This window comes from Notolepis coatsorum, assembly GCF_963971535.1.
Source record: "Notolepis coatsorum genome assembly, chromosome: 17".
Classification (NCBI taxonomy): domain Eukaryota; kingdom Metazoa; phylum Chordata; class Actinopteri; order Aulopiformes; family Paralepididae; genus Notolepis; species Notolepis coatsorum.
This window is the reverse complement of record NC_140181.1, coordinates 51,016,800-51,160,978: the sequence shown is the minus strand read 5'-3', so window position 1 is coordinate 51,160,978 and position 144,179 is coordinate 51,016,800. Positions and strand designations below refer to the sequence as shown.

Sequence of the window (144,179 nt, the reverse complement as noted above, 5' to 3'; positions counted from 1 at the left end):
CCGTCACCTATAGGGTCCAGCTGGAGCGTTGCGGCTGTATATATGAATTATGAATGCCATGGTGAAAAAATGAAATATTGATCTCAATAACGCTGTACAGTGAGGTCTGGCGGTCAACGCATGGCGGGCAATACCGCTGTAAAGCGTTTCCGGCGGTGGATGTGATGTACAAAAAAAATAAGTATATTATATAAATTATTAAAAAATAATTATTTTCTTTTTTACAGCTACTGTTTTATATATACTGTTTTTTAGTAATAATTTTTTTAGAAAGTAATAATAGAAAGTAATGATATTTATTCAACAACAGGTGATTGTATAGATTAGTATTAGTATCATTAAATGACAACTATGCTCAACTATGCTTCACCCACGGAAAGGTTGTTGGCACATTGGTTCCACACGGACATTATACGTTGTTGCACTTGCTTCCAGAAGGCTCCGTTTAGGTTAGCTAGTAGCAGAGGCTCTGTTGTGATTTTTAATGCACAATAAATAGTCAACATTCTCTTTTGAGACTCCGCCTCAGACTCTTATCATTTGGCACTAAAAGCTAAACATTGTCACCGGTATGGCTGTCCGCAACATGTCATTAATTGTGTGCAAGAGGTCGATCAGTTAGCCACATTAGCGTGAGCTAGGTTAGCCACTAGTTAACGTGAGCTAGATGGAAATACAAACAATGTAACGTTACTGGTGAAAAAGTGATTTACCTTGGAATACTCCTTTGCCAACTTGCTGTACTTTGCTTGCAGGTCTGCAGCTGGTTTATGAATAGTCCCAATTTTAGCCAAGGTAACGTTACGCTAAAACTAGCTTTTCAAATAGCTCTTCAGCTAATGCTAATAACAGAGCTCCCCGTCACACTGCTCTGTCGGGATGATGGCATTAAGAAAAGTTATAATTATTTTGTCTCGTCTTGTTTTAGTCAACAATATCAACATACATGAAGAGAAATTTCGTCCTGGTTTTTGTAAATTACATTTTTGTGTCCTCAGTTGTGGTCAACGATATTTAATAAACTATTTAGTCTCATTAGTGTCACATGGTCTTCAATAACGTGACGTCACGTCTCGTTGTCGTCATGAAAAAAACCTTTGTTGACGAACATCTTTCGTCATCATTTTAGTTGACTAAATTAACACTGGCGCATACACACATACTGTATACAGTACGTGCAAAATGAATCGTTCCAGCAAAGTACTGTAGGCTTTGTCAATACTGAACGACTGTCAAGAGCCAATCGCACAGGTTGCCACTCATCTGGCTCTGCAAATAGATCTAGAGTCTGAATATCTCCGCATATATAGCCTGATGACTGGCAGTGCACATAGTACAGTGCATGCTCCAAGTCAAACTGGATGACGCATCGCTCTCAAATCCATTCTGTTATGGTTTGTAACCGACCCCAATCGCACAACACAAGACAGGTATGAGAGTAAGCCAAAACAGGGCAAATATTTATTATAGAACAAAAAGCGGCACAGTCCCTTTAAGGGAAAACACAAAAACACTAGAGACAAGGACATCTGGAAAATGCGGCACTGTGCCTTTAAGAGGCGAACAGGCTAAGGGACTAAGGCTAAGGGCCAGGGTTAAGGACCAGGGCTAAGTGTCAGGGCCAGGACCAGGGGCACTGGAGAGGGGGACAGGGACAGAGGCCCGGAGAGGCGGGCTGGAGACAGGGACAGAGAACAGGGTTAAGGCCTTGGACAGGGCGAGGGCCAGAGCTGCTTACAGGGATGAGGACAGGGTTCCGACGGCGGAGGCCTGGCACGGGAACAGGGGCCCGACGGCGGAGGCCTGGCACGGGGACAGGGGCCCGACGGCGGAGGCCTGGCACGGGGACAGGGGCCCGACGGCGGAGGCCTGGCACGGGGACAGGGGCCCGAACAGCAGGGGCCGGGCACGGAGATCCTCCTCCTCCTCGGATGCTGCAGACGGGCAGCGCAGAACAAAGGGGGTCCCAGGGGACCGGGATGGGAACACGCCGTCCTCCCGTGGAATACTAGGGAGCGACGACGAGCCTCACCCCAGGAACGAGGATCACGAAGAGACGCCTTCCTCCCGTGGAATCGGGAGCGATGGCGAGCCGGCTTGACGTCTGGAGTGGGAACACTGGAAAACCTCCCGTAGAGAATTAGAGAGCGAAGACGGTGTCCCACTCCAGGCAAACGGCGACAGGTGGTGATGGCTGGCACGTCGTCTCACGCGGGAGATGCGGCAGGTGATGGTAACGTATAGGATGGTAACGTACAGAACTCCATGAACACAGAGTCCAGAACACAGAGTGAACACAGATACAGAACGACCCGACAAGGACTGGAAGGGAGGTCCAGGTATATAAAGCCCTCAGGGGCGCTAATCACAAACTATGACAGCTGCGTGAAGGTAATTGAACAAGAAAGTCCAAGGGTGGGGGCTGGTGAAGAGTAGAGGAGAGTAAATCATCGCAAGGGTGGGGGCTGGTGAAGGAGAGTAGAAGGCAGGGAAAAGTTCTCACAAGGGTGGGGGCTGGTGAAGAGTAGGAGGCAGGGAAAAGTTCTCACAAGGGTGGGGGCTGGTAAGGTGAGGAGACAGGGAAAAAAGTTCCAGGGAACAGGCGAATCCTCACACATTCTGAGAATGGAACGCAGTGCCCGCGGCGCGGGTCTTGATTGATTGATTGATTGAAAATTGTATTAACAGATTGCAGAATTGGTACAATACAGTACAGCTCAATACACACAATTGTTAACACTTTGCCGCCCGACCACGTATAAATACGGGTTTCGAATCCATGCGTTGTGGACAGAATCACGTATAAATACGTGGCAAGTTGTTATTGCTTTTATTCCATATTAATAACCGGGTCAAGGTCGCGGAGCGGCACTGCATATATTCCCTAGTCTGTGAATTCGAGGATGTGCAATACCGGCCAGATCCTCTTAGGGGCGCCATCGCTCCACTGCAATGTGCCCTGTGGGCGAATGGATGACTTTTTTTTTTTCAGTGGAGATTTTCAGTACCCGGATTCTGAACCAGCATCTTGTACCGTGGATTACGTTTCGAATAGCACATTTCTGTGAGGATTCGCCTGTCCCTGGACCCTTTTCCTGTGTTTTCCCTGTCTACTCTCCTCAACAGCCCCCACCCTTGCGATGATTTACTCTCCTCTACTCTTCACCAGCCCCCACCCTTGGACATCCTTGATCCTCTACCTTCACGCACCTGTTGGGAGTTTGCAATCACCTCGGGAGAGTACATAGGTTGCAGACTCCCCTCCAGTCCTTGTCGGGTCGTTCTGTGTTCTGGACTCTGTATCTGTATCTGTGTTCACTCTGTGTTCATGGAGTTCTGTACGTTACCATCCTGTACGTTACCATCACCTGCCGCGTCTCCGGCGTGAGACGACGTGCCAGCCATCTCCACCTGTCGCCGTTTGCCTGGAGTGGGACACCGTCCTCGCTCTCTAATTCTCTACGGGAGGTTTTCCAGTGTTCCCACTCCAGACGTCAAGGCGGCTCGTCATCGCTCCCGATTCCACGGAAGGAAGGCGTCTCTTCGTGATCCTCGTTCCTGGGGGTGAGGCTCGTCGTCGCTCCCTAGTATTCCACGGGAGGACGGCGTGTGCTCATCCCGTTCCCCTCGGACCCCGACTCGTCATCGCTCCCTATTTCCACGGGAGGATGGCGTGTTCTCGCCCCGGTCCCCCGGGACCCCCTGTGTTCTGCGCTGCCCGTCTGCAGCATCCGAGTAGGGACGAAGAGGATCTCCGTGCCAGGCCCCCACCGTCGGGCCCCTGTCCTCGTGCCAGGCCTCCGCCGTCGGGCCCCTGTCCTCATCCCTGTAAGCAGCTCTGGCCCTCGCCCTGTCCAAGGCCTTAACCCTGTTCTCTGTCCCTGTCTCCAGCCCGCCTCTCCGGGCCTCTGTCCCTGTCCCCCTCTCCAGTGCCCCCGGTCCTGGTCCTTGACTTTTAGCCCTGGCCCTGTCCCTTAGCCTTAGTCCCTTAGCTTGTTCGCCTCTTAAAGGCACAGTGCCGCATTTTCCATATTTCCTTGACTCTAGTGTTTTTGTGTTTTCCCTTAAAGGGACTGTGCCGCTTTTTGTTCTATAATAAATATTTGCCCTGTTTTGGCTTACTCTCATACCTGTCTTGTGTTGTGCGATTGGGGTCGGTTACAAACCATAACAGTACGACCCGACCAGTCGACTACCCCAGCCAGCACGGACAGTGTATGTGAGTTTGCCCCTTTTAGTTCCCCTGTTAGTTCCCCTGTTGACTCCCCTGTTAGCTCCCCTGGTAGCCTCGTTAGCTTCCCTGTTAGCTCCCCTGTTAGCCTCGTTAGCTCCCCTGTTAGCTACCCTGTTCCCCACTGCTAGGACTGCCCCTTCAGTTAGCAAGGTCAGTCTCCCCACTGCTAGGACTGCCCCTTCAGCTAGCAAGGTCAGTCTCCCCACTGCTAGGACTGCCTCTTCAGCTAGCAAGGTCAGTTTCCCCACTGCTAGGACTGCCCCTTCAGCTAGCAAGGTCAGTTTCCCCACTGCTAGGACTGCCCCTTCAGCTAGCAAGGTCAGTCTCCCCACTGCTAGGACTGCCCCTTCAGCTAGCAAGGTCAGTTTCCCCACAGCTAGGACTGTCCTTCCAGCTAGCTTGTTCTCCTTTGCTAGTCCAGCCCTGTCTGCTAGCCTAGCTCCGGCAGCTAGCGCAGCCTCTATGCTAATGTAGCAGTACAGCTAGCTTAGGCCCTGTAGCTTGCAATGCTCTGGAAGCTACCCAGTCCCTCTGCTAGCCCCACTTTTGGTGTAGCTTCCCCTGCTAGCATGGCCCAGTTTTTTTTTGTTTGTTGCTTTGTCATGTCCCCTGCCCCGCTGTCTGATTTTTTGGGTCGCCCGGTGGCTCCCGTGGAGGGGGAGGTACTGTGAGGATTCGCCTGTCCCTGGACCCTTTTCCTGTGTTTTCCCTGTCTACTCTCCTCAACAGCCCCCACCCTTGCGATGATTTACTCTCCTCTACTCTTCACCAGCCCCCACCCTTGGACATCCTTGATCCTCTACCTTCACGCACCTGTTGGAAGTTTGCAATCACCTCGGGAGAGTACATAGGTTGCAGACTCCCCTCCAGTCCTTGTCGGGTCGTTCTGTGTTCTGGACTCTGTATCTGTATCTGTGTTCACTCTGTGTTCATGGAGTTCTGTACGTTACCATCCTGTACGTTACCATCACCTGCCGCGTCTCCGGCATGATACGACGTGCCAGCCATCTCCACCTGTCGCCGTTCGCCTGGAGTGGGACACCGTCTTCGCTCTCTAATTCTCTACGGGAGGTTTTCCAGTGTTCCCACTCCAGACGTCAAGGCGGCTCGTCATCGCTCCCGATTCCACGGGAGGAAGGCGTCTCTTCGTGATCCTCGTTCCTGGGGGTGAGGCTCGTCGTCGCTCCCTAGTATTCCACGGGAGGACGGCGTGTGCTCATCCCGTTCCCCTCGGACCCCGACTCGTCATCGCTCCCTATTTCCACGGGAGGATGGCGTGTTCTCGCCCCGGTCCCCTGGGACCCCCTGTGTTCTGCGCTGCCCGTCTGCAGCATCCGAGTAGGGACGAAGAGGATATCCGTGCCAGGCCCCCGCCGTCGGGCCCCTGTCCCCGTGCCAGGCCTCCGCCGTCGGGCCCCTGTCCCCGTGCCAGGCCTCCGCCGTCGGAACCCTGTCCTCATCCCTGTAAGCAGCTCTGGCCCTCGCCCTGTCCAAGGCCTTAACCCTGTTCTCTGTCCCTGTCTCCAGCCCGCCTCTCCGGGCCTCTGTCCCTGTCCCCCTCTCCAGTGCCCCCGGTCCTGGTCCTTGACTTTTAGCCCTGGCCCTGTCCCTTAGCCTTAGTCCCTTAGCCTGTTCGCCTCTTAAAGGCACAGTGCCGCATTTTCCATATTTCCTTGACTCTAGTGTTTTTGTGTTTTCCCTTAACACTTTGGTTGCCTAAGGTTAAATTAATGATATACCATAGATTGCCAGCGCTATTTGTCTATGGAGAAAGTCCCCTTCTTTGCAGGGCTATAACTTTTTAAATTCTATTGCTACATTGCCATTATTAGGGCCCATTCAAAGTCCTATATGTATTGTTCATTGTGTAGCAACGTTAAACTTTTTCATTCACATATTCATAGTAAAGTATGGTCTAATGTATAAGTATGTTTTCATCTCTTTCTGCAGCTTTCTCCAGAACGTGATATATAGCCCCAAATGCATTATATTGATGATGAAATACAGTTTGATGGCAATCAGCGCGATATAAAAAATTCCAACTAGACGTACTTCTAGAAGTTACTACACGTCATCTGATGTTGACCGGATGGGCGAGGGGGCGTTTATAATTCCGTGGGCAGCGTTATACCAATCATCTAATGTGGGTCAAATGTTGATAATATCAGTTATTATCGAAGACGGTAACGTTACACGCTGAAACTCACCCCAGTCTCCGCGCGCCGTTGGGCGATCATCGTCGAGTAGAAATTTTATCATTATGGGATATATTATTACCCGGTCCATCTCCAGCTTGTATAATGGTATATACGTCCAAATCATGTTGTTTATCGAGTTATTGGCAATCGATCGCTATGTAGTGTGACGAGCTAGAGTGCCGGAAGCTATACCGAGTGCCTGGAAGTAATAGGGCCGACCAGCAAAACCTCTACAGCGCTTCCTGTTAAGCAGTTGCGCCGATCGGCCACCAGATGGCGCTCCTGAACCGCCAGAGAGCTCAGTGGGTCCTGCAGGTGGATCTCAGGCCAGCGGAGGGGGATTATGAATCCGATCGCAGATTTTTGAAATATTGATATAAGGACGCTGTACAGCGTCCCCCGGCAACTTTAGCATGGCCAGCAAAGACGTGAGAAGACGTCTCATGGCAGTCAAAGTGTTAAAGGGACTGTGCCGCTTTTTGTTCTATAATAAATATTTGCCCTGTTTTGGCTTACTCTCATACCTGTCTTGTGTTGTGCGATTGGGGTCGGTTACAAACCATAACAATTTCACCATGGAATAAGGGGATTTATCATCAGCCAATGGACATATCGATCTACCAGATGCCGATCGATACCGGGGAAATGCTCGGGGGTATCTCACCGGTTCATGGTAAGATCTTTTTCACATAAATTACAGCCGGATCAGAGCTTGCTATGATACGCAACCAGCCGAGCAGCGTATGTGGCTAGTTACACGACCACTGTTATTGGTAATCAATAATAATAAACAACGTCCCCCGCCCCCCCCCCCCTTTTTTTGATGCATACATGCTTTGGGACAGTCCCGATGATATGCAGTTTGAGTTATTTCTTTAGCATATATAAAACAGAAATGCCGTTGAATATAACGTTAGCAGCTATTAGCCCTATAACTAGCCTTCCAGAAAATATACGAGACAAAATCCGCTATAATGCTTATATTCACGGCGCTATAAAATGACAACCTATTGATGCATTTTTTTTTAAGCCATTTTGAAGGGACGGTTTATGAACTCAATTGACAATGAGAATGGACAGATAGCAATACTATAAAGTATAGATTTAGCTGTACAAAAAGACACCGGTCTGTTTACAAAAGCTGGTCCTCAACCACTATATTAGACGCATCCCAGCGGTCGCCAATGTGTTAAGGGGATGGAGACCAGAGAAAGACTTTCGTCTTGTTTACATCAGGGTCCCCCATTTTCAATTCATCATAACATATATGACATACATGACATACAGATAGACAGTACTGCTACATCTATACATTTATGACATACCAGATCTACAAATACAGTACTGTTTGTGATAAAAAAAGAGAGTATATACATTTGATGTAGAAACTGTACATTGGAGGAGGTGGGGGGGGGGGGGGGGTAACTGTACATTGGATTATCGACAAAACTTACTTGGTCCAAGAAGAGGGTTTCGTGTATTACTGGGTTTAAGTCAGTTGTTTATTTATTTATGTTTTACTGTTTGCATACGAGGTGGTCCGCAAATGTTCTTGATAACAATCTAGTGGTCCGCATAAAACAGAAGTTTGGGAACCACTGATAGACGATCTCTAAATATGCTTTCTATGCTACGTATACAGTACTGCATATCTGTATGTCATGTCATAAATGTCATGATATATATCTGTATAACTGTATGTTGTGTACGTCATAAATGTCATTATGAATTGAAAATGGGGGACCCTGATGTAAACAAGATGAAAGTCTTTCTCTGGTCTGCCTCCCCTTAACAATTGTATGTATTGAGCTGTACTGTATTGTACCCATTCTGCAATCTGTTAATAAAATCTTCAATCAATCAATGGTCTGGGCGGCCAGAGCATAACTGTTCTAACAGCAATATATAATCCATTTCAGACAGAACGCACGCAATAAGTTATAATAATAATAATAATTATTATTATTGAAAAGTTCTGTATTTTTAAAGTCGTATTTGGGGGCAATTAACCAATGGTAGGCTTTTTTTTTATAAAAATCTTTTGGGGTACGAATTTCTTATTTCTGTAAGAGTGCTCAAGTCAGGGCGATCAGGTGGCATAGCGGAGATTGTGCTCGTCACCAATGCAAGAGGCTGCGGTCTCCACTCCCGGAGAGTCAGCATTGCCTTGGCTTGGGCTGATCGCTATACTAACTCGTTTGGCTGAGTTAGGGGGAGGGAAGCCGTGGGTGGGTCCTGTGCGTTGTGGACAGCGACCCCTACAGTTCGGTCGGGGTGCCTGCACAGCGAGGGTAGGATCTGGAGAAAGGTAGTGTGACCTCCACACATTACACTCTCCCGGTGAGAATCTGCGCTGCCAGGCTGGCTGCCGGCTGGCTGCACATGTGTCGGAGGAAAACATGTGACAGTCTCCGGCCTCCCGGACCAACAGTAGGGGGGGGGTGCGCAACAACCAGGAAGGGGGTTGGGAATTGGCATAACGACTAACAGTGGGATGGGAGCAAAAATCTGAAAAAGAGGGGGAAAAAGATAATAAAAAAAATTTAAAAAGAGTGCTCAAGTCTCGACCACTCTTATAATTTGTTCTTGCCTGAGAAAAAAGCAACAATAAGAAAACGTTGCTGAATCCCAGGTAAGAACAAAGTAAGAGGAAATGCTAGTTAAGAACGAAATCTGTTCTTATATCGCTTCATGCATGAGGCCCAATGTTCTTACCTTGTATCTGATGTAATGCAAAAGAGATAATCCAAATATCTGATCGCAATTCCAAATAATGCTCGTGGAGGTCCGTACCACACTACCGACCGCTTCACAATGATGGGCGTATTTGTTGTATAGAACTGGCTCGCCCAAGTATTTAAACCCTGCCCGCCCGGCTCAGATCGGCTTCTAAAACACACCAGCCCATTTTCAATGAGATGCAATAGCTCCGCCTGGCAGTAGAGGGCGGTATAAGACCGTCTGCCAGCTCAGACACATTCAGTACAGCATGCACAAGGTGCCCCGCTGAATTATGAATGGCAATAGCGTATAAAAGAAATACTGTGAGAAAAACATAGATCTACGTTTCCGGCACTCAACGATCGGGCGACAGAAACGTAGTTCTACTGTACGTTAACGGCACCGGATGTGTTAAGGTCTGTATCTGTCACTCTTGTTGTCCCTACATCTGCATTCAGGTGACCCACTACACCAGGGGTATTTAATTAAGTTTGGCCGAGGGCCAAATTTCTTCCAAGCCATTGTATGGGGGGCCGGTAACAAAAACAATGGCTAATTTAATATATTGATAGTGAAAACATTTTAACTCTGTGACAGACCACCTTATAACTAAGACATACATTTGTGGCAGAGGCAGATAATGGACAAATTAAACGAGCTGCATAGGTGGCCTAATAAACTGTAAACGACATACACATTTGCACTGAACATTATACCTTTGTCTGTTTGCCATTTTATTATAAAACCAGAGACAAGCGCCTCTCTCTTATCGGTAGGGATGGGTACCGAATTCGGTACTTTTGAGGTACCGAACCGAAACACGTCGGTACTACCGAGTATCGAATCAAGTGAGATACCGAAAAAAAGAAAACTTTAATTTTTTTTTTTTTTTTTTTTTTTTTTTTTTACTTTTTTTTTTTAATTTTTTTACTTTTTTCTTTTCATGTCAACGTTCACACGCACAATAAATATGCTTACCTAGGATTTGACTTGATTCAACAACAAAGCAGTCAGAGCAATGGCAAGCCGAAAACTGTCGAAATTGTAGTTATTTGAAGTTTGGATTTTTTTTTTCATGACTGAAAAATTTAATTTCTTGAGACTAAAGTACAGAAAAAAGGTACCGTTGGGTACCGGTATCGATTCACAGGTACCGGTACCGTGAAATGTGAAAGGTACCCATCCCTACTTATCGGCCTATCTTACATTACGCACAACCAATGTGTCTATCTGACGGCCCTTTCTGTGGAGCGCACTGGACTATTGAGAAACAATAGGAATTTTCCATTGGTTCTCCCAGTCCATGTGACCATAGCATTTCCATTGGCTATAGTGACAGACATAGATATATGATAAATGGATAGATACAGCGGATTAGATGCAGTCCAGAGAAAACAACCAATCTAGATATTTCAAGATTCTATGCTTTACATCCGCGCATTCTCTGAGAGATGCACTACATTTTTAGATGACAATCGATTCCGATACAATAAAGCAAGTCTTTATCACAAACAAATCCAAAGATATTTAATGTTTTACAAAACATGTCTACTGTTGCGCCCGGCTTTAGAGGGTTAAAAGCCTAATAGTATTTTTTATTTAGTTAATAAATGTCTTGTTGTAATTCCTTATATACCTAATGTAGCGCATCTTCTTGAAGCAGATTCAGCTTTTTTTGCTCTGATTTGACTTCAGTTTAATTGCATTGTTACTGTTAATGTTAATGTTAATGTGTGGTGCCGTCACAGTCATATATAAGTATGTTATCTCAGCACCAGGCGCTGTCCACCGACTTTTTTCCTGTTGAGCAAGCACTACATTGCACCTCGCTGCCTACCTGTTATTCACTCTCAACATGGATAAAACAACGTATAATAAGCATTCTTTAGGTGGTGGTAGTTTCTCTATTTGGACATTATAGCTAACATATAGCCTAGCCTAGTTGGTCTGATATTAAAAAAAATAATAATAAAAAGAAAAGAAATAATTTTTTTTATTAATTTTTTAATTTTTTATTCTGAAGGGCCAGATATTATTGCTGGCGGGCCAATTTCGGCCCGCGGGCTGCCTATTGCCGACCTCTGCACTACACTTTGCTAATCCTGGGGAGAAGCAGGCTTAGCAGATAAATCCTCCTCATTTTGCTGTAAAGAGTACATTTTGCAACAGCAGAATGATTCCCCGTATCTCATGTGTTTTCCTTCTGGATTGTGCATTGTTCTGCTGTGACTGTATGAGGAGTTGCAGGGGCAACTCGGGGGGTGGGGGGGGGGGGGGGTCAACATGGCCTCCTCTTACAATGTACCGCCTCATGGTCATAAACATTGTAGAGGTTCGGACCCGGAGTAGAACCAAGTGTCTCCCCTACTCTGTGTCTCTCAGCTTTCTTACTGTCTCAATGTAAATAAAAATGCCTTGTTTCTTTTTTTAATCAACAGACTCATGTGAACATCCAGACTTATTCCCTTTAGTGTGTTGCCCATTGCAGCTGGAAAGACACAGTTTCTAAGGGTATATTGCAGCATAAACATCTCATTTCATACTCCATCCATATTCAAAATATGTGAACTGTTTCAAAGATAAATACCACATTATTCAAATGTGAAGCAAATGTGTTGCCACGGGTATTTTAGAAATAGCCAGGGAGGCAAGTGACCCTGTGACTCAAACTCATAGTTGGAAGTTGGGTAGCATAGTTTGCTTGGCAGTGCCGGGAATGGTATGACAGAAACCCTGTAATGTCAGCCTCCATTTCATGATACAACTCCTCAGCGAAACTGATTCGCTGCTACATGGCGGCAAATTTAATTAGCTGCTGGTAGTGTTAGCATGCTACCTGCCACCGTCAGGATTAGTAACATCAACCGCAGCAGGGGGTACTGATGTTCACTGATGTTCTCTTTGCTCAGGTTCAAATTGATGTCACTGCGAAAAGCTAATGAAGCTTGTTAGCGCATGCGGTGCGTTGCAAAGACGTAGAGGACGCTGTAAAGTTTAGGTGGGCTGCTGCTCTCGTGTTGCGTTCCTCACACTCACAGCACGTTAGCCCATAAACAGGTGGTTTAGCAAAAGCTGGAAAGACACCGTTTCTAAGGGTATATTGCAGCATAAATATCTCATTTCATACTCCATCCATATTCAAAAGATGTGAACTGTTTCAAAGATAAATACCACATTATTCAAATGTGAAGCAAATGTGTTGCCACAGGCATTTTAGAAATAGCCGGGGAGGGCAAGTGACCTGTGATTCAGCTCGGCTCAGCCTCTTCTCCATAATCGGGAGGTGAACGCATTTAGCATGCCCCAAATATGCTGCTTTTACTGTATGGATATGCCAGCGTTGAGTTTTACTAACCCCGCTGCAGGAGAGAGAGAGAGAGAGAGAGAGAGAGAGAGAGAGAGAGAGAGAGAGAGAGAGAGAGAGAGAGAGAGAGAGGAACTGAGAGAGAGAGAGAGAGAGAGAGAGAGAGAGAGAGAGAGAGAGAGAGAGAGAGAGAGAGAGAGAGAGATAGGAACTGAGAGAAAAAAACAGAGAGAGAGATGGGAGAGAGTGATAGAAGGAGAGAGGACTCAAACTCATAGTTTGAAGTTTGGTAGCATAGTTTGCTTGGCAGTGCCGGGAATGGTACGACAGAAACCCTGTAATGTCAGCCTCCATTTCATGATACAACTCCTCAGCGAAACTGATTCGCTGCTACATGGCGGCAAATTTAATTAGCCGCTGGTAGTGTTAGCATGCTACCTGCCACTGTCAGGATTAGTAACATCAACCGCAGCAGGGGGTACTGATGTTCACTGATGTTCTCTTTGCTCAGGTTCAAATTGATGTCACTGCGAAAAGCTAATTAAGCTTGTTAGCGTATGCGGTGCGTTGCAAAGACGTAGAGGACGCTGTAAAGTTTAGGTGGGCTGCTGCCCTCGTGTTGCGTTCCTCACACTCACAGCACGTTGGCCCATAAACAGGCGGTTTAGCAAAACAAGGCCTCAGGAGATATGGTTAATGAAGGGAAATGTGAAGAAAAAAAACTGTGGCTTCGGGGAAGTTGACTTTGAACTGTTTTTAAAAAGGGTAAAGGGTGAGGAAACTGGGAAGTGCTTATTGAATCCCCCCAAGAGACCAATCAGATGTTCAACACCATTAATGTTTTTATTAAAACATTTTTAAACAATGTTATTCCTATTACCGCGGCCCAGCGTGTGTCTTTGTCAGAGAGGAATTAACTGGGAGGAAGTCTGTCTATATACTGTAGGCTGCATGGAAGCGTGTTTACTTTCTGTTGTGTTTTTTTTAAACAAAAAAAATTAATAAATGGGCAGTGACCCTGTTTCTGTGAGCCCTTGATTTAAAGCCTAAAGCTGTGACATTTCTGTTAGCTCATGACGTCACTCTTTTAAAACAAGGCCTTTCCTAATTTGACCTAGAAATTCTTTGTCAACAAACGGTCATAATGTTGTGCTCACATTGTTGTCCTGTGAATTCATTTCATCTTATAAAACAGCCTCTTGGGACCTAGTGTTAATCATCTATCCGTGAATACGGTTACGATAGGAGTAGGCTATGTGGAAGTACTTCCAGTGACCTAATGACTCATGCAAGATGAGAATCATTTTAAACAATCTATCAATTAAAAAAACATCTTGGTAGACTATGACCCTAACAACCGATTACTTGATAAAAGGGCAGTCCTACTATACATAATAATAATAATAATAATAATAATAATAATAATAATAATAATAATAATAATAATAATAATAATAATAATAATAATAATAATAATAATAATAATAAACAAATACCAATATCCAAATGGAATATGGTAATACATCAGGATTGTCATCCAAAGTATATATTTCCCTATGTGTATTCCTATCGTCCTGACCTGCCATATATGTAAAGGTCATCCTTGGCATAGGATGAGCTTTTTGAAGGAGCAGCTTTGAGGTCAGCCTTGGCACAGGATGAGCTTTTTAACTATGGCGTCCGTCCACGTATATATACGTGTTACGAAAAAGAGCGTTGTGGACCAGAGCCACGTATATACTCGTGGCAAGTTGTTATTTTTTTATTCCATATTTATAGCGCTTATTAGGTACCCGATCCACTAGCAGGATCTTTCCACATATTTGATTTTCGAAACATGCAGTACCGGCCATACCCGCTTAGGGGCGCCATCGCTCCACTGCAGTATCAATGTGAATTTAATTTTTTTTTTTAAGTACAGTTCTGTGGGCGGATCATAGTTCCTTGATCCCAGCCGAACATCCTCCATCTTGGATCAGCTTGGCGAGCGGTTTTTTCAGAGTGGAATAATGGGATTTATGATTAGCCAATGTGCATATCGATCTACCAGAATGACTGGTGAGGAAATGCTGCCGGCGATCACATGGCCTGAAGGTAGGATAATATTACCCCAAATTACAGCTGGATTGGACATTGTTTTATAACGTAACGTGATCGGTCAATGAAAATGCTATATTGAACGCACACTGTATTGCGGATCAATAATAGTAATCGGCGTTCCCCGCCACCCCCATTTCATCCATAGATGCTCTGTAATAGTCTGGATGCTATGCAGTTTGTTTTATTTCATTCGTATATATACAGCAGAAATGGCGTTTGATATAACGGCACCAACGTTTAGCCTATTATCTAGCTTCAGAAAAGCCTAGACGAAAAGTGCGTTATACCTTATATTCACAACGCTATAAAATGACAACCAACCGATGGATTTTTATTTTCTTTAAGCCATTATGAAGGCACGGTTTATGCACTCAAGTGACAATGAGAATGGACAGATAGCAATACTATAAATGATATATAAAGCTCTTAGAAAGTACATCGGTTTGTTTACTTTCTGCTGTCCTCTGAGGCCTAAATCGCCGGGCCGCGCCGGTCGTCATAGTGTTAAGCAGTGATGCCACAGATTACTTGTAAAAGTAATCTGATTACTGATTACTGATTACTCCTTTAAAAAGTAATCTAAGTTACTTTACTGATTACTTGATTATCAGAGTAACTTAGTTACTTTGAAAGTAACTAGGTTACGAAGTCGTCGTCGTTCCCCCAACAGTTTTTTTTAAACGCTTTATTGAAAGTGCATAAATTGTTTTTAACTTGTTTCTCTGCACATAACGTAAATTGTTAAACTAGTGCTTCAGCTTCTGTACCATCAAGTATGGTAAAGCAACAGTCTATGATGCTCACAGCATTAGAGCAGCCAGCCAGTGGTTTTACAAAACCAGTGTATCACATCTAACAAATGCAGGCTGAACTATTCAATTATATCAACTGTAACTATTAAATTGTTTTTATAAATGTCTCTCTATAAACATACAATCAGTCTCTCTTTAACATGTAAATTAACTGTAAATCTGGCAAATAAGAGCTTTTGCTCTGCCACCATCAACCCTCCTGTACCTAGTCGAAGCGTCGGCTAGTGTTGTGATTCCAGATGCTTTCAATGCAATTGGATGTGCTGTTTTTAGCGGTAGACAGTATTTTGTTTCCTATCCCTATTGGGGTGGAATTCTGAACAGAAACCGCAAAAGTCATCTTGCGGTTTCACTTTAAATTTTGCCAAGCGTTTTGGGGTGGAATTCTCCGACGACGGAGCCCTGCTGTCACACGATTGGCGCATATGTCACATGATGTGCTGTGAAGACCCGCCCTACTCTGCCTCTGATTCGCAGACTGTGGATGGGGAATGTGATTGGACCAAAGCAGAGTCACTCACAGAGTGTCCAGTCACGCCGCGGGACACATTCTTGTATTTAACCCTTTCACTGCCACACCACGTCACTCCCAAATAAGAAAAACAGCTCAAAATGTATTTTTGACTGTCGAAAACGAAATAAAATACTGCATTCCGCCTGCATTATGAATTTATGATGAGATAGTAACGAAATAGTAATGCACAGCCACTTGGACAAGTAACTGCAATCAGATTACTGGCTTTTAAAGATTAACGCGTTAGATTACTATTTTCGGGGAAAAGTAATCAGATTACAATAACGCGTTACTTAGTAACGCGTTACTGGCATCACTGGTGTTAAGGGAATAGAAACGGCCAATTAGTGATGTTTATCCAGGAGTCACACATTCAGCCCATTCCTTTGATTAATGAGTTCAATCAGCCAATGTCCCCCCTCTTTTCCTAGCATGGCAGTGATTAAAAGCCTAAAAATACAACTGTCAACGGATTAAAATAGGAAAGGACACAGACACGCATGGCAATCCTGTTTTATTTATTTATTTTATTTTGTTATTATTTACTTTTCTGAGAGATTATATCTATCTATTCTATCTATCTTCTATATAGGCCATATTTATGTGGCATGATCACAAAAAAATCTATAAATAAATACATATATAAATACAAATATATACATATATTTGCAAGGGAATTGTCTCTGTCCAGTGTTTGTTCATATTTTGTTAGTTTTTAGTGTTATTAGCTTTTAAGATATTTTGACTCCTCCCATGTTTATTTTTTTTGTACATAGGCTGTGCATGTGTTTATTTGTTTATGTGTATGATTCTTAACACTTTCGCGGCCACTTGGATCCGTCTAAAATCACTCTAGACGTACAGCATTTCATAATAGACTTGCATAGTCCGTGGGGCTGTTTGTAGAGCAAAATCTATACTTTATAGTATTGCTATCTGTCCATTCTCATTGTCAATTGACACCATAAACCGTCCCTTCAAAATGGCTTAAAGAAATAATTTATTCATCAATACGTTCTCATTTTATAGCATCTTGAATATAAGCTTTATAAGGGATTTGGGCTAGTATATTTCCTGGAAGGCGAGATACAGGCCGCTAAACTACTAACGTTAAATCCAATGGCATTTCGGATATACAGACGCTACAGTTAAAACTCAAACTGCATATGATCGGTATGATGGTCCACCATGAATGCATGAAAAGGGGGGGGGAGACGTCATTTCTGATTATTGATTACCAATAACCGCGTTATCCTCAGTAGCCACATTCGCTGACCGGGTGGATGGCTATCATAACAAGCCCTGATCAGCGTGTAATTTACGTGAAAAAGATCTTACCGTGGGCCGGTTGGATCCCCCAAATGATTTCCCAGTTATCGATCGCCATCTGGTAGATCGATATGTCCATTGGCTGATGATATATTCCTTTACTGCATACTGAAATCCGTGTCCCAAAACGTATTCCAAGCTACAGGCTATAGGAATCGCTTCATGTTAGCAGAAAACTACATTGGAGTTCCAGAAAAAACAAGACAACTTCTGCCACAGGGAACACTGCATTATCGAGATAGCGCCCCTAAGAGGATCTGGCCGGTAATGCACTTTTCCGAATTCAAAGAGTAGCGTACTTCTGCAGTGCTGCTCGGTGACATCGAGTAGGTTATTAAAATGGGATAAAAGCCAAAACAACCTGGTTGGTCCTCAACCGTTGGATTCGAAAACACGGATTTATCCGTGGTCGGGCGGGAATGTGTTAACTGTGTTTTTATTTTATTATTAATATATAATCTTTTTTTAATTTTTTATTCCTGTTGGCTCTTGGACCAGATCGACATTGTAAATAAGAAACCTGTTCTTAATGTTTTATCTGGCTAAATAAAGGTAATAATAATATTTATACTAACTTATATCAGCCATATCACTCATATCACTCATATCAGTGTGGGGTGTAGATAATTGCAGTAAGGAGGCAGTAAGTCTTCCCAGCTTTGTTTCAAACAGTGCTTGGTTCTTGAATTTTATCCAAAAGAGGATATGGAGAGGGCTACAGCATTCTTGGTTTTGTGTTTCAGTAGGTGCCCTTTGGATTAAATCCGGGGTAGGATCCATTATAGTTATAAAAAAAAGTTGAAGTCCAAGGCAGCTCTACAAATTTTAAAAAGCCTTTATTTAATGGCTCACATTATTTAGATCATTTAAAAGAAACCAACATGTTTCGGCCTACATAGAGCCTTCATCAGGGTATAGATAACTAAGACCAAACAAAACTCTGACTAATATAGAGAATCCAGAACTCTGGGAGAGTCTAATTACAATGAGAGACAGCTGGTGCTAAACGAATGGAGGCACAGCCTGGGCCGCCTGGGAGAAATGCGAGGCCCTGTGCGAGATTTAAACGCGAGCCCCCCCCCCCCCCCCCCCCCCCAAAAGGTAAAAAGAAAAAAGAAAAAAAGTTATATATATATATATATATATATATATATATATTTCTTTTTCATACAGTCAACATATTCGTAAATAATAGCGCTGCCCGAGGCTGGGCATGATACAGTCAACATATAGCAAGAGAGAGAGCGAGAGAGAGCTCCCGTTCTACAGTCAATATACAGTGTACAGAGAGAGACACATTGGAAAGAAATTGAAATGCTATTTGGCCCTAAACAGAGAGTACACAGTGGCAGAATACCTGAGCACTGTGACTGAAGATCCTTGACTAGGTACAGACTCAGCGAGCACAGCCTAGCCATCGAGAAAGGCCGCCATAGGCAGACTGTGTGTGTTAGAAAGAGAGAGAGAGAGAGAGCATGTGTGTTAGAGAGAGAGCATGTATGAGAGAGATAAGCAAAGATGACCCCCTAAAGGATATTCAACTTTTAATGAAAGAACAAAACAGAAGGAAAAGATAACTTCACAAAGGCAACATGAATATACATAGATCCAAAAGGACAAAGATCAACACTTAAATCCAAAGAGAAGAGGGTCTATACCAAGAGAAAACAAAGCAGCAAGGAGCCAATGGCCGACAGCTAAAGGCTAGCCAGGTAGGCTACTGACACCAGGCCACACACAGCTTTGGCCAACGGCCCAACGCTACCCAAGCTACACAAACGAACAAATGAATTCACACACAGCACATGTCGTATCTCCAAATGTTGTGAAGTAACATATGTTTTGCCTGGAAAAAAACATCGTTATTAACAAAACATTCGGGAGGGGAAGGAAGGAAGAGTGGGGTAATGTCATGACATTTTCATTAATCTTACCTGCACCAAGGAACGCAGGGCGAAAGGCCGCAACACAGGTCTCCACGTTGACGAAAGGCCTCTCGCTGTCGGGACAAAAATAAGCTATGGCCAGAGCCTTGTCATGGTGCAGGCCCGACTACATCTTCTGTCAAAGATGATGTCGTAGTCAGAGTGCCAGAACCCCCTGCTATTCTCACGGCTAATGTCAATGGTCGTAGCACAAGCTAACAGCTAACTCAAGGCTAACTGATAGCATCAAACGAACGTTCCCAGCCGAGCGCAGCCGGCAGCTAACGTCGAAGCTAAACAGCTAACTGGCTAACAGTTAGCTCAACCAGGCTATCGCTAACCATTAGCTAACGCAGAAGCAAGCTATGCGGCTACATACAGGTGCTGACACCAGGCCATACACCGTTAGCTACTAGTAGTACTACAACAGCTAGTCGGCCAGTTTAGCTCCAGAGAGAGAGAGAGAGAGAGCGATGTCCACGGCGGGAATAGAATAGAGTTAATAGAATAGGTTAAAAACTCACCAAACGTCCAAGAGGATGGAGACAACCGCGTGGAGTTGACGAAGTTCATCTGCCAAACGACCATCCTCTTCATCTTGGCTGCATGTCTCTAGGTTAGCTAACGCTAGTTAGCCTTTAGCTAAGCTAGCTACTAGCCGACATCATCATGGCTATATCCCGACTGCATCATGACAAGGCTCCGGCCATTTTGTCCCGCCTTTCGTCAACGTTCCTTGGTGACCGACCGACTGATAATGACCGACCTCTTCGAGTTGGCTGGCATAACTAAGCATAATAGTCAAAAGCTGCACGCGCGAAATAGTCAAACGCAGCTGACTCACGCCGGCGTACTACACATGATGTAAGTAACCACTCCGCTCCCTTCGTTGAAACCAATAGTATGTCTGCTGCAGAGCCCCATAGCTCCCTTCGTTGAAACCAATAGTATGTCACTGCAGACCCAGGAACAAGTCAGACACATTCTACAAACGTGTCTAATGTGAAATATATAAGCATATAAGCAAAACTAGATTTTAGGTCTGTGATGAAAAAGGGCCTCGCGGGAAGGGGGGCCTCGCAAAAAAAAAAATAATAATAATAATAAATAAAAAATTTAAATTTTTTATTTTGCGAGGCCCCCCTTCCCGCGAGGCCCTGTGCGACCGCACTGCTCGCACACCCCCTGAGGCGGCCCTGGGCACAGCATATACATAACATGACATAGTTAGAAAGGGGTCAGCAAAGACACAATCCACTTAACACATTGAAGACCGGCCGTCGCTGGACGTGGAGGACAAAGCTTTGTAAACAAACTGATGTACTTTTGGAGAGCTATATCTATACTTTATAGTATTGCTATCTGTCCATTCTCATTGTCACTTGAGTGCATAAACCGTGCCTTCATAATGGCTTAAAGAAAAAACAAATCCATCGGTTGGTTGTCATTTTATAGCGTCGTGAATATAAGGTTTATCGCACTTTTCGTCTCAAATATTTTCTGGGAAGCTAGATATAGTTCAAGTTTCTTTAATAGTTGTCATACAGAAGTACAGAATACTTTCATACAAAATGCTTCTTACTGTTACGCTCCAGAGACTGTGCTAGACAAGATAGTATCAAATAACATAGTATAGCATGTAATTTAGAAGAAGAAAATGAGGTCACAGTGTTCGGTATAGACATATGTACAATGTTCTGAGTTACCATATAATATACAATACTATGCAGTGTACTAATGTACAGTACTATATAGTGCAAAGCAGAAATGGGATGAGGTACAATTTAGGTACAATTTACAAAGGGCTAAAGGCTACTAACGCTATATCGAACGGCATTTCTGTTGTATATATTCAAATGAAATAAAACAAACTGCTTATCATCCGGACTATTACAGAGCATCTATGGATGAAATGGGGGCGGCGGGGGACGCCGATTAGTATTATTGATTAGCAATAGAGTGTCCGTGCAAGTAGCCACATTCACTGATCGATTGCTTGCGTTTTACAACAATGTCTGATCCGGCTGTAATTTGGGTGAAGAGGGTCCTACAGTCAGCCCATGTGATCGCCGGCAGCATTTCCCCATTATTCATCGGCATCTGGTAGATCGATATGTCCATTTGGGGATGATCATAAATCCCATTATACCAGGCTGAAATCTGCGCTTCGAACCGTGATCAACGGTGCATGCTGTTCGCTTGGGATCAGGCTAAAATGAAACGCCCATAGACTGTAAAAAAAAAATCCACTCGATCCACTTGCCCACAATGATACTGCAGTGGAGCGATGGCGCTCCTAAGAGGATCTGGCCGGTATTGCATGTCGCCGATTTCACAGAGGCGGGTAAATCTGCAGAGTCGATCGGGGATCTTGATCCGTTTATTAATATGGAATAAAACAATAACAACTTGCCACGAGTTAACTCCTGGCTCTGGTCCTCAACGCATGGCACCGAAACCCGAGTTAACTCGTGGTTGGGCGGCAAAGTGGGCTATGTCAAAAAATATATCACTGTGGAAGGAATATACAATAATACTAAATATATATAAAATAAAAGATGAATACATTATATGTAACTGAGGGGTACAATTCCCTGACTGTATTATATAAGTATGGTATCATTAAACCACTACTGTCTTATGTACATTACTACTGGCCATACAGTACACAGGTATATCAGATGAACACTTCCCACAATGACACGGTTCCACACAAAACTGGGTTATAATAATATTTATTAGCAGCAATGATAGTATATAACAATACTTTACGTAGGGTCGCGCTTATAAGGCGAAAGAATGTGCGTGAGTAAATCAATAACGTAAGTCCATTATCATATTACGCAGGAGATAATGAATACCACCTGTATCTTAGGAATTATATCTATGGTACACTAGTAAGGCAGCGGGAGATACTGGTAGGGTCCCTCCGGTTGTAGGCCAGCAAGGGGAGAGGATTTGTCGGTAGCAGAGTCTGGGTCAACGAAGAATAGGGAGACTCCAAGTACAGGAGACGGTGCAATAATCTCTTGATCCGCAGACGAATAACAGCTGTTCTCCGGCATGCAGCTCCGCATGGAAGAAAGCTAGCCAGCCTCAGGCTTCTTAGAGGCGGGCTCGACGTTGCTCCTCACAGGGTAAATCCCACACAATTGTGGGTGTAGACAATTCTCCGCTCCATCAGTTACAGGACCAAAGCAAATATAATCCAGCCGAAAAGGGCTATGTAGTCGTCGGGTAGGTTATCCAGTGTACATGTCCACACGGTCCTCGTCTAGGGCTCCTCGGGTGAAGGCGCCAGGGTAAGCTGCCCAGCCTGGATAAGCACACTAGCTGGTACGAGGAAACGTTGGTGATGCTGGTCACTGTAGAACGGTAGCCGCACGATACACTATACATAAATAGACTATTACTGAATTAATAGAATAAGTCGAACTCGACGGTACAGCGCCAAACTCTGACACTTCAGCCATCAATTCGCACGCGGTCTCAATGCTCTATTTGGGGCCAAACAGGCCATACTTCACCGCACGTTGTATCGTGGGTGAGGCTTCAACTTATTGGGTAACTTAACTTCTGTATTCACCTGCGCCGTATTTATACGTTAGGTGAACAAACTAGTACCAGCCTTATTCCTGTCTCGTATTCTTGCGCAGAGCCGTTCATGTCCAGGCATGTCTTTGGCGGTGACTTTGAACTAGACCTTGGGGGTATGGCAGTGGCGCCTAAGGGACCGCTGTCCAATAGGAGAACGAAATATTATGGTCTGTACTAGGTAAAGGGATATTCCGTGTATATGTACAAGGAATACACATACGCTTCTTCAGGCCTGTACACTGTCTGTGGTAGCGCGGGGTCCAGCCGCACCATCAAGAGAGTGTTGGGGGTGACTGGGTCGACATCTGCTACATCACTTGAGACGTAACCGAGGGGCTTTGAGTTCAATACTCCCTCGATCTCCGTGAGGACTTCTTCCGCCACGGTCTGGGCCCCAAGCACGGCGTACAGGGCTGTCTTTATTGAACGTACTTCTCGTTCCCAAGTTCCGCCGAAGTGGGGTGCATTCGGGGGATTAAACTGGAAATCAATCTGATAGGGAGCGAGTTGGGTCTTAAGTTCTGGGCCCATAGCTTGGAAGCTCTCTCTCAGCTCTCTTTCTCCGCCTTTGAAGTTTGTCCCGTGATCAGACAATAATATAGACGGTTTCCCTTTCCGCGATGTGAATCTCCGGAAGGCCATAAGGAATGAGTCTGTACTCATGGTTGGAAGGAGTTCTATGTGTATCGCTCGGGTGGTCATGCATTTGAATACAATACCCCACCGCTTCTCAGTCCCTCTTCCTTTCTTTACATACAGCGGGCCAAAACAGTCCATACCGGTGGAGTGAAAGGGCTTGTCGCCGAGTCGGAGGCGACAGGGGGGTAGGTCAGCCATTCGGGGTATACTGGGCTGTGCTCGCCATTTACGACAGTCTAGACAAGTCCGCTGGTAGCGTCGTACTGCTTCTCTTCCTTGCAGTATCCAATAACGACGTCTGATCTCCGCGAAGACTCTCTCTGCCCCGGCGTGGTGCACGTCCTCGTCGTATTTCTTGATGATGAGCTCTGTGACCTTGTGTCGGCTGTCTAAGACTATCGGGTACTTGACGTCATCCGGTAAGTCTGGGGCTCTCCTCAGACGACCACCCACTCTGATGAGATTATGGGCGTCGCTCTCAGGGGCTAAGTGGAGCAGTCTGCTGTCTGACGGGACTGGCTTTGATCCCTGCAGACAGTCTAGCTCGTCGGGGAACGAGTCTCTCTGGGCTCGCTGCAGCAGAAGGAGTTCTGCTTCTTCGTAGTTAGCTGCAGTAATGTCAGTAGTGAGCTGAACCTCTGGGTGGTGCCACAGGAATGTCTTTAGCTGCGCACTCTCAAGGGTGAGGCAGTCGTCTATGTTGGGATCTGTGGGGACGAGTGTGTGTGTCAACCCACAGAACATAGATTTCTTCTTCTCTGCCTCCTCTTCACTCGCCTCCCGTGGGGTGGGTGTAGGCCACTCTTCTTCCGGGAGCTTGAGGAACTCGGGCCCGTCACTATATAGATTGTGACGGGTGAGGTCATCCAGGGACATTCCCCGGGTGATGACGTCAGCTGGGTTGTGTTTTGTGTCCACATACCTCCAACTTGCTGCTTCTGTTAAATCTTGGATCTCTGTGATTCTGACTCCCACGAAGACCTTGTATCTACACGAATCGGACTGGATCCATGTGAGTACGGTCATGGAGTTTGACCACAGGATTGTTCTTTGCACCGGAATGGTGAGTTCACGTTGGATTAACGTGGCGAGTTGCGCTCCTGCTAGGGCTGCGCAGAGCTCTAGACGCGGGATAGATTGTTGCTTGCGGGGGGCTATTCTTGAGCGAGCCAGGATGAAGGCAGTATGTATTTCTCCTCCCTCCTCTCGGGCCCGCAAGTAGGCCACCGAACCGTAGGCTACTTCGGAGGCGTCGCTGAAGACGTGCAGGTCCATCTGGCACGTCTCCGGCCTCACTGTGGGTGGGAAGTAGCTGCGGCGTATGTTGACACCTGGGAGCGAGCTGAGTTCTGTCTCCCACTCTCTCCATGTGGAGGCAAGGTGTTCGGGTATGGGGTCATCCCAGCCCTGGTCCTTGTCCCATAACGCTCTTACAATCACCTTTGCCCTGGTGGTGTAAGGTAGAATACATCCCAACGGGTCATATTGTCTGGCGAGTGTTCTGTATACACTCCGTCTTGTGGTCGGTAGTGAAGTCGACCTTCCCTGCTCCTTGGTCAGGGGTGTGTGTTTATAATGGAGCGAGTCTGTTTTGAAGCGCCAGACTAGTCCTAATGTCATTTCTTGGGCTTCTCCTGGGATGGTCGCCATCCAGGTCTCGCTGCTTGCTGCCTTGTCCTCTGGGGAGAGGCTGCGCAATACTTGAGGGTCGCTGCTGGCCCACTGCCGGAAATCAAAGCCGCCTTAGATCAGGGAGGCGCGGAGCTTGAGTAGGAGGGCCTCGGCTTCTTCTGGCGTCGAGACGCTTTGCAGACAGTTGTCCACGTAGAAACTATTTCCTACACTTTGTCGGACCTCTTCATCAGCTGCTGGGTCTTCTGCGACGTGTTTTTGCAGTGCAAACGTAGCACAGCATGGGCTGCATGTGGTTCCGAAAGGGAGGACTTCCCATTGATAGATGGATGGTTGCTCATCCCCGATCCTCTCTCTCCATAAGAACCGCAGCAGGGGCTTGTCCTCCTCCACTAGTCGCACCTGCAGGAACATCCCTTTGATGTCGCCGCTGATGGCCACCTTGTCTTGGCGGAAACGTAGCAACACGCCTAGTAGAGAGGGGCCGAGTGTTGGGCCGGGCAAGAGCTCTTTATTCAGATTTTGTGATCCGATCTGGTAGCTGCAGTTAAACACAATACGATCCTTGCCGTTGTGGTGGACTTTGTGGTGCGGCACGTACCATGATTCGGACGTCTGATCGGCCTCTTTAATGTCAATTTTCTTTATGTGTCCCGCTGTGATTAGCTTATCAATCTCAGCGCGGTACACAGTCGCTTGAGCGGGGTCTCTGGCTAGGCGCCGCTCTGTGTTCGATAGATACCGCTCCGTCGCTTCTTTTGGGGCGTGGAAGGTAGGCATACCCTCTCGCCTCAGGAGTGGAGTTGCGTATCTCATCACTCCGTTGACTTTGACTCTCTTTGTCCCCCGCTCGAGGAGGGCTATAGCATAAATGTCTTCCTTGGAACGAATGTGTTTCTTTTCGTTCTTAAAGGGCATTGTCTCTAGTGTCCATAGCCTCTCGACGTGCTGTAGGAGGGTGGTGTCTTCTTCTGTCACTCTGGAGTGGAGGCAGCTAGTGGCTGCTGTTCGGTTAGGAGACCTAGAGAGGGGGCCTTGTAGTGTCCATCCTAGGCGGGTCTCGACTGCTGCTGGACAGCCTCTGGGCCCAGTGTGGACCCGGTCCATCGGGACGATGAGGTGTGCATGGTCGGATCCTATCAGCAGGGTCGGGGTGGCACCGTCTATGAGCGGTATAGGTAGTTGACGCAGGTGCACATATTTATCCATCAGCTTGGCGATGGGGTAGGTGTACTGCGACAGGCCTATGTCTTGGCTGGTGAAAGCGTTAGTGATCCTATACCGTCTCTCTGGCTGCCCGCTTGCTGCGATAGTGAAGGAGACATTCTCGCCCTTTATCGTCTTCAGGTCTCTTCTTATTGTCCGAATCGTCATTGTTTCTTCGCTCCCCCGCAGCCCCAGCTGGGCCGCAGCGGACGCGAGGAGAAGGGTCTTCTCTGACCCGTCGTCAAGGACGGCGTAGGTGTCCATGACCTTATCTTCGTAACTCAATGTTACGCGGACCACCTTCAAGAGCACTCGGGCGCCCCCGCTGCTGGCGGGGTCAATGTACATAACACTTGCCTTTGTGCTGCTTGAGGGTGCAGGCTTTCTTCTGTTACTGTCATGTAGGACGTCCAAGTGGGCTCCGTCACACCGACTACACCTCTTCTTTAAGCGGCACTCGGCTGCCATGTGACTGCGCGCACATCGGTAACAGCGTCGGTTGGACTTTATCCATTGACTCACCTCGTCGGCGGTCATCTTCTTGAACGTGTCACAGTGTGACAGCCAGTGTTCCTTTTCGCAGTACGGGCATACAATCTTCCACTTCTCTTTCATCGAGGGGGTACTGTGGTTCTTGTTGCTCGGTACTGATTCGGCTTGGTGCATGACGGTCACCAGCCTGCGGCCATCGTTTGCTCTCCTAGGTCCCTCTCTGGAGCTTGGTGTGCTCCGCACGAACGTATCCAACCGTAGGCTGTTGACTTCTCTCGCCAGGAAGTCGGCTAGGTCTAGGAGGGATGGCTCGGGACCGTTAGGATCACGGTGGTCTCTTTGCCGCCTGAAGCGCTCTTGTCGGGCGGGCGGAAGCTTCTCTAAAATCCTCTCAACATTAGAGTTTGTGTACAGTTCGTGCATACCCTTTTCCTTTTGCGCCCCCAGCATCCCTACCAGGGATTGTACCTTAATAGACAGGTCATCTAGTGAGCGATTGTCTGTGGCTGGGGGTAGACGGTCAATATTCCTTATCTCTTGTATTACGTAGTCCCATATGCGTCCATATCGTTGGTCGAGGGCTGCTAGAGCCGCGGTGTATGGGGTAGTAGAGGTGGAATATGCCAGCGCTATATTGTGCGCTCTGGGCACCTTCAGGTGCTTGAGTAGGATAGTGTGGTGACCTATATTAAGAGACATTCACCAAGGTGGGCTTGTGCCTTTAAGCGTGTGGGTTGTACTGTTTAGGGGACAGGTTAAATACCACTTCCGGTTCCGGGTTAACTTTGTTGTTATTGGTAAATGCTATGTGAGTGAGAAGTAAAGTACCTCAACTCGAACCACGTCTCTGGCTCGCTACTTTCTTATCGCCACATTGGTGACCCTGTGAAGAACATTTGTAACGTTAACAGCATTTAGCGTTATGGAAGACAACGGCGTCGCGCAACCGCAAGCACCCGCACCGAATGCTAACGACGCTAACATGCTACAAGCGAACATTTACGCTGCGACCGTCAAGTTGCCCGACTTTTGGCAGCATAATCCCCGGCCGTGGTTTCAACACGTCGAAGCCCAATTCCAGCTGAGAGGAATAACACAGGATCTAACTAAGTACTTCCATGTTGTGGCGGCGTTGGATGCTTCAACGACGGCACGGGCGATGATGCTGTTGGAGGATCCGCCGGCAGCTGACAAGTACAATGCGCTAAAGACATTCCTTCTGAAGCTATATGAACTGTCAGAACTGGAGAAAGCGGACCGCCTGCTGTCCCTCAACGGCCTCGGCGATGGCAAACCGTCGGAGTTGATGGAAAAAATGCTGGCTGTACTGGGATCAGCTGATCCCTCTTTTCTATTTACACACATTTTCTTGCGACAGCTTCCAGTGCCTGTGCGCACAGCACTGGCGAGTTCCCTCCTCTCCTCCACCAAGGACTATCGCGGCCATGACTGCAAGCTATTGTTTATCACCGACTCCTTGTCTGGCCGGCGGCTGCTGGTGGACTCGGGCGCGCAACGCAGCATCCTGCCGGCACAGGGCGTGGACACCATGGACGGCAGACACGGGCCCCAGATGGACGCAGCGAACGGTACGCCCATACGTACCTACGGCACCAGGTATGTGCAGCTTTCTATTGTGGTGGTGGAGGTTAGGTGCACTTTAGTCTGTGTTTGTAAATAAGTAATGTTTTTTTTTGTGTTGTTTTTATGCTGTGCGTTTATGTGAATGTTGATTAGTGGTAGTTGAGCTATGGTTATAATTATGTTGTCATTTCGGATGTATGGAGGCACTGTATGCTTGGTTAAAGTTGTGAATGGAGGTGTATTCATTCACATGTGATCCAGGGACGTAGCGAGGAGTGGGCTGTAATTGGTTGAGATACGTCACGTGGTGTCAGTGAAACAGTAAACAAGAAGTTGCGGGGAATTTGACAGCAGCGAAGGGAAACGAGTGAGGACTGGTGAGTGAATGTGTGTAAGCGATTTGTTTTAAGAATGATAGTAGTATTGTGGTAGTTATTGATTGGATGTGTGTTTTGTTTCAAGGTTTGTAACCTGTTGGAGAAAAGAATTAAAACCGTTTTACAACTGAGTGGCATCCTGTCCATACCTTCACCCCAGCAGCGGGAGTAAAGCTGCACAGTTACAAACCATGAAACAAAACACACATCCAATCAATAACTACCACAATACTACTATCATTCTTAAAACAAATCGCTTACACACATTCACTCACCAGTCCTCACTCGTTTCCCTTCGCTGCTGTCAAATTCCCCGCAACTTCTTGTTTACTGTTTCACTGACACCACGTGACGTATCTCAACCAATTACAGCCCACTCCTCGCTACGTCCCTGGATCACATGTGAATGAATACACCTCCATTCACAACTTTAACCAAGCATACAGTGCCTCCATACATCCGAAATGACAACATAATTATAACCATAGCTCAACTACCACTAATCAACATTCACATAAACGCACAGCATAAAAACAACACAAAAAAAAAACATTACTTATTTACAAACACAGACTAAAGTGCACCTAACCTCCACCACCACAATAGAAAGCTGCACACCTCCCACTTGGTATCCTGGTCTTTAGACCCAAGGAGACCACAACAGATAAACACTCTCCCTTGGTGGTGGACACAAGTCTGTTCAGAGTTGACTCAGGGAATGCTACTCCCTTTTTAGCTGCCAAACAAAGCTCTCGGAAGCGGCCCCAAGCTCCCATGCTTCGAGGACAGACCCTCTTTTTGAAGATGAAGAAATGCCCCTTCAAGGACAAAAATGTCACATATTTATTTTGTTACAGCTTGAGTTTGAGATGTAATGTCTTCCATTTATTCTGTAAAACTGAAATCTCAGTTCCATTGCTAACAGGCTGTTGTAGTTTCCAGCTGCTCAGAGAGCTTCTGTGCTCATATTCCATTCTTCCCAACTGTGCTATTAGACCATTGTTCTCTTCAGCATGTTTCAGCCTTTCAATTGAGGCAGAATCCATGACATGGGCAATGGCTGCATCATTCTCCTTCAGCTGTTGACCGAGTCCAGCAAGTAATTCCTTTCTTTGACTTATTTGAACGTTGATGCAGTTGATTTGCTCATCTTTGGCTTGCAATTCATTGTGTAGACAATGATGTTTGTTAACTGCCTCTCTCACTTTATCTGACTCTTTATGGAACTGTACGTGGAGATGCTCCACTTTCCCCTTCAGGGCAGAGGCCCCTTCACACTCATCATGGTGGATCTTCTCTCTCTCCTCAAGACTGTACTCAGTCATTTGCAACTGTGCTGATACTTTATCCAATTCACTTTTTAAAGAATTAATCTCAGACTGATGACTTTCTTGTGACCGTTTCATCATAGTATGTAAAGAGGCCTTTTCTTCCTCTAATGCAACACATTTCTCAGCCATGGTTAGCGACAAAATTGACAAATCTTTATCAGCACACTCTTTGCTTGCATCAAGTGCTTGGCCTCCCACTCTGCTCTCTCTATGGCTCCACCTCGGATTCGCCACTTGTTCACCGCTCGGCGGACCCAGCTGATGGCCCCCCCACAGAGCTTGGCCAAGCTGCTGAACCTTACACACAGCCTCTCTGGCATTGGGCAACACCAGGGTTTCGAGCGCCAGACTCGAAACCTCACCAGATTGCTTGGGCTGACTTCTTTCACGCCTCCCACTTTGACCGGACTGAACCCATGGCTTGAGAGAGAAGCCTCCAGCGGGGAGGATCTCTTCCACTCCTCTCGTGACCTTGTCCAGTTTCTGAGCCCTTTTTCTTTTGGTGTTTACCAGCTCGCAGGAGATCTCCTCCACCGTGATCGCTTTTGCTCTCATAGAGTGTGCAAAATGAGTCTTAGAGTTGTGGATTGACATCTCCATCTCCTCAAACAGATCAGGGTGCGTTCCCCCCACAGTCTTCCCTAGCGGGCCGTCCCACAGCACCAGATCTCCCACTCTCTTCATCCGCTGTGCAGCTTTACTCCCGCTGCTGGGGTGAAGGTATGGACAGGATGCCACTCAGTTGTAAAACGGTTTTAATTCTTTTCTCCAACAGGTTACAAACCTTGAAACAAAACACACATCCAATCAATAACTACCACAATACTACTATCATTCTTAAAACAAATCGCTTACACACATTCACTCACCAGTCCTCACTCGTTTCCCTTCGCTGCTGTCAAATTCCCCGCAACTTCTTGTTTACTGTTTCACTGACACCACGTGACGTATCTCAACCAATTACAGCCCACTCCTCGCTACGTCCCTGGATCACATGTGAATGAATACACCTCCATTCACAACTTTAACCAAGCATACAGTGCCTCCATACATCCGAAATGACAACATAATTATAACCATAGCTCAACTACCACTAATCAACATTCACATAAACGCACAGCATAAAAACAACACAAAAAAAAACATTACTTATTTACAAACACAGACTAAAGTGCACCTAACCTCCACCACCACAATAGAAAGCTGCACAAGGTATGTGGAGGTGTGTTTTGGGGGGCGCCATTTCGGCTGGGGTTTTGTGATGGCTGCGGTGTCCACGCCGCTCCTGGGAGCAGACTTCCTCTGTGCTTTCAGCTTACTGGTAGATGTTAAAAACTGTCGCTTGATCGATGCCCTCTCTTTTTCCTCTTACCCCTGCACACTTGGGGCGGTTGGGGGGGGCGGAGCTCTCTGCCTGTTGAACACACTTGCCACCGGGGACCCGTATGAACGCCTGCTCGCCGGGTTCCCTGACCTCACCACACCCACGTTCTCATCTGCAGTGGCCAAACACGGTGTGGAACACCATATTACCACAGAGGGCCCCCCAGTCTATGCCCGGGCCCGGCGCCTCGACTCAGCCAAGCTGGCAATCGCCAGGGGGGAGTTTTCCACCATGGAGCGACTTGGCATTGTGCGCCGCTCGAACAGCCCGTGGGCTTCTCCATTACACATGGTTACAAAGGCTGGCGGAGGTTGGCGCCCATGCGGCGATTTCCGTCGCCTTAATAACGCCACAACCCCCGACCGCTACCCTGTTCCGCACATACAGGACTTCTCTACCCACCTGGCAGGGGCTGTCATCTTCTCCAAGGTGGACCTGGTGCGCGGTTACCACCAGGTGCCGGTCCATCCACGGGATGTGCCAAAGACAGCTGTTGTAACTGAGGGGTACAATTCCCTGACTGTATTGTTAGATATGATACTTACTACCACTACCTCTTGTACTTTAGACTCTGGCCACCCAGTACTAGGTATAAATAATTATGATAAACACTCCCACCTGATGAAACGGATCCAACACAAATGTACCAAGTCGAAAGTCTGCGTTTAATAATAATACATAGCAAAAGGTATGTACAACGATCACTTAATTACATTTATGATTTGAAATAGTATGCACTTTTATGGCAAATGAGTATTCGTAGGTAGATCAATATCGAATGTCCAATCTCTGATTGCGCAGGAAGCAAATATACAACCTGGAATATTTAGGGAACAATAGCAATGATACTTGAATGATTATATAGCTGGATACACTAGGGGAAGGTTCCGACTGCTTGTAGGACAGCTGGAGGGGGGGGGGTAGAGTCTGGCTGTATCCCGTCTGGCCGAGGGTATCCTGGGAGAGCCCACAGTCGTGCGACCCGGTGCCCAGCGATCCTCGATCCACAGATGAAAGCAGTTGGACTCTCTGTGGCCGGCGTCCTCCGGTCCACGATGGAGAGACGTGAGGCGACCTCGTCGTGTAGAGCGTCTTCTCACCTGTCGTCCTCTCCGGGGGGGGTATTTCCAACACCCCGCATTGTTGGCCTTTATCCATAGAATAATCAAAGTACTCAAAGCATAATCCAAGCCGGGGAAGGCTAGCCGTCGTCGGTAGAATAATCCAATATACAGGTCCACTCGCTCTTTGGCCTGGAGCTCCTCGGGTGCAGCTTCACGTGGGGTCAACCACCCTGGATAAGCGTCCAGCTGATGCCCGAAACGATGGGGGTGCTGATTACTATAGAACTCTTACCGCACGAGGCACTACATATGAATAGACTATTATTAGCATAATAGAATACGTCCAACTCGACGATATAGTGCCAAATATGACTATTCAAATATTAATATACACGATGTCTCAATGCCGATACTGGGCCGAATTGGCCTTACTGCCCACACGTGGTTCGCGGGGAGGCTTTTGCGTCTGTCACTCTGTTGGAGGGTAAGGAACTGGACTAAAAAGAAAGCTCTACTTTAATAGCGCAGTATATATACGCACTATGAACAAATAGTACCATTAGTGGTGCGGTAGACATATTCCTACGCGGAACTAGGACTTGTCCATACATGTTGAGCGGTACGATTGAACCTGGTCTGAGGGGTATGGCGACCTGGCACCAAGGTCTCGTCCAATGGTAGAATGGAGACTATTATGGGATGTTCAGTAGACTAGAAGGGATATTCAATGCATATTGTACAAGGAATATACACGGAATATCAGGGGATATCAGGGGATATACAAATACAATTAAATATATATAAATAAATATATATATTCGGTTTAATCTGATCCTTCAGAACAGCCGCCCCCTAATTGGTCCCAACCCAATTAGTTAAGCAGAGACAGATTAACCGCACTGTCTACCACTCAAGGGTTCGCTGTAAGGGTCAGTCAACTCACAAAGTCATAGGGTCATGGTCATCATCGATTGTGTCTGGGAGTCGGGGCAGTTCTATGAGCCTCGCCACAGGACGGGTGTAAATGCGCCCTTGGACGAGTACTTCAGCTGCTCGGACCTTGCCATCGGCACCGGTGATCACTTTGCTTACGCGGCCAGCCGGCCACATAGCTCTGGGTAGTGACTGGTCAATAATCATGACGACTGTTCCTTCCGTCAAATTGTCTCTCTCTTTTACCTACTTCTGGCGGGTCTGTAGAGACGGTAGGTAGTGCAGTAGGAAACTGCTCCAAAACTTGTCGGCTAATACTTGGCTGTACCTCCACATTCGTCGGCCGTTCGCTTCTTCAGGCCGGTACATTGTCTGGGGTAACGCGGGATCTAGCCGCCCCATCAGGAGGGTGTTGGGGGTGACTGGGTCGACATCTGCTACATCACTGGAGACGTAACCGAGGGGCTTTGAGTTCAATACTCCCTCAATCTCCGTGAGGACTGTCATTAGGACTTCTTCCGCCACAGTCTGGGCCCCAAGTACTGCGTACAGGGCTGTCTTTATAGAACGTACTTCTCGTTCCCAAGTTCCACCGAAGTGGGGTGCGTTTGGGGGGTTGAATTGGAAGTCAATCTGGGCTGGAGCGAGGTGGGTCTTAAGTTCTGGGCCCATAGCTTGGAAGCTCTCCCTCAGCTCTCTTTCTCCGCCTTTGAAGTTTGTCCCGTGATCGGACAATAATGTAGACGGTTTTCCTTTCCGTGATGTGAATCTTCGGAAGGCCATAAGGAATGAGTCTGCGCTCATGGTCGGAAGGAGCTCGATATGTATCGCTCTGGTGGTCATGCATTTGAATACAATACCCCACCGCTTCTCGGTGCCTCTTCCTTTCTTTATGTGCAGCGGGCCAAAACAGTCCATGCCTGTTGAGTGGAATGGCTTGTCGCCGAGTCGGAGGCGACATGGAGGTAGGTCAGCCATCCGTGGTATGCTGGGCTGCGCGCGCCACTTTCGGCAGTCTAGACAGGTTCGCTGGAAGCGTCGCACCGCCTCTCTTCCTTAAAGTATCCAGTAACGACGTCTGATTTCCGCGAAGACTCTCTCTGCTCCTGCGTGGTGTACATCCTCGTCGTATTTCTTTATAATCAGCTCTGTGACCTTGTGTCGGCTGTTCAATACGATCGGGTACTTAATGTCATCCGGTAAATTGGGGGCTCTCCGCAGGCGACCACCCACTCTGATGAGGGTATGTGTGTCACTCTCGGGGGCCAGATGAATCAATCTGCTGTCTGATGGGACGGGCTTTCCTCCCCGTAGACAGTCTAGTTCATCGGGGAACGAGTCTCTCTGGGCTCGTTGCAGTAGAAGCAGTTCTGCTTCCTCGTAGTCAGCTGCTGACATATCAGCGGGGGACTTAATCTCTGGGTGGTGCCACAGGAATGTCCGTTGCTGCGCACTCTCTATGGTAATGCAATCGTCTATGTTGGGGTCTGCGGAGACAACAGTGCTCAATCCACAGAACATGGGTTTCTTATTCTCAGCCTCCTCGTCACTTGCTTCCCTCGGGGTGGGCGTGGGCCAATCTCCTTCCGGGAGCTTGAGGAATGCTGGTCCGTCACTGTAGATGTTATGACGGGTTAAGTCATCTAGGGACATTCCCTGGGTGATGACGTCAGCTGGGTTGTGTTTTGTATCAACATAGCGCCAGTTTGCTTCTCCGGTTAACTCTCCGGTTAACTCTTGAATCTCAGTGACTCTGACTCCCACGAAGACTTTGTATTTGCATGAATCCGATTTGATCCAGGCGAGTACTGTCGTGGAATCTGACTGACTGTTCTATGCACCGGAATGGTGAGCTCACGTTGGATGAGCGTGGCTAGATGCGCTCCTGCGAGGGCTGCGCAGGGGTATGTGTACCGCGAGAGTCCTATTTCTTGGCTGGTGAAAGCGTCTGTAATCCTGTACCGTCGCTCGGGCTGGCCGCTTGCTGCGATAGAGAATGAGACATTCTCGCCCTTTATCGTTTTCAAATCTCTTCTTATTGTCCGAATTGTCATTTGGTTTTCGCTCCCCCGCAGCCCTAGCTGGGCCGCAGCGGACGCGAGCAGAAGGGTCTTCTCTGACCCGTCATCAAGGACGGCGTAAGTGTCCATGACTTTATTCTGGTAGCTCAATGTCACACGGACTACCTTTAAGAGCACTCTGGCTCCGCTGCTGCTGGCGGGGTCGATGTACATGACGCTTGCTTTGCTGCTTGATGGTGCGGGTGGAGGCCGCCGTCTGTTACTGTCGTGGAGTATGTCCAGATGGGCTCCATCGCACCGACTGCACTTTTTCTTTAAGCGGCATTCGGCTGCCATGTGTGATCGCGCACAGCGAAAACAGCGTCTGTTGGACTTTATCCATTGACTCGCTTCCTCCGCATTCATCTTGGGGAATGAGTCACATTGTGACAGCCAGTGTTCTTTCTCACAGTAGGGGCACACTATCTTCCACTTCTCCTTTCTTGAGGGGGTACTGTGGCTCCTACTGCTTGGCACTGACTCCGATTGGTGCATGACAGTCACCGATCTTCTTCCATCATTTAGTCTCCTGGTTCCTTCTCTGGAGCCAGGGGTGCTCCGTCCGAATGTATCTAGCCGTAAGCTGCTGACTTCTCTCGCCAGGAAGTCGGCTAGATCGAGGAGGTTCGGTTCGGGGCCATTAGGGTCTCGGTGGTCTCTCTGCCGCCTAAAGCGCTCCTGTCGGGCGGGCGGTAGCTTCTCCAAGATCCTCTCTACATTTGAGTTGGCGTATAGTTCATGCCTACCCTTTTCCCTCTGCGCTCCCAGCATCCCTACCAGGGACTGCACTCTGATGGACAGGTCGTCCAGTGCTCGATTGTCTGTTGCTGGGGGTAGGCGGTCGATGTGCCTGATCTCCTGGATCACGTAATCCCATATACGTCCATATCTCTGGTCCAACGCTACCAGCGCTGCGGTGTATGGGGTCGTGGAAGTGGCGTAGGCGAGCGCTATGTTGTGCGCGCGGGGTACCTTTAAATGCTTCAGTAGTATCGTGTATTTATGGCGTTCATCAATGACATCCACCAACATTGTCTCCAGACACATGCGGAGCTCCGTATACTGGGCCCGGTTCTCCTGGGTGAAGTCTGGTACCATAGGTGTGCCAATGTATGACGCGGATTGTTGATACATCGGCGAGCGTTGGGGGAGAGGCCTCCTAGGCGAGTCTCCTCCTGCTCCTTGGCGTGGGCTGGTACCGGCTGTGTACCATGGCCCGCTGGTCCAGGTGCTGTTCCTCGGTGCGGGTCGTGCGTCGTGCTCACCCGTGAATAGCGTCGGGGGTCTGTAGCGCAGCTCCGCGGGGGTATAGCCTGGGCTGTACTGGACCTCCTGGTCCGGTAGAGTACTGTGCTGTCGTCGGGCGTGGTTCTCCTCCTCTTCCTCTTCGTCTTCCGTTAGGTCATCCAGGGCTTGTAGTCTCTGATTTAGCCTCTCCGCAGTGTATGCTGCTCCTTCCCGGTGGCTGGGTCTCGCTTGGACCGGTTGGGGAAGGGGGTCTGCGGGGGGTATAAACCTCGTCTGTTGGTCAAGTTCAGGGTCGCTTACTCGGCTAGGGGATGCCGCCCTGGAGTGATGTCTAGACGAGTTCCTGGAGCCTCTGGTGGAGGGAGGGGGTGTTGTCCTTCTGATCAGCTGTTCTATTAGTTGCGCTTGTGCTCTGTCGCGCTCGGCTTCGCGCTTGGTGAGATCCGATTCTCTCTGGGCACCGGTGGCGGCGCGCTGGGCGTCGGCCCGGTCTCTTGCCATATTCTCTTCCATCTGAATGCGTCTTATTTCCAGGCGTATGTGCTCTTCTTCGCTCCGTTGCTGTATCTGCAATCGATCGCGTTCACCCTGGAGTCTATCGCGTTCAGTAGAGGCTTTCAGGCTGACGAGGAATGCCTGCTGTAGTGTCCTCTCTGCCTCGCTGGGAGAAGACGGTTGTATAGGGGAGCCGTCCCTTGGGGTACTCCGTGCGGAGTCTTGGAGCTCTATCTCCACGGTGCTCTCCTCATCTTCTTCCGTGCCGAGTTCTCTCTTGGTAGTGTTGTCTTCCTCCCGGGACTCGTCGGGGACTACTTCTTCGGTATTGGCGGGGTGTAAAGTCATGTCTGGTTCCCCCTGGTCCCCACCGTGAGCTGGGTCAGTTACGTTAGAACCCATAGGGGCCTCTATGGTCGGGGTAGCCTGGTCGTTAGGGTTAGACATAATTTTACTTTCTAGTTTTACCGCGTTTACTGTTGGTAGAAGACTAGGTTGTTGACTGACAGCGTAAGCCTCTAGGTACTGAGGGAGCTGTCGTTTGCGCCGCGGGCGTTGTTGGTTAGGAGGATCGTTTCTTGGAGTGTTCATCATAGGCCATTTTAATATTAATAACACTATATTAATATTACACTGATTACCATCCGGCTCGAAGGACCAATTGTAACTGAGGGGTACAATTCCCTGACTGTATTGTTAGATATGATACTTACTACCACTACCTCTTGTACTTTAGACTCTGGCCACCCAGTACTAGGTATAAATAATTATGATAAACACTCCCACCTGATGAAACGGATCCAACACAAATGTACCAAGTCGAAAGTCTGCGTTTAATAATAATACATAGCAAAAGGTATGTACAACAATCACTTAATTACATTTATGATTTGAAATAGTATGCACTTTTATGGCAAATGAGTATTCGTAGGTAGATCAATATCGAATGTCCAATCTCTGATTGCGCAGGAAGCAAATATACAACCTGGAATATTTAGGGAACAATAGCAATGATACTTGAATGATTATATAGCTGGATACACTAGGGGAAGGTTCCGACTGCTTGTAGGACAGCTGGAGGGGGGGGGGGTAGAGTCTGGCTGTATCCCGTCTGGCCGAGGGTATCCTGGGAGAGCCCACAGTCGTGCGACCCGGTGCCCAGCGATCCTCGATCCACAGATGAAAGCAGTTGGACTCTCTGTGGCCGGCGTCCTCCGGTCCACGATGGAGAGACGTGAGGCGACCTCGTCGTGTAGAGCGTCTTCTCACCTGTCGTCCTCTCCGGGGGGGGTATTTCCAACACACCGCAGTGTTGGCCTTTATCCATAGAATAATCAAAGTACTCAAAGCATAATCCAAGCCGGGGAAGGCTAGCCGTCGTCGGTAGAATAATCCAATATACAGGTCCACTCGCTCTTTGGCCTGGAGCTCCTCGGGTGCAGCTTCACGTGGGGTCAACCACCCTGGATAAGCGTCCAGCTGATGCCCGAAACGATGGGGGTGCTGATTACTATAGAACTCTTACCGCACGAGGCACTACATATGAATAGACTATTATTAGCTTAATAGAATACGTCCAACTCGACGATATAGTGCCAAATATGACTATTAAAATATTAATATACACGATGTCTCAATGCCGATACTGGGCCGAATTGGCCTTACTGCCCACACGTGGTTCGCGGGGAGGCTTTTGCGTCTGTCACTCTGTTGGAGGGTAAGGAACTGGACTAAAAAGAAAGCTCTACTTTAATAGCGCAGTATATATACGCACTATGAACAAATAGTACCATTAGTGGTGCGGTAGACATATTCCTACGCGGAACTAGGACTTGTCCATACATGTTGAGCGGTACGATTGAACCTGGTCTGAGGGGTATGGCGACCTGGCACCAAGGTCTCGTCCAATGGTAGAATGGAGACTATTATGGGATGTTCAGTAGACTAGAAGGGATATTCAATGCATATTGTACAAGGAATATACAAGGAATATCAGGGGATATCAGGGGATATACAAATACAATTAAATATATATATATAAATAAATATATATATTCGGTTTAATCTGATCCTTCAGAACAGCTGTCATTACACCCTTTGGGCTTTTCGAATTCCTAAGAATGCCTTTCGGGCTCATGGGGGCGGCGCAGACGTTTCAGCGCCTGATGGACTCTGTGCTCCAGGACATGCCATTTTTGTTTGTGTACTTGGATGACATTCTTGTAGCCAGTACGTCCATAGAGGAGCACATGACACACCTCCAGCAGCTGTTTTAGCGGCTCAGTAAACACGGCCTCATCGTCAACCCGACCAAGTGCCAGTTCGGGTAGTCCTCCATCACTTTCCTCGGACACCATGTCGCTCCACAGGGAGCCACCCCACTCCCCGCCAGGGTGGAGGCCGTGGCCAGTTTTCCTCGTCCCCGCACCGTACGGGCTCTACAGGAGTTCCTGGGCATGGTGAACTTTTACAACCGGTTCCTTCCCCATGCTGCCCACCTCATGCGGCCCTTGTATGAGGCCCTGCGGGGCAAAGTGCCCAAGGACGAGTTAGATTGGTCCTCGGGGATGGACAGCGCTTTTGGGGCTGCCAAGAACGCGCTAGCCAACGCTGCTCTGCTGGCGCACCCCTCTCCCACTGCCCCGGTCGCCCTCACGACAGACGCCTCTGACTATGCAGTGGGGGCGGTGTGTGAGCAGTGGGTGGGCGGTGCCTGGCAGCCACTGGCCTTTTTTAGCAAACAGCTCCGCGACAACGAGCGTAAGTACAGTACTTTCGACAGGGAACTGCTGGGTCTGTTCCTCGCCACCAGGCACTTTAGATTCCTGTTGGAAGGCCGCCAGTTCACTGCCTTTGTGGACCACAAGCCGCTAACTTTCTCCATGGCCAAGACCTCTGAGCCGTGGTCGGGACGTCAGCAGCGGCAGCTATCGGCGATCTCCGAGTTAACCACGGACATTCAGCACGTGGCGGGCAAGGACAACTTTGTCGCCGACTGCCTCTCTCGGGCGGTCATCGGGTCCGTCCACTTGGGACTCGATTATGCCGCCATGGCGGCAGACCAAGCCACGGACTCGGACATTCAGGCCTATCGGACGGGTCCTACCGCACTGCAGCTGGAGGATGTGGTGTTCGACACAGCTAACGCCACTCTCCTCTGCGACGTCTCCACTGGCCAACCGCGCCCTATGGTGCCTACGGCCTGGCGGCGCCGGGTTTTTAACATGATCCACAGCCTTTCCCACCCAGGTGTGAAGGCCTCGACTAAGCTGGTGGGGGTCAAGTTTGTGTGGCCTGGCCTCCGGAAGGATGTTAGGACCTGGGCTAGCTCATGTGTGGCGTGCCAGCGTGCCAAGGTGCACCGCCATACCAAAGCCCCTTTGGCACCGTTTATAGTGCCGGAGAGGCGGTTCGACCATGTGAATGTGGACCTGGTGGGCCCCCTGCCCCCCTCCCATGGATATACTCACCTCCTCACCATGGTGGACAGGACCACCAGGTGGCCGGAGGCTGTTCCACTGTCCTCCACTACGGCAGCGGAGGTGGCCCGGGCGTTCATCGGCTGCTGGGTGGCCCGTTTTGGCACACCGGGGGACATCACAAGCGACAGGGGCCCCCAGTTCACTTCGGAGCTCTGGACTGCAGTTGCGGAGCACCTGGGGGTGAAGATCCACCGCACTACGGCGTACAACCCGCAGGGCAACGGACTTTGCGAGCGGTTCCATAGGGACATGAAGGCCGCTCTTCGGGCTGCCCTTACGGATGGCGCCTGGGTTGACCGCCTCCCGTGGGTCTTGCTTGGTCTTCGTTCTGCCCCCAAGGAGGACCTCCAGGCCTCGTCCGCCGAGCTGGTGTACGGCCAGCCGCTGCGGGTCCCTGGGGAGTTTCTTCCGGGGGCCACAGCGTCCTGGTCCGTCGCCTCCCATCGAGCAGTGTCCCGGGGTGTTGCCGATGCCCTTATTCCCATTCCAACATCCCGCCACTGCCTTCCCCAGTCCTACGTCCCCAGGGACCTGCCATTGGCCAAATATGTTTTCATCCGGCACGACAGCCATCGGACCCCGCTGCAGCCCCCTTATGACGGGCCTTTCCGTGTCTTGGAGGCAGGCACTAAAAACTTTGTTGTGGACATGGGAGGCAGGCCAGAGCGGGTCACTATAGACCGTCTTAAGCCTGCTCACTTGGACAAGGACGAACCAGTTAAGTTGGCTCTACCCCCGCGGCGGGGGCGCCCCCCGGTTTCGGCTCAGACCCCTGCCCTATCCTCTGTTCCGGCCTTGGCCCCTTCCGTGGCCCGGCCGCTGGTTCCACTTATCTCCCTTAGTCCCCCTCTGGTTAAGCGCAGTCGGTTCGGCCGCTTGATCCGTCCCCCTCCACGTTGACTATTTCATGCTGTGATCTGTTCACTGATGGACTGTTCACTGGCTATTAATTAGTTGCAGTTTTTGTATTGGTGAATTCTGGGGGGGCCTGTGTGGTGACCTATATTAAGAGACATTCACCAAGGTGGGCTTGTGCCTTTAAGCGTGTGGGTTGTACTGTTTAGGGGACAGGTTAAATACCACTTCCGGTTCCGGGTTAACTTTGTTGTTATTGGTAAATGCTATGTGAGTGAGAAGTAAAGTACCTCAACTCGAACCACGTCTCTGGCTCGCTACTTTCTTATCGCTTACTTGTACGGTTCATCTGTTACATCGGACATCATTGTCTCTAAGCACATTCGTAGCTCTGTGTACTGTGCTCTGTTCTCGTGTGTGAAGTCCGGGAACGTCGGTGTGCCAAGGTACGATGCCATGGATGGCTGGCACATCGGTGAGCGTTGGAGGAGAGGCCTCCTAGGCGAGTCTCCTCTTACTTGTCGTGGTGGGCTGGTACCTGTCGGGTACCAAGGCCCGCGTACCCAGGTGCTGTTCCTCGGGGCTGGTCGTGCGTCAAGCTCACCCGTGAATTGAGTCGGGGGTCTGTAGCGCAGAGCCGCGGGGGTAGAGTCTGGGCTGTACTGGACCTCCTGGTCCTGTGGAGTACGGTGATGCTGTTGGGCTTGACTCTCCTCCTCTCCCTCTTCTTCTTCCTCTGCCAGGTCATCTAGATCCTGTAGTCGTCTCTCCGCGGCATAGGCCGGTTCTTCCCTGTTGCTGGGTCTCGCTTGGACCGGTCGGGGAAGGGGTTCGGAGAGGGGTATAGGCTCTCTCTGTTGGCCGGGCTCAGGGTCGCTTGATCGGGTAGGGGAGGGTGCCCTAGACCCTTGTCTTGACGAGGCCCTGGAGCCCCATGCGGAGGGAGGGGGGGTTACCCTGGCAATCAGCTGCTCCATTATCTGCGCTTGTAATCGGTCGCGCTCGGCTTCGCGCTTGGTGAGAGCGAGGTCGCGCTCTGCTTCGCGTTGGGCACCGGCGGCGGCGCGCTGGGCTTCGGTGGCGGCGCGCTGGGCTTCGGCGCGGTCTCTTTCCATATTCTCTTCCGTCTGGAGGCGTCTAGTCTCTAGGCGTATGCGGTCTTCGTCACTCCGTTGCTGCGCCTGAAAGCGCTCTCGCTCGGTCGCGGAGTGTTCGCGTTCACTAAGGGCTTGCGCTTGGAGTTTCGCGTAGAAGCGTTCTTGTTCCATGGAAGAATGTTCGCGCTCTCTAAGCGTCTGTGCTTGGAGTCGATCGCGTTCGGTTGAGGCTGCCAGGGTGGCGATAAAGGCCTGTGCCAGCATCTTGTCCGCCTCGCTGGGGGAAGACACTGGTAGAGGTGATCGGCTTCTGGTAGTACTCGTTGGAGATCCGTTCTCCTGTCGCATACCGAGGAGATCCATCTCCTGGGTGCGCGTCTCTTCTTGTGGTGGGTCGGGTTCCGTCCCTGGAGGGCTTTCTTTATCCTGGAGCTCTCCGGGGACTACCTCGTCGACGTTGGCGGGGGGTAAAGTCATGTCAGGTCCCTCCTGGTCCCCCCCGTGAGCTTGGTCAGTTACGTTAGAACCCACTAGGGTCTCTACTGGCAGGGTCGCCTGGTCGGTAGGGTTTGACGTAATTTTACTATCTACTTTTTCCGCGTTTAACGTCTGTAGAAAGCTAGGTAGTATACTGGCAGCGTAGTCCTCTAAGTACTGAGGTGGATGCCGTCTACGCTGCGGGCGATCTATTTTGGGAGAACCGTTTGTGGAGTGTTCATCATTGGCCATGTCAATATTAATACTATATTAATATTACGCTAGTTACCATCTGGCTCGAAGGACCAATTGTAACTGAGGGGTACAATTCCCTGACTGTATTATATAAGTATGTTATCATTAAACCACTACTGTCTTATGTACATTACTACTGGCCATACAGTACACAGGTATATCAGATGAACACTTCCCACAATGACACGGTTCCACACAAAACTGGGTTATAATAATATTTATTATCAGCAATGATAGTATATAACAATACTTTACGTAGGGTCGCGCTTATAAGGCGAAAGAATGTGCGTGAGTAAATCAATAACGTAAGTCCATTATCATATTACGCAGGAGATAATGAATACCACCTGTATCTTAGGAATTATATCTATGGTACACTAGTAAGGCAGCGGGAGATACTGGTAGGGTCCCTCCGGTTGTAGGCCAGCAAGGGGAGAGGATTTGTCGGTAGCAGAGTCTGGGTCAACGAAGAATAGGGAGACTCCAAGTACAGGAGACGGTGCAATAATCTCTTGATCCGCAGACGAATAACAGCTGTTCTCCGGCATGCAGCTCCGCATGGAAGAAAGCTAGCCAGCCTCAGGCTTCTTAGAGGCGGGCTCGACGTTGCTCCTCACAGGGTAAATCCCACACAATTGTGGGTGTAGACGATTCTCCGCTCCATCAGTTACAGGACCAAAGCAAATATAATCCAGCCGAAAAGGGCTATGTAGTCGTCGGGTAGGTTATCCAGTGTACATGTCCACACGGTCCTCGTCTAGGGCTCCTCGGGTGAAGGCGCCAGGGTAAGCTGCCCAGCCTGGATAAGCACACTAGCTGGTACGAGGAAACGTTGGTGATGCTGGTCACTGTAGAACGGTAGCCGCACGATACACTATACATAAATAGACTATTACTGAATTAATAGAATAAGTCAAACTCGACGGTACAGCGCCAAACTCTGACACTTCAGCCATCAATTCGCACGCGGTCTCAATGCTCTATTTGGGGCCAAACAGGCCATACTTCACCGCACGTTGTATCGTGGGTGAGGCTTCAACTTATTGGGTAACTTAACTTCTGTATTCACCTGCGCCGTATTTATACGTTAGGTGAACAAACTAGTACCAGCCTTATTCCTGTCTCGTATTCTTGCGCAGAGCCGTTCATGTCCAGGCATGTCTTTGGCGGTGACTTTGAACTAGACCTTGGGGGTATGGCAGTGGCGCCTAAGGGACCGCTGTCCAATAGGAGAACGAAATATTATGGTCTGTACTAGGTAAAGGGATATTCCGTGTATATGTACAAGGAATACACAAGGGATATCAAACGATATACAAATATTAGGCAATATATATCAAGTAGTAAATATATATATATTCGGTTTAATCTGATCCTTCGTAACATTATATATGTATATATACACACTCAAAGTATTGAATCAATATAAGTGCTTGGTTCTTCTTCTACTGTTATTCCAATGATAACCTCCTCCATCTGTCCACACATTGTCCTACACACGGTGTCCTACACACAGTATCCTACACATGGTATCCTACACACGGTGTCCTACACACTGTATCCTACACACTGTGTCCTACACACTGTATCCTACACACTGTATCCTACACACAGTGTCCTACACACTGTATCCTACACACTGTGTCCTACACACTGTATCCTACACACGGTGTCCTACACACTGTATCCTACACACTGTGTCCTACACACTGTGTCCTACACACTGTATCCTACACACTGTATGCTACACACGGTATCCTACACACTGTATCCTACACACTGGTTTACTTTTAAATTAAACGGCACCATCAGTCTTTGTTGTTTCCCAGAACCATTTTTCATCGTTTATCGTGTATCATAACATGTAAGATAGCTCTAGATCTAGGCTAAAATGTACTGTCAATATCATAACATTTGAGCACAGTTTAAGATAGTTAACTTATTACGCTTGTGAAATAAGTGTCATAACACATTCATAACTGAGCCATGCTGCCGAGGTATATTATGTTGATATACTGTGACCTCTTGTGTATGTTTTTTTTTTTTTTTTATCCACTTTTTCTCCCATTTTTCTATATTTTCTCCGATCCCAATTTCGTATCATCCAATTCAACCCTCCCCTGTCACGAACCCTGTTTCTTGCCTCCCACAAGCCGGCTGCAATGTGGACTAAGTCATACATAGCACAAGTCCCCTCCGGTACTTGAGGTAACAGCAGTCGCATCTTTTCACCTGCGCAGCTCGATCTCTCAGTGTCGAGGAGTAACGCGTGGGAGGCTCACGCTGCCCCCGACACTTCCTAATTCTACTGCGCAGGCGCACCAACCGACTTGTAGGAGTCGCTTGTTCACAACGTTCGATCCCCACCCTTCAGTTTTCCCTCCCCGTAATACGGCCAATGTGTATTACTGCGGACGACCAGCTAAACTGAAAACAATGTGGAGAGCTGGATTCGAACACGCGAATCCTAGCGTCTCCACACTGGTGGCGAGTGCCTTGCCCACTACACCACCTAGCCGCCCCACCTCTTGTGTATGTTAATGATTATTGCAGTGATAGGTGGTTATACAGTAAGTGGCCACAGAGAATGAGAGAGAGGTGTCTCTATACTTTGAATACTATACTTATACTATGAATGTGTCATGCGTGTCCAGTTAATGTGAATCATTTCCCAATATTATAATATACACCATGATAGCTATATCAGTTGCCTGCGGTTGTGGAGAAAGCTCTGACTACACCATATGACTTCAAATTATATTATTAAAACTAAAATAAAACAGTCTTTGCCCGTTGTGACAGAGCTCTCCGTGCACGTCCATTTACAGTCATCTGCTCCATCTCTTGAGAGTCCACCTTTAAGTTGAGTCCACTCAGGCCCCTTGTGCCTCTTTTCCACTGCCCGCCATTATAGAATATAAAACACTGCCCCCTGGTGGTATTCATGTTGTCCTGTTATGTCCAAACCACAGGCCAGAACACAACATGTTTTACGGGCTGAGTATGAAACGTAGGCATAAGACTTTCATTTGTTTCTGTTTCTATTTCGACTTCCTTCTGGATAATTATGTAGCCTGTATACGAGTGCCGTATAAATATATGTTGCAGTGATTTATTGTCATAATAATTACTTTCTGTATTCTAACCATTTCAGCGGTTGTTGTTTTGTGGACAAACGGGTACACATCCTTTTCTCTAGCTCTCCCTTCACTCCTGTTTCACCCAACTCTCTCTAAGATTCTTCCAGGCTTCTACTCTACTGAGACGACACCAGATGGGATGAGACGAGATGAGATGGGATGAGACGAGATGAGATGGGATGAGATGAGAGCTCAACCCTGCTGTGTATTTGTCTCCCTGTAGGGCGATGCTGAGTGACGTTGGGGAATATGTAGGTACAGGCATAGAAATATCCTGGTTGCCTAATCTGGATGAATTAATGAAGGGCTATGCCAGAAATTTTCGCCCTGGGATAGGAGGTGAGTATGAGATCTACTGCTCGTGGCATTGGATTGCATTTCACCCTCTCACATTTACAGCCATCCTTAGCATAACTCGTCTCACCCCTAAACTCTGACAATTATTTGGCTATTTCAGATTTCCATTCTCAAATCCCATAATCCTGTTAGATATCCCCCTGCCTAAAATGCGTTTTTAGAATTTTGGAGAGCGTTTGTTGTTTTAAGATATCAGTACAAAGCTATATTTACCTCATGTAAATAACTGCTTTGGAGTCGTAAGCTTTTGAAGGTGACGAGTACACAAAAAAAAACTATTAAATGGAGGGAAACAAGTTTGCTCAAGGGATTATTGGGGGAACTGGTGCCTTTGATGTGTCGGAGACACAGCGTTGGAGAGGAGAGGCACTGCACCACGAGACTTTTGATAAGAATGGCTGCAAAATGTGAAACATCCAATGACTACAGCGCTAGATTTCTCAATCTCACAGCTTAACTCAGCTGAGCCAAGGTGAAAATACTACATGCGGGACCACTGCTACCACCACGCACGCACACACACACACACACACACACACACACACACACACACACACACACACACACACACACACACACACACACACACACACACACACACACACACACACACACACACACACACACGCACACACATACATACACAACTGCCTTGGGAGATAGGGGAAGAAAAAGGTCAAACGGTGCCACGTGATCAACTGCTCTTTGCTATTGTTCCAATAAACCAAAGTGATGGTAATCTTTTTCTTATCTTTTGTAATACAGTGTATTCTCCTGGAAGGGGAGGTTACAAAAGAATAAAAAATTTAAAAAGAAAGATTGACAGCGCTCTCAAGAGCGGACTCTTCTAAGGAGATAAAACTAAAAAAAAGTGAGGAACGTTGGACCACAAGGCACGGTGATCTTTGCTTTCCATTACTTCCACATCATATAGGCCTTCTTTACATTCCTGTCACTATGATAACATAACATCCGTAAGAATACAAAAAAAAAGGGAACGAAAAGGATATTCATGGCCATCGGGGAATCATACAGCTGTGTCAATTGGGTCCATTTCCCTTTATTCAATTCATATCCCTTAAGCCATTTAAAGGTACAATTTAAGTTAAGAAGGAAACTATTCCGATTGCGAGAGAATATGTACACACAGTGTAATTTTCCACGATATCAAGTGAAAATCAACTTATGAATAACGTATGTGTTTATGTATGAACGTGTTATTAACGCGTATACCCCTACGAGAAGGATATGAGGAAGTTAGCTCACGTGGCATCCTCTAAAAGTGAGTTTCCACTGACCTTGACTTGTAATCATCACACCGTTGTCAATCATCACACCGCCTCACACTCTATGGCTCCGGTAATGGGGGCTATAGAATATGATTTGCCATAAATGGTTATGGGATAAGTGTTGAATTGCGGGGGAATGGTAATGTATGATTCCGTAATGTTCAGGAGAAATAGCCTTTCTGTTCCGCTCCGCTGCCACCCGCCTCCTCCTCCTCCTCCTCCTCCTCCTCTCTGCTCCCCCTGTAGATTTCAAGCCCTTCCAGCATCTGATCTCTGTGGATCATCTGGCAGGGCTGTCTAGTCACTAGTGGCCATGGAAAAGCTTCCATGGTGCATCTGAACATGCTTTCTGATGCCCCAGTTGTCATTTTTTGAATGTCCATATTATATAGTGTGTGGTGTCATCTTAATGCTTTGCCACTTAGCATTGTGTTAGCATACATAGATTTTTATTTTTGTATTTTAGCTGGTTGTTTCTTTTCTTCACCCTATAATGTTAAAGAAGTGACTACATTCATCATTAGTTTTCCCTAAAACAGCTTGCTAGCATTCCACATTGAAGCTAAGGTCGTGTGGAATGCTAACAAGCATGACAGATGTATAAACCTCAGATGTTCAAGTTGATGAGGTTTTTTGTTGTTGTAAAGAGAGGTACAGTAACTAAAATAGAATAATAATAACAAAGTGCTAAATGATCCCTTTAAGTCAGATGGCGCATATTCACCATGTACCGTGGGAGGTTGTTTTAGAAAACGATATCGGGAGGGATGGAATATGGGGAGGTAGGTTACAGAGAGAGGATGCAAGTGATGAAGGCAACATGGAGGGAGAAAAGGAGGGAGGGAGAGAATAATGGAGGGCGTGGGAGGGGGAGAAAGAGGGGATGGGTCGGTCTTGCTTGTCTTTTCTCACTTGTTCCCCCGCAGGCCCGCCGGTGAACGTGTCCATGGCTATTGAAGTAGCCAGCATTGACCACATCTCAGAGGCCAACATGGTAAAGTATACAGCACTCTGTCACACAGTGAGGGATGTCTACATTTCACTTGTTCAGTATTGTGGCAAATCTTTACTATTTTGCATAATCCTGATTTATCGTACTCTGGGATTTGGGAAGTGCTCTGTGTGAGAGACTGTGCCTCCGACGTGATTGATCGGTTCAGTTGTGTGATAATTCCATACTTTAATGGGTTCCTGTATGGATGTGGTGGAGAGATTCATACATTCTGGTGCCCCTCCAATTCCTAAGAAATATATTTCTTCCTTCCATTTAAAGCCCCAATCCGGGGTCTTTCTGGCCATATACATGTTGGATATATTCAGATACAGTACATTCTTGCAGAGTTGAATCTGTAGAGGAAAAAAATATATAAATTGTAATATAGATATTTCTATTTGGTGTTGACAAACATGTACCAATGTAACCTTTTACAGCCATAAAATACAGCAGATACAATAAAAAACTCATATTCACCTGCTGGCTGTTAGTCCTTGTACCAAGAGCTCAGTCAATCGACTAGAGAATGAAAACACGTCTCTGTTTCTATTTATTTATTCATTCTGGTGGCGGAGCTACCCACTTATTTACGTTTTGATCACTGATTGGGCCTTTAAAGGGAAGACCCACTCTAAGGCAGAACTCAAATCAATTGTTATTCCAATGCTCGCAGACACTTGGGTCAATATGTGCAAACACAGACAATGCTCTCCCAAAGTTACACTGCAAAAACAAATCTACATATTGACAAGTAATTTAATCTTGTGTTGAGCCATACAATCTTATTCATCTCAGAACTAGTGGAACATTCAGCCAATGGGACTGATTTCAATACAGCGAGCCATACAAGGATTCTCTCAAAACAAGAAACATCTTGTGCTCCACATTATTTCAAGTTAATGTCACTTATTTCTAGAAATATCTATATTTCAGTATTGAAACAAGTGAACTGTTGGACCCCCCCACCCCCACCCCCTTAAAGGAATACACCAACATTATGGGAAATGCGCTTACAAGAAGATAAAAATAAAAAAGGCTTAATTCTGTGAGGTCATCAATAACAGACACCAGAGACTGACTTTGCTGATACATGGAGTCGCCTATTCCCCCCCCCTTGACATCCTTATGCAATTAATTGAACCTACAAATGTGAAAACGTAATTCACACAAAATGCGTGAAATCTTTTCCCACGGAAGATTAATCCCTTAAACGAAGTCATCACGGAGATGTATCGACGATAAAATAAATAATGTGCCTTGCTTTCACCTACAGTATTCTAATGGCTAAGATCCATGATTTCCTACACAAGGATGAATAGAATTGTTCTCTACAGTTTTAGTCAAATGTCTTCTTATGCTCAAAGTCATGTCTGCTACCACAGCAGTGCTGGCATTGCCATCCAGCTTTGCTCAATATTTGTGTGTGTGTGCGTGTGTGTGTGCGTGTGTGTTTGCGTACACATGCTTTTGCATGGACACATTTGTTTCCTTGTATGCATGCCCATGTGTGTGTATTTTTGTCTGCGTGTGTGCATACGCGTGTGCCTGGGGCTCTGCTTGGTGTTTTGGCAGGACTACACCATGACCGTGTTCCTCCGGCAGAGCTGGCGTGACGACCGCCTGTCCTACAACCACACCAACAAGACCTTGGGACTGGACAGCCGCTTTGTGGACAAGCTCTGGCTGCCCGACACCTTCATCGTCAACGCCAAGTCCGCCTGGTTCCACGATGTCACTGTGGAGAACAAGTTGATCCGCCTGCAGCCCGATGGGGTCATCCTCTACAGCAGCCGGTACGGGGAGGGGACTGGTGGGTCATCCTCTACAGCAGCCGGTACGGGGAGGGGACTGGGGGGTGTATCCTCTACAGCAGCCGGTACGGGGAGGGGACTGGGGGGGGTATCCTCTACAGCAGCCGGTACGGGGAGGGGACTGGTGGGTCATCCTCTACAGCAGCCGGTACGGGGAGGGGACTGGGGGGTGTATCCTCTACAGCAGCCGGTACGGGGAGGGGACTGGGGGGGGTATCCTCTACAGCAGCCGGTACGGGGAGGGGACTGGTGGGTCATCCTCTACAGCAGCCGGTACAGGGAGGGGACTGGGGGGTGTATCCTCTACAGCAGCCGGTACAGGGAGGGGACTGGGGGGTGTATCCTCTACAGCAGCCGGTACGGGGAGGGGACTGGTGGGTCATCCTCTACAGCAGCCGGTACGGGGAGGGGACTGGTGGGTCATCCTCTACAGCAGCCGGTAAGGGGAGGGGACTGGTGGGTCATCCTCTACAGCAGCCGGTACGGGGAGGGGACTGGGGGGTGTATCCTCTACAGCAGCCGGTACACTGGTACAGGGAGGGGACTGGGGGGTGTATCCTCTACAGCAGCCGGTACGGGGAGGGGACTGGGGGGTGTATCCTCTACAGCAGCCGGTACGGGGAGGGGACTGGGGGGTGTATCCTCTACAGCAGCCGGTACGGGGAGGGGACTGGGGGGTGTATCCTCTACAGCAGCCGGTGAGGGGAGGGGACTGGGGGGTGTATCCTCTACAGCAGCCGGTACAGGGAGGGGACTGGGGGGTGTATCCTCTACAGCAACCGGTACAGGGAGGGGACTGGGGGGTGTATCCTCTACAGCAGCCGGTACGGGGAGGGGACTGGGGGGTGTATCCTCGACAGCAGCCGGTAAGGGGAGGGGACTGGGGGGTGTATCTTCTACAGCAGCCGGTACGGGGAGGGGACTGGGGGGTGTATCTTCTACAGCAGCCGGTGAGGGGAGGGGACTGGGGGTGTATCCTCTACAGCAGCCGGTACGGGGAGGGGACTGGGGGGTGTATCCTCTACAGCAGCCGGTAAGGGGAGGGGACTGGGGGGTGTATCCTCTACAGCAGCCAGTAAGGGGAGGGGACTGGGGGGTGTATCTTCTACAGCAGCCGGTGAGGGGAGGGGACTGGGGGGTGTATCCTCTACAGCAGCCGGTAAGGGGAGGGGACTGGGGGGTGTATCTTCTACAGCAGCCGGTGAGGGGAGGGGACTGTATCCTCTACAGCAGCCGGTACGGGGAGGGGACTGGGGGGTGTATCCTCTACAGCAGCCGGTAAGGGGAGGGGACTGGGGGGTGTATCTTCTACAGCAGCCGGTGAGGGGAGGGGACTGGGGGGTGTATCCTCTACAGCAGCCAGTAAGGGGAGGGGACTGGGGCGTGTATCCTCTACAGCAGCGGCACCCTAGGATGCCTTGAAAAAGAAAATAATTTTTTTTTTTATTATTACAGAAAATTATCACTAAAGTGTTATCTGTTGCAGCTACACTGTTTTCCATGAAAATACCATATTTGGATAAGTTTGACCATTTCTCAAAATCTGAAAATCATTATTTAATAAAACACAGAAAAGGATCACCAAGTTACTCTGTGTTACGTACCCCTGTAAGGAGACGCAACACAAGGCCACAGACAGGGTAGGTGAGGGTGCAGTGACACAAAACCATGAAACAATTTGCAAAATAATAGTATTTATTTTTATAAACACAAAAACTCAGCAACACAGAGAGCAAGGAGGACTACCTAGTGGCACCAAATGAAATATCAAAAGGAAATGAAAACCCACCCCCCCTTACAGGCATGGACGCCCAAAAGTACAGGTGGCGGTGCTCACTTTTAAGGCTGGTGTCTTTAACAGCACGTCACCTACGTGATGAAAAAATGTAGACCCCAGGGTATCTTCCTGTCCTCAATGTCCCTGTGTGCGAAACAAAAGATTAATACAAAAGAAAGACAATCACCATAGGCTGGGTGCTAAACAAATATACAAAGGGTTAAGGTTGGACAGAAATATGCAATAAACTATAATGACCTAAATACAATACAATAAACCAGAGCTTCAGGTACCAGCTCTACACCAAATACACAACACTGACAATAATTCCTATGCTAACAAATAATGAACCAGAGCTTTCACCAGCTCTCACACACAATGAGCTCACACAGAGCTTTGACCAGCTCTCACACCAAAACTAGCTAAGAGCCTCAGCTCTATACCAAAACACACAAAGAGCTCTCCCACACAGACAGAGAATAGTTACCACAACCATGAACCAGAGAGCTAATTAACACGGCACACAATGGGGTATATGAAGGGGTGTGGAGCTTAATTGCTGACGAGCCTCAGCTGCTGCTGCACTGGGGTGAGTTGCTGATTGACCAGCTGCTGCTGCAACTGGGACTGGGAGACACCTGAGAATGGGGATATGTAGACACAAGAGGGAGACAAAACAAGAACAAACAAAACATGCCTATATATACAACAGATAACATACATAACTCCCTCTATATACATACATAAGAACAGGCAGGGCTGCCTGGGAGAAATGCGAGGCCCTGTGCGAGATTTATTTAATTTTTTTTTAAATTTTTTTTAATTTTTTTTAATTTTTTTAATTTTTTTTTATACAGTAAACATATTCTTAAATAATAGCGCTGCCCGAGGCTGGGCATACAGTCAACATATTCTTAAATAATAGCGCTGCCCGAGGCTGGGCATGATACAGTCAACATATATATATATATAGAGAGAGAGAGAGAGAGAGAGAGAGAGAGAGAGAGAGAGAGAGACCTACAAAGAGCCCCTTTTGTCAACTCATAATAATAATAATAATAATAATAATAATAATAATAATAATAATAATAATAATAATAGATCAAATTTATATAGCGCCTTTCATAGAACCCAAGGTCGCTTTACAATCAGGACAAAAAATAGGGCAAGGAAAGTAGGGGGGGAGGGGGAAAAGGGGATGAGGGAAAGTAGGGGATAATGGACCTAATTTAATCTAAAACTAACTGATGGGGAAAGCCTTGGTGAAGAGGTGTGTTTTTAGAGCGGATTTGAAGGTGTCCAGGGTTGGGGCGTTGCGGATTTCGGGGGGGGAGAGAGTTCCAGAGGGTAGGGGATGCCACGCTGAAGGCTCTGTACCCAAAAGTCCGTAACCTGGTGCGAGGGATGGAGAGGAGACCTAGATCAGAGGATCGTAGGTTCCGGGATGGAGTGTACTGGTGGAGGAGATCAGACAGGTACCGGGGGGCGAGGGCATGGAGGGATTTGTAGGTGAGGAGCAGGAGTTTGAAGGTAATGCGGAACCTGACTGGAAGCCAGTGGAGATGGATGAGGGTGGGGGTGATGTGCTGCCAGGGCTTGGTGTGAGTGAGAACCCTGGCAGCAGAGTTCTGGACATACTGGAGCCTGTCCATGGCTTTGCTGGACAGGCTTACAGTAGTCCAACCGGGAGGTGACAAATGAGTGGATCAGGGTCTCAGCCACAGAGTCTGAGAGTGAGGGTCGGAGACGGGAGATGTTCCTGAGGTGGTAGAAGGCAGACTTGGTGACAGATTTGATGTGGGAGTGAAATGAAAGTGTGGAGTCAAGGGTGACGCCCAGGTTACGGACTTCGAGAGACGGGGAGATGGAACAGCCGTCAACGTGGAGGAGGAGATCTCCAACCTTCCCGAGCAGTGCCTTGGGGGCCACAACCATGAGCTCTGTCTTTTTGCTGTTGAGTTTAAGTAATTTGGTTGCCATCCAGGTTTTTATAGCGTGGAGGCAGTTGACTACAGACTGTGGGGGGAGCTGGGAGGATGGTGAGGTGCTGATGTAGAGCTGAGTATCATCAGCATAACAGTGGAAGTTGAGTCCGTGGTGACGTATAATCTGACCGAGGGGGAGCATGTAAATGGTGAATAGTAGGGGACCCAGCACAGAGCCCTGGGGGACACCGTGGTTGACTGGGGCCGGGGGGAGGATGAGCCGCTGACGCTGACAAACTGAGATCTATTAGTGAGATATGAATGAAACCATGACAGAGCTGTACCGGTGATGCCTAGGTTGTCGGAGAGGCATTTGAGGAGGACTGAGTGGGATATTGTGTCGAACGCCGCGGAGAGGTCGAGAAGGATGAGGAGGCTGATGTGTCCGGAGTCTGCAGCAAGGAGGAGGTCATTAGTGATCTTGATGAGGGCGGTCTCTGTGCTGTGATGTGCTCGGTAGGCTGACTGAAGGGGTTCGTAGAGCTCATGGTTGGACAGATGTTGATGAAGCTGGGCGGCGACTGCCCTTTCCAAGGTTTTGCTTAGGAAAGGAAGGTTGGAGATCGGCCGGTAGTTGTCCAGCACCTCAGGGTCCAAACCAGGCTTCTTTAGGATGGGAGTGATGGAGGCGGTTTTGAAACAGGAGGGAACTATTCCAGATGACAGAGAGGAGTTGATGATGTCCGTTATGATGGGGCAGAGGGTAGGAAGGCAGGCCTTGACCAGTACCGTAGGCATGGGGTCGAGGGAGCAGGTGGAAGCTTTGGCTCTGGTAATCAGCTTCATGACCAGCGGAACATCCACTGGGGAGAAGGAGGAGAGAGAGCACTGGGGATGGAGGGATGTAGCTGGGAGCATGTAGTCCGGCGTCAGGGGTAAGGGAGGAGGGGAGGGGGTGGGCACCATGAGTTGTTGGTGGATGGAAGTCACTTTAGCTTGGAAAAAGTCCAGGAACTTAGAGCAGAGGTCAGGAGCATCAGTGTGGGAGGCAGTGAGAGGGCGGAGGAGACGATTTATGGTTGAGAAAAGCGATCTGGGGTTATTTTGCTGTGAGGTGATGAGGGTGGAGTAGTATGCGGTCCTAGTCTTGGAGAGAGCCTCTCTGTAGGACCTCACGTGGTCGACGAAGGCCAGACGGTGGACGGTGAGGCCAGATCGCCTGGAGAGTCCATAATGAAACTGGCTGATATCTCACACAATCACAACACAAATTAGAAACATATTTGGCCCTAAACAGACAGTATACTGTGGCAGACTACCTCAGCACAGTAACTGATAAGAATCTAAGAAAGAATCTGACAAGGTACAGACTGAGTGACCATGGTTTGGCGATAGAGAAGGGCAGACACAGACAGACCTGGCTGCCCAGAGAGGAGAGGTTGTGCTGTCTTGGTGATGAGGGAGCCGTAGAGACAGAACTACACTTCCTAACACAATGTGAAAATTACAGAAATATTAGGGAGGAATTCTTTCCAAAAATTGAAATACTTTCCTCAGAATTCAGTATGACAGAAGTGCAGAAATTGCCATTCCTCCTGGGGGAACAGAAATAATGTGCAGTTTTAGCTGCAAAATATGTCAATTCATGTCACAAGAAAAGGGACAACCAGTAGGACACATATACTGTATATACATGTACCATGTTTTACTCACCGCACCATCTCCTTTATTTATTTTGATCTTATATTGTTTGCTGTTTATGTCATAATTGTGCTTTGGCAACATTTGTGAAATTTCATGCCAATAAAGCTTTTTGAATTGAAGAGAGAGAGAGAGAGAGAGAGAGAGAGGCGGGTGCAGCATGAGAGAGACACACACCATGGCGGGTGGGTGTAGCACGAGAGAGACAGAGAGACACACACCACAGCGGGTGGGTGTAGCACGAGAGAGACAGAGAGACACACACCACGGTGGGTGGGTGTAGCGCGAGAGAGACAGAGAGACACACACCACGGCGGGTGGGTGTAGCACGAGAGAGACAGAGAGACACACACCACGGCGGGTGGGTGCAGCACCAGAGAGACAGAGAGACAGAGACCACAGCGGGAACAGAATAGATTGCTTGAAAAACTCACCCTAACGCTAGCTAGCGTTAGCTAACGCTAGTTACCTGTCCCTGCTTTTAGCTAATTGCTACTAGCCGACATAGCTATAGCCTGACTGAAGGTTCTAACACGCAACAACTTTCATCTTCAGTCCATCTGCCGAACGTCCTCTTCGTCTTGGCATAACCTAATCATACTTGGTATTGATAACAAGCTTATGGCACACGGTGTTATTTCTTCTGCTCCATGCTGCTTTTCAAAAGACATCCACTCGCTCCTCTGGATAGCGCTGAATAGACCCTGTACCTGGCTGTAGCCCCTTCCCTCGTGGATCCGGTCTTCTTCACATCTCTCTACCGACTACCAGACCGACGCCAACCAGCTCGGCTCCCCCTAGTGTTAGTCCTCCAACGATGCTTTGCACAAAAGAAAAACCCAGAGCCGCAGAGCCCGGAACACTATTCTACAAACGTGTCTATCTGCAGAGCAGCAGAGCCGCAGAGCCCGGAACACTATTCTACAAACGTCTAATGTGAAATATATAAGCATGTAAGCAAAACTAGATTTTAGGTCTGTGATGAAAAAGGGCCTTGCGGGAAGGGGGGCCTCGCAAAAAAAAAATAAAAAATAATAATAATAATAATATATATATTTTTTTGCAAGGCCCCCCTTCCCGCGAGGCCCTGTGCGACCGCACTGCTCGCACACCCCCTGAGGCGGCCCTGAGAACAGGGTCCGTAACAAAAAAACTCTTGGAAGAACTTATTGAAATATCATCTGATACCACCTGGAGAGCTCATTTCAGAGTGTGGAGCTGAGTACCAAGTATCTCATGATGCAGCAGTTAAGGTGTTGATACCATTCAGCACCACATATCTGTGTGAAGCTGGCTTTTCATCCATGACAGCTCTGAAAACAAAATATAGGGCCAAGTTGAGCCTTGAGGATGACATGTGTGTTGCCTTGTCAAAGATCTCCCCACGTATTGACCGTATTATTAGCCAGCAGCAGCAGACCTCGCATTGAGCTAGAAATGTCCACTGAGTGAACGAGTGCTTATTTTCTGTATTTATTTATATTTTTTGAGAAATGGTAACTTGGTGATCCTTTTCTGTGAAATGGTCACACTTATCCAAATATGCTATTTTTATGGAGAACAGTGCAGCTGCAACAGATAGCAATTTAGTGATAATTTTCTGTAATTTTATTTAAAGAAATATGCTATTTGATTTACTACCACAAGCAGTGTAATGTCAACAGTACTAAGCCATTTAGACCTGAAACACCTGTTAATAATGCATTATATAGCCTGCATATACACACAAATGTGTTTCCCAAATGTTCTCTACAAATGTGTAGAGGTCATCCTCTACAGAAGCCGGTAAGGGGAGGGGACTGGGGGGGGTTATCTTCTACAGCAGCCGGTAAGGTGAGGGGACTGGGGGGTCATCCTCTACACAGAAGCCGGTAAGGGGAGAGGACTGGGGGGTGTATCTTCTACAGCAGCCGGTAAGGTGAGGGGACTGGGGGGTCATCCTCTGCAGAAGCCGGTAAGGGGAGGGGACTGGGGGGTGTATCCTCTAGTCTAGAGCAGCCGGTAAGGTGAGGGGAATGGGGGGTCATCCTCTACAGCAGCCGGTAAGGGAAGGGGACTGGGGGGCGTTGTCAATGCTTCATTCACACACCTGAAGCTCTTGAGCTACAGTGTTTTGTATTCGCCCAATTTACTGCAGTATTCCCTTTAGAATTCCCTCTGTTTCCCTTTATCATTGTCTGCTCTGTTTGTCAAAACAAAAGGTACGTGTGTCAAATGTTTTTGTATACCGATCATTCATTGTCATGTATTATGCGCTTTTACCCATTTGTATAGTTTATATCCAGAACGTAAGTAAAGGTAAGTATTTATATTGTAATGTTTAGAATTGTGATAAGCATCGGTAACGATAATTGTCAGTATAATGATTATAAGTTATCCTGTTTAATATCCTGGCTTTGCCATATCCTATTCAGACCTGTACAATTGCAAAGAAACCCCCCCACCCTCCCAACCCTCATGTCTAAAGGCCACATTCCTGGGCCCTCATTTATCAATAATGCGTAGAAAGTGTTCTATTTTCATTCCTAAGCACGGAATTTAGAATGTCTCTATGCACAGAAAAATCTGGATTTATCAACCATGCGTGCACTCCGTGTTGATAAATACCAATGTTCTTACCATCTATGCTCGTGCATGATTGTAAGCATTTGCATACAGAACCGCCCCTAATGAACCATATATGGTAATGAAACACCCCCAAGAAATGTGAAATAATGGACTAAGCGAACTATGAGAATAAGCTTCACTAAGAGCGAGGTTGATCACGGAGGTCTAACCAACAAATTGAATGTATACAGCATTTTCCGTTGTGAACAATCTTATTTGGAAACATGACCAGTGTTGGGCAAGTTACCTTTAAAAAGTAACTAGTTACAGTTACTAGTTACTTCTTCCAAAAAGTAACTACATTACTTACTCAGTTACAAATTATAAAAGTAAATAGTTACTTCAGAAAGTAACTATTGTGTTACTTTCAAGTATTTTTTTTTTACATAAACAACATACACAAATCTAAACTATTTTAATGTTGCTGTGGGACAAAGTGAGACTAGCCTCCAATCAAATGCCATGTATGTATATTATTATAATTACTATGTGTAGCAGGGTGGATTATCCCTGCTTCGTGGGAACTGTGGTGCACGGTCACTAGGTAGCGAGACACAGTAGCACTCTGGCCCGCTGCACCTCCGTCTTTGGGGTCCGGAGCGTCAACTGGAGGCTGGCAGTGGGAGTGTATGAGGCCCAGGATTTACAAACCTGGTCCGGTACTCTGGTCTTCCTCCCTCTCTCTTGGGCAGTCAGCAGTGCTCCCCAACACACCCTCACTCTCCACAATTGTCTCCTTAGCCCCCCCCACACCTAATGACTGGATGGTAAAGAAATAACTTGGTTCCCCCCGCAAGCAGTACCCTCCCTCAGTAACACCAGAAACCTTACAGTGGGAAAGGGAAGGTTGAATAGGAAGGGGTTAATAATGGATATATTACCCGCATCAAAGGGTTAGGGTTAGGCTCAATAAAAGACACGCACACCGTGCTCCCGTTCAGGCTGAGTATTGTAATAGCATGGGCCTAGTTACAACATAGCTACGGCTGGTGATTGTTGCACCATGGGTATCCTCATACAATGCTCGCAGTCTGGAAATTACATAATTACACCTAGGCACCAAGTGCTCTCACTGTACACGGACCAAGTACTGTCCACTGTACACAGACCAAATACTGCCCACGTCTGGGCTGGACACAGTATCTACCTTCCCTAAGGGTTTTACCTATACTGCTCCAGGTCAGTAATATGGGGAAAGGAGGGGGAACATAGGGGAGGAAAATAGAAGGATTCACTGAACGGGAAATATTATGAAACACACATGTTATCACGCTCAAAGGAAATGAAAATAAAACAAAATATGAGCCCACAATTACCAAAACAAAAGCCCTATGCTAATGCCGGCATGTAATGTTTGGGGTCTGTAATTAGCAACGTTACTTCACCCGCGGGCTGCACCACACTGTGTATGATGTAAGGATCCGGAGCATAGCGTTTATACTCATCGAAAATGGCCGCCTCGCCGCGCCACTGTTGTCCGTGAGGCAAGATGGCGTTGAACACTCTTGGCGAGAACACCAGCAGGCGGAGCTGGAGCAGAGAGGCAGTGTTGGCTGAGAGCGTGTGCTGGGCGCGCACTCCCGTGCTGCAGGCAGCCAGGTGCAGATCTGATGCAGGACGCCGGTGAAGACAGCTGCTGCCGGCCGGAGTAGACGGTTTGCAGGTCCACGCTGTATCCGGCACGCAATCTATACCGGCACTGTAACTACTATAACTCGAGTACTGTGAACTCAAATATCATTAGCCGCACGCTATCTATACCGCTCACTGTAACTACTATAACTCGAGTACTCCTATACTAACCCACCGTTGCTCTGGTGGGGCTCTCTGATGGTTCCTCCACGGGGCTTCCCCGGGCAGCTCCCGTCTTAGCTGCGACTGTTCACAACAACGATCCAAGCAGCAGAGGCTCTCCTTCCGGCTCTCTCCCCCATTATGTCCTCGCATCTCTCTCTGTCTGCTACTGCCCCCTGCTGGTCCCGCGTGCCAGTCACACCAGGGAAGGATGGTGAAAAGAATCCAATAATTATAATCCATATTCCAGTGCTCTTCGGAAGGGGACGCTTGTGTCATTGTTTGTGTGAATACCAATGAAACTAGTTAGAATGTCTTTGTGTACAAAAGGGATATAAAACACCAGTCAGCAGTTCTGAATAATATACCATATTTTCCAGACTGCTACATATGTTTATATAGTGGATCATACAAATACAATAGATGTTTTGGAACTTTTGATATCATGTATTGCCCCTCAACAGGCCACAACTGGGCAACATTAAATTATGCTTGTTAAGCACTATACCAAAAATAAATAACAAATATATACTGATTGATTGAACATTTTAATTAACAGATTGCAGAATGGGTACAGTACAGTACAGCTCAATACACACAATTGTTAAGGGGATGCAGATCAGAGAAAGACTTTCGTCTTGTTTACATCAGGGTCCCCCATTTTCAATTCATGACATTTATGACATACACAACATACAGATATAAGAATCTATTCTAATCATCTAAACAAATCTAATCATGACATTTAATACATGCATGACATACAGATATATATCTCTGACTCTGAGCACCCGAAGACTGTGCTATTAAACCAGGAAGTGCAACACTATGTCAGCAGAGTATAGCCTCCACTACTGCAGTGCAACACACAACTAACACAAGAGCTTGTGTTGTTCGTTGGATTCGTTTTGGATTATTTGGCCGCCAAACAAACGATCAAAACGTACACGGACATAGACAGTAACGCGCCACATTTTTTGGCAGTAACGGTAACAGCGTTATTAAGATTGGAAGAGTAAGATTACTCGTTACTGAAAAAACGAACGCCGTTAGTAACGCCGTTCTTTATAACGCCGTTACTCCCATCACTGAACATGACACACAGAATAATAGTATTTAGCTTTTTATTTGAAACAATATTTAATCGCGTTTGGAGGTGGGTGTTCTGCGTCTGTTCAGAGTCATAACTAACTATGGCTTCAGTGGATAACCCCGATCACCTGCATTTAAGTGATATTTTAATTACAGATACCCTAGTAATAACATTACAATTGAATTAAATAAAATTAGGCCTGAATGGGTAACGCTCACCAATAAGCCACCCGTCTTCAACAGCGTCTCCATGGACACGAAGGCCCACAGAACTGTTCTGCACTATCCGCAGATTATCTGTACATTGACCGAGTAGAATCTCTTTCTATTCACATAACTGAATTTGTTGATTGATGGAGCTTTGACAGCTATACATGGGTACACATTATATTGCTCCGATGGGAAATGCCCGAGCGATCTCCAATCTCACGCTGAGAAGAATCCCAGGGTGGAGATGACTTGAATGTGCACGTGGTGGCATTCGTGCGCATTGTTTCATGCTCCAATTTGTGTCCCGGGTAGCGGACTCTACTCTCTCGGCAAATAGACTGCCATATCCATGACAAGTCTTCATTCATTCATTCATTCATTCATTCATTCATTCATTCATTCATTCATTCATTCATTCATTCATTCATTCATTCATTCATTCATTCATTCATTCGGAAAGACCTATTCGAAATGCTATTTATAGGGTTTGACAATAATTACACTCATGTCTCTATTTTACAATTAACTATAATGAACACGTCAGTGTTGAAACTAATGCATGAACGTTTATTTCCACGTCTGTTGCAGTCTCCATATTCTACCGCTTGGTGACATGCATGGTCTGAGCTCAAGCACACGTTCATTTTGATAAATCCCACACTTTGCTTAGAAATGATCGTACACACGGTTTACACACATATCTGTGCGTACGCAGCATTGATAAATGAGGGCCCTGGAGCCCAGCTCGATTGCCCTTTCAGGGATATCTGAGTTTTCGCTTCCCATAAATCTCTGTCCCATAAAATTACATATAACATCTACCCCTATCGGGCAAGCGCTCAGCTCCCCCACCAAGTCTTTCGCGGGCCAACAGGATATTTTCCCCTCCGGAGGCCGCTCCATCAGGAGGCTGCTCGTTAGGTTTTTATTTATTTATTTAACCTTTATTTATCCAGGCAAGCAATTAAGAACAAATTCTTATATACAAAAGCAGCCTGTCCAAAAAGCAAAGGCCTTTGGTGGGAAGGGGGGGTGGGAGGCTGTAACAAAAACACGGTTATGTACAGTACATGCATACAAGTAAATAAAATACAAAATGACAGTAGCATAGTATACAAGGACAACAATATTAACAGAGGTTAACAGAGTCTGTCTGTTGTCATTGTGTGGGTTGAACTCGTGAATCTTTTTTTGCTTCAATTTATATTTTCATCCATTTGTTTTGTTGTTGTTGAATGAATAGGAACAGGGCCCTGTTTCTTGTACCTGGATAACTGAGTTAGCCGGATAACTTTAACTGGATAACTGAGTTAGCCGGACTTTCCGGTTCCCTGTACGTGGATTTTCCAAATCACCATGACAACAGATCCAAAAGTTTGAGCCTGGTCGAAAGCAGAGTTTAAGTTCAAGTTAGCCGGATGAACCATCGCCACGCCCCCGCAAAGAAGTGACAGCCCGTTTCCTGAAACTATTCCCACAGTCTACGATCTGCATTATACCATTCTGAATTACGTTTTTGTGCTCCATTCTTCCAGAGGGGGCTTTTGAAATGTAAAATAGACCCAAAATGCTGATACTAAATTCACTTTGTCCTAAATAATGCACGTTATATATACCGTGGCGACGGTGGCGCTCGCTCGTGCGATGTACACATTATGTGGTTATTTTAATTGTAACTGGGATTAAGATGTCTGATGAGATGCGCTGTTTGACGGATTTGAGAAATTGAATGAGCCGTTGACGTCACATTAATGAATGAGGATAAAGAGATAAACTTCATTCAAAACAAAGGATATTCTAAACACGGGTCTCTCGTTCATTAATGTATAAACAATGAATTTATCCCATCTGGCACAGTGGTGCAGCGGTAGTGCTCAAGCCTGCCAACCCAGCGACCGGGGTTCAAAATCCGGTGTTTCTAATATGATTTTTTTGAATATAATATTAATGATTATACGCCAAAGTAGCCTGGTTTTAAGTTAAAATATTATAAATCTACATGCATTGAGGATGTCATTCTTTATATAGCTCTCAACGTGCACCAAATTGAATTATTCCTATATTGCAAAAAGAAGGAGACGACTAGGGTCTCGAACCCCGGTCGTCTGTGTGAAAGTCAAAAGAACAACCCGTAAGACCACATTGGAGATAAGTTAAAGATTGACTATACATCAATCAATGGGTAAGAGAGCCGTATCATAATTCTGTATAACAGTTAACTAATTATTTTCGCTAGCAAGATCTCATTTGATTATTCAATCCAGCAGGCAAGTTTAAAGAAATATAATCTGATTGATTGAGGTAATGAGGGACTTAAAATTAGCCTATAGATAACGCATTTAACTTGTCGGCGAGGCGATTGAGCCGTATTGCAATCTGTCAATAAAGTCTTAAATCAATTAATCAATCAATGCCATTAGAGAATCAGGATCTCTGCCATCGATACGTGCTGGCTTTTCACCTAAAGCGGCCGCGCGCATTTAGCCTGAGTCGCAAGTCTGGCTTGAGTTAACGAGACTGAATCCACCTTCGTGGAACAGGAAAATCCCGGCTTCAAACATCGGGTTAACTGAAGCTGGATAATGACATCTTGATCGACTTAGTTGAACCACGTACAAGAAACAGGGCCCAGGAATGATGTAAACCTAACTAATATTGAATCTCTTTTTCTCTTATTGATCTAAAAAATTTGCTATATAATACTATATATAGTAAAACTATAGTATTCCCGTGTTTTTCCCCCCTCATACGCACCAAATACTGCAGTAATACCATAGTATGTATATGGTAAACCCACAGAAATACTGTGGTATTGTGGTAAATCTCCAAAATGTGTATGAAAACAATAACAACAACACAGGAATATTATAGGTTTTACTATAGTTAATTTCTGTATGGGTGGGCAGGGGAGAAGGAGACAAATAGGGTGGAGCCGAAAAGGAGACATTTACCAATAGGTCCATGCAGGATATGATGAGGTCCATGCAGTGCTGACCGTGGGTGTTAGTGGGGTTATCTCAAGTGGGAACCTGCCATCACGAGATGATTCATGGCACTTGGCTCACGACACCTCCGAAAGGCTCCAGAACACTGACCTCCAGCATGTTGTGGAATCTAAGGAGAAAGAGAGAGAGAGAGGGAGGAAGGATGGTTGGGGATGAGAAGAGATTGGGGGGGAAATAGGAGAAACAGTGCTTAGAGCGGAGACAATGAATATGGGAAGAGGGGGGCAGGGATGAAGTGGGGTGAGTTTACTCATGAGATTGAGTTTATCCACCTTGTTACCTTTGCTGAGGCAAAGCCATGGCAGAGGTTATGTAATCGGTTCCATCTGTTTGTGTGTGTCTGGGACATATCTCAACATTGCCATGAAATTTGCTGTGCACATTCATGATCCCAAAAGGAAGAAACAGACCCGTCCCAAGTCTTTATGGGGCCCTCAGCAGAAATGATTATATATGTATAATATTAGCGCAGCTAGCTAGCAACATCCTGGCGATGTGCATTGCAGTATACAATATAACATGTGAATATGTGTAGTATATATAATGAAGCTATGGAGTAAATATGCTAAGCTAATGTTTTTTTAATGCCGATGACACTCAGGTCTATCTCCCCATGAAACCTAACAATAAAACCAATCTTGACAGTCTCCGATCCTGTCTAGATGACATAAAATGCTGGATGGCACACAATTTCCTACAGCTTAACCAGTCAAAATGTGAAATCGGCCCCCCAAACCAAACCAGTGTCATCGCCAGCAACCTGGGTAACCTGTCTGCCCTAGTCCAGCCCTTTGTAAAAAACCTGGGCGTGCTCTTTGACCCCGAGTTTACTTTCAATAGGCAGGTAAACTCTGTGGTGAAGGGGTGTTTCTTCCAGCTCCGGTCCATAGCTAGGATCAAGGCCATTCTCTCCCCCTCAGACCTTGAAAGAGTCATTCATACCTTCATATCCTCACGATTAGACTATTGTAACTCCCTGTACCTGGGGCTTAATAAGTCAACCATAGCCCGCCTACAACTACCCCAAAACGCTGCTGCTAGACTGCTCACAGGTACCCAGAAGAGAGCTCACATCACCCCTGTTCTTGCCTCCCTTCACTGGCTCCCGGTGCGCTATAGAATAGAATTCAAGGTTCTCCTATTAGTTTACAAAGCCCTAAATGGTAAGGCCCCTGTTTACCTAGCAGACCTCCTCACCCCCTATACCAACGTCAGGGCCCTCAGATCGTCTGACAAAGGTCGCCTAACTACCCGTAGGTCCAATTTCAAGTCTAGGGGGGGTGGGGGCATGCTTTTGCTGTCGCAGCCCCTGACCTCTGGAACAGCATCCCCATGTCCATCAAATCTGCCCCCTCCATCGAGTCTTTTAAATCTAAACTCAAAACCCATCTATACTTCCTGGCCTTCCCTGACTCACTCTGACTCTTGCCTTGCTTGGTGACGTGTTGTTTTGTCTATACTTTAGCACTTTTCTTTGTTTTTAGCAGTGATGGGAGTAACGGCGTTATAAAGAACGGCGTTAGTTTTTTCAGTAACGAGTAATCTAACGGATTACTCTTACAATCTTAATAGCGCTGTTACCGTTACTGCCAAAAAATGCGTCGCGTTACTGTCTATGATTGAAGCTTTTTTTTTTTATCAGAAAGATCTCTGCGCCGAGAGGCATTCTGTCCTGTTCAGCCAACCTCAGCGCGTGATTGGCTGAGGTTGAGTAAAATGTCATGGTAAGCCAATCAAAGGTAGAGGTGGGCGGGTGCCTCCAGAGTCTGACACACAGCGAGTCAGCCACAGCACAAGCGACTCAGTCAGCGTGAGACCGCGGTCTGTGTACGTTTTGATAGTTTGTTTGGCGGCCAAATAATCCAAAACGAATTCAACGAACAACACAATGACAGACCGCGGGTCCATGAGCGTTTTTTGTTCACTCTTGTGTTAGTTGTGTGTTGCACTGCAGACTGCAGTAGTGGAGGCTCTACTCTGCTGACATAGTGCTGCACTTCCTGGTTTAATAGCACAGTCTTCAGGTGCTCAGAGATATATATATCTGTATGTCATGCATGTATTAAATGTCATGATTAGATTTGTTTAGATGATTAGATTAGATTCTTATATCTGTATGTTGTGTAAGTCATAAATGTCATGAATTGAAAGGGGACCCTGATGTAAACAAGACGAAAGTATTTCTCTGGTCTGCATCCCCTTAACAATTGTGTGTATTGAGCTGTACTGTACTGTACCCATTCTGCAATCTGTTCATTAAAATGTTCAATCAATCAGTATATATTTGTTATTTATTTTTGGTATAGTGCTTAACAAGCATCATTTAATGTTGCCCAGTTGTGGCCTGTTGAGGGGCAATACATGATATCAAAAGTTCCAAAACATCTATTGTATTTGTATGATCCACTATATAAACATAGTAATTATAATCATTTCTACATACATGGCATTTGATTGGAGGCTAGTCTCACTTTGTCCCACAGCAACATTAAAATAGTTTAGATTTATGTATGTTGTTTATGTAAAAATAATTACTTGAAAGTAACGCAATAGTTACTTTCTTAAGTAACTAGTTACTTTTATAATTTGTAACTGAGTAAGTAATTTAGTTACTTTTTGGAAGAAGTAACTAGTAACTGTAACTAGTTACTTTTTAAAAGTAACTTGCCCAACACTGGTTTTTAGCTATGCGACTTACTGTGAAGCACTTTGGTTGACAAGTGTCATGTCTAAATGTGCTATACAAATACATTTGATTTATTGATTGATTGATAGTGTACAGTATTATTATGTACAGTAGTACAAGTATGAATACACTATGTTAATAAACCATTCTAGCCAGTTGTTGGACTACTATAAGTAGGTATGGATACACTGAATATACAGATATAGATACATGTATATACATTTAAATTTACATTTATATTTTGTCATTTAGCTGACACTTTTATCCAAAGCGACTTACAAGTTTGTACAACAAGACAGCAGGAAGGGTACAACTCTATCAGCTGAGTAACAATGTTCATCAAAGTGTTGAGTGCTACAGTATATATCATAGCTGTCAACATTGGGATTTGAAAAAAACTGGAGATCTGGCCCCGCCCCCACCCCCCCATCTGAATGTAGTCTCCTCCCCCTCGTATGTATATATTTTCTGTTAGGATCTCTGTTTAACAGTACTGTATATTTGCATATCATGTATGTCACAAATGTAACAGTACTGTATATCATGATATATCTGTATATTGTGTCTGTCATAAATTTAAAATGGGGGACCCTGATGTAAACAAGAAGAAAGTCTTTCTCTGGTCAAGTCAAGTCAAGTCAAGTCAAGAGTTTTATTCGTCACGGCATACAAGTATACAATGAAATGAAAGGGGTCTGCATCCCCTTAACAATTGTGTGTATTGAGCCGTACTGTATTGTACCCTTGTAGGACTGGGTGAACTACTAGTTGCTACATTAAATTAAATTAATCAGATACCTGGTTGAAAGTGAAATGCTGTGAACATCCCTGCATTATGGAAGCGTAAGACAAATTCAGTATAAATTCACTTTATGTAGTAGTATAGCATTAACATGTTCATATGTATTGAAATATTTTACAATTCATACATAAATGTTACGATGAATTGAAAATGGGGGACCGTGATGTAAACAAGAAGTCCTTCTCTGGTCTGCATACCCTTAACAATTGTGTGTATTGAGCCATACTGTATTGTACCCATTCTGAAATCTGTTAAAGTTTTCAATCAATCAATCAATGTATTACCATAGTGTCTTTATACCTTCATCACTGTACATATTAATACTACAACTCAAGAACTAACCCTAACTAACCTTACTGTCATGCACTTGTCCTAATAAACTAACCTACACTGTAACACGCAACACTTTGATGAGCATTGTTACTCAGCTGATAGAGTTGTACCCTTCCTGATGACTTGTCGTACAGAACTTGTACAGTAAGTCGCTTTGGATAAAAGCGTCAGCTAAATGACTAAATGTAAATGTAAGAAGAATCAAGACGTTTATTTGTCACATACATATCAGGGAATACAGTGAAATGTGGGTGGTCATGCCCGCATTGATTGTGCAAAATACAATAAAAATAGGCATAGAAAAAAAGAAAATAGGTAAGACACAAGATATGCATGATAATAAAATACATGCTAAGTTCCTGAGAAACTGGTTCCTATATGTACACTACTATACAATATACAATTTGAACTCTTAATGTATCTAATCTATACTATACAATACCTCCTTCCTTTAAAGTGACATTTTGTTTAAAGTGGTCTGTACATACATCTGATTAGCACTATTACTCAGTAGTAATCATTTATATATTTTATACCCAGTACATTGTATATTACTGTTGCACTTTACTGTTACATTTGCACTCTGGTTGGATGCCAAACGTCTTTTCGTTGTACTGTACTTGTGCTGTATAATGACAATACATTTGAATCTAATTAGACTGTCTTATCACTCTTGGATGCTTTGGAGAGACATAGAATGACGAATTCTTTGTTGTTTTTTCTGTTTGATTCGTCGCACAACAATGAAAAAGGCTGAGCTTTACATATGCTTGTAACTTCATCATCGAACTCCACAGCTATGGCACCTGTTGAGCAAAATAGTCCAGTGATTAGATTTGATTGTCCTTTATATTTGCAAAACAGTCTATCTATAGATCCTTTTCACAGCAGCCATTTAATAGAAAGCAGGGTAAACCTAGGCTAGTATTGTCTATTCATTAGTAATGTTAGCTGCTAGCTAGTCTGTGGCTAGCCATAACAAAGCCATCTTACCTTTGATGAGTTGGGTGACTTTCGTTTTCCCCGCCGAGTACCTCTGAGCAATGGCAGAGTCAGGGAACATGTCTGCTATACTCGGGTTGAAATCGTCACAAAAACTGAAGGCCACGTTGGCTTTTGCACAAAGCATAGACATTTTAACATCAGCTTTGGTGACTTGATTCTAGCCTAGAATCCTTCTTTATCCGGTCGCGTCTATATTTATCACAGCCGAAGAGTGCGTCGCGTTTCTCTGATTGGCCATGACGCCCATGTGACCGCGGCAGCGCGAGAGAGTGGCAGTGCGGAAATAGGCTGCATCCTCCACGTCAAGAAAGACAGACAAGCATTCTCTGCGACAAACCCTAACCTTAACCAACTCCTAAATAATGCCTAACCTTAACCCTAACCTTAATGCCTAACCTTAACCCTAACCTTAACTTAACCCTAACCTTAACCAACTCCGAAATAATGCCTAACCTTAACCCTAACCTTAACTTAACCCTAACCTTAACCAACTCCGAAATAATGCCTAACCTTAACCATAACCTTAACTTAACCCTAACCTTAACCAACTCCGAAAGAATGCCTAAACTTAACCAGCGAAAGAATGCACGTTTATAGCGAGAGATGATAAACGTAAAAAAAAAAATAAAAAAAAAATAAAATGATTCAAACTTGTGACCAACCGCACCACAGGCTCCACAGCACGGCGGCTTACCAGTTGAGCTAAGCATCGATGGAAAAACAGTGGGGATTCCGGCTACATAATGCCGCAAGCTCTGCCGCGCCGCTCCGTGTGATTAAAGAATAGGCTATATCCGGTCGGCTTACTTCTTCTTCTTCGGGTCGCAACCTTCTTCTGGTCTGACCTCCTGTGCTAACGTTCTAATCTACACGGCTGCCACCTGTCATCACGGAGGGGAATTGCAGCCTTTTTGTAAAAAAAAAAAAAAAAAAAAAACTGGAGATGTACGGGAAAATATTTAAACAGGAGGACGGCGGGAAAAACAGGAGGGTTGACAGGTATGGTAATATATACAGTGTACAGTGTGGATATATATCATATACTGTACACTCAGAAGCCCAGAAGGAAAGCTGCCTGTGACCACAGAAGAAGAGCGCTATGTGTGTGTTGAATTGTGGACTCCTCACCCACATGATGGAAGCTTTATGAATGTCCCCCATTATATATTTTGTCTAAAAAAAGGAAAGTAGTATTAGCTAGCCAGCCTGTTAACATAACATTAATTGTGTTTTTGTATGATTAACTTTGATATAATATATATAAAAAAGTTAAATCATTTTGTGTCCTGTACTGTGCAGGACAGTGATGCAACAGTAGCAGGACAGTGGATCACAGTGATGTAGCAGGACAGTGATGTAGCAGGACAGTGATGTAGCATCACAGTGATGTAGCAGGACAGTGATGTAGCAGGACAGTACATCACAGTGATGTAGCAGGACAGTGATGTAGCAGGACAGTACATTACAGTGATGTAGCAGGACAGTACATCACAGTGATGTAGCAGGACAGTTAAAGGTGTATTCCACCCAAATGGTTAGCAGGACAGTGATGTAGCAGGACTGTACAGTACAGTGGTAAAATGGCTGCAGGACAGTTAAAGGTGTATTCCACCCAAATAGTGTTAAAGGTTATAACCCAAATCGAATGATTTAAAGGTGTATTCCACCCAAATTGTTTTAAAGGTTATAATACAGTAGCAGTACAGTGGATCACAGTGATGCAACAGTAGCAGGACAGTTAAAGGTGTATTCCACCCAAATGGTTAGCAGGACCGTGATGTAGCAGGACTGTACAGTACAGTGGACAGTGGTAAAATGGCTGCAGGACAGTTAAAGGTGTATTCCACCCAAATAGTGTTAAAGGTTATAACCCAAATCGAATGATTTTAAAGGTGTATTCCACCCAAATTGTTTTAAAGGTTTTTAAAGGTACTGTTATGTAGACTGTTCTGTTTTGTGTTTTTATGTTTACGTGTGATGTATTGTGTATTGTGTACATGCACTTTTATTATGTTCTTGTGTGATGTACCGCACATTTTATTGCTGTCTGATGTTTTCGGGTGTTATTGCTGTCATCTTGGCCAGGTCTCCCTTGCAAAAGAGATCTTGTATCTCAATGGGACTTCCTGGTTAAATAAAGGTTAAAAAAAAAAAAAAAAAAAGATACAGTAGCAGTACAGTGATGCAACAGTAGCAGGACAGTTAAAAAGGTGTATTCCACCCAAATGGTTAGCAGGACAGCCCCATCACAATGTGCAGGAGGTGTGTACAGTAGCAGTACAGTAGCAGTACATTAGGTGTACAGTAGCAGTACAGTATGTGTACAGTAGCAGTACAGTAGGTGTACAGTAGCAGTACAGTAGCAGTACAGTAGGTGTACAGTCGCAGGACAGTTAAAGGTGTATTCCACCCAAATGGTTAGCAGGACAGCCCCATCACAATGTGCAGGAGGTGTGTACAGTAGCAGTACAGTAGGTGTACAGTAGCAGTACAGTATGTGTACAGTATCAGTAGGTGTACAGTGGCAGTACAGTAGCAGTACAGTAGGTGTACAGTAGCAGTACAGTAGGTGTACAGTCGCAGGACAGTTAAATGTGTATTCCACCCAAATGGTTAGCAGGACAGCCCCATCACAATGTGCAGGAGGTGTGTACAGTAGCAGTACAGTAGGTGTACAGTAGCAGTACAGTATGTGTACAGTATCAGTACAGTATGTGTACAGTCGCAGGACAGTTAAAGGTGTATTCCACCCAAATGGTTAGCAGGACAGTACATCACAGTGATGCAACAGTAGCAGGACAGTTAAAGGTGTATTCCACCCAAATGGTTTTAAAGGTTCGAATACCCAATTGTGTTATGGTGTCTTCCCCAAATCCTTTTAAAGCTTATAACCCCAAATCGTTTAAATTAATAAATGAATGAAATGGGACTATGAAGTCTTTATTTGTAACACATGTGAGATGGGCAGCACACACGCATTCCTTTGGGGGGGTTGCCATTGAAATGTCATCTGCGCTTGACCCATCCTGTCATCCTTCATCCTGTCGTGGGTCCGCTCCAATACAATACCTTGCCAATCCAAGTGCTCCTGTTCATCTTCATCAGGGACGTGACAGCATTAGCGATTAGTTCTGCATGTTTTTCCATTCTTTCGTTTTTATTTTTGTATGTGTATTCCCACAAATAGCTTTAAAGGTGTATTCATCCCAAATGTTTCTAAAACTTTATTCCACCCAAAGTTAAAATACTACTTCATGTTCAACTCCTAAAGGTATATATGCTTGAATTACATTCAAGTAATCTCATGACTTCCAGCTGGCTATAATGGAGGCGGTGAGCCCTCTAGTGTTCAAACATAAATAAGACACTATTCTAGACAAAATTAATTCTAATATTCTAGCAATACAAATCCAACAAGTTGGCCTTGGCCTCTACACACCGGCGCCTAATTGTGCCTTAAACTAAACACAATTACAAAATATATATATATATATCGGAGAAGCTACCGACATAATCAAAACACTCATATGGCCCTTACACTGTGTCTACGTACGTGACTTCTATTTTTACTTCTATTTTTTTTACATGCTATACTATTTTATTTCACTTATCTTTTGTCTAGCACAGTCTCTGGAGCGTAACAGAAAGAAGCATTTTGTATAAAAGTATTCTGTACTTCTGTATGACAACTATTAAAGAAACTTGAACTTGAAACTTGATACATGACATACAGATAGACAGTACTGCTACATCTATACATTTATGACATACCAGATTTGCAAATACAGTACTGTTTGTGATACATGGCAGGCATGTTAGACATCGTTTTGCCTCCTGAGCACAGTGATGTACAGGTGCAGCTCAATAAATTAGAATATCGTGGAAAAGTATATATTTAGCTGTATTGATGCAGTAATTTGTGCAAAAGGAGCCCCAACCGCGTGAATACTTTCGGTAAGCAACAAGCCCTTCCGCGTTGCTCTGATTGGCCGAGCGTGCGCATGCACATGAGCCGCAACAAGCCCCTCAGCCAGGCAGCAATACTAAGGTCCGCTTAATGCAATTTATACAAATGGAAGTATTGATTTCGCCGTAACGAATCATTAAAAAAATATACCGTTAACTGGAATATGTTGTTTCTTTACACATATGTTGGATTATGTAATTGGTTTGTCATGACAAACCAATAAAAAAGACAAACCAATTACATAATCCAACATATGTGTAAAGAAACAACATATTCCAGTATCTTTTTCTGATCAGTTAGGAGTTGTTTAGAAACAGTGTAAATAATAACAATCAAATAGCACACAAGCTAACACTCAAGCACAACACATAAACAAGCACATCATTTGTGATCAACTGTAATCCTCATTGTGCAGGTGTTCTCAGTGAGCATGGTGAGGTTATGTGCACACATTCAGATTGTCTTGTCCTTTCATGGTGCTGGTCCTCAAAAAAATTGCAGTTACTTTGTTGGGCAAAAAGAGCAATAGACTTAAGCTAAATTCAGGCAGCCAACCACGTCCAATGGCTGCCGATATCCTCCACCCTAAAAAGGTGCAGGATCACAGAGCCTGAAGAAGAGTAGAGCAGGAGACCAAACACACCCAGGACAGGATGACCACAGTCAGCAGATGAGGGATGGAGCAGGAGAGATGAGGAATGAGATAGGACTAAACAGACCAGTAAGTAGTGATTCCGGGCCCCCTGGGAGACATGCCAAGGAAAGAGAAAAAGTAAAGCATTGTTAGTTAGTATTGTGGCTATATGATGCTAATTATGTGAGTTAGTCAACTGGCCTACTAGAAGGCCTTTTATATGAGATATTTGGTATGGTCAAATATTCAGTATACTCAAGTCCCATTATGGAATATGGGTTTATTTCTGTGGCCACTACTGATGACCATTTTGTATAATGCGTCATTGACAGCAACATCATGTGAAAATGTGCCCCATTGCATTGGAGCCTGGTGAGAGGATACAACATAGTGCTATGTGTCTAAGTACTAAAGCGATCAGTGAAATCTTGGCCTGTACAGCAATATCAGAACCTGAACCAATCCCAGCTACTCACATAACCTGGTTTTAGGTAGAAGCATAAATGTCATAACCTGGCAGATCTCAAAACAAACTGGTCAGACTACTGCTTGACCTTACTCCTAGAACCCACCTCACCCCTGCCCACTTTGACAACCTAGGATGGCTTAGAGTAGACGACAGAGTACAGCAACTTGCAATGGGCCTGGTCAACAAGATACACTATACGACTAAGGTACCCATGTACATGTCAAAATACTTCCCAAAGGTCAGTGAATACCACGATCACAACACCAGAGGGAGCTCCACAAATCATGTTAAACCCAGATTCGGCTCAAACAAGGGACTAAACACGGTTCGCAATTATGCCACATCGATGTGGAACTCCCTACCCAAAGCTGTAAAGCAGGGGTCAGCAACCTTAGGCACGAGTGCCACCATTGGTACACATTATCTAAACCAACATGGCACACTAGCAAATGTGTAGAAGGAACCTTTTTGGAAATGTTGAGTTACTTCCCCATGCAGTTACCTCTTTCACAGCCATTGGCAGTTGCACAGCCTGTTATTTATGGTACTGTAGGTTGACTGATATACCAGGGATATTTCATGGTCAGAGCCAATGAGAAGGGTCAGTCTGTTGTTGTTTGCCGAACATTGAGTGTTAAACGCCATTTTGAGACCAAACATGAGAACTTTAAAGGATGAGGCAGACAAGGCTGAATGTGTCCAGGTATGGCAAGCAAGCATCTCATAAAGACGGCAGCATTCTCTTATATATTTATGAGAGGAAAATGGTTATTAAAACTATTGCTATGCACGTTGCCTATATGGATGGAATAGAATTACAGATCTGTTGGAGATTTACATTGTGATGTGGTTTCATAATTAACCTTAACATTGATATGGCACACTGGTTAACAAGAACATTTTAAAATGGCACTTCGTATCAAAAAGGTTGCTGATCCCTGCTGTAAAGGAATGTGAATCACTACCCACTTTCAAAACCACTCTCAAAGAGCAACTACGGGAGACTGCAATTCGAAACTGGACCCTGTAAATGTCCTAACCCAACCCCCTCCAATGTACAGTAAATGACCAAGTATGGTTTCGTCAATATTCCAATGTAAAGTTTTGCTTGTACAGTTGTACAGTGTACTTAGTATAATAGTAGTAGTAAAGTATAATTTCTGGGTACTTTTTACACCCCTGTTTATGATGAATTGAAAATGGGGGACCCTGATGTAAACAAGACAAACGTCTTTCTCTGGTCTGCATCCCCTTAACAATTGTATGTATTGAGCTGTTCTGTTTCGTTAAGGGGCTCAGCTTGGCATCACCTTACTGCACTATCTCGCGTACGTGCACGCGTACTGAATAAATTCCACAAATGTACCTCTAATACCAGTATTAGTCTGACCACACCCCTCATCAGCTTACCTTCATAAGCAGGTGTGTGGTCACCTGCTCTCCTCCTTCTCGCTTTCACCACAAGGAAAGTGCCTCGGTAGTACCCCACTTGACGTGTTTGTTAGTTGAAAAGAGTTGTGACTGGTTTACATTGTGCTTAACCTTTTCTTCTCTCACTTGTTGTATAAGAAAAGGTTTGGGTCATAATGTATTCCGCGGAGAGTAGACCCGCTAGACCTACTCTTCACCACCGGTTCTCCATTCCCGCCTCCGTCGTGCGCCTCGGTGCTGGGCTGTTGCCACTCTCGTGGTTGCCGACCCAGCCCGGGAGACTGCCGGTGGATAGTTTTCCTCACCGACGAGCCGAGGGTTCGGTGCCGTCGCTCCGGCGATGGCCTGATCTCGACTCTGGTTCCTCTGGTTCTGGGGAATCGCCCGTTGATGAACGGGGGATTGTTTTGGAGCCGGAGGATTTGCGACGAAAACTTTTTGCGTCTGCTCGCTCGCGTCGCAAGATGGTGGCGTGCAGACGCGAACGGCCTGGGTTTGGGGAATTGCTGGAGACCAGCGAGGACGCGTCCGACTCTGGATTTCTGATGGAAACTGAAGACTTCATGGAGGAGGCGGACGGGTTCTTGTATGATGGTCCCGTGGAGGAGAGTATCCCTCCTCCGGAGACCCCGGAGGGGGGAGAAATGGCTCCATGGGGCGCCTTGTTCGAGGATGTCGAGGAACCACCTTGGCCTCATCAGCAGGATGCCCTACTGTCGGCCGCATCGGATATTCGGTATTCGACTCCTGTTATGACAGGATCCGGTGGGTTTCCCCGCCCGTTGTAGCGTTGTTGCTATGGCGACGCCTTCCATGAGCTGGTGTCTTAAAGATGTCGAGGTTGGGCGCAGGACTTACAGGCCTGCTGCGCCCGTTTTATGTGTCAAACTTGAGTCTGTTGGTCACGTGTCTCACAGTTTACATATCTTTTTCTTGACCGTAGTCTCATGTGGGAAGGTGTTTTCTGGGGGAGTCTGGTCTTACACTCTGATTAAAAGGAGTGACTGGATTAAAATCATGTGAAAAACAGGGTTTTTACTCCCAGCTGTGCAGTTGGGTCATACGGGTGATGCCTTTTCTTTATTTATAAAGAGTTGAATGTGTCTTGATGGATATGAAATGAGGGTCCCTGATGGAAACAAGACTAACGTCTTTCTCAGGTCTGCCTCCCCTTATCTTTTTGTATGTATTCCTGTACTGCAGTCTGTTGGGTAAATATTTTCATTCATTCATTCATGGAGTTGATTGCATCTCGCCCCTCTTGTCGTTCCCTGGGCGTCTTGGGGATTCAATATGGTGGTCTAAACGGCCTATTGTTGATGTGGGTATGTCAGAACGCACACATAGTGCTGGCTCAGGATGTGCTTTGGGCCGTTTGCTGACTGGCGCGCCTCGTTTGCTTGGGTAAAACAGCGTTTTTATGGAGCAATTGGGATGGGGGTTTTTCCTCTTCCGACATCCTGTGTGTTGTCGATGGGTTCCCGTTCATGTCAGGGGATGATGACGGAATGGTTCTGGACATATGGGGAAGGGTCTCACGCCCTAGGGGTGGGCCACCGGACGCGGTTCATACCGACACGTCTGGGTGGCGCCTTCTTTTTTATGTTGGGATCAAACGCGCATATCTGCCCCTTCTCCTGGGGTTGGCTGGTCGGCGTGATTAGGGCACGGGACTGGTTCTGGTCGCGCTGGTCCAGATCAGTGCACCCGTTGTCCGCTGGGGATGCAGATCTGCTGTTCTGGTACCCTGAGGGACTTGGGGTTTTTTCAGGGGGAAAAATGCTAGGTCGATCCGGGTGTCACAGGGTTGAGCGTTATGGGACCCTTGTTGGGTGCGTTGTATTCTGCACTGTCGTAATGGCTTACGGCCGTGCCGACCTGTACGCGTCCGATCTCGTCGGATCTCGGCCGCTGTACGAGTTGGTCTTGGTTGGTACTTGGTTGGGTGACCTCCTGGGAATACCGAGTGCGGGGTGCTGGGGCTGGTCTTCCATATTACGCTCTTCTCTTGCGTTTTGGCGCTGAGGAGCCTGTTGGGTGGGGTTAACCTCCTCTGGGATCCTGTGCTCCCCGTATCACCGGGCCCGGTCCGGGGTGATGCTCGTTGACCCGTAGGCCCGGGATAGCCCTGTTGGGAACCGGAACGCGGGCTGCGGCGGTGCCGCAGGTGTGTTTCGGGGTTCTTTCCTGAGGGGATATGGGACCAACCATTGCATGGGGTGATGCCTGGGTGGTTGGTTCTCTGGTGTGTTGCTGCAGTGTCAACTCCCGGTTCTCCGGTTGAGGGTGCCCCTGCACGTTCATGACGTCTGCCGATCGTATGGGCTTTTCTGTGGGCAGCTGTCAGGGGTCGAGTGGTCTACGGATCCCACTTCTGACGTGCTGTTTGAAAGCTTGGTTATGCGACAACGCCAGCATACGCCCCTTCCGCCGGGGCGGCTGTTCAGCTGTCCTTTCTGGCGCCTGCCTCGTCCGCAGTTTTTCCAGGCTTGGGTTGACAGCCTGTTGCCTGGTCTTTCCCCGGTGCACTGCCTGCTTCCGTTGGTTACCTCTTGTGTGTTTAACCATGCTGTCTGCCTGTTGCAGGGCTTGTGTTCCAGGCGGTGTGCTGTTGGGGAGGACAGGGCCCGCTCGGCTGAGGGGCCCTTTTTGTCCGGATACGCTGGCGATGTGGGGGGCGGGGTCACTAGGTGCCCCCCTGGTGGGGTCTTGATGCTGGCATCGTGGACTTCTCCGGGCCCCCATTCCAGGGAGCCCAGTCCTTTGGTGGATCTGGGTCTTCCTTCGCGCTCCGCTGCTACGGCCTTGCCACAGGGTTGGGTTTGCCCTTGACCCCGTGATTCTGGGGGCAGTAACGAGGTTGTTCCTCCGTTCGTTCCCGGGTGGCATGCGGGTTGTGCGTGTGTGTAGTCGTGGGGTCAAGCCACGGTCTGCTCACCCTGTGCGTTGAGTTGCTTGAGTGCCTCTTCGCACGGTCGGGTCCGTCGCCTTCCCGTGAAGCCCCTAATAGGGGGGCTACCCTCCATTAGGGGGGGTCGGGGGGGCTCGGCCCTCCCTGTTCTGATGGTTGTGGGGGGCTGTCAGCGGGGTGTATTTGTCAGCCAGCGGCTCCGCTTGGCCTCCCTTGTGCAGTAAGGTGATGCCAAGCTGAGCCCCTTAACGAAACAGAACGTTAGGTTATGGCTATAACCAAGTTCTGTTAGTTAGGGGCGACGCTTGGCATCAGACGGCCGCTGCAGCCCTTGACCTCACCTTGTGGTGAAAGCTTGGGAAGGAGGAGAGCAGGTGACCACACACCTGCTTATGAAGGTAAGCTGATGAGGGGTGTGGTCAGACTAATACTGGTATTAGAGGTACATTTGTGGAATTTATTCAGTACGCGTGCACGTACGCGAGATAGTGCAGTAAGGTGATGCCAAGCGTCGCCCCTAACTAACAGAACTTGGTTATAGCCATAACCTAACGTTTTGATTGATTGATTGAAAACTTTATTAACAGATTGCAGAATGGGTACAATATAGTACAGCTCAATACACACAATTGTTAAGGGGATGCAGACCAGAGAAAGACTTTCGTCTTGTTTACATCAGGGTCCCCCATTTTCAATTCATCAGGACAGACATACATGACATACAGATAGACAGTACTGCTACATCTATGTACTGTACTGTACCCATTCTGCAATCTGTTAATAAAGTTTTCAATCAATCAAACACAACTACTGTACATAACGTTAAATTAAATAGACCGTGGACGACGTACCCCCCCCCCCCGCCCCCATACACAACCTACAGCATAACTTCCCACAGTAACGTTAACCAAATACTGTGGGCGACGCAGCCCCCCGCCCCCCTCCCACATACAACCTACAGCATAACTTTTATATCAGTATAATACAACTCTCAAAGCCAACGTAGAGTTTGTGCACTACTGTACATTTTAACTAGCACTTACCAGCCTCGGGACTCGGCAGTTCTGTTGTACAATGTGGTAGAAAAGATCGCTCCTGTGAATTGAAAAGCAAGCCCCGCCCCCAGCCTAGTGAATGAGAAAAGCCTGCCCCTAGTGGAGCAGGACAGTCCCTACACAGTACACTACACAAAATGATCACAGTGATCCACTCTCTTGCTACATCACTGTGATCCAATGTCCTGACTCCTGCTACATCACTGTCCTGCTACATCACTGTGATGTACTGTCCTGCTACTGTTGCATCACTGTCCTGCTACATCACTGTGATGTACTGTCCTGCTACTGTTGCATCACTGTCCTGCACAGTACAGTTTATGATGAATTGAAAATGGGGGACCCTGATGTAAACAAGACAAACGTCTTTCTCTGGTCTGCATCCCCTTAACAATTGTATGTATTGAGCTGTTTTGATTGATTGATTGAAAACTTTATTAACAGATTGCAGAATGGGTACAGTACAGCTCAATACACACAATTGTTAAGGGGATGCAGACCAGAGAAAGACTTTCGTCTTGTTTACATCAGGGTCCCCATACATGACATACAGATAGACAGTAGGCCTACTGCTACATCTATGTACTGTACTGTACCCATTCTGCAATCTGTTAATAAAGTTTTCAATCAATTCAATCAATCAAACATGTATATATTCCCTCCCCGCCGTATGTATATTTCTCTCCCACCCACCCACCCCCTCCTAATGTACAGTCCCCTCCCCATATACTCTGTCAGGATCTAGGGGTAACAGTACTGTATATTTGAATACCGGTTATGTCACAAATGTATCAGTACTAAATACCTATATGTCCCTATGCCATAAATGTCATGTATGTTGTGTATGTCATAAATGTCTATATGAATTGAAAATGGGGGACCCTGATGGAAACAAGACAAACGTCTTTCTCAGGTCTGCATCCCCTTAACAATTGTATGTATTGAGCCGTACTGTATTGTACCCATTCTGCAATCTGTTAAATAAAGTTTTCATTCATTCACACAACTCTCAAAGCCAACGTAGAGTAGAAAAGATCGCTCCTGTGAATTAGAAAAGCCAGCCCCGCCCCCAGCCTAGTGAATGAGAAAAGCCTGCCCCTAGTGGAGCAGGACAGTCCCTACACAGTACAGTACACAAAATGATCTAACTCCTACTGATTAGCATGGCGGGGAATGACGAGTTTAGGCGTCTCTGGCAGAGAAAGTGTTAATATAGAGAGATGAAAACAATACGTTATTTATATTCATGTGATGTCGATTGATATGAATAGCTAGTTACGTTAATATAGAGAGATGAAAACAATACGTTATTTAAATTGATGTGATGTCGATTGATATGAATAGCGCGTTACCTTAATATAGAGAGATGAAAACAATACGTTATCTATATTGATGTTATGCCGATTGATATGAATAGCGCGTTACGTTAATATAGAGAGATTAAAACAATACGTTATTTATATTGATGTGATGTCGATTGATATGAATAGCACGTTACGTTAATATAGAGAGATGAAAACAATACGTTATTTATATTGATGTGATGTCGATTGATATGAATAGCGCGTTACGTTAATATAGAGAGATGAAAACAATACGTTATTGATATTGATGTGATGTCGATTGATATGAATAGCGCGTTACGTTAATATAGAGAGATGAAAACAATACGTTATTTATATTGATGTGATGCTGATTGATATGAATAGCGTGTTACGTTAATATAGAGAGATGAAAACAATACGAGGAAATGGGCTACGTTAATATAGAGAGATGAAAACAATACGAGGAAATGGGCTGTGGAACGGAAGGACTTGGGCTGTTCAACAATTTCCAAATGATCTCCTGACCCGTTTTTTGTACACCCACAAAATTCACTGTGAACATTCATGACCCCTAGAAGAAGACACCTATAGATGTTGGTGACCCCATAATCTTTCTTCTAGCGCCACCACCAGGTAATGGCCGGATTGGCATACAATTTGCTGTGCACATTCATGACCCCAATAGGAAGAAATATAGAACTTTTTTTCCCCGCCTTTCTATCGTTTTCTCCCATCCCAATTTTAGTTGTTATGCCAATTATCTTCCTGGTCATTGCGTGCATTGCCATACTGTCGGTCTGGGGAGGGTGTATACTATCACATGCCTCCTCCTATACATGTGGAGTCGCTAGCCGATTTTCACCTGACAGCGAGGGGTTTCACTGGGAGAATGTAACATGTGCAGAAGTTCATGCTATTAGATCCCCTCCCTGTTGAACAGGCGCCCTGACCGACTAGTAGGAGTTGCTGTTTGCAACGACCAGGACAGATACCCCACCGGCTTCCCATCCGCGAACACTGCCAATTGTGTTAGTAGGGACGACTGACCAAGCCATAGGTACCACTGACAGCTGGATTCGAACCCAGAGTCTCTGCGGTGCTAGGCGAGTGCTTAGACCTCTTTATACAACGGCATGCAAATTTCTCGATTCTGATTGGCCATTCACACGTCTTTATTGGCAACAATCCACGGTCCTGGGCTCAGGACCCGCCCACAACCGAATCACATAACCCTCCCCGGCTCACTCCGGGAGAAAACAAGATTGCGGACAACAAATGGTTATGTTGAAAGCACCATAACGACTAAATATGAAGCGATTCTGTCAAGGGGAATGTGTTAGTCCTTTAAACAATGTTGGATGATGTAATTGATGGGTCTTGAGTCAATCTAGAACAAAAGAAAAATCGCGGTTTGATTGATAGATTAATTGATTGATTTAAATTTCTACTTCCTTCTTTCTACTGACTGCAGCGTTCTCTCTCACACTGTCCGACGCTGGCGTACCCACAAACACACACACACACATACACACACACACACACACACACACACACACATACACACACACACGCACGCACACACACACACACACTGTGACACACACACACACACACGCACACACACACACACACACACTCCTGTCTGCAACAGCGGGGGAGTCAGACTGAGAGAGAAGCAGCGCTGTTTTAAGTGAGCATGGTCTATTGAATTGATTGATTGGTTGATTGCTAATTTTATTACTGTACCCCTGGTTTCCAACTGGTTAAGTTTAGGCTAAAAGAAATAAATAAAAAAATAGGGTGAAGAAAACGTTTTTTTCCTATAGGGCAAAGAAAACGTTTTAATTTGTTTTACCTACTTTATATAGAAGCATCTAAGAATGAAGTTCTATGGAAAGTAGGTCTGCATTCCCTTAACAATTGTGTGTATTGAGCCGTACTGTATTGTACCCATTCTGCATCTGGTAATAAAATTTTCAATCAATCATTCCAATAATACACAGTTGGATGTGTTAGTTGGTTGGATGCACTTCAAGCTGCTTCCACATGAGGCAACTTCTCTCAATCATTCCAATAATACACAGTTGGATGTGTTAGTTTGGTTGGATGCACTTCAAGCTGCTTCCACATGGAGGCAACTTGTCTTTTTTGTAGTTGTGGGAACTACTTTTTCTGGCGGATGGTTTTTTCAATAAATCTTCGATTAATGTGTGTTTATTGTATAGAAATAAGGTTGGATGAATCTGGCAGTTGTATAAAAGCTTTACACCATGTGCAGTCGTGGTTTGTGACCAATAAACCATGCCTAGGGGGGTCTAACGACCCTCGGCTGCGCCTCGGGCCTAACGACCACCCCTAGGCATGGTTTATTGGTCACAAACCACTCCTGCGTGTGATGTAATGCTTAAATGCTACCCAGCCGCCGGAGAAATATATGACTTTTACTCATTAGCTGCCCGTAGGATGACCTCTCTGGCGGCTCAGTTGATACACAATCACTACATCACCAACCAGAGGTCATGGGTTACCCTGTCTTAATTTGACCACAACAGTACATCACTGCACGGGAAGAAGAGACAGAGACAGATATATACTGTATATATACATACCAATTATTCGCCTGTTCTATTCTCCATCCATCTATCATCCATAGCAACACTATATTATCACTGATCCCCTTTGAACAGCCCATCTGAGGTTTCTCTCCTCCACGCCGCCTGTGGTGCTTTTTTCCCCTAATGCTAGGTTTTAGTGAGTCGTTCCTCATCTTCATTGGGGAAAGTCTGGGAGTGTTGCATATATGGATTTTATGGTGGTTTTTGTTCTGGATCTATTGTGATATTTCTTCTTGACTTGTAAAGCCCATGGGGGCAATTCCATGTGATTTCGGGCTATATAAATACATTTGATTTGATTTGAGGTGGAGCCAGTAGCGGCTCGCCACTAGGGGCGCAAGGGCGCCGACCCACCTGCTGGCCAGCTGCTGTTAAATCAGAGAAGAAGACAATAAAACTTTTTCGTTTTTGTGTTTTATAGCCCTATAAATAATATAAACATGTTTAAAATGAATAATATTTACTCATTTTAAGTATGTTTGTATTTCCAATGCACAATATAACGTTATTATCTAAATTAAAAAAACACCGTTTTCCAGAGCAGGAAGTGACATCACGTTTTTTTTATTTTTTTAATTTTTTCGTATTTCTCGGGGGCAATACGCGATAGCGCTCTGCGTGCGCGTCACAGTTTGATCGCTGTCTCCGTCACAGCCAATCAGTGCATACGGCGTTGTGCGTTGAAATATGACTATTATGTTGGAATCCGAGCGCGATTTGAAGCGGTCTAGCCAGCAGCGTGAACTTCCGTGAAGGATTTTCCATAGCCGCATTTCGCGGAGACGCTCTCTGATTGGCCGACGCCAGTATTTCTTTCCATGGCAGAATTTCACAGAGACGATATCTGATTGGCCGAATCCAATTTCTAGCTTGGTTGAGATAGTTGTGTTGTTGTGAGATGCATGCAGCTGTTTGCCGTGCCGTGACTGCAAGTTCTTAAGCTTAGGCACTCTTTCAAAGTTGGTTAAGGTTAGAGTTTGTCTTAGAGCATGGCGATAGAACGCCAGGTAGTTTTGCAGTCTGTTCGAGCGGAAATGGACAAAGGTGTACTTGTTGAGTGTTGTGGCAACGAGCTCAGCTGAGCTAACACTTGGCTAACTGCTAACTTGGCCCTGGACGTTCAACTAAACAGTGAGTCTCACTCTCTCTCTCTCTCTCTCTCTCTCTCTCTCTGTATCTGTATCAATCTTGGATGCAATAATAACGTTACTTACCACACTGACTATCTCGATGGCTCATTGATTTAACTACTGCAGCTCTCTCGGATTGAAAATACGTGGATTATGGCTTGTTCAATATCGTCTATGTTTGAATGAATGAATGAATGAATGAGAACTTTATTAACAGATTGCAGAATGGGTACAATACAGTACGGCTCAATACACACAATTGTTAAGGGGATGCAGACCAGAGAAAGACGTTTGTCTTGTTTACATCAGGGTCCCAGATTTTCGATTCATATCGATAGTTTAATAGCTAGCCTTGGCTCGTTTAACAATATGCAAAATATGTGTACAGCCCTGTACTCATACTGAAGTTATTCTTGGTATATAATAGGTCTGATTGTGTAACGAATCGATTCCACGTCGCGCTGTGTGTGAGAGAGAGAAGGAGAGAGGGAGAGATCTGCCTGTGTTTGTAGACGGGCGAGTTTTGTTTCTAACTTTTCTATTTATATATTGTGTTTCAAGTTGTGAATTAGAGTCTAGACTATACTTTATTTGACTGGTTGTGTGTTGTTGTAGTAACAGCTGAGCGACTCGTTCATAAGAGCCGATTCATTGCTGTGAGCGTGAGTCGAATCGCTCACGTCTGGTAATGAGTGTTGCGTGGTACTGTACTGTACATGTTTGGTATATGTTTGGTATAGCGCCCCCTAGTGGCGAAACCCACCGGCCGCCACTGGGTGGAGCACGAGAAGGTAGAGAGATGAGGGGTGTGGGGGGCTTGAGGTAAAGCAGGAGAAGGTAGATAGATGAGGGGTGTGATGGGCTTGAGGTAGAGCAGGAGAAGGTAGAGAGATGAGGGGTGTGGAGGGCTTGAGGTAGAGCAGGATAAGGGTGCAGAACTAGCATCACGTCATGAGTCCAGCTGCCACCCATAGCACCATCAACTTGTGACTGTCTGGCAAGCTGGGCCACTTGGGAGAGAGATGCTGAACTCACCTGGACATTCACACATGCAACCAGCATTGTGTTACAGTACTGTCGTGGTCTACATCCAGTGTTGATTGAACGGTTCCTTCTTGTCCTAGAATTACGTCCACGGTGGCTTGTGACATGGACCTGACCAAGTACCCCATGGATGAACAGGAGTGCATGCTGGACCTTGAGAGCTGTAAGTTTGTCCTTTCCCCCCCCCCCCACACTGCACACTCTTAGCCTTGGGTTATCAGGCTAAGTAGGTAATCAGCTATTTTAGGTAGGTTAATTAGTCCAAAGTTTTAGAATTCCATTGTCTGTGAGGTAATAGGGCTAACATAGTCCCATCAATGTTTGAGAGTACTGGAGTCACATTTATGGGGCTACAGGGCTAACCCCTCGTTAGCTTTGAGCTACTGTAAAGTCAGGATCTGCTCATTGCTCACTTTGAAATGTGGCGGTATGAACGCTTAGTCAGCTCAGGATTAAGGGCCCAGTTTTACCAGCTTTTAAAGGTCCTAGAATACAGTTAGCCCAGGAAAAATTTACTTTGGTCTCTGGGCGCATCTGAAATGTAGATTCCCCCCTCCTCTCTTTGTATACTGTAGTGTGTACTCCTTCCATTGGAAAGAAAATGTCAGACTGTCCTGATGAGATGAAACCAGTCTGAGTCCAAAAACACAGCAGAAAATTAAATGTAAACTCATACAGAGAGATAATGTCCACTGCTGTTAAAGGAGAGCTTTGGTGGAAATGGCCTTTTCCTGTGTGTTGCATTGTTTTTACAGAATGAGAGGTCATTCCAACACTGAGAAAATTTTTCCAACAGACAAATTGTGCCTTTTGTCTAGTTCAGCTGTGACAAGAACCCTCCCTCTTGAAATGAGCCATTAAAAATTGCAGCCACAATCGCCGTAGTTAATAACGTGTGTGTATGTGCATGTGAAGTTATCTTGATAAAATGTGTGTGTGTACAAGATTGCAGCTCACACGTAAATCTTATAGTTTCTACTAGGGATGCTCGATATTGGCTTTTTTACCGATACCGATATACCGATATTGTCCAACTCTTAATATCCGATACCGATATCAACCGATATCTATCAACCGATACCGATATATGCAGGGTCCCCCCCCCAAAAACGGAATAATTTCAGGTAATTAACATTACATATCTCTTGTTGTGGAATTAACACAACATTATGCATACTTTTGACAATAAATAAAACCAGAATTTGTTCTTACTTGCTTGCCTGGGTAAATAAATCTTATAGAAATGTAAAAAAAATAAAAAATTAAATAAATTTTTTTTTAAACCAATACCGATATTTTTCGATATCACATTTTAATGCCAATATCGGCCGATAATATCGGTAGGCCGATAATATCGGACATCCCTAGTTTCTACCTAAAGTTGAACCACTAAAGTTCTGACGACATTTTGAATGATTGCTATGCTATTGCTGGATCTTGAGTCATCTTAATCTGTAACGTCTTGTCTGGAACCTGGATCTGAATGTCGCTCGACTGTAGAGGCTTGTGCACCACCACTAGATGTACGATAATTACCGTATTTGTATGATAAAAGCAGCTTGCTCGTTACAGGCACAGTTTTTAGCAAAAAAAAACTCAAAAGACATGTTTAGTGGATCTCGAAGACCTATTAAAAACTTGTTGAAAGGGACTAAAATATGTCCCCTTAAAAACAACTGACTGAAACACTGGACCAAATGAAATGGCACAGGCAAACAAGCCTTGTTAAAAGCTAGAAACAGCATCCGCCAAGCAGCTCACCGGCTCCAGTATTTTCTCTCATTGGTTGGACCAATAAAAACTGACCTCTCTCTCTAAATGTGTTCACTCCAGATGGCTACTCCTCAGAGGACATCGTGTATCACTGGTCAGAGAGCCAGAAACACATCCACGGCCTGGACAAGCTGGAGCTCTCCCAGTTCACCATCACCGACTACCGGTTTGTTACGGAGATGATGAACTTCAAATCCGGTGAGCTTTCTCTCCCGTTGCCGTTGTTTTATCTTATACGATAAGATGAGATAAGATAAGATAAGATATTCCTTTATTGATCCCCTTGGGGAAATGCAGGCGTTATATCAGCACAGGGGAGGGGGAGGGGAGGTACAGCTACAGGTACTGCAGTGTTTCTCAAAGTGTGGGGCCCTGGGGGGCGAGCGACTGGGGAACTAACACGCTGAACTATTCTTTTGACGTCTGCGTGTTATAGATGAGTCGATGTCGTCGATCATGAAAATGTCAGCTATTTGATTATTCATGATTTATGCATCATATCTTATGATGCATAAGACTTATGTGCCGCCTTTGCCGTGGAAATGGCAGACGTTCAAAGTCATAACATGCGCAATATGTCATCTAACTAGTGCGCAATGAATGAATCACGTTCGAAATATACATAACTTCTCTTAAACAACTGCTTGTGATTCTGCCTAAAGCCAAGACTTGACAGTGCGCCTTCACTCAGTGTGCATTTAATAACTTGTTTTGACGTCAACTGCAGCTGCAACAGTGAGGAACGGAAGGAGCTGAGTCCGATCTCTCTCTCTCTCTCTCTCTCTCTCTCTCTCTCTCTCTCTCTCTCTCTCTCTCTCTCTCTCTCTCTCTCTCTCTCTCTCTGTCTCTCTCTCTCTCTCTCTCTCTCTCTCTCTCTCTCTCTCTCTCTCTCTCTCTCTCTCTCTCTCTCTCTCTCTCTCTCTCTCTCTCTCGCTCTCTCTCTCTCTCTCTATAATGATTTGAAGTAGCCAAATGTTACACTATAAAAACTAACTGGATAGTTGATGATAATGAATATTTCACTTCAGCAGAAATTATTCTAAAATGATTACGTCTGCTATAAGCTATTCTCTCTCTCTCTTGTGTGTGTGTGTGTGTGTGTGTGTGTGTGTGTGTGTGTGTGTGTGTGTGTGTGTGTGTGTGTGTGTGTGTGTGTGTGTGTGTGTGTGTGTGTGTGTGTGTGTGTGTGTGTGTGTGTGTGTGTGTGTGTGTGTGTGTGATTAGCTTCAACAATCCTGATTCATGAGCCTATTTTATTCAAAAGGAAGATATTGATTTACATATGTATATATATATATCGTATTTTTTTCAAGTCAAGAAAATATGATGAAGCTTATCTCGCTCTTGGTAAGATTTCTCTCTATTTCTTTTTAAAAGCACGCGGTCTGAGTGTTTATTGAACTGTATTGTTACGTATGTTATTGTTCTAGCAATGGGATTGCACATTTGATTTTCCTCAGTTTTTGGTTATTGTTACTGATGTAGAATGTAATTTTTTTTAAATTATTTTTTATCTTTTCCCCCCTCCTTTTTCCTCCGTTTTTCTCCCATCCCAATGTTAGTCGTTATGCCAATTCCCAATCCCCTTCCTGGTCGCTGCGCACCTACCGCCTACAGTCGGTCTGGGAGAGTGGAGGCTATCACATGCTTCCTCCGATACATGTGTAGCCAATCAACCGCTTCTTTTCACCTGGCAGCGCGGACTCTCACTGAGAGGGTGTAACGTGTGGAAGGATCACACTACCCCCCTTAGATCCTTTCCTCGCTGAGCAGGCGCCCCGACCGAACTGTAGGAGTCGCTGTTTACAACGACAGGACTAATTGTGTTAGTACGACGGCCGGCCAAGCCGGAAGCAACGCCGAGAGCTGGGCTCGATACCAGTATCTCCTGCATTGGTGGCGAGCGCCTTGCCCACTGCGCCACCCGGCCACCCCCTGTAGAATGTTATTGTTAACACTTTAACTGCCGGAAGACGCTTTTAGGCGTCCTTCCCCGCCATGCTCAAGTTGCCGAAGACGCCATAACTCGTCTTTGATATCAATATTTCAAAAATCTGTGATCGGAATCATATTTCCTTTCCGGGGCCCTGAGACACAAGTGTGATCTCCTCTCAATCCTCTAGCGGTTCAAGACCGCCATCTGGTGGCCGATCGGCAGATCGAAAAAACGGATGTTACCTTTAACCCGGTAGGACTCACTCTGGCCTCACTGTCCACCTCGAGGCCTACAAGGACCACGTGCAGGCCTACAAGCTAGCTCTCATCAAGGCCAAAACAAACTACTATTCCACCCTCATCGGCAACCAGCAAAACCACCCCAGGACACTCTTCTCCACCATCAACCGGCTACTCCGCCCCCTCGACCCCCCCCGCCCATCTGGTGCCCACGACCTCTGCTCCAGGTTCCATGTCTTCTTCCAGGACAAGATCAATACCATCTACCAGCAGCTAGCAGTGCCCTCCTCCTCCCCCTCACCTGCTCCTCCCCCTGGGTGCCCCCCCCCCCAATGCAGCCTCTCCTCCTTCTCCCCGGTAAATGGTCCCCAAGTTGTCAAGCTCATAGCCTCAGCCAAAGCCTCCACCTGCTCACTTGACCCCATGCCTACCACCCTGGTCAAGATCTGCCTCCCTGCTCTCTGCCCCACCATGGTCAACATCATCAACTCCTCATTTGAATCTGGTCTCGTCCCCCCCTGCTTCAAAACAGCCTCCGTCACCCCCATCATTAAGAAACCCGGCCTCGACCCAGACGAGCTAAACAACTTCCGTCCGATCTCCAACCTTCCTTTCCTTAGCAAAATCTTGGAAAGAGCAGTGGCCGCCCAACTCCAACAATACATGTCCAACCATGAGCTCTATGAGCCTTTTCAATCCGGCTTCAGAACTCAACACAGCACAGAGACCGCCCTCATCAAAATTACCAACGACCTCCTCCTTGCAGCTGACTCTGGCCACATAAGCATCCTCATCCTCCTTGACCTTTCTGCAGCATTCGACACAGTCTCCCACTCCATCCTCCTCAACCGCCTATCCAACAACCTCGGCATCACTGGCTCAGCACTCTCCTGGTTTCAATCCTACCTCACCACCCGGACACAGTTCATCACCATCGGCGACTCCAGTTCCACCCCGGCCCCAGTCAACCAAGGCGTCCCACAAGGCTCCGTACTTGGCCCAATCCTATTCACCATCTACATGCTCCCCCTTGGTCAGATCATCCGCCGCCACGGCCTCAACTTCCACTCCTATGCCGACGACACTCAACTCTACCTCTCCACCAAACCATCCACCCATCTCCCCCCACACTCCCTTATCAACTGCCTGCACGAAATAAAAACCTGGATGTCATCAAATTTCCTCAAGCTCAACAACAATAAAACCGAGCTCATGGTTGTGGCACCCAAGGCCCTGCTCCGGAAGGTTGGGGATCTCACCCTCAACATTGACGGCTGCTCCATCTCCCCATCCCCTAAGGTCCGCAACCTGGGCGTTATCCTGGACTCCACCCTTTCCTATCAATCCCATGTAAATTCCCTCACCAAATCCGCCTTCTTTCACCTCCGAAACATTTCCAGACTCCGACCATCACTTTCCGACACCACAGCTGAGACCCTCATCCACGCCTTCGTCACCTCCCGCCTGGACTACTGCAACGGGGTCCTGTCCGGGGTCCCAAGCAAAACCCTGGACAGGCTCCAGTATGTTCAAAATTCAGCTGCCAGGGTTCTAACCCGCACCAAACCCTGGCAGCACATCACCCCCATCCTCATCCAGCTCCACTGGCTCCCCATCAAATCCCGCATCACCTACAAAACCCTCCTGCTCACCTACAAATCCCTTCACGCCCTGGCACCTCAGTACCTCACTGACCTCCTCCACCCCTACACTCAGTCACGGTCCCTGCGATCCACGGACACTGGTCAGCTCTCCATCCCCCGAACCAGACTGCGGACGTTCGGGGACAGAGCTTTCAGTGTGGCAGCTCCCACCCTCTGGAACTCCCTCCCCGCAGAACTCCGCACCACCCCAACTCTGGACTCATTTAAAAAACTGCTCAAAACCCACCTCTTCAACCTGGCCTTCAACCCCTAACTTTCTCACTTTTTATGTATGTGTTGTGTCTGTCCACTATGTTTGTTGACTTGTTATCTCCCCCCCCCCCCCCCCCCCTTATGTAAAGCGACCTTGGGTCCTTTGAAAGGCGCTATATAAAACGAAGTATTATTATTATTATTATATGGGGTCCGGGCACTTGCTAGTGTTAGAGAAACTCAGTCTTCACACAGTGAACATCGATCGCTGCAAATAACTCGAAAAAACAACATGATTTGGACGTATATATTTATTATACAACCTGGAAATGGACCGGATATTTCTATATCCCATAATAGGAAAATGTCTGTTCCACGCTCATCGCCCAACGGCGCGAGGAAGATACGGTAAGTGTTACAAAGGATCAGATTAAACCGAATATATATATTTATTGATTGATATATATTGCATAATATTTGTATATCGTTTGATATCCCTTGTATATTCCTTGTACATATACACGGAATATCCCTTTAGCCTAGTACAGACCATAATATTTCATTCTCCTATTGGACAGCGGTCCACAGGCGCCAAGGCCATGCCTCCAAAGTCAGGTTCAAAGTCACGGCCGGGGACATGCCTGGACATGAACGGTATTGTGCAAGGATATGAGACAGGAATAAAGCTGGTACTAGTTTATTCATCTAAGCGTATAAATACGGCGCAGGTGAATACAGAAGCACTTAGTCAGAAGTCTTAGTAACTAAAGTTGAAGCCTCACCCACGATACTACGTGCGGTGAAGTATGGCCTGTTTGGCCCCAAATAGAGCATTGAGACCGCGTGCGAATTAATAACTGAAGTGTCAGAGTTTGGCGCTATACCGTCGAGTGCGACATATTCTATTAAGTCAGTAATAGTCTATTTGTGTATAGTGTATCGTGCGGCTAAAGTTCTACAGTGACCAGCATCACCAACGTTTTCCTCGTATCAGCTAGAGTGCTTATCCAGGCTGGGCTGCTTTCATGGCGCTTTCACCCGAGGAGCCCTAGACGAGGACCGTGTGGACATGTACACTGGATTATCTACCCAACGACTGCATAGCCCTTTTCGGCTGGATTATATTTGCTTTTGGTCCTGTAATTAATGGAGCGGAGAATCGCCGACGCCCACAAGTGTGTGGGATTTACCCTGTGAGGAGCCACGTCGAGTCTGCCCCTCAGAAGCCTGAGGCAGGCTAGCTTTCTTCCCTGTGGAGCTACAGGCTACGGAGAACAGCTGTATTCGTCTGTGGATCAAGATCTTATTGCACCGTCTCCCGTACTCGGAGTCTCCTTATCATCGTTGACCCAGACTCTATTACCGACAGATCCTCTACCCTTGCTGGCTTACAACCGGGGGGACCCTTCCAGTATCTCCCACTATATTACTAGTGTACCATAGATATAATTCCCTAAGATTCAGGTTGTATGATTACCTCCTGCGTAACCAGAGAATGGACATTCGTTATTGATTTGCCTACGCACATTCCTTTGCCTTATAAGCGCATTCAAAGTGAAGTAAAGAAAGTATATTATGTACCTTTTGCTGCAATAAATACTTAATTACAACTTTGTGTGGAACCGATTTCATTGTGGGGAAGTGTTCATCATTAAGATACCTATGTACTGTATGGCCAGTAGAATGTACATAAAGACGGTAGTGGTTTAATGATACCATACTTATCAATACAGTCAGGGAATTGTACCCCTCAGTTACAATTGGTCCTTCGAGCCGGAGGGTAATTAGCGTAATATTAATATAGTGGTATTAATATTGACATGGCCAATGATGAACACTCCACAAAACGGTTCTCCTAAAATAGATCGCCCGCAGCGTAGACGGCAGACACCTCAGTACTTAGAGGATTACGTTGCCAATATACTACCTAGCTTTCTACAGACGGTAAACGCGGAAAAAGTAGATAGTAAAATTATGTCCGACCCTATCGACCAGGCTACCCCGCCAATAGAGGCCCTAGTGGGTTCTAACGTAACTGACCAAGCTCACGGTGGGGACCAGGAGGGACCTGACATGACTTTACCCCCCGCCAAGACCGAAGAAGTAGTCCCCGGAGAGCTCCAGGATAAAGACAGCCCTCCAGGGATGGAACTCGACCCACTACAAGAAGAGGCGAGCACCCCGGAGATGGATCTCCTCGACTCGCCACAGGAGAACGGATCTCCAACGAGTACTACCAGGAGTGGATCACCTCAACCAGCGTCTTCCCCCAGCGAGGCGGACAAGATGCTGGCACAGGCCTTCCTCGCCAGCCTGGCAGCCTCAACAGAGCGCGATCGACTCCAAGCACAGACGCTTAGTGAGCGCGAACATTCTTCCATGGAAAGAGAACGCCTTCAAGCGCAGCAACGGAGCGACGAAGATCGTATACGTCTAGAGTTTAGACGCCTTCAGACGGAAGAGAATATGGGAAGAGACCGGGCCGAAGCCCAGCGCGCCGCCGCCGAAGCCCAGCTCGCCGCTGCCGGTGCCCAAAGAGAAGCAGAGCGCGACCTCGCTCTCACCAAGCGCGAAGCCAAGCGCGACCGATTACAAGCGCAGATAATGGAGCAGCTGATCACCAGGGCAACACCCCCTCCCTCCGCACGGGGCTCCAGGGCCTCGTCAAGACAAGGGTCAAGGGCACCCTCCCCTACCCGATCAAGCGACCCTGAGCCCGACCACCAGAGAGAGCCTATAACCCCCTCTGAACCCCTTCCCCGACCGGTCCAAGTGAGACCCAGCTACAAGGAAGAAACGGTCTACACCGCGGAGAGGCTAAATAGACGACTACAGGATCTAGATGACCTGCCAGAGGAAGAAGAAGAGGGAGAGGAGGAGAGTCAAGCCCAACATCAGCACAGTACTCCACAGGACCAGGAGGTCCAGTACAGCCCAGGCTTTACCCCCGCGGCTCTGCGCTACAGACCCCCGACTCAATTCACGGGTGAGCTTGACGCACGACCAGCCCCGAGGAACAGCACCTGGATACGCGGGCCATGGTATCCAGCAGGTACCAGCCCACCAAGAGGCGTAAGAGGAGACTCGCCTAGGAGGCCTCTCTTCCAACGCTCACCGATGTGCCAGCCATCCATGGCATCATACATTGGCACACCGACGTTCCCGGACTTCACACACGAGAACAGAGCACAGTACACAGAGCTACGAATGTGCTTAGAGACAATGATGTCCGATGTAGCTGATGAACCGTACAAATATGCTATCCTACTGAAGCACCTCAAGGTGCCCCGAGCGCACAATATAGCGCTGGCCTATGCCACCTCTACTACCCCATACACCGCGGCTCTAGCAGCACTCGACCAAAGATATGGACGCATATGGGACTACGTAATACAAGAGATAAGGCATATTGACCGCCTACCCCCAGCCACAGACAATCGCTCACTAGATGACCTGTCTATCAAGGTACAATCCCTGGTAGGGATGCTGGGGGCGCAAAGAGAAAAGGGTATGCACGAACTGTACGCGAACTCTAATGTCGAGAGGATTTTAGAGAAGCTTCCGCCCGCCCGACAAGAGCGCTTCAGGCGGCAAAGAGACCACCATGATCCTAACGGTCCCGAGCCATCCCTCCTAGACCTAGCCGACTTCCTGGCGAGAGAAGTCAACAGCCTACGGTTGGATACGTTCATGCGGAGCACACCAAGCTCCAGAGAGGGACCTAGGAGAGCAAACGATGGCCGCAGATTGGTGACCGTCATGCACCAATCAGAATCAGTACCGAGCAGCAAGAACCACAGTACCCCCTCGATGAAAGAGAAGTGGAAGATGGTGTGCCCGTACTGCGAAAAGGAACACTGGCTGTCACAATGTGACACGTTCAAGAAGATGACCGCCGACGAGGTGAGTCAATGGATAAAGTCCAACCGACGCTGTTACCGATGTGCGCGCAGTCACATGGCAGCCGATTGCCGCTTAAAGAAGAGGTGTAGTCGGTGTGACGGAGCCCACTTAGACGTCCTACACGACAGTAACAGAAGAAAGCCTGCACCCTCAAGCAGCACAAAGGCAAGTGTTATGTACATTGACCCCGCCAGCAGCGGGGGCGCCCGGGTGCTCTTAAAGGTGGTCCGCGTAACATTGAGTTACCAAGACAAGGTCATGGACACTTACGCCGTCCTTGACGACGGGTCAGAGAAGACCCTTCTCCTCGCGTCCGCCGCGGCCCAGCTGGGGCTGCGGGGGAGTGAAAACCAGATGACGATTCGGACAATAAGAAGAGATCTAAAGACGATAAAGGGCGAGAATGTCTCCTTCACTATCGCAGCAAGCGGGCAGCCAGAGAGACGGTATAGGATTACTAACGCTTTCACCAGCCAAGAAATGGATAAATATGTGCACCTGCGTCAACTACCTATACCGCCCATAGACGGTGCCACCCCGACCCTGCTGATAGGCTCCGACCATGCAGACCTCATCGTCCCGATGGACCGGGTCCACACAGGGCCCAGAGGCTGTCCTGCAGCAGTCGAGACCCGCCTAGGATGGACACTACAAGGCCCCCTCGCTAGGTCTCTTAACCGAACAGCAGCCACTAGCTGCCTTCACTCCAGAGTGACAGAAGAAGACACCACCCTCCTACAGCATGTCGAGAGGCTATGGACACTAGAGACAATGCCCTTTAAGAACGAAAAGAAAGACATTCGTTCCAAGGAAGACATTTACGCTATAGCCCTCCTCGAGCAGGGGACAAAGAGAGTCAAAGTCAACGGAGTGATGAGATACGCAACTCCACTCCTGAGGCGAGAGGGTATGCCTACCTTCCACGCCCCAAAAGAAGCGACGGAGCGGTATCTATTGAACACAGAGCGGCGCCTAGCCAGAGACCCCGCTCAAGAGACTGTGTACCGCGCTGAGATTAACAAGCTAATCACAGCGGGACACATAAAGAAAATTGACATTAAAGAGGCCGATCAGACGACCGAATCATGGTACGTGCCGCACCACAAAGTCCACCACAACGGCAAGGATCGTATTGTGTTCAACTGCAGCTACCAGATCGGATCACAAAATCTGAATAAAGAGCTCTTGCCCGGCCCAACACTCGGCCCCTCTCTACTAGGCGTGTTACTACGTTTCCGCCAAGACAAGGTGGCCATCAGCGGCGACATCAAAGGGATGTTCCTGCAGGTGAGACTAGTGGAGGAGGACAAGCCCCTGCTGCGGTTCCTATGGAGAGAGAGGATCGGGGACGAGCAACCAGCCATCTATCAATGGGAAGTCCTCCCTTTCGGAACCACATGCAGCCCATGCTGTGCTACGTTTGCACTGCAAAAACACGTCGCAGAGGACCCAGCAGCCGATGAAGAGGTCCGACAAAGTGTAGGAAGTAGTTTCTACGTGGACAACTGTCTGCAAAGCGTCTCGACGCCAGAAGAAGCCGAGGCCCTTCTACTCAAGCTCCGCGCCTCCCTGATCAAAGGCGGCTTTGATCTCAGGCAGTGGGCCAGCAGCGACCCGCAAGTATTGCGCAGCCTCTCCCCCGAGGACAAGGCAGCAAGCAGCGAGACCTGGATGGCGACCATCCCAGGAGAAGCCCAAGAAATGACATTAGGACTAGTCTGGCGCTTCAAAACAGACTCGCTCCATTATAAACACACACCCCTGACCAAGGAGCAGGGAAGGTCGACTGCACTACCGACCACAAGACGGAGTGTATACAGAACACTCGCCAGACAATATGACCCGTTGGGATGTATTCTACCTTACACCACCAGGGCAAAGATGATTGTAAGAGCGTTATGGGACAAGGACCAGGGCTGGGACGACCCCATACCCGAACACCTTGCATCCACATGGAGAGAGTGGGAGACAGAACTCAGCTCACTCCCAGGTGTCAACATACGCCGCAGCTACTTCCCACCCACAGTGAGGCCGGAGACGTGCCAGATGGACCTGCACGTCTTCAGCGACGCCTCCGAAGTAGCCTACGGTTCGGTGGCCTACTTGCGTGCCCGAGAGGAGGGAGGAGAAATACATACTGCCTTCATCCTGGCTCGCTCAAGAATAGCCCCACGCAAGCAACAATCTATCCTGCGTCTAGAGCTCTGCGCAGCCCTAGCAGGAGCGCAACTTGCCACGTTAATCCAACGTGAACTCACCATCCCGGTGCAAAGAACAATCTTGTGGTCAGACTCCACGACAGTACTCACATGGATCCGGTCTGATTCGTGCAGATACAAGGTCTTCGTGGGAGTCAGAGTCACAGAGATTCAAGATTTAACAGAAGTAGCAAGCTGGAGGTATGTGGACACAAAACACAACCCAGCTGACGTCATCACCCGGGGAATGTCCCTGGATGACCTCACCCGTCACAATCTATACAGTGACGGGCCAGAGTTCCTCAAGCTCCCGGAAGAAGAGTGGCCTACACCCACCCCACGGGAAGCGAGTAAAGAGGAGGCCGAGAACAAGAAATCTATGTTCTGTGGATTGACCACACTCGTCTCCACAGACCCCGACATAGACGATTGCCTCACCCTAGAGAGTGCGCAGCTAAAGACATTCCTGTGGCACCACCCAGAGGTTCAGCTCACTACTGACATTACTGCAGCTGACTACGAAGAAGCAGAACTTCTTCTCCTACAACGAGCCCAGAGAGACTCGTTTCCCGATGAGCTAGACTGTCTACAGGGAGCAAAGCCCGTCCCATCAGACAGCAGATTGCTCCACCTAGCCCCCGAGAGCGACGCCCTATGAGGCGCCGTTTGGGACAAAAGCCTGACTAATACAAGACACCGCCTATCCAAAGCCTGACTTATACAGGACACCGCCTATCCAGTTATCCTGCGCGACCCAGTTGGTCCGCGAGAGAGGGCCAGTTGGTGCGCCGATTGGGACAAAAGCCTGTCGAATACGAGACACCGAGGTCCAGTTGGTCTGCGCGCGCCGACATGTTTTTTCGAATACAGACACCGAGGTCCAGTTCAGTTGGTCTGCGCGCGCCGACATGTTTTGTCGAATACAGACACCGAGGTCCAGTTGGTCTGCGCGCGCTGACATGTTTTGATCCGCGCGCGCCTACAACTTTTGGTATGCGAGAGAGGCCCAGATGGGTCCGCGGGCCACCCAGATGGGTATCGCTCGCGGACCAACACTTAAAAGAATAAAGTGGTGTACTCCTTAATTTATGCACTTACAATCACCAGAAAGGCTTTCGAAATGCCATGTTGGCCTCAATATTTTCAAAACAAATTATATGAAAAGGTTATGAAATGAACAACATAAACAAGAATGTGATCAAATATGTAATAAAAACGGAGCTCAGACTGTATCTGTATTACATGTCATATATGTTATGATGAATTGAAAATGGGGGACCCGGACGTAAACAAGACGAAAGTCTTTCTCTGGTCTGCATCCCCTTAACAATTGTATGTATTGAACTGTACTGTACCCATTCTGCAATCTGTTTTCAATCAATCTATCTCAACGCATACATTTGATCGTAGAAATCGTGACGTCAGAGTGTCTTCGATAATGTTGGGGGTCCTTAATTCCTGTATGCGAATTCTTCATCATGCAGCACTATCATCATCATCCGTATCAACTAACATTACAAGTACATTAGAGGAGGAAGTTGGACACATGTTTCATCATTAAATACTAGTATACTAATATACTAACATTACCATATTTGTAGACCATAATATGAACTTGTACACATGAGTACATGAGAAGCACTTTGTTCACTTCAAGTAAAGGGATACTTGCCTTACTAAGGTTTATTTTGTCAGTCACATACACCAGGGCATACCGTTTTTTTTTTTAAAGCTATAGCAATCATCATACTAGCTAGTTTTGATTATCTGCTGACATTTAATGATGAAACATGTGTCCAACTTCCTCCTCTAATGTACTTGTAATGTTAGTTGATACGGATGATGATGATAGTGCTGCATGATGAAGAATTCGCATACAGGAATTAAGGACCCCCAACATTATCGAAGACACTCTGACGTCACGATTTCTACGATCAAATGTATGCGTTGAGATAGATTGATTGAAAACAGATTGCAGAATGGGTACAGTACAGTTCAATACATACAATTGTTAAGGGGTGCAGACCAGAGAAAGACTTTCGTCTTGTTTACGTCCGGGTCCCCCATTTTCAATTCATCATAACATATGACATGTAATACAGATACAGTCTGAGCTCCGTTTTTATTACATATTTGATCACATTCTTGTTTATGTTGTTCATTTCATAACCTTTTCATATAATTTGTTTTGAAAATATTGAGGCCAACATGGCATTTCGAAAGCCTTTCTGGTGATTGTAAGTGCATAAATTAAGGAGTACACCACTTTATTCTTTTAAGTGTTGGTCCGCGAGCGATACCCATCTGGGTGGCCCGCGGACCCATCTGGGCCTCTCTCGCCGGACATCTGGGCCTCTCTCGCGTACCAAAAGTTGTAGGCGCGCGCGGATCAAAACATGTCAGCGCGCGCAGACCAACTGGACCTCGGTGTCTGTATTCGACAAAACATGTGAGCGCGTGCAGACCAACTGGACCTCGGTGTCTGTATTCGACAAAACATGTCGGCGCGCGCAGACCAACTGGACCTCGGTGTCTGTATTTGAAAAAACATGTTGGCGCGCGCAGACCAACTGGACCTCGGTGTCTCGTATTCGACAGGCTTTTGTCCCAATCGGCGCACCAACTGGCCCTCTCTCGCGGACCAACTGGGTCGCGCAGGATAACTGGATAGGCGGTGTCCTGTATAATTCAGGCTTTGGATAGGCGGTGTCTTGTATTAGTCAGGCTTTTGTCCCAAACGGCGCCTCATAACGCCCATGGTCTCATCAGAGTGGGTGGTCGTCTGCGGAGAGCTCCAGACTTACCGGATGACGTCAAGTACCCGATAGTCTTAAACAGCCGACACAAGGTCACAGAGCTGATCATAAAGAAATACGACGAGGATGTGCATCACGCCGGGGCAGAGAGAGTCTTCGCGGAGATCAGACGTCGTTATTGGATACTGCAAGGGAGAGAAGCAGTGCGGCGTTTCCAGCGGACCTGTCTAGACTGTCGTAAATGGCGAGCGCAGCCCAGTATACCCCGGATGGCTGACCTACCTCCCTGTCGCCTCCGACTCTGCGACAAGCCTTTTCACTCCACCGGTATGGACTGTTTCGGCCCGCTGTATGTAAAGAAAGGAAGAGGAACCGAGAAGCGGTGGGGTATTGTATTCAAATGCATGACCACCCGAGCGATGCATATAGAACTCCTTCCAACCATGAGCACAGACTCATTCCTTATGGCCTTCCGAAGATTCACATCGCGGAAAGGCAAACCGTCTATATTATTGTCTGATCACGGGACAAACTTCAAAGGCGGAGAAAGAGAGCTGAGAGAGAGCTTCCAAGCTATGGGCCCAGAACTTAAGACCCACCTCGCTCCATCCCAGATTGACTTCCAGTTTAATCCCCCGAATGCACCTCACTTCGGTGGAACTTGGGAACGAGAAGTACGTTTAATAAAGACAGCCCTGTACGCCGTGCTTGGGGCCCAGACCGTGGCGGAGGAAGTCCTAATGACAGTCCTCACGGAGATCGAGGGAGTATTGAACTCAAAGCCCCTCGGTTACGTCTCAAGTGATGTAGCAGATGTCGACCCAGTCACCCCCAACACACTCTTGATGGGGCGGCTGGACCCCGCGCTACCACAGACAATGTACAGGCCTGAAGAAGCGAACGGCCGAAGAATGTGGAGGTACAGTCAAGTATTGGCTGACAAGTTTTGGAACAGCTTCCTACTCCACTATCTACCGTCTCTACAGACCCGCCAGAAATGGGTGAAAGAGAGAGACAATTTGACAGAAGGAACAGTCGTCATGATTATCGACCAGTCACTACCCCGAGCTATGTGGCCGGCTGGCCGCGTAAGCAAAGTGATCACCGGTGCCAACGGAAAGTTCCGAGCAGCCGAAGTGCTCGTCCAAGGGCGGATCTACACCCGACCCGTGGCGAGGCTAATAGAGTTGCCAAGGCTCCCCGATACTATTGATGACGACCATGACCCCATGACTTTGTGAACTGCCCTACCCCTCACAACAGACATTGAGTAGTGGACAGTGCGGTTAATCTGTCTCTGCTTAGCTAATTAGGTGGGACTAATTAGGAGGCGGCTGTTACAAAGGATCAGATTAAACCGAATATATATATTTATTGATTGATATATATTGCATAATATTTGTATATCGTTTGATATCCCTTGTATATTCCTTGTACATATACACGGAATATCCCTTTAGCCTAGTACAGACCATAATATTTCATTCTCCTATTGGACAGCGGTCCACAGGCGCCAAGGCCATGCCTCCAAAGTCAGGTTCAAAGTCACCGCCGGGGACATGCCTGGACATGAACGGTATTGCGCAAGGATATGAGACAGGAATAAAGCTGGTACTAGTTTATTCATCTAAGCGTATAAATACGGCGCAGGTGAATACAGAAGCACTTAGTCAGAAGTCTTAGTAACTAAAGTTGAAGCCTCACCCACGATACTACGTGCGGTGAAGTATGGCCTGTTTGGCCCCAAATAGAGCATTGAGACCGCGTGCGAATTAATAACTGAAGTGTCAGAGTTTGGCGCTATACCGTCGAGTGCGACATATTCTATTAAGTCAGTAATAGTCTATTTGTGTATAGTGTATCGTGCGGCTAAAGTTCTACAGTGACCAGCATCACCAACGTTTTCCTCGTATCAGCTAGAGTGCTTATCCAGGCTGGGCTGCTTTCATGGCGCTTTCACCCGAGGAGCCCTAGACGAGGACCGTGTGGACATGTACACTGGATTATCTACCCGACGACTGCATAGCCCTTTTCGGCTGGATTATATTTGCTTTTGGTCCTGTAATTAATGGAGCGGAGAATCGCCGACGCCCACAAGTGTGTGGGATTTACCCTGTGAGGAGCCACGTCGAGTCTGCCCCTCAGAAGCCTGAGGCAGGCTAGCTTTTTTCCCTGTGGAGCTACAGGCTACGGAGAACAGCTGTATTCGTCTGTGGATCAAGATCTTATTGCACCGTCTCCCGTACTCGGAGTCTCCTTATCATCGTTGACCCAGACTCTATTACCGACAGATCCTCTACCCTTGCTGGCTTACAACCGGGGGGACCCTTCCAGTATCTCCCGCTATATTACTAGTGTACCATAGATATAATTCCCTAAGATTCAGGTTGTATGATTACCTCCTGCGTAACCAGAGAATGGACATTCGTTATTGATTTGCCTACGCACATTCCTTTGCCTTATAAGCGCATTCAAAGTGAAGTAAAGAAAGTATATTATGTACCTTTTGCTGCAATAAATACTTAATTACAACTTTGTGTGGAACCGATTTCATTGTGGGGAAGTGTTCATCATTAAGATACCTATGTACTGTATGGCCAGTAGAATGTACATAAAGACGGTAGTGGTTTAATGATACCATACTTATCAATACAGTCAGGGAATTGTACCCCTCAGTTACAGTAAGATTCAGCGTTATTTTTCAATGTGTACGATACTAACTGCTATGATGAACATTTGACCCACATTAGATGAATGGTATAACGCTGCCCACGGAATTATAAACGCCCCCTCGGCCATCCGGTCAACATCAGATTACGTGTAGTAACTTCCAGAAGTCCGTCCAGTTGGATTTTTTTATATCGCGCCGATTGCTATCAAACTGTATTTCATCATCAATATAATGCATTTGGAGCTATAAATCACGTTCTGAAGAAAGCTGCAGAAAACGATAAAAACATACTTATACTTTAGACCATATTTTACTATGAATATGTGAATGAAAAAGTTTAACGTTGCTACACAATGAACAATACATATAGGACTTTGAATGGGCCCTAATAATGGCAATCTAGCAATAGGATTTAAAAGGTTATAGCCCTGCAAAGAAGGGGAACTTATCCATAGACAAATAGAGCTGGCAACAGATGGTATATCATGAATTTAACCTCCGGCAGCCAAAGTGTTAAGTGGTTGCACACTTTGAAAGCTCATAATATTGATGTTATTTCCCAAAATAAATTTCAAGACTTTTTTGTTGGGGCGAGGTGCGGCCCAAAACATTTTGGTCTGTCAAAGGGTTGCCTAACAGAAAAGGTTTGATAACCACTCATGTACTGTATGGGCAGGGTAATAGGAAGACAATACATCTAGGTAATCTGACTATAAAATATGAGAAAATTAAACAGTAGCCGTGTCGGTCATAATATTAAATATAGGTAATAACATTTGTATCTGAACATAAATGATGAATAAAAGTAATCGGTCTGTATGCCGCATAATAACTATACCCTCATATAGTTATTGTAATTTTGAAAGGTTATAAATAAATGATATATTATATAATGTGGCAGATATCACCCCCCCCTCTCATGGATATGTGAAAAACTAGAGATATTACTGCCACGGAAGGAGTGGAAACAATTAGGTAGCTGATTAGTACTGATAGAACACACCTGTGCATCATTAGTTCACCCAGATCTCACATGCACACACCCCAGACACACACACTACAAATACACTAGGTTAGAGAGAGGTGAGTTGAGTGGAGGTGAGGTTGGAGTTATTGTAGTGAGAGAGAGATTGTTGTATACAGAGTTTTGCGAGGTGAGAGGTAATGAGAGGAGAGGTGAAGGCGAGAAGGTGTTCATTGTGTACTGGACCCTAGACTGGCTGAGAAACCCCCTTGTGTACTGACCTTGGACCGGACAACTACTCTGAGTATTGAACAATCCCTTTTTTGTACGAGAGCCTGTTTTTGTGTTTTGACCATCAGACTGTATTACGACCATTCTATTAGCACAGAAAGACTCATCATACTATTATTCTGCCTGTAAATCAATACATATTCTTATTGATTGATATTGCACTTGTGTGGACATTTGAATTTGTTTGTTTTTTAACCGTGACGAGTCTGAACACCACCAGGCTCGTCACAATAAGTATAAATTATAAATATATATATTATATTATACATAAATTATGTTGAATAAATTGTCATATTGAAAGGTTCCATGGATTTGTATTGGGTTTTTTATCCTCAGTGAACTGTTGCTTGACAGAATGCTTCATGTCAAGCAGACTAGCTGCAGGGGTGTAGGCAAGAGATTTAGGAGATGATAGAACCTTTTTATAGATGTACAGTAGTAGCACTTTTTTTTGTATCTAACTTTTGCCTCTAGGGAAACACACAAGCAGACAGTGGTTCCCTTAGCCTTAATGGTCAGCAATTTGATTTTCATACCCAAGCAACAGAATTAGTTTCTAGGGAAATGTAAAAGTGTTTTTATTTATTTTATTATTATTATCATTTATTTTATTTATGTTCCTCAGCGGGCCGCTTCCCAAGGCTCAGCCTTCGCTTCGAACTGAGGCGTAACCGAGGGGTCTACATCATCCAGTCCTACATGCCTTCTATATTATTGGTCGCCATGTCATGGGTGTCCTTTTGGATCAGCCAATCGGCGGTTCCAGCTCGAGTATCATTAGGTTGGTATTATGTGATGTTATGGCTTTTACTGTTTGTTTTGTGTTCCTGTATTCATTCAACATCCAACACAGACTCACAACAAAGTTACAATTCCAAAACATGGAGGAAAGGAAAAAGCTATAGCACCTGACTATGTTTGTGATTCAGATTGTAATCTGCTGTATGTTCCTGTGTGTCTTCTCAGGGATCACAACGGTGCTGACTATGACCACGCTGATGGTGAGCGCACGCTCCTCCCTGCCGCGAGCATCGGCCATCAAAGCTTTAGACGTCTACTTCTGGATATGTTATGTGTTTGTGTTTGCCGCGCTCATCGAGTACGCCTTCGCTCACTACAACGCCGACTACAGACTCAAAGAGAAGGCCAAGGTCAAGGCCAACAAACTGAGCTCTGAGGTGAGAGAAGAACATGGAAGATGACAGTGGAGAAACGAGCCTACTCCTTCCCTTACTGATATCTCTTTACGTGAGTGAGTGAGTGAGTGAGTGAGTGAGTGAGTGAGTGAGTGAGTGAGTGAGTGAGTGAGTGAGTGAGTGAGTGAGTAAAAACTAATTGACATAATTTCACTTGAAGGAAGAATTTTCATTCCAAAATTAGATATTCACCATCTGAAAAGTTGAACTCTTAAAGCGGAACTATGCAGTTTCAGGGAAGGTGGTTTGGTTTACAAAACATACAACTATACATATAATTCTTGGATATTTTATGCTGTCATAAAGAGCAACAATATTATGTTGAGACCTCGAGGGTGCAATGCCAGCTGAATCCTGCTAGGTGGCAGTATCGCCTACCCTTTGAAACCTTATTTCACACTGTGTTATATGGTCCAGGCGCCTAAATTCTTATCCCAACCCATGTTTGCTTCCGCGTTCACGTTTTGCGCTCTGATTGGCCACTGACGTTTCTGGTCGCGGCTATCGTGTGACGGCAAGTTCTTTCGCCGGTTAAGCTTAGGCACTCTTTCGAAGTTGGTTAAGGTTAGAGTGTGGATCGTAGGCGTTAGGTAGTTTGTTGCTGGTCGAGGCGGAAATGGTCGCGTCACGCGATTGAGCGCACATGTCACATTACCAGAAACGTCAGTGGCCAATCAGATCGCAAACATGCAAACATGGGTTGGGATAAGAATAGACGCGGTCCGGGCGGAGGATTTTGACCCCGGCAAGTGAAACGCTTCATCCGAGCAACTTGGAACGCGTCCAGCACACTTGATGCATATTTTGTGCCATTTCATGTCATGGACCCGATGGACATCAATACTGGAAATCTCTATCAGACAATTGGAATATTCATTTTGGAATAACTCCTAGCAAAGGTAAGGACTATATGACATCAATCCTACTTAAATCCCCGGCCGCGTCCTAAAAGTCTGTGCCGACCAACTGGCCCCGGTATTCACTGACATATTTAACCTGTCCTTAGAACAGGCTGTCATCCCCACCTGCCTGAAGAAGTCCACTATTATCCCTGTACCCAAAAAATCCAAGCCTGCTTGCCTCAACGACTACCGCCCTGTAGCTCTCACCTCCATAGCCATGAAGTGCTTTGAGAAGCTAGTAAAGGGCTACATCTGCTCCTCCCTCCCCATCAACATGGACCCCCTGCAATTTGCATACCGCCCCAACAGGTCCACGGAGGACGCCATAGCCCATGTGCTGCACACAGCAGCATCACACCTGGACAAGAGGAAGGGGAACTATGTGAGAATGCTATTCATCGACTACAGCTCGGCATTCAATACCATAGTCCCCTCCATACTCATAGCCAAGCTCAGGGACCTGGGCTTGAACTATGACCTCTGCCAGTGGGTCTTGGACTTCCTGACGGGCAGACCCCAGGTGGTGAGAGCAGGCAACTGCACCTCCTCATCCATCACCCTCAACATAGGGGCCCCCCAGGGCTGTGTTCTGAGTCCCCTCCTCTACTCCCTGTACACACACGACTGTGTGGCTCAGCGGAGTAGCAATACAATCATCAAATTTGCTGACGACACAGTGGTGGTGGGCCTGATCTCTGCCAACGACGAGAGGGCCTACCTGGAAGAGGTCAAGGTCCTGGCGGGATGGTGCCAGGAAAACAGCCTCTCCCTGAACGTCAGCAAAACAAAGGAGATGATTGTGGACTTCAGGAGGTCGGGGGTCAAGGACTACAGCCCCCTCAGCATCGACGGGGCACCGGTTGAGAGAGTCAACAGCTTTAAGTACCTCAGAGCCTACATATCCGAGGACTTGACATGGACCACACACATTGACAGTGTTGTGAAGAAGGCACGACAACGCCTCTACTTCCTCAGGCGCCTAAGGAAGTTCCAAGTCAGTCAGAAGATCCTTAAGAACTTCTACTCATGTACAATAGAGAGCATCCTGACTGGCAACATCACCTCCTGGTTTGGGAATAGCACTGCACAAGACCGAAGCAGACTACAAAGAGTGACACGTTCAGCCGAACGCACAATTGGAGGGGGGCTCCCCACCCTCCAGAACATTTACAACAAGCGGTGCAGGGGCAAGGCTAAGAGAATCATTAAAGACTCCAGTCAGCCGAACAACTGCCTCTTTGAACTGCTGCGGTCAGGCAAGCGATACCGGAGTCTCAAGGCGAGCACAGAAAGACTCAGAAGAAGCTTCTATCCCCAGGCCATCAGGCTGCTAAACGAACAATGAACACTACACAACAACAACCATCAAACGCACATAGCACACACATCCACACGCACACACTCACTTTAAACAAACACACTGTAGCACCCACTCCACACACTTTATAGCACACACTCACTTTAAACAAACACACTGTAGCACCCACTCCCCACACTTTATATTTATTGATGAAGGATTGCACTACAACTCGTACACCTTACTGTAAATTGTACCTAAATTGTACATCATCCCATTTCTGCTTTGCACTATATAGTATTGTACATTAGTACACTGCATAGTATTGTATATTATATGGTAACTCAGTTACGTCTATTCTGCATCGAACATTGTACATATGTCTATACTGAACACTGTGACCTCATTTTCTACTTCTAAATTACATGCTATACTATTTGATACTATCTTGTCTAGCACAGTCTCTGGAGCGTAACAGTAAGAAGCATTTTGTATGTGAAGTGGATTCCCAGGCTGTTTCGGTTCTGCTCTGCTTCAGAACCTGTTGGCTAGTACTTGGCGTTGTGTCTCAATACTTTAAAGCTGGGAATCACTTCTCTTCAAAACTGACTGAGCAGGCAGAAAGGCAGCAGGAATTAAGGAGGAAAGATAGTTTAACCGTTGTTTTAATCAAAGTTTAAGAATGTATACAAATTACAATAAGAAGATGCTATGGTTGTTGATCACAAACACTATGCCGTAAGATGATAACAACCAGACTAATATTACAGTATAAAGATAAATTGTTGCTGGTCTTTGTTGTCCTGGCTGACAAAACAAAGCAGTCTGTTTTCAGTATAAAGCTGGTCTTTGTTGTCCTGGCTGACAAAACAAAGCAGTTGGTTTTCCCTCCAAAAAGTCCTTTTGTTCTCGTTCTGCCTTGGCCTCCTTGGGGTTGATGGTGGAGATGGTGAGAGAGGTCTTGTCCTGTGTGGGTTTGGTTCCAGAGTGTTCTTCTGTTGTTTCCTTGAGTTCCTCTCCCACCATCACACACCCATTATTATAGTCCAGGCCGTGTCTCGGAGTTGATGACATCATCACATTAATTCCTCCAATCACAGGACTGCTTAAGCTGGCATTTGAAAATAGGGGTTTGGCTTATAGGCCAAACCCTTTTCACATTACTAACAGAGAATATTTTCCTTATATTTTTACTTAAACATTACCTGACTTGTTAATACTTTGATGAATCAAAGTTTATATTGATTACCTAAACACAGATATATTTCTTTATTACTAAGTCTGTTTGACTTTCAGAACATATATCTAACAAATCTAATCTTTCTGTTAGCTTAATAGAATACATTTTAATACCATATAGAACATTGCTTAACAGATTGCAGAATGTGTAACAATCAATTAATCATACTGAACATTAATTGAAAATAGCACAGACACATTAACTAATTGTAGACATTTTAGTATGACCAAACACTAATTATATTTTAACTTACTTATTCAAATTACTATTTTAACAATATACCAGGAAATAGTTAGTTTGGAGATCTCCTGTGTGTGTGTGTGTGTGTGTGTGAATGTGTGTGAATGTGTGTGTGACTATGTGTGGGTATGTGAGTGTCTGTGTGTCTCTGTGTGTGTCTCTGTGTGTGTCTCTGTGTGTGTCTCTGTGTGTGTGAGTGTGTGTGTGTGGATGTGTATTCGAAAAAGTGTGTGTGTGTGGATCTCTGTGCGTCTGTCTGTGTCCCCAGGCCGTAAGCAGCTGATAACACTTCTTTGATGTAACAGTTGTTTCACTGTGTGTGTGTGTGTGGATGTGTATGTGAAAATGTGTGTGTGAGTGTATGTGTGTGTGTGAGTATGTGAGTGTCTGTGTGTGTGACAGGATACTCCAGCGAGATAACATGTCTCCGTGACCTTAGATCTTCTGTTTGATCTTTACAGAGCCCATTGTCCCCGGCCATAGCAGATGGTCCTTGGGTTGCGGTCATAGATAGAATCTTTTGACCACTCAGTTCATGTGTAAATCGACCTGTGTGGCCTACAATGGCAATCACGTCTATTGTAACCACACACACATTCATATTTCTTATTGTTTTGAGGCCTAAATATTTCCACACATTAGTTAATCATGAGTCTATGTTTGGGAATTTACTACATATGAAAGTATTCTGTACTGGGCGGTTAGGTGGCCGAGCGGAGATTGCGTTCGTCACCAGCCCCGGAGCTGTGAGCTCGATTCGCCTGTTCGAATCCAGCTCACAGCTCCGGGGTTGTCACCAGCTTGGCTGGCCGTCTGCACTGATACAATTGGCTGTATCAGAGGGTGGGAGAAGCTGGCGGGGTGGGTCCGGGTCGTTGTAAACAGCGACTCCTACAGTTCGGTCGGGGCGCCTGCTAAGCGCGGATTGGACGTGAGGGGGATAGTGTGGTCCTCCCACACGCTACGCCCTCTCAATGAGAATCCGCGCTGCCAGGTGAAAAGAAGCGGTGATTGGCTGGACGTGTGTCGGAGGAAGCACGTGGTAGCCTCCACTCTCCCAGATGATCTGACTGTGGGGGGTAAGTGCGCAGCGATCAGGAAGGGACTGGGAATTGGCATACGACTAACATTGGGATGGGAGAAAATCGGAGGAAAATGGAGGGGAAAAAAGACAAAAAAAAAAAAAAAAAAAAAGTATTCTGTACTTCTGTATGACAACTATTAAAGAAACTTGAAACTTGAAACTAAATCAAATAAAATTTATTTGTAAGGCCCGACAACACACGTTAATGTCCCCATGGGCCGCCGTCTTCTTTAAACAAGTCAAGAAGAAACATCACAATAAGTCAAGAACAAAACAAGAACACCATAAGGTCCAAATTTGTTAAAATAAATGCAACACTCCCAGACATACCCCACGCGAAGATAAGGAAAAACTCACTAAAACCTAGCAATAGGAAGAAATGCACCACAGGCAATGTGGAGGAGAGAAACCTTAGAAGGGCCATTCAAGGGGGGATCTCCCTTCTTAGATGTCGGTGATAGTAGTGTTGCAGTAAAAACAGGCGAACAGTTGGTAAGCATGCACTCATGTGTGTAGTGAAACTGAGTGCTTAGAAGTGAATTCACCTCTTGGTACAGAGGTTTTTGATGTCGCCCGCGGTGCGGACGCCCAGGGTTCGACTCCCACTCATGGCATGTTCAGAGTAGTACCGGCTACAGTGGTGCCGTGACCACCGGCCTGAGTGGTGTGAGTTTAGGGGGGGTGAATGTAACGGATGGTACCGCAAAGCCCAGTCACGAAGAACTTCGGACGTTGTGAAGTGGCTGTGGCACGGTCGCGGTACCAGGAAGTAAAACTCACTCCCCTGAGGCATCCAGACTGAGTGCTTAGAAGTGAATTCACCTCTTGGTACAGAGGTCTGTGATGTCGCCCGCGGTGCGGACGCCCGGGGGTTCGACTCCCACTCATGGCATGTTCAGAGTAGTACCGGCTACATGAATAGAATAGATTTTTGATCCAACAATGATTTCACATCGATCGCAACGATCAACGTATGTAGTATTCAAAACATATGCCGTTGCTGACGATCAGAGAATCACAAAACGAAACATAACTCAGCTTCCAGGAATTAGCCCGGATCACTCTGGAAACTATACAATATTCACCACAGGATAACACGCAAACGTATACATGAAAAAATGTACTTTTTTTTTTACATGTTGGACGAGAGATAGTGACTATCAAATGAGCCATAGTATTGTCTCCATGGCTATAATATAGAATATAGATATACTATTTTTTTTACATGTTGGACGAGAGATAGTGACGATCAAATGAGCCATAGTATTGTCTCCATGGCTATAATATAGAATATAGATATAGCTCTGCAAACATCGTGACACACAGTGAAAATAGGCAATGGAAAGCTGGCGCTAGAGAGAAGAGATGGGGCGTGGCTATGGCATTGAATGAGTTAATATACATTTCTTTTCTGATAAGGCAGGGGATTTAGAATTTGAAGTGTTAGTTTAACCTCTTCCGCCCAGGCGTGCATAATAACAGAAAATGAAATCTACTGTATGTACAGTAGTTGTTTTATTTTTTATCAGGGTGCAACCATTTTGAAACTAATTTCAAATCTAATCTACATGCTAAAAATAGGGAAGAGAAACTAACTGCGCTTCAATATATGTCAATAACGTTAAGTTGTGTGGTTTATTATCCCGAATAATAAGAGGTATTAAAATCATACAGAAGTAATTTGCTTTTGGGAAGTGTCCTTTCGAAAAAAATCCAACGCTCAACGAAAGCTCTTGTGTCCTCTACATCTACAAAATGGCCACAAAAAAACTACAATTCCCAACGTTCAAATTTTCTCCTCTGTTTTGAACGTTGCTCGCATATGCCCCCCACTGGCCGGTTGTAGGGAGGATAGAAGCCTTGCATCACGTGTCCCCTCCGATACACGAGGAGGCAGCCTGTCACATCTTTTCACCTGCCAGCTTGGACTCTCATTGGCGAGGTGTAACGTGTGGGAGGCTCACACTACCCCGCCATTTCCTGTCTCTGCTGTGCAGGCGTCCCCAACCGACCTGCAGGAGTCACTGTTCACAACGACCAGACTACCACCCGCTAACTCTGCCAATTGAGTTAATATGACGGCTGGCGCAAGCCGGAGGCAACACCGACACCCGGATTCGAACCCGGTGTCTCTTGCGTTGGTGACAAGCGCAATGTCCGCTGCGCCACCCAGCCGCCTTATCTAATAACACTTTAACCTATTGGTAAACTAACGTATTGATGATAATATACATTATAAATGCTGTTGTGACATGGTTATGATGTTTATACTTGAATACGTTTGAAAAATAAAACGCTACTTTTGTCAAACAGTCTGGAGAGATTGATTTATGACGTGATGTCATTTTGGGACCGGTAGGTAGGTAGGTAGGTAGGTAGGTATTTATTTAGACAACAAAACATATACAGATCATTACATCACATATTTGCTTTAGTCAAGGATAGGAACGAAAAAGCCAATGACTTTACCGGTACCGGTCTCGTCGGGCTTAAGAGGTTAAGAGGTTAAAAATTAGCATTGCACATCACTCCAGCGTCACTGCATTTTAAAAATGGAATGTTAACAAAACATAAAATCCTTTGGTGGAACACAATTTCCCCATTAACCCCACATGCAGCATCAAGGACAAAGAGAGCTATGGTTATGAACAAACGAGTGGAGAGATTTGTAGTGCTGCTGTAAATTGCACAAATGTCTTTATGGCCTGGAACGGATGAGGGGCGTGGTGGTAGTTCATCAGCACTGAGAGGAAGCGGTGCAGCGGTCTGGTCAGTCTGTTCAGTAGTTATACCTCCTCCCAGTTCTCTTCCTGTCCAGGTACTGCTCCATGTGTTCCAACACTATTCATGTGTTAATTACATTTACAAACTGACTGATCACAATCCTGTATTAGCTGTAGGGATGCACCGATCCCACTTTTTCAGTCCCGATACCAATACATGGGCTTTGGGTATCGGCCCGATACCAAGTACCGATCCGATACCCATTGTTCAATTAATAAACTGTATATCTCACTGTGTGGAAGAGACTGGGATCATTATTTTGTGCAAGGCAACAATCAAAACAACATTACTTTCCTAACTTAGTGAAACAAAATTAAAACATAGATATAAATGTACTGAATTGTTATTTATTATTTGATTTATTATTATATTATATATTATTATACAACATTAAATATATATTTGTTTTTTCGATACCCGATCCAGCTATTTTAGTCATATCGGGGCCGATATCCGATATCAATATTGGATCGGTGCATCCCTAATTAGCTGTGATTTAACCAACACCGTTTATTGCAGAACGCGCACCTAGCGTTTGATTGATTGAGACTCCCCAGTCCCCACACACGCACATCTCAATTTATCCTCTGCCTATTTCAAGTTTCAAGGACAATTTTGTCACATCTCTATTCTTTTTACATTATAAAGGAGTGAAATTCTTAGTTTCTGGGCTCCTCTGCCTACCAACAGCATCAACACAAGTAGTACAGATTATCATTAATTGACGAGGATTACAATAGATTTGATCAAATAAATGTTTATTATTTATACACAGTCACCGTTCTGGTTCTTGCACGGCCAGACACTCTCTGGCCAGTAGATGTTCACATAGCTAATAGGGTTTTTGTGGAAGGGCTGTCTCTGCCTTCCTTCCACAAGTACTGTACATGAATAATCAGTGTCCCTGCAGAGCCAAACTGATGTTGGGACGGTTTCTTCAGCCCTCTCCTTCTCCAGTCATTCTTCTTTTTATGGCGAGTTGCCGCTGTTGTGTATGGGAGACATGTTCTGTTGTGATGTCACAGTATGATGTCATAATCAAACATTCTAGAACATTTAGTTTGAAGATATTTATAAAAAATTTATTTATTTTTTTTATTTTTTTATTTTTATTTTTTAAACATTTTAAAATTAAAAACGAAGGTTCGAACGTCCGTTCGAAAAACCCTGACGAAGTTCGAATCCCAAAAACAGGCTTCGGGGACAGCCTTAGCACACACACACACACAAAGGCACACACACACACACACACACGCGCGCACACACACACACACACACACACACACACACACACACACACACACACACACACACACACACACACACACACAGACACACACACATGTACACATACTAGGGGTGTAAAGGTACGCATATCCGTACCGAACCGAACAAGTTTCAGTGTGTACCGTACCGTACCGAACGGCTGTGTAGTGTACCGAACGAATACAACGGTATGTTAACCACTAACGACCGCCCACCGGGGGCTGTTTGTTTCACAATCTAATATAATTATTTTATAATTTTTTGAATTTTTTGATAAGTCGATTATTAATTTCAATATAGAATATTCGTTGACAGCTCTACAAGTACAATTAGTTACTGCACACTACATCACCCCTGAGTGGAACATGGAAAGCCAAACTTTCCCACACTGTAGGGGAGAACGGGGGACGCTTTTTACTCTAATGTGAATTGCTCATAATCAAAACATCTTTCAATATCATTCCTACATTAAATTGAAGCTTAAGATGTTGGCTTGAAATGTGTATCCCTCTCATTTTCCAACGTATTGTAACAAAGAGTTAATCACCTATCAAAGACACTCTGACACATTGTGACAACCAACCCCATCATGGGGATGGTTGTCACACACTATGGGGTTGGTTGTCACCATGTGTTTTAATGGGAAAATCTTAAAAAGAAGACAAGAAGGCAGAACTAAATTTGAAATTTTAATTGCATTGACAAGTTGACAAATACATAACTTAACACTTTGAATGCCGACGACGACTATTCTCGTCTTATCAGACCCCCTGTTGAGTGCCGACGACGTGTATTGTCGTTTGATTTTTTTATTAGCGATCTGAATTCATATCAACCGAGTCTCCCGTTGGTACAGCAGACTCTAGGAGCTCAGATGGGAAAAAACCGCCCCCTATCGTCTATCCCTGTGTAACTGCAGGTCAGTCGAAGACTGGGAGATCCCTGTGGGGGTGGCCAACTGGCTCCATTGTGCTGGCGAGCCGTCTGATGATGAGGGATATGATCGCGAGATGGAAAGCAGCCTGGAATATATATTTACAGCAGCCAATAATCAATCAATAAACACGATCGATATTTGGAATGGCGATCAGGAATTGGAATAATCTTTTTGGAGAACATCTGATCTAAGGTAAGGAGTCTATGTTACCAGTTTTAGGATAATCAGACCTGTATTCACTGAGATAACAGCGTGTCCCGTATGTGTGTATGTGTGTGTGTGTGTGTGTGTGTGTGTGTGTGTGTGTGTGTGTGTGTGTGTGTGATCTTGAGGAAATGGATAATAGATTTTTCAGCCCGCCTCTATAGCGTGCATAAGTACACATATACTATCGATAATCTAGCGTTTATTTGAAAACGATTAATAAATAGGCCGACAAATGACAACGTGTCTAGTGTATTCGAGAATATTCCAATAAATGTCGTTTATGGGGGAATCTTTCAATTTTCTGAACATTTTCGAGAGAACGATAGCTTTTCGAAATGCTATCAAAAGGATATGAACCGATTAAAAAAAACAATCTGTTTCGACAATGTTGACTGCAAACAAGTCATTGATAAGCGACGGGCAGAGACACATAACCATAATTTAAAACATAGATTATGCGTTTTTAACGCTAACATTGAAGTGGATGATGGCATTCAACAGGGTAAAAAGGTAAACAAGGTCGGCACTGCATCTTAACACTTTGATCGCCATGGTTAAATTCATAATTTACCATCCCTCGCCATCTCTATTTGTCTATGGAGAAGTTCCCCTTCTTTGCAGGGCTATAACTTTTTAAATTGTATTGCTAAATTGACATTATTATGGCCCATTCAATGTCCTATATCTATTGTTCAGGGTGTAGCAACGTTATACTTTTTCATTCACATATTCATACTAAAATACGGTCTAAAGTATAAGTATGTTTTTATCGTTTTCTGCAGCTTTCTCCAGAACTTGATTTATAGCCCTAAATACATTATATTGATGATCAAATACAGTTTGGTAGGAATCTGTGCAAGATAAAAAATGTCAACTGGATGTGCTTCTAGGAGTTACTACGTATGATCTGATGATGACCGGATGGGCAACGTTATATCATTCATCTAGTGTGGGTGATATGGTCATCAGAGCAGTTAGTAAAGAACACGTTGGAAAATAACGCTGGATCTTACCGTATCTTCCTCGCGCCGTTGGGCGATGAGCGTGGAGCAGAGATATTCCTATTATGGGATGTATAAATACCCGATCCATTTCCAGGTTGTATAATAGTATATACGTCCAAATCATGTTGTTTATCGAGTTATTTGCACCGATCGGTGTTCACTGTGTCAAGATGGAGTCCCTCTAACGATAGCGAGTGCCCGGACGAAATATGGGTGAGCACCACTTCATCCACAGATCACTTCCTGTTGGGCGATCTGCCGATCTGCCACCAGATGGCGCTCTTGAACCGTTAGAGAGTTGAGTGGAGCTCAGCAGTATATCTCAGGTCCCCGGGGGAGAAATATGTTTTCGATCACAGATTTTTGAAATATTGATATCAAAGACGTGTTACGGCGTCTTCGGCAGAATGAGCATGGCGGGGAATGACGAGTTTCGGCGTCTCCGGCGATTAAAGTGTTAACATGAACATAAACAGGAAACACATCTTTAGGCCATCCTATATAACAAAATAAGAACACAATAAATCGGCCTAACAATAATAGCCTACACAACATGAATGAATGAATGAATGAATGAAAACTTTATTTAACAGATTGCAGAATGGGTTCAATACAGTACGGCTCAATACAATTGTTAAGGGGATGCAGACCAAAGAAAGACTTTCGTCTTGTTCACATCAGGGTCCCCCATTTTCAATTCATAGTTGTAACATGTGACAACCAACCCCAAATAAAATGTGACGACCAACCCCAACTGGAATGTCTTGATAGCATCAAGGCTAACAGCCATCTAACAACTAGTTAGCTAGCTAACAACAATCTAAACTATAGCTATCCCTTCCCTTCACACTTTTTAAGGGTAATAATTGTTTCATTATAAACCAATTGTGTGCCACTGCCTAGAAGAAAAATACTGAGGAGCGGAATATTTACAAATGGACATGAAAGGAGCGGTTAGGTGGCGTAGCGGAGATTGCGTTCGTCACCAACCCCGGAGCTGTGAGCTGGATTCGCCTGTTCGAATCCAGCTCACAGCTCCGGGGTTGTCACCAGCTTGGCTGGCCGTTCACACTAATACAATTGGCTGTATTAGAGGGTGGGAGAAGCTGGCGGGGTGGGTCCGGGTCGTTGTAAACAGCGACTCCTACAGTTCGGTCGGGGCGCCTGCTAAGCGCGGATAGGACCTGAGTGGGATAGTGTGATCCTTCCACACGCTACGCCCTCTCAGGGAGGATCCGCGCTGCCAGGTGAAAAGAAGCGGTTGATTGGCTGGACGTGTGTCGGAGGAAGCACGTGATAGCCTCCACTCTCCCAGATGATCTGACTGTGGGGGGTAAGTGCGCAGCGACCAGGAAGGGGATTGGGAATTGGCATACGACTAACATTGGGATGGGAGAAAATCGGAGGAAAATGGAGGGGGGAAAAGATCAATATATAAAAAAAAAAAAATGTACATGAAAAACACAAAAAGTCCTCTCACCTCAAATTCAGCTGTTTCACTCCAAATATGACAATGTAGGTGAACTCTGACCCCAATTCTGGACATTTAAATACCAAAGTATGGGAGACAGGATCCTCTGGTGGTGAAATATAATGAATGTGACAACCGACCCGTGTGACCAGTGATGCCACAGATTACTTGTAAAAATAATCTGATTACTGATTACTCCTTTAAAAAGTAATCTAGTTACTTTACTGATTACTTGATTATCAAAGTAACTTAGTTACTTTGAAAGTAACTAGGTTACGAAGTCGTCGTCGTCCCCTCTGCTGCTGCCACAACATAAGAATGACAACAGTTTTTTTTTTAACTTCACTTCATGCTGAAGCCATTCTAAAATCAGCTATGAACGTAAACATGTGTGTGGCTGTGCGTGCGTGAACGTCCCATCTCCGGTCTAGCTGACTGTACCCCTGGCTCTCTTATCATCAGCATTATGAGATAGTAACTAAATAGTAACGCACAGCCACTTGGAAAAGTAACTGTAATCAGATTACTGGCTTGTAAAAAGTAACAAGTTAGATGACTATTTACTGAAAAAAGTAATCAGATTAGAGTTACTGGCATCACTGTGTGTGACAACGTCCCCCGTTCTCCCCTACCGAAAACCTGTACCGAACCGTGACTTCAAAACCGAGGTACATACCGTACCGTGGTTTTTGTGTACCGTTACACCCCTAACACATACATATTTAATAGGGTACTGTGCCCAATTTTTGAATTCATGTTATTCCTATGGTCTCTAAGACAATCCAAAAAAGAACATGGTAAATCTACTGGGTGGCCTAACATGAACATAAACAACTCTCTTCCAAAACCAAACACTAGAGTGCTAAATTTCAAATTAGCACAAAGTCTGACGCTGCTCCATAGACAATGAATTGAGAAAGATGGTAAAAGTGACACTGAGTGCACCCAGGGGAATGTTCTGTTTCATAACTGAGAACACTACTACAGAATATAGTTCATTTGGATATAAAATATCAATTACTGTAAGCCAAACAATCTGTGGGTCCACAAAATCAGTCTGTATCAGTGTGTAATGTATATGCAGCAGCTCCAGACGTTATACCTGATGGGGATAAAGTTTTACTTCTCTGGTTTCTGGCTTTTGGAGAGAGTAGGTCATGTCCACAAACATTGCTAGGTCATGGAAATAACATATTGGAATTCCTAATGTGGATGATGCTCCCCTTTTAATGTACACTCTCTCTTTTTCAGTCTATAGTGAAGAACGGCAAGCAGGCCATGGTCCTTTTCTCCCTCTCCGTCACCGGCATGAACCAGGGCGTCATGATATCCAACCGCAGTGGCCGCACGCCGGGGGCAGAGACCCCCGGGGACGGCGAGGAGATGGAGCCACGGCGGCGGAGGTCCCGTCTGACGGAGGAGAGCGAGGAGGAGAGGCGCTGCTGCTCCAAGTGCGTCTGCAAGCCCATCGACGCCGACACCATCGACATCTATGCCAGGGCGGTGTTCCCTTTCACCTTCGCCGTGGTGAACGTCATCTACTGGGTGGCCTACACCATGTGAGACAGACACCATGTGAGACGGGGGGGGGGGGGGGGGGGGGGGTGCACGTCATCTACTGTGTGGCCTACACCATGTGAGAAAGCAGGGGGGGTGCACGTCATCTACTGTGCGGCCTACACCATGTGAGACAGCAGGGGGGGTGCACGTCATCTACTGTGTGGCCTACACCATGTGAGACAGCAGGGGGGGGTGAACGTCAGCTACTGGGTGGCCTACACCATGTGAGACAGCAGGGGGGGTGCACATCATCTACTGTGTGGCCTACACCATGTGAGACAGCAGGGGGGGTGCACGTCATCTACTGTGTGGCCTATCCAGTGGTTCCCAAAGTGGGGGCGAGATGATAAAAAAATAAAAATAAAAATAAAAAGAGATTTAAAAAAATATATATAATAATAATATATATATATATTTTTTGCAGTCAGGCCACTGAACTTAGAAGCAGGCCAGGCCAGTGTTTCTAGTTGCAGAGATCACTGCAACTCACACAAGTTGGAGAACTATCTCTCTCGCTCACACACACACACACACACACACACACACACACACACACACACACACACACACACACACACACACACACACACACACACACACACACACACACACACACACACACACACACACACACACACACACACACACACACACACACACACACACACACACACACACACACACACACACACACACACACACAAAGGGAGCCGCATGTGATTTGTGGAGGTGGGACCCTTACAAAAAACTAAAAGTCCATCAAAATCAGTGTTGTTGCTAATCATTGACACATGCTAGCCTGTAATAATCCCCCCCAGAAAAATTTGATATATTGCAAATATATGCCATCACACACACTGGCATTTAAAGGGTTAGAATTAAAAATGAATTGGATATGTGGTGTTATGACCAGGGCTGGAGTTGAATAAAAGATTTATGAAAGAAAAAGTGGTAAATTATTTCAACATATAGTCATATTTTTATGGCGTTTTTGAAGAGGACAATTTAGTCCCTTATGGTAAGAGTGAAAATCCACCAAAATCAGTGTTGTTGCTAATCATACATAATGCTAGCCTGTTTTTTAACAATAATTTGTGATGCCATCGAGCCCAGCGCTCCACATTTGCTTTCAGTTTAGCTGGTCGTCCGTACTAATACACATTGGCCGTATTAGGGGGTGGGAAACTGATGGGTGGGGATCGGGCGTTGTGAACAGCGACTCCTACAGGTCGGTTGGTGCGCCTGCGCAGTAGAATCAGTGTGTCGGGGGCAGCGTGAGCCTCCCACGCGTTACTCCTCGCCACTGAGAGATCGAGCTGCGCAGGTGAAAAGATGCGACTGCTGTTACCTCAAGTACCGGAGGGGACTTGTGCTATGTATGACTTAGTCCACATTGCAGCCGGCTTGTGGGAGGCAAGAAACAGGGGAGGGTTGAATTGGATGATACGAAATTGGGATGGGAGAAAATATAGAAAATGGGAGAAAAAGTGGATAAAAAAAAAAGTGTAGTTAACTTACTAACACTTTAGCCACAATCCTGATATCTTGAAATACAGTCAGTTCAAGAAGTGGATTTTCATCAACATTCAAAAACGAGATATCTTTGGCCAGAAAGAGGCTCTCATATCCAATCCAAGAAGCTATTGAGAATTAATTGCCATCCCTATTTACAACTTCAATTGATTGAATTTAAATTGAATCGACTCCCAACTGGGACCCACAGGACAATCCCTAATTCAAAAGTATCACAAGTTACCGAGACCCAAATATGACTCATATCCCCTCCGCTCAAAAACTACAGATTATTATTAGTGCAGAACTTGTCACCAGAGAGCCTTCTTCACATTCTTCCCCTGGAGAGGGAGAGCTTCTCTGTACTTCCCTGAAATCTGAGTTGCATGTGTGATGTCACTAATAGGTTGAAACTATCATCCAATACGTGGTAACTTGACACTTTTAGCTTCAGCATAAACAGATATCTTGAAGAATATACACGGCCAACTTGGAATTCTTGGTAAATATCAACGGCTGCTTGTTGCCGATTTGCATATTCATAGGTCCTTGCATTCACAATGAGGGTAAAGGTATAGAGATGCTGCTAAGACATTTTCAGTAATTTAACAATTTGGTGGAAACATATTTATACAAATTATTATTCAATAGGAAAGGGTTTAAAATACATCTGGGGGGGATTCTTAAGTGATTTCTAGGTGTAAATTAAAACTTTTTAAATAAAATGTTCAACCCAGCATATCGCAATGTATAGATGTTGTGTACTGACGTACCACGCTGTTACGTGGTTACGTCATAGGAGCTGACGCTGTGCGTGCACTCCAGAATGCAGGCTGAGAGCAAGTCGAGTGCGGGAGCACTAGAACGGAGAATGCAAATAAAGACTATTGTTTAAAGGCCTCTACATGCTATAGCAACTTCAAAGCAACTTCAACACAACATCAGCGCGATTTCAGCGCGGTTGTTGTTTAGGGTCTTGTAGACTGTGTTGCGAGGATGCTGCGTACATGTCTCCAAAATCTAACCTAAACAACCGTTGCGTTGATATTGCGTAGCAGTGATTGGTTGGTTAGCGAATGGGGGCGGGGCTGTCATAGAATAATATTGGTCTCGCAGAGAATACCATCTGCCATTGTTGTAGCCAGCCAGCGTTGATGCTAAATAATTAGCGTCACATAGCTGGCCTTTTTCTGAAAACCCAAGCACATATTGTTCCATAGCATACGCCTTCAGTTGATCATGACAAATCCTCTCTTACCTTGACGATTAAAAAGCCTCCATAATTTAGTAAATAAAGCTGTAGCCAGCCAGCTAGCATTGGTGCTATTTAAAATGCTATCCACATTAGCTACATAGCTAACCAACTAAATACAATGGTATCCTGAGGTAACTTTAACGTTAAATACAACGTTTGCTAGTCGAAATGACTGGACACACACAGGGACAAGTTAAACATCAATCAATTAATTTATTCCAATAGGTAGTTTGAGCTGCATGTGAGCCGAGGTCCTCTCCATTGGAAACGAATGACGTTACGGTAACGTTAGCTCGAAAAGCACAGAAAGTTAAGCTGCTAGCAACAGACACTATAACACTTCCGGTCGGGGGATTTCAAAATAAAAGAGCGACGTCTAAAATCACCGGAAATACGTTTATTTTGTACATTATCTAACGTTAACACAAACCTAAACTAACTTTAGTTAAACTAACTTTGCGCGTCGATGTTGCAGAAGCATAAAGGCAGAGTGTCTAAAACACTGTTGCTTTGTCGATGTTGTGTTGCAGTTGCTTTGAAGTTTCTGTAGCATGCAGAGGCCTTCCAGAGCTATTTTGTATTTAGGAAATCCCTGAACATGATATTGCATTGGTTTGTGATATATTATTAGTTACTGGGTATTTCAAAGTACCTCATATTTGGTGCCATTTTAAAGCTAACAACTAGGGCTTTCCAATGATATAAAAATAAGTGTATGATTATCATCATAATTTTTATTATTATGGTTCATATGTAGTTGCACTTGAACTTGTTGAAATTAAACTTGGAAGATAAAAATGTATTAAATGAAACTTTCCTTGCTTAAATCAGATTTATGTATAATGAATGGAATGTAGACAATCTTGTTGGCAATATAGAACAGCTGACAGATTAGAAATAGCATATATTGTTCAAAAGTTATTAATTAATTAATGAAACTAGATTAGATAAAAAAATAATTAATACATTTTTTACATATTGTGATGGTAAATAAAACGTTCATGTGTGTGTTAAAATGTTTCTTCAAACTTACCCCATTATCTTCATAGAGCCTTGTCTTCCTTCTAGAACCTCTCCCTTCTAGAAGGATTTGTCCTGGGTACAGAATGACTGTGGTCTTCCTGGATCTCAGCCGGTGGTGTTAGCATCGGCGCTAGCATGGGAGCTAGTTCCAGCATCTAGACACTCCCGTCAATTCTAGGTTGATAAAATGAGATATGTTACATATAGGAATATGACCCACTAATGAATACACTAAATACAGCAATGTGGCTTATTTGAAAACACTGCATTTGCAAAATAAATACGACAACTGTGTTGCCGTTAGCCGTGCGTTAGCCTGCAGCTAGCGCTGATGTTACCCAACCCACAGGTACCTACCTACCTACCTACCTGGGGGAAAATTGCTACTCGCCCCGGTACATTTCAAAACAAGATTTTTTATGGAAAATATGACCAGAATCTCTGGAAAAACATCTCACAAACACTATAGACGGTCATAAAAGTTAACGAATGCTATATGAAGTCCAACAGATTAGTATAAACAGTACTTACACGGTCGTTTAGAAATCTACAGCAGAGCAGGTTTTCCCCCTAGGAATTCATTCTGCGACCGCTCGCTCTGGGGGAAAGTTTGGAAAAACTCTAGCTGCGGTCGACGGAGGTTTTTATAGACTTCCGGTCAGAGCTGCGGAGTGATACTTGCTGTGTGTGTGGGGGCCGGTGTTCCTAATATGGTCACAAAAAATGGTGTCCCTCCGCCAACAAATTAGAAAATAGTGCCGAAAAGAATAGACAGCGCGCTGTCTGTACGCTGGTGTGTTTTCAGACCTGGTAGAGTTTTAAATACTGAGTCGATTATTAAGTGAAGTACTACTTAATATCTAACAATGGCGACGAGGATGAACTCCGAAGTTGAATCTGCATAGAGTTATCACGTTGTTGAGACGAGAACATGGACAACTTGCCGAAGTTTGAATGCTACAATGAGCCAGCTACACTGGGACCAAGGTGGACCAGGTGGCTAATGGCGTTTGAGCTTTACGCTGACGGGAAAGGGATGATTCTGTCTATCGGTGTGGACGCCACAGTGAGACAGAGAAGAAGGGCTATGCTCTTACATCATGCAGGTACGGACGTACAAGATGTATTCTCTACACTGCCCGAGGACCGTCGGACTATGCTAAAGCTGTTAAGGCGCTAAATTACTACTTTGTGCCGCAGGTAAACACTGCGTTTGCGCGCCAAGCTTTCTACCAAGTATCACAGAAACCGGGTGAAACTGTACAGCAGTTTGTGACGAGGCTTCGTCAGGCTGCCAGAGACTGTGCGTTTGCTGCGGACATTAGCAATCAAATAAGAGATGCGGTGCTGAGCAGGTGCACGTCAGACTATGTACGGAGAAAGTTGCTGGAGGAACCACAACTTATGCTGCCGCGCGCTTTGGAAATAGCGTCGCAGTGTGAACGAGTGGAGCTGCAAATGGCGGCGATGAAGATGAGTGACGGCGCTGAGGGGAGAGAGACGGTGAACCGTGTCTTCAAGAAGGAGGGGCAATTCCAGAAGTGGAAACCATCGCCTCGTGGAGATCGTGGAGAAGGAAAAGAGAAATCCAAATCCGACAAAGTGTGCTACAGATGTGGACATGGGGATCATCTGGCCAATGATTCTGCATGCCCAGCAAAAGGACAAACATGCAGGAAGTGTAATGGAAAGGGCCATTATGCCAAAGTCTGTAAATCCAAAGTTAAAGAAAGACAGACTGTGAGATGTGTTGAAACTGAGGACCAGAACACTGGGAACAGAGACTATGCATTTGTGGTTGAGGATGATTCAAATACTGAGAGGGTCACGTTTGATGTTGGGGGAGTAGATCTACTTATGCTAATCGATTCAGGTGCATCAAGTAACATTGTAGATGAGAACACATGGGAAATGCTTAAGAGTAAAAATATTAAATGTGTTTCTACCAAGGCAGCTAACAAACTGCTGTATACATACTCTTCCAAGGTGCCTCTTCCAGTAATGGGTGTATTCAAATGTCATGTTAAGGTGGGAAAGTGTGACACTGAAGCAGAGTTCACTGTAGTATAGGGACGGGGGGAGCCACTGCTAGGCAGGAAGACTGCTATTGAGCTAGGTGTACTGAGGGTGGGCACAAACATAGCAGCAGTGACAGATGCTAAATCTGAAATACAGAGGCAGTATCCCAAACTGTTTAAAGGTGTTGGTAAACTAAACACAAAGCAAATCAGTTTGCATATTGATGAGAGTGTAACACCAGTGGCACAACCCCTGAGGAGGGTGCCATATCACCTAAGGGAAGCAGTAGAGAAGAAAGTGAATCAGCTGCTGGACATGGACATTATTGAGAAGGTTGAGGGACCTACACCGTGGGTGAACCCTGTTGTAGTTGCACCAAAAGCAAATGAGGATGACATCAGGATGTGTCTAGACATGAGAAGAGCTAATGCAGCTATTATCAGAGGGAGATATCCAATACCCACAGTGGATGAGCTCTTACAGGGAATGAACAGGTCTGTCATTTTCAGTAAACTAGATTTGAAATGGGGATACCACCAATTAGAGCTCACACCAGAGTCCAGAGGTATCACTACATTTGCAGTACACACAGGTACATACAGGTACAAGAGACTTATATTTGGAGTGTCATCAGCTAGTGACTCATGAAAAACGACTCCATGCAGTTCTGAAGAGATTAGAGGACTGTGGGCTGACTCTAAACAAAGAAAAGTGTCAGTTTAACATGGACAAGTTGATTTTCATGGGCATGTTACTCTCACAGAAGGGCATAGGCCCCACCACAGAAAGGGTGAGAGCAGTAGCAGAGGCACGAGAGCCTGAGAACGCCTCTGAGACCTGTAGTTTTCTGGGCCTAGCGGGGTATAGTAGCCGTTTTATACCACAGTTTGCTAGCATATCAGAGTCACTGCGGAGGCTGACCAAGAAAGACACAGCTTTCATATTCTGGCCAGAGCAAAAACAGGCATTTAGAACGCTGAAAGAAAAGCTAGCTGAGGCCGGCACTCTGGCATATTTTGACAAAGATGCTCCTACTAAAGTCATAGCAGACGCAGGACCAGTAGGAATAGGAGCAGTCTTAGTACAACAACAGCAGCAGGAAATGGTGCCCATATGTTATGTGAGCAGGAGCCTGACTGATTGTGAAACAAGATATTCACAAACTGAATGAGAAGCTCTCGCCTTAGTTTGGGCGTGCGAGAGGCTGCACCCATACATATATGGTAAAAAGTTTGACCTAGTAACAGACCACAAGGCTCTGGAGGCCATCTACAGTCCGACCTCTAAGCCATGTGCCCGTATTGAACGGTGGGTGCTGCGGCTCCAACCGTATGAGTTCAGAGTAATCCACATACCTGGAAAGGACAACATTGCAGATCCCCTGTCGCGACTGCTGGGAGAAAGCACGACAGACGGAAACCACAAGCACGGAGCGGAGGAATACGTGCGGTTTGTAGCCACACACGCTACGCCACAAGCACTGACTACCAGAGAGGTAGAGGAAGCCTCTGCAACCGATGAGGAACTCAGTGACCTGAGAAGTGCAATACAGAGTGGATGTTTTGACAAATGCCAAGTGTATGCACGCATTGCATATGAACTGTGTGTAATTGGTGTTGAGAGGGACACGCATTGTACTGCCACATGCACTCAGAGACAGAGCCCTGGAGTTGGCTCATGAGGGACACTTGGGGGTTGTAGGTACGAAGCAGCACCTCAGGAGTAAAGTGTGGTGGCCAGGTATAGATAAGGCAGCAGAGAAGATGTGAGGTCATGTCACGGATGCCAAATAGTGTCGAGGCCTGATGTGCCTGAACCTTTGAGACCTACAACACTTCCAGATGGGCCGTGGCAGGACTTAGCCACTGACCTACTTGGCCCATTACCGACAGGACACTCGATATTAGTTGTAATAGACTACTACAGCCGGTATTATGAGTACGATATCCTGCAGTCGACCACTGCTGAAAAGGTCATTAACAGCCTGGAGAATATCTTCAGCAGACATGGACTACCTATTTCCATACGGTCAGACTGTGGACCACAGTATATGTCTGCCCAGTTTCAAGCATTCTGCCAGGAGAACGGAATTGAGCATGTGAAAACCACACCCAAGTGGGCACAAGCCAATGGGGAGGTGGAGAGACAAAACGCTTCACTGATGAAGAGGATTCGCATCGCACAGTCTGAGGGGCTGGACTGGAAGAAGGAGCTACGCAAGTATGTGACCATCTACCGGTCTATTGATCACTCCACAACAGGGAAAAGTCCTGCAGAGCTCCTGTTCAAGAGAAAGATCAGAGGAAAGCTCCCGGACATCATGACACCACAAAGAGACCTGGAGGTCAGAGACACTGACGCAGAGAGAAAAGGAAAGTCAAAACTGTACACAGACAACAAGAACAGAGCAAAATACTCTGATGTGTCAGTGGGAGACCAAGTCTTACTCAAACAAGACAAAACAGACAAGTTTACAACAGCCTTTGACAAGACACCACACAAGGTTATCAATAAAGATGGGAACAATGTGGTTGTCCAATCACCAAGTGGAGCGACCTATTCCAGGAACACTACATTCGTCAAGAGATACTACACAGAGGATCCCGCTCCACAATCATCCAGCAAGACATGGACTGAGGGTGAGGAGAAAGAAAACACACCTGACACAGAGTCCGATGCAGAGACTCACACTAGGGTGTCCACACCCAAAGCCACACCGCCTATGGCTAGGTATGAGAGACCCCACAGGCAGACCAAAATGCCTCAGAGATTGATGGATTTTGTCATTAAGTAAAATGAGCCTGTCTGGCAAAAAAAAAGAAAAAAAAAAAAAGAGTGAGTGCCAGATATTGTTATGCATTATTATTCATGTTCAATGATGTTTACATGCATTTACTAATTTCAAGGTGGAGTTTTGTTCATGGTGAACCTTTGTTTATTTTTGATAACAGGTTTAACAGAATTGAAGTGTATTCTGTAAGTGAAAAAAAAAAGTTATTGAATTCACCGATATTTCTGTATGGTACCTTGGAGTTTATGTCCTAGTAAGGAGGGGATGTTGTGTACTGACGTACCACGCTGTTACGTGGTTACGTCATAGGAGCTGACGCTGTGCGTGCACTCCAGAGAATGCAGGCTGAGAGCAAGTCGAGTGCAGGAGCACTAGAACGGAGAATGCAAATAAAGACTATTGTTTAAATACTGAGTCGATTATTAAGTGAAGTACTACTTAATATCTAACAATAACTATTGATGATTCTCCTCTCGTTCTCTTCCCAAGGATTCATTTATTTCTTAGTTTAACTGGTGGTATGGTATGGCTTCTGCTATCATAAGGCTCATCTTCACAAGTAACTTTTAAATAAAACGTAAATTTTTCCGAGAACCAAGGTGTGTAGTGTGTGTATATATATATAATTAGAGCTCTAGTAGTATGAATACATTTTAATGCATTCTCGACTAATCGAAACCTCAGAATCGAAATTTGTATAGAATATGAAACCTGTGTATTGTTACATTTCCAGCGTAGGGTGTTTTCTCTCTCTCTCCTGTTGGTTCGTGTTTTTCTGCATGTCAGAAAAGCCGAGGGAACCACAGAGGGCTGTTATCAGGGTCAGGCAGCCTCAAAAGCAGAGCAGGGTCTGGGTGGGAAGAGGGCAGGGCCGGGGGACGCTCTTTTGAACGTGGTACACGCCAGGCCGGCTTCTCAAGCGGACAGATAACTTTGTTCTGGGCCAGAGGAGATGACATCATGACGGATGGCAATGAAGATGTGGGCCTGGGGGCAGGAAGCCTTATCTACCGGCCTTCACTTATAATGGCACAGAGTGGACAGACACCGGCACACACACTGCTTACCCTGCTACACACATGACACACACACACACGCTTACTCTGCTACACACATGACACACACATGCTTACCCTGCTACACACGTCACACACACACTGCTTACCCTGCTACACACATCACACAAATACACACACTGCTTACCCTGCTACACACATCACACACACATACACCGCTTACCAGGCCCGGACTGGCCATCGGGAGCACCGGGAGTTTTCCCGGTGGCCTGGCCTGCACAGATAAAAAAAAAAAAATTATATATAAAAAAGAAATTATAAAAAAATTATATATAAAAAAAAAAAAAAAAAAAAAAAAATTAATTTTTTTTTGCCAGGCGATTGTTTCTAGTTGTGGCGGCGGCGCGGCGCGATAGTTAGATAACCTAGATGGGTGGGGAACAACCAGGATTTCACTGTCTGCCACAGAGTTGGAGAACTATCTGACTCTCTCTCTCCCTCACGCGGATCACACACACATGGAGCCGTGCTGCCGCTTGTGATTGGTGGAGGCGGGACCAGGCGATACAACTGATTGACAGCGGAGGCGGCGAATGGAATGGCAGACGGCACTCAGATGCAGAATAACAGCCAGGCAATGAGCCAGGTAGTGAGGGACTCGGGAGAGATACAGTAGAGCGAAAGTCAATTAACGTTGATGTCAAGATGGACAGTGGAAGAAAGAGAAAGGGTGGAGGAGAGAGGGATAAAACAAAGAAAAAGAAAGGCCCTTACAGGAGAGAGTGGTTAACTGTATTATAATAGTAAATAGAAAAATATGTTGTGCTCTTGCTTTTTTCTTTTTGAAGGTGGAGAGAGTAGCATTGCTAGTGCCACAACAGTTTTATTTGAGGTCCATAACAGTACATTGTACTAAGCAATTGTTGGCTCATTAGTTTGTGATTCACATGCACTAAAATTCACCAGAATGCAGGAAATTAAGTCTTTGTAACAAAAAATGTCCTGGTGGGGGACCCCCAGACCCCCCGCTTAAAAAGTGGCCTGACTGGGGCTATATTTCGCGCTATATCTCCCGGTATGAATTATTTCCCCAGTCCGGCCCTGCCGCTTACCCTGCTACACATACACTCACACATGCTCAGTTGTACGCACACACACTTGATAGAACAATTTAATTGACCGTGTCTACACTCCAGTGGACCTACACAGTTCCCTCCACAAATAGTTGTTACACAAGATCACGTGTCACACACACACACATTTCTAGAGTGCTCACTTGCTCATCCAGTGGGGCCAACAGGTCCAGAAGAGAGACTGGGGGCAATATACCAAAATTGTACCGATACCAACATTCTGAATCTCTTACAGACCTAATTATTGCCAATATCGATATGTTAGGTAAACACATTCCCCCAGTGCATAGGCTGTTTCATTTTGTGCCCCTTCAATTGAACTGAATGTACGAGAACATTACAAACATGTTGACAAGAGGACCAACACCACGGATAATGTGGTATTGTGTGCGCTGGTGTTTGAAAAATGAACTATAGTTATTTATCTTTACCAAGGTAAATGTGTTAATAATATACCATGATATGGATTTCAGGTCACACCTCCCGGCCAATTCAATATGAAACACATGACTGATCTCGCCCCCCGCCTCCCTCTCTCCCTCTTCTTGCCTCACGCATGTCCTTGGGACGTATCAGACGTGTAGATGGTATGACATCTTATACTTGCGGTAACCAGTGGCGGCCGCTGGGTACTTCGCCACTAGGGGCGCTATACCAAATATTTTGTACAGTACAGTACTGTACCACGCAAGACTCATGGCAAGACGTGAGCGATTCGACTCACGCTCACGGCAATGAATCGGCTCTTATGAACGAGTCGCTCAGCTGTTACTACAACAACACACAACCAGTCAAATAAAGTATAGTCTAGACTCTAATTCACAACTTGAAACACAATATAAATAGAAAAGTTAGAAACAAAACTCGCCCGTCTCCAAACACAGGCAGATCTCTCCCTCTCTCCTTCTCTCTCTCACACACAGCGCGACGTGGAATCGATTCGTTACACAATCAGACCTATTATATACCAAGAATAACTTCAGTATGAGTACAGGGCTGTACACATATTTTGCATATTGTTAAACGAGCCAAGGCTAGCTATTAAACTATCGATATGAATCGAAAATCTGGGACCCTGATGTAAACAAGACAAACGTCTTTCTCTGGTCTGCATCCCCTTAACAATTGTGTGTATTGAGCCGTACTGTATTGTACCCATTCTGCAATCTGTTAATAAAGTTCTCATTCATTCATTCATTCAAACATAGACGATATTGAACAAGCCATAATCCACGTATTTTCAATCCGAGAGAGCTGCAGTAGTTAAATCAATGAGCCATCGACATAGTCAGTGTGGTAAGTAACGTTATTATTGCATCCAAGATTGATACACGGCTGGCTAGGCAGTTGGTAGTCATAGTCTTGTGTTATAAAATAAATAAACAATCAGCAATGTCTCGCTTCATGAATGGCCAGCACAGCAGTAGCCTAACAGTACTGCTCCTAAAAAAACTATTTACAAACGTTACCGTTAAGCACAGAGAGAGAGAGAGAGAGAGAGAGAGAGAGAGAGAGAGAGAGAGAGAGAGAGAGAGAGAGAGAGAGAGAGAGAGAGAGAGAGAGAGAGAGAGAGAGAGAGAGAGAGAGAGAGAGAGAGAGAGAGAGAGAGAGACTCACTGTTTAGTTGAAACGTCCAGGGCAGGAGAGCTTGATAAACGTGTATAATCCGCCATATAGCTTGTTAGCCAAGTGTTAGCTCAGCTGAGCTCGTCGACGTTAGCACAACACTCAACAAGTACATTCCTTTGTCCATTTCCGCTCGAACAGACTGCAAACTACCTGGCGTTCTATCGCCATGCTCTAAGACAAACTCTAACCTTAACCAACTTTGAAATAGTGCCTAAGCTTAACAGTCTAAAGAACTTGCAGTCACGGCACGGCACGCTCTAAGACAAACAGCTGCATGCATCTCACAACAACACAACTATCTCCACCGACCAACCTAGGACCAACCTAGGAACCAAGCTAGAAGCTAGAATTGGAACATTAGAAATTGGATTCGGCCAATCAGAGATCGTCTCTGTGAAATTCTGCCATGGAAAAAAATACTGGTGTCGGCCAATCAGAGAGCGTCTCCGCGAAATGCGGCTATGGAAAATCCTCACGGAAGTTCACGCTACTGGCTAGACCGCTTCAAATCGCGCTCGGATTCCAACATAATAGTCATATTTCAACGCACAACGCCGTATGCACTGATTGGCTGTGACGGAGACAGCGATCAAACTGTGACGCGCACTCAGAGCGCTATCGCGTATAGCCCCCGAGAAATACGAAAAAATAAAAAAAATAAAAAAAACGTGATGTCACTTCCTGCTCTGGAAAACGATGTTTTTTTAATTTAGATAATAACGTTATATTGTGCATTGGAAATACAAACATACTTAAAATGAGTAAATATTATTAATTTTAAACATGTTTATATTATTTATAGGGCTATAAAACACAAAAACGAAAAAGTTTTATTGTCTTCTTCTCTGATTTAACAGCAGCTGGCCAGCAGGTGGGTCGGCGCCCTAGCGCCCCTAGTGGTAGAGCCGCCACTGGCGGTAACCAATCTGTGATCCAGCAGATAACTGCTCAGGGTGAGATGAGGTGTTCTCAACTGGGAAACCATGGTTGCTTAATGAATATGGTGTATGAAAAACAACATTTTAGGTATTAGGATACAAAAAGAGGGTTTGTTTTAACAGGGTTTTGTGTCCTTTTCTCTTTCCCCAACATGAAAGCAGAAGAATAGCGTTTGTGCCATGTGACATCTTCTTTATGATAGCACTGTTTTAGATTGGCATGAACATTTGTTTTCTATAGCGACCCACTGTTCCAAAGAGCTGCTGCTGCCTGCTGTTGTCTGGCTCCCTCTGACTCATCTCCTAGTCACGTAGTGTCTGAGCTGAAAGCAGTCGATATGAAAATACACTATATTTATGGTGATAGACAAGAGCGATGACTCTGTCATGTAGGGTGATCGTGTACCCTATAAGCGCACTAGCAAATCTGATGCTTAATGAAAAAAATAATTGCTAGTATATTTTGTTCTTTGATATCTCATCCAATTCGTGAAGGTCTTTTGTAAAAAGTGAGTTTTTATTCTGATCAAACAAGTTGCCAATGAATTAGAGATGGTTATGAACAGTAGGCCTATATCAGTGTTTTCTGGTTTAGCTATTCAAAAGTCACAAACATTTCACATTATTTCTATAATTGCACATTTTATTTTGGATAGTTACTGAAAAAAATTAAGAGGTATAGCAGGTTCCAACTAGCCTCGCCAGCCAGAATAATATTTTTGATTATTCGACAACGTCATGGTTGTTCTGGCTTGCGAGGCTAGCCGGTTCCAAGGAACTGTTGCTGTAAAGATATACAGAGTTGGTAAATGATGGTGAAGCATCTCCACGCACGGCAGGAATTAAACATAAGGCTAATAACGGCTAATATTGTCCCCACCAAAAATGCAACCTTATATTTTCCACATGCATTCATCAACCCTGAGAGAAGCCACACTATGTTGATATGCAATCTGACTCCATCATGTTGGAGCCGCCCCTGCTGGAAACCCTCAGGAGTCAATTGTGTTCAGATGGAAGACAGAGGACCGTCAGTAGGAGGCTCACTAAGGGGGGTAATTTAAAAGGCACACATACACACACACACGCATCATGGGTTACTTCATACTGAGCCTGTGCGAGTGTGTTCTCACTCTTATGAACTATTTGCGAAGCACCTGAGGAACTTTTGGGAGAAACATTAAAGGGACATTCAACTCATCTCATCAGAGAGTCTGGCTCGTACCTCTGTAAGTGAAAGCTGTTCAAATGTAGCCTACATAGTGAGTGGCAAAGTGCATGTTTTTGTTAAAAAAGTGTTTCTGCTTTGTTAACAGCTTTTTATTTTTTTAAAGGTAATTATGGATATGTTTTAAATATGGAGAAGCCTGGTTTTAGTGTGAATGGACTCATACAATGCTAAACAAAAAACAGCAATAGAAAAACATTCTAAAACAACTCATTATCTGATACAGAAAAGCAGCATCTACTTATACTTACTTTTCTATTCCATGTATGTTTGAAATTGTTTCAAATTTCTCTTTATTTTAAGTCAACATATCTTCAACCCTTTGCTTATTTAAAAAAAAAACGAAAGATGTGTTTTTGTGTGTTTTCTTTAAATACCAAGTACCAAGCATCAGGAAGCTATTGAACCCATCAGATGAAGACTTATAGTAAGTTTATGTTTTCAGATGACTAGTGCTATTTGGTATTTGAGATGGTTTTCAAATCATTGTTATAGACACGTTTGTTAAGACTGGAGGTTGAGGTGGTGTGTAGATTGGTAGAACAAGACGATAGAGTTGAAGTTCTTTGAGGTGATGCAATCACACTCCACATTTTGAGGTTTGACTACACAACAGCATGTATATTGACTGTTCATTCATTAATGTATATAAAATAAATATACATATTTATGTATAACTTATATATATTGAAATATATATACATATATATATGTGTGTGTGTATACTGTATATTACACAGTCACACATCTTATATTCAACCCTTACTAGTAAATAATCCAAAATGCAGCCAACATATCACATACTGTATGATACCAGACCAAAGCCATCACTATAGCTGAACTAATGACTCATGACCAAACGGTCATGCTAGATCGGTGGCTGGCATTAAATGATCAGCTCATGTATGTAAAAAAAAAAAGGCCCCTTTTCCATTTGATATTTCCGTGTCATTGTTTGATGTCGCCTGGCGGAAACCATTTTAAAGAGTTATGTAACACTTGCCTACCAATCACACACTCGCTTCGGCCTCACTCGCGATCCCCAAGTCTTAGATAAGACACTTCATTATACAACACTTCTAGGGTGAATTAAAGTGTGAAGTCTGAAATGTTTAATTGAGTGTTATTTAGAGAGACCCGTCTCAGGAGAACCCATAACCATCACTGGCTCATTCACATTTCTTGGCACCCAAATCAGCAACGCACTGGAACATGAATACAGACCACATTACAAAGAAGACAGTTCAAAAACTTCAAAGTAAATAAAGGCTCCTCCTTCAGTTTTACTCATCCATCATTGAGAGCATGCTGACCTCATCCATACTGTAACAGTCTGGTACGGCATCACGGTCACACAAAACTACAGCGTAAAATCAATGAATCATCCAAGATTATTGGCACCTCAGTTGAATCACTATATCACAAACGCACAGTCAAAAGAGCAAATAAAATAAATCTCTGAGCCCTTTCACCCTGCTCACCACCTCTTCCAGCCGATGCCCTGTAGGAGGCGCTATAGGTCCCTGTCCACCAAATCATTCCGCAATAATAACACTTCTCACTAACCCTGACAGATGTACCTGTACTCAAAAGCCTTGTGTCAATCATGTAAATATTGTCTGTGAAGTTTGTCTTGTGGCAATCTGTGAATATTGTCTGTTGTGCTAGCCATTGTGTCTAATAAGATGTTAGCATCTTACATCATGCTGTACCGAAAGCAAACTCCACTGACCTCAGTCGTGTGGTCAGGAGCATCTTGCAGGTTACATTCTTTATGAAATGTATACTTAGCCTTGTCTGAAAATGACCATTTGAAAGGTTAATGGATTTAACTATTTTTTTTGGTAAACCTTTTTAGATGCACGATCAAGTCAAATTCTCTCACAAAATTACTCCATAAGTCATTGTAGTGTAGCAGGGTGGATTATCCCTGCTTTATGGGAGTGGATGTACACTGCCACCTGGTAGTGGGAACGCAGCAGATCTGGGTCCGGCTGAGTCCCCGACTGTAGGCCAGGAGTATTGGAGTGGAGGTTTAGCAGAGGGAGTGGATGGGGCCTAGGATTCACTAACCTAGGGGTGGTGCGCTGGTCCTTCTTGCCCTCCAGGGCGACTTGCAGTAGTTCCTCACACACCCACACTTCCCTCAATACTTCCTGCGCCCTCCCACACCGTAATGATGGATGATATACTTTCTCCCCAAAGCAGTACCGTTCCTGATTGGCGAGTAGAGACCTGTCCCAATGATGCATAGGCAGAGGGTGGGGAAAGGGTTAAACAATAATGAGCATTACCCGGAAAGGAAAGGGTTAGACAGAATGCACATTAACAGACACGCACACAGTGTTCCCATTTAGCTCTCTTTTACTGAAAGACTTATCTCTTAGACATATATTTACACAAGGCACAAGAAGCAAAGCTCTTTCCACACTGGGCACCTAGTGCTCTCACTCTACGGCAATGACTAAAGTTCTTCCCACACTGGTCAAGAGTAATAGAACCCGTCCCTTTAAGGGTTTAAATACTTGTTCATTCCCCCGTAGGTGGGGAGAGAGGGGAGGAAGAGGGAGAGGGGTACTGGAGCTACTCAATGGGAATTTTATAAAGGAACACACATTATCACACCACATTCAACCAAAAGACAGTGGGCCCACGTTGAAAACAAAAGTCCTATCTATAGCCGGCTTCCCCAAAATAATAAATGTCGGGGCGGCCCTAATCACTGCTACCAGTGTCAGTAACTGAAACTAAGCTGTGGGTCGGGACGACCCCCTGTCCTGTCACCTATACTTTAACTAAAACGCAACGTGTGCAATATCTACCACACTCATCGGCAGTAGCACGTCTGCTTCTTCGTTCACAATGTCTCTTTAGCATTAACTGAAAGCTAAGCTATCGCATATTCCATTACTAACCCGCCTCGTAACTAGGTTTATATTCCGCATGCTTGATGTCTGGAGCTCCAGCTCCAAGCGACCTCTTGCTTCTCTGGAAAACGATGAAGAGGAAGTTCCGCCGCAGGCGCCGCGCCCTGAGCCCATCCTTCTTCACCTGTGTCCCCCTGCCCAACGTCGCCACCAGCTCCCCCTGGCGGTACCTGTATCATGTCCCACTATTAAGTGTCAATGTTAGGATATAGAGGATCAAGAGGGGTCAGCAAGTTACACAACGTCATCGTGAACACAGAGAATGCAAGGAATTAAAGTTAGACACATTGAATTATTGTTAGACATATTCAGGTGTCTACAGTAGTGTATATTATGTATATCTTTCATGGAAATCTAGTTCCTACATGCTACATCATTCTCCTACATACTGATAACCCTGGGATCTCCAACCTGCAATATGCTCCTAAAGGTCACATATTTACGCTCCTTTTCAACAAGTAAATATAGATCTCTCAGGTCCCCAAAACATGAACTTGAAGCTTTTTGCTGAAAATAGCACTCAGATTATGCATCAAACTGTCAAACTAGGCATTACGGATCAAATATGAATTAAGATCCAACAATTGCATGTCTTATTTCTCGTCTAAAAGTTATAAAATATGCAAGGAAAAGGATTATGAACAGGATTATTTTGAGGGTTCTTCGTTTCCTGGCCAGGCTTCGCCTGCTGCCCCCTCCTCCCCACCTCCCCATGGACTCCCTCCACTCATGAACAATATTCCTCCACCTGCTGGACAATTCTCAACATTGCACCTTGTACATTTATGGCTGCTCAAACTGTCTGTCTTTCTGAGTGTTCTCACCATCCTGCTGTCTATCCCTGTGTACCTCTTGTTTTCTCTTGTCTGGTATAGCTTGATTATTGTCTTTAGTGTTTTGTACCCAGTGTGTTTTGTGATGTTATTCAGTATTTTACCCCAGGGTGTTCAGTCTTTTCTTGTGTGTTTCCTTCCTGGTTGTCTCACCCCATGTGCGTCTTGTTTTGCTAATTGCCCTGCTGTCTCTCTAGTGTTAATTGTTCCCTCTATATCGTAAGGTTATTCTATAACCCTAGTTATATGAGTATAGCGAGCGCTCTGCTCTATTGGAACTATCCCTTTATCCATTCTAACAATGAAAAACGTTCTCCACATGTACACACCTATTTACCTCCGCCTGGCCACACCCACATCCGCTCCTATATAAGCAGGGTCGTGGCCACACAATCAGCTCCTTCCCAAGTCTTTCACCACCGAAGGCGAAGACCATGGGGTCCTCAGTGAGTCAGAGCAGAGCGCTCGCTATACTCATATAACTATGGTTATAGGATAACCTTACGTTATAGATCGTATAGCTTTACGCTCTGCTCTATTGGAACACAGGAGCTGAGCAGAGCTCAGACACTTAACCCCTAACTGCTCCCGATGAGCAGGTTGGCACCTCACACAGTTGCCTCCACTGTCGGTGTGTGAATGTGTGAGTGAATGCGATGCATACTGTACGTTGTAAATCGGTTTGGATAAAAGAGTAACATAAATGCAGTCCATTTACCGTGCACAATCCCTGCAATAACCAATGTGTCCATTCCTGTCGAGGTGTCCCTGACCAACACACTAAACCCATACCCGCTCCAGGGTAAATGGGATTAGCCACAATCATCTTACTATGCAACACAGAAACCGGTGGGTCCCTGCGCTCGTAAAACAGTTGTATGGAACAACCTTTCCTGGTTTCAACAGGCCCAAACGAAATCTATACAACTGTTTAACGATGTCGGAGAGCTGCAGGTTTTTATGTTGTGTAGTAACATAATTGTGGCTATTCAGAAAAGTCGCCAGAGGCTACAGCTATAGACGGTTTCAAAGTGACAATAACATTGTAAAAGGACCAGTGGCGGACTGGGACACAAATTCAGCCTGGGACATTCAGACGCACCGGCCCACACACCGGCCCACGCACCGGCCCACGCACCGGCCCACGCACCGGCCCACGCACCGGCCCCGAAACCAGCCCACACAACGGCCGTTATGAAACACTTGTCCAGTATTAAACAACCCAAGGCTGTGGCTAAGGAGTCAACATCAGGGAGACCAAATCTACACCCCACCCCTAGATGTGCACCCGTGCACAGTGCACACACACACACACACACACACACACACACACACACACACACACACACACACACACACACATATACATATACCGTTACTTCCTGTCATTGGCATATATATTTTTTTTACTAACATCTTAGTGCCTCATTAGCCTAGGGATTAAGGATACATACAATAATATTGAGGTTTTGATCCATAGAAAGGTCTGTGCTACACAATTTCAGTTAGATTGGATTTATTGTCCTTTAATTTGGCACTCATGACATTAGTTGCTTGCCGTTTAATCAACATCGAAAGACCCCCCACTTCCTCCCAGACACCCATTCCAAGAGCCTGCTCTCTCTCTCTCTCTCTCTCTCTCTCTCTCTCTCTCTCTCTCTCTCTCTCTCTCTCTCTCTCTCTCTCTCTCTCTCTCTCTCTCTCTCTTTCTTTCTCTCTCTCTCTCTCTCTCTCTCTCTCTCTCTCTCTCTCTCTCTCTCTCTCTCTCTCTCTCTCTCTCTCTCTCTCTCTCTCTCTCTCTCTCTCTCTCTCTGTGTATCTGTGTATGTGTCTCTGTGTGTGTGTGTCTCTCTCTCTGTGTCTCTCCCTCTCTCTGTGTGTCTCTCTCAGTGTGTCTCTCTCTGTGTCTCTCTCTGTGTCTCTCTCTCTCTCTCTCTCTGTGTGTCTGTGTGTCTGTCTGTCTGTCTGTCTGTCTGTCTGTCTGTCTGTCTGTCTGTCTGTCTGTCTGTCTGTCTGTCTGTCTGTCTGTCTGTCTGTCTGTCTGTCTGTCTGTCTGTCTGTCTGTCTGTCTGTCTGTCTGTCTGTCTGTCTGCATTCACACTCACACAGTCATACGCTACTGGTGGTCGTGAGCAGCATCAGCAAACACAGCTGCCCTGTGGCAGACTGACGGAATCATGTCTGCTATTCAGCGCCAACCACCATCAACAACCTTCATAAATACATTCAACATTAATGGAATAGGCTAACTACCAACTTAGCTGTAGCAGTTAGCTGTTATATGCAATCACATTTGTTTAACTATGGGGTAGTAGTTGACCTAGTTGTTAGCTTAAGCTAGTTAGCTGTGGTTATTTACAAACATGTAGATGAGACTAATCATATACAGATCGAGAACATGGCTAACAGTTGGGAATTCTAAGGTACATCTTATTTAAGCATGTAAAATGGCAACTAATCAATTCAATCAATTAGATTACCAATATTATATCAACATGAAAATTTGGAAGGAACATAATAGTATTTTATTTTAGTATTTACTATTATAATATTAGTAGCCGATTAATTTGCAGCCCGTCCTAGGTTCTGATTGGCTCTCTAGGTTAGCACTTTAGCTTCTGATGCTGTGGTGGGCACTAGTCCTAACATTGCTAACTAAACTTTTAGTCAGAGAAAAAAACTTCACGAGTCACGACTATTTACGTCCACGTGCTGTAAGGAATCAGGAATACGGAAAGCACATTGTCTTGTAATAGAATGACTGAAATCACTGCAAGAGCTAGTATAGGCTAGCTAGCCCTCATGAACTGGCAGACACCAACAGTAGAATATGCACTAGGCTACTGCACGCACCTGTCATGTTACTGTTGGTTCATCATTAGCAGCAGCAGCTACTCTAACGCCAGCCCTTCCTCTACTAAACATGTCTGTAATTTTAGAACATTGTTCTGCGTCTTTTACTAGCAATTTTAGTTTTTTAATTCTAGCTTTTTCAGCTCCACCTTTTTTTTTGTGTTCTCCATTTCTGCGCTTCTAGGCCTACTCGCGGTTGGGAGGAAACGTGAATCTCATTCACTGATGATCAAGTCTCATGTCTCATTCAAGACTGGCTAACAAAAGCATGTCTTTCACTTAACACCAAGAAAACAGTGTGTATGATGTTCACAAAGTCACCAGTATAAGTCACTCACTCTAATGTGTTTCTGGGAGAGGCGGAGCTGGACATTGTACATTAATTCAAGTATCTTGGACTCTACATTGACCTTCAAAAAGTCATGTGAAGAAAGTGACAAACACAGTCAAGTTTAACATCGAAAACTTCAGGCAGATCAGGCCCTGCCTGCCAGTTAATGCTGCAAGGATGTTTCTGCATTCAATGATTTTATCACACATCGAGTACTGTTTTATCAACTGGTCTCTTTCATATGTCACTACTCTTACACCAATATAATTACTCTACAAAAAAGCCATAAAAGTATTTGATAGGAAACCAATTTAATTTCATCACTGTAATGTTTTAGAAAAACATAACATGCATGGACTTGCCCCTCCCCCATTGAATGAGTTCATCCAACAGAAAGCAGACACTGGCATTACCACCAGGGCCATCAGTAGAGGGGACTGTAAGGTGCCTTTTCGGTATACTACCTTAAGTACCTTTGCAAAAACTGTGTTCTCTGTTAAAGGTTATATATATTTTTTTCTCTTTTTTATATTTTAAAATAGTACACTCATTTGAGTAGTGGAAAAGGGGTAGGATTAAATAAGTGTATACTTCTTCCTACTTCTTTTCGAACATGTAGATTGAGTTGTGTTTTGCTTTTGTTATTGTTTGTTTGTATTCATTGCATGTTCAAAATAAAGATTTCAAATCAAAAGGTGGTAACTACTGGAATAGCCTACCAGTTGTGATTAGAGAGTGCCCTACATACACCATGTTCAAGACCCATCTTAAACTGCATCTTAAGGCAAACCAGAACTGTGATCATTTTTAATCTGATTTAGTTTATGCAACTTGTTTATTGTTTTATTGCCGGCCTACACACTGGCCCACACACCGGCCCACATAATGGCCCACACACCGGCCCACATACGGCCCACACACTGGCCCACACACTACACCAGCCCACACACTACAACAGCCCACACACTGGCCCACACACCGGCCCACACACTGGCCCACATACTGGCCCACACACCGGCCCACACACCGGCCCACATACTGGCCCACACACTGGCCCACACACCGGCCCACACACTGGCCCACATTAGTGGCCCACACACCGACTCACACACTGGCCCACACACTGGCCCACACACCGGCCCACACACTGGCCCACATTAGTGGCCCACACACCGACACACACTGGCCCACACACCGGCCCACACACTGGCCCACATACTGGCCCACACACCGGCCCAAACACCGGCCCACATACTGGCCCACATACTGGCCCACACACTGGCCCACACACCGGCCCACACACTGGCCCACATTAGTGGCCCACACACCGACTCACACACTGGCCCACACACTGGCCCACATACTGGCCCACATTAGTGGCCCACACACCGACTCACACACTGGCAAACACACGGCCCACACACTGGCCCACATTAGTGGCCCACACACCGACTCACACACTGGCCCACACACTGGCCCACACACCGGCCCACACACTGGCCCACACACTGGCCCCAAAAAAATAAATAAAAAAAATATATATATAAATTAAAAAAAAAATATATATATATATATATATATTTTTTTTTTTCTTTTTTTTTGGACCAGCCCACTTTGGTTCCGGCCCATCGGGATTCGTCCCGAACGTCCCGATGGCCAGTCCGCCACTGAAAAGGACCCACATTTATTTCCTGCTGCAATGTTTGCTAATGCAGTAGTAGACAGGAAGTACACGCGGGTCCAACCTGAAACCATCTATAGACCTTTTCAAACTTGACAACACAAACCTTCTAAATGGACCCAAGTGTATATCCTGTTGCAGTGTTTTGCTAATACAGTAGCCAGGGGTGTAAAGTACTTGAGTAATTGTACTTCGTTACAATACTTAAGTACTGTTTTGGGGGATTTGCACTTTACTCAAGTATTATTAGGTTTTGTATACTTTGTATTTTTACTCCATTACATGCCAGAGAAAAAAATACCTACTTTTTACTCCTTACATTTAAAATGCAGACCTACAAAGTACAAAGTACAAATCTCACAGGTCCAACCATTTTAATTACTGTAGTATATTTTAATTGTTTATCTGGCCGAACTAACGTTAACGTTATTAATCCTGCAACCAACAGCCAATCAAATCCCCATCAATGGAAAATGAACCCGCCCATACCCATGCTGATTGGTCCTTGTGCAACACTAGAAAGCGGGGATCTTTGATTAAACACCTGCTATCAGAAGAATAGACAGTCAGATCCGCATTATGCTGTGGTTAATATTGTGATATTATTCAGGGTACTCCAGTATTGTCTTTAATATTGTGATATTATTTAGGGTACTCCAGTATTCTGTCTTTAATATTGTGATATTATTCAGGGTACTCCAGTATTCTGCCTTTAATATTGTGATATTATTCAGGATAATCCAGTATGCTGTGGTTAATATTGTGATATTATTCAGGATAC

General features: G+C 45.8%; 1 protein-coding gene across 1 annotated transcript; it reads left to right on the top strand.

The window, feature by feature from the left end:
- Window positions 1-31,256: 31,256 nt before the first annotated feature.
- Window positions 31,257-120,232, top strand: gabrd (gamma-aminobutyric acid type A receptor subunit delta; the record flags this gene model as incomplete). Its single annotated transcript, XM_084333449.1, has 10 exons — window positions 31,257-31,628; window positions 41,001-41,089; window positions 46,709-46,824; window positions 49,058-49,125; window positions 50,698-50,918; window positions 86,535-86,617; window positions 88,288-88,425; window positions 105,667-105,822; window positions 106,008-106,219; window positions 119,921-120,232. The coding sequence occupies 10 exons, from the start codon at window positions 31,257-31,259 to the stop codon at window positions 120,230-120,232; spliced, it is 1,767 nt and encodes a 588-aa protein (XP_084189575.1).
- Window positions 120,233-144,179: the final 23,947 nt, after the last annotated feature.